At 40.7% G+C, this 118,017-nt stretch overlaps 5 protein-coding genes and 2 long non-coding RNA genes across 15 annotated transcripts; 5 read left to right on the top strand and 2 right to left on the bottom strand.

Moving 5' to 3' along the window:
* The first annotated feature begins 6,212 nt into the window (after positions 1-6,212).
* On the top strand, positions 6,213-26,553 carry LOC109901837 (phospholemman-like). Of its 4 annotated transcripts, XM_031787083.1 has the most exons (12): positions 6,213-6,328; positions 7,878-7,927; positions 8,255-8,287; positions 8,550-8,976; positions 9,170-10,012; positions 20,905-20,956; positions 21,383-21,421; positions 21,629-21,655; positions 22,098-22,172; positions 22,293-22,329; positions 22,499-22,542; positions 25,669-26,553. In XM_031787083.1, exons 6-12 carry the CDS (start codon positions 20,923-20,925, stop codon positions 25,686-25,688), a joined length of 276 nt encoding a protein of 91 aa, XP_031642943.1. In that variant the 5' UTR covers positions 6,213-6,328; positions 7,878-7,927; positions 8,255-8,287; positions 8,550-8,976; positions 9,170-10,012; positions 20,905-20,922; the 3' UTR covers positions 25,689-26,553. The 4 variants fall into 4 exon arrangements, with proteins under 4 accessions (XP_031642943.1, XP_020353416.1, XP_020353417.1 ...); XM_020497827.2 differs by lacking the exons at positions 6,213-6,328; positions 7,878-7,927; positions 8,255-8,287; positions 8,550-8,976 and adding an exon at positions 11,224-11,310 and having other exon boundaries at positions 9,837-10,012; XM_020497829.2 differs by lacking the exons at positions 6,213-6,328; positions 7,878-7,927; positions 8,255-8,287; positions 8,550-8,976 and adding an exon at positions 11,224-11,310 and having other exon boundaries at positions 9,839-10,012; positions 21,386-21,421.
* A 4,068-nt stretch (positions 26,554-30,621) lies between these two features.
* LOC109901834 (transmembrane protein 91-like) lies at positions 30,622-43,485 on the top strand. Its single transcript, XM_020497821.2, has 2 exons — positions 30,622-31,285; positions 42,815-43,485. Exons 1-2 carry the CDS (start codon positions 30,905-30,907, stop codon positions 42,965-42,967), a joined length of 534 nt encoding a protein of 177 aa, XP_020353410.1. The 5' UTR covers positions 30,622-30,904; the 3' UTR covers positions 42,968-43,485.
* An 11,461-nt stretch (positions 43,486-54,946) lies between these two features.
* On the top strand, positions 54,947-77,500 carry LOC109901664 (potassium-transporting ATPase alpha chain 1). 3 transcript variants are annotated; one of them, XM_031787082.1, is made up of 24 exons: positions 54,947-55,043; positions 63,950-64,025; positions 64,743-64,838; positions 64,978-65,088; positions 65,210-65,269; positions 65,971-66,174; positions 68,586-68,699; positions 69,972-70,106; positions 70,640-70,757; positions 71,576-71,844; positions 71,937-72,245; positions 72,357-72,491; positions 72,662-72,854; positions 73,228-73,403; positions 73,566-73,702; positions 73,901-74,051; positions 74,205-74,373; positions 74,546-74,700; positions 74,796-74,919; positions 75,139-75,284; positions 75,893-76,026; positions 76,234-76,335; positions 76,443-76,534; positions 76,666-77,500. In XM_031787082.1, the coding sequence occupies exons 3-24, from the start codon at positions 64,827-64,829 to the stop codon at positions 76,692-76,694; spliced, it is 3,075 nt and encodes a 1,024-aa protein (XP_031642942.1). In that variant the 5' UTR covers positions 54,947-55,043; positions 63,950-64,025; positions 64,743-64,826; the 3' UTR covers positions 76,695-77,500. The 3 variants fall into 3 exon arrangements, with proteins under 3 accessions (XP_031642942.1, XP_031642940.1, XP_031642941.1); XM_031787080.1 differs by having other exon boundaries at positions 64,649-64,838; XM_031787081.1 differs by lacking the exons at positions 54,947-55,043; positions 63,950-64,025 and having other exon boundaries at positions 64,501-64,838.
* LOC116353124 (uncharacterized) lies at positions 72,229-77,837 on the bottom strand. Its single transcript, XR_004202502.1, has 3 exons — positions 77,761-77,837; positions 75,840-76,682; positions 72,229-72,835 (listed from the first exon to the last, which is right to left on the bottom strand). It is a non-coding gene; the product is annotated as an uncharacterized LOC116353124 (long non-coding RNA).
* A 1,271-nt stretch (positions 77,838-79,108) lies between these two features.
* Positions 79,109-99,268, top strand: LOC109901831 (glyceraldehyde-3-phosphate dehydrogenase). Of its 3 annotated transcripts, none has more exons than XM_020497817.1 (11): positions 79,109-79,224; positions 92,453-92,512; positions 93,565-93,661; positions 93,874-93,980; positions 96,120-96,210; positions 96,476-96,594; positions 96,735-96,816; positions 96,962-97,113; positions 97,361-97,523; positions 98,614-98,711; positions 98,851-99,268. In XM_020497817.1, exons 1-11 carry the CDS (start codon positions 79,124-79,126, stop codon positions 98,918-98,920), a joined length of 1,140 nt encoding a protein of 379 aa, XP_020353406.1. In that variant the 5' UTR covers positions 79,109-79,123; the 3' UTR covers positions 98,921-99,268. The 3 variants fall into 3 exon arrangements, with proteins under 3 accessions (XP_020353406.1, XP_031642938.1, XP_031642939.1); XM_031787078.1 differs by lacking the exon at positions 79,109-79,224 and adding an exon at positions 88,790-88,972; XM_031787079.1 differs by lacking the exon at positions 79,109-79,224 and adding an exon at positions 88,830-88,977.
* A 1,422-nt stretch (positions 99,269-100,690) lies between these two features.
* LOC109901833 (transmembrane protein 147) lies at positions 100,691-104,135 on the top strand. Of its 2 annotated transcripts, none has more exons than XM_020497820.2 (7): positions 100,691-100,997; positions 101,290-101,406; positions 101,815-101,884; positions 102,284-102,486; positions 102,678-102,762; positions 102,927-103,048; positions 103,468-104,135. In XM_020497820.2, the coding sequence occupies exons 2-7, from the start codon at positions 101,330-101,332 to the stop codon at positions 103,586-103,588; spliced, it is 678 nt and encodes a 225-aa protein (XP_020353409.2). In that variant the 5' UTR covers positions 100,691-100,997; positions 101,290-101,329; the 3' UTR covers positions 103,589-104,135. The 2 variants fall into 2 exon arrangements, with proteins under 2 accessions (XP_020353409.2, XP_031642937.1); XM_031787077.1 differs by having other exon boundaries at positions 100,774-101,007.
* Positions 104,136-107,400: 3,265 nt separating this feature from the next.
* LOC109901840 (uncharacterized) lies at positions 107,401-112,113 on the bottom strand. The gene is made up of 4 exons (XR_002256785.2): positions 111,963-112,113; positions 111,578-111,720; positions 108,679-108,815; positions 107,401-108,255 (listed from the first exon to the last, which is right to left on the bottom strand). It is a non-coding gene; the product is annotated as an uncharacterized LOC109901840 (long non-coding RNA).
* Between the last annotated feature and the right edge of the window lie 5,904 nt (positions 112,114-118,017).

Below are 118,017 nucleotides of genomic sequence, written 5' to 3'. Positions count from 1 at the left end.
TGTGTCCCCTCTGAGGAGCCACCATAGAGGTGTGAGCCTTAGGTTCTTGACTTGTTGTTCAGTTCAATGTGTTAGCCTTTTTCAAGGCTTTGTGTTTTCATTTACTTTCCACACTACTCCAAATGAGAAGTACATGATCACACAGGCAGGCAGGAAGACAAAACCTGTTGTTGACAAAGCATGTGACAAATACATTTATATTTTATTTGTTTTGACAGGCAGACAGACAGAGAGACAGAGTGCCACTGACATCACCAGTAGTGAGTTCTGATCTCTGAGCTGTGATAGCTGTCTCTTTGAGTTGGGAATAGATGTGGAATATTCCAAAGCATTATATTGTATTTAAGGCACCTCCCTCTCTGTGAGGTGAGCATGATCTCAATCTGACAGTTGTCATGTTTCTTTTTACTCCAAAACTGGCTTGGGAGGGACACTTATAGATCTGTGTGTGATTTTCTATACAGTTGTCATTTATTTATAACAATAGAGCCAAATGGACAAGGTGCACTATATATACTAAAGTACATGGACACCGCTTCAAATTTGTGGATTCGGCTATTTCAGGTGTATATCATCTCCATACACAAACATTGGCAGTAGAATGGTCTTATTGAAGAGCTCAGTGACTTTTAGCATGGCACCGTCATAGGATGCCACCTTTCCAAAAAGTCAGTTAGTCAAAGTGTTGTTATTGCGAAGTGGAAATGTATAGGATAAACAGCGGCTCAGCCTCGAAGTGGTAGGTCCCACAAGCTTACAGAACAGGATGCAGAGTGCTGAAGCATGTAAAAATCAGCTGTCCTTGGTTGCAACACTCATTACCGAGTTCCAAACTGCCTCTCAAAGCAATGTCAGCACAAGAACTGTTCGCCGGGAGCTTCATGAAATGGGTTTCCATGGCCGAGCAGCCGCACACAAGCCTAACAATACCATGCGCAATGCCAAGCGTTAGTTGGAGTGGTGTAACGCTCACCGCCATTGAACTCTGGAGCAGTGTAAACACGTTTTCGGGAGAGAATAATCACGCTTCTGTAACGGCGTTCTTCGTTTGTCGAAAGAGAGTCGGACCGAAATGCAGCGTGGTGGTTACTCATGTCTTTAATGAAACAAATGACGATACATGAAATAACTTATAAATACAAAAAACAACAAACGGAACGTGAAACCTAATACAGCCTATCTGGTGAACACTACACAGAGACAGGAGCAATCACCCACGAAATACAAAGTGAAACTCAGGCTACCTAAATACGGTTCCCAATCCGAGACAACGAGAATCACCTGACTCTGATCGAGAACCGCCTCAGGCAGCCAAGCCTACACTAGACACACCCCTAATCAACCACAATCCCAATGCCTACAAAAACCCAACAAGACAATACAATAACCCCATGTCACACCCTGGCCTGAACAAATAATTAAAGAAAACACAAAATACTAAGACCAAGGCGTGACAGCTTCACCATCTGGCAATCCGACGGACGAATCTGGGCTTGGCAGCTGCCAGGAGAACGCTACCTGCCCCAATGCATAGTGCCAACTGTCAAGTTTGGTGGATGAGGATTAATGGTCTGGGGCTGTTTTTCATGGTTTGGGCTTGGCCCCTTAGTTCCAGTGAAGGGAAATCGTAACACTACAGCATGCAATGACATTCTAGATAATTCTGTGCTTCCAACTTTTTGACAACAGTTTGAGGAAGGCCCTTTCCTGTTTCACCATGACAGTGCCCCTGTGCACAAAGCGAGGTCCTTACAAAAATGTTTTGTCGAGATCGATGTGGAAGAACTTGACTGGCCTGCACAGAGCCCTGACCTCAACCCCATCGAACACCTTTGGGATGAATTGGAACGCCGACTGCGAGCCAGGCCTAATCGCCCAACATCAGTGCTCGACCTCACTAATGCTCTTGTTGCTGAATGGAAGCAAGTCCCCACAGCAATGTTCCAACATCTAGTGGAAAGCCTTCCCAGAAGAGTTGGAGGCTGTTATAACAGCAAAGTGCTGCAAGGTATACTGGTAACACGGTAATATTATGATACTTATAATACCACCATTTTAGAATACTGTAGTACATTTTCATATGATACTACCGACTTTTTAAACCTACCTATATAAAAAACCTGCTAGCGCCTGTTATGAAATGTTTGTGAAGTCAGTTTTGCTTCTAAACTTTCATGTGCATATCAGCGGGGATGCAGACCCAAACTCTGGTGAGTGTTCTCTTGTTAGATGTGTTACATTAGAGCTGCGTACAAAGCAAGCAATGTTAATATATTGTATAATTTCATCGCCTGTTATAACCTAGGGCACAGACCAGTCTGACTAGACTTTGGAAGTTCACTGTCATGCAGCCTCTGAGCGTCAGAGAGGGGAAATGGAGCACGCGACAGGCATGTCTGCAGCTTTACAGCAAAGAAAACGGCTTGTCTCTAGCCTAAACTGTTAAGAGAAGATGCCTTTTTTTAAATATAATTTAACAAACTAATCCCGGTCCCTAATTATTAGTTTGATAACAAATGACGTTGTTCAGTCATGTTACCTAGCTAGCTAACAACCTGCTAACTTGCCAGTAGGTTTAGACACATTTGACTGGCACAGGAAGAAAGGAAAAGGGTCTGCTACTCATGAGATGTGTTTCAAAAGGTAGGGTTCATATTGGCCTAATGGAAGCCTAAACTATAAACAAAATCAATTTATTTCTGGTGCTCCTTAAATGATGTTTGGTGCCTAATGTTTTAAAAGTTGAGAGCAGTGTGGCTACAGTGCATTCGGAAAGTATTCAGACCCCTTGTCACGCTTGTCAAAAGGAGTAGACCATGGCGCAGCGTGCGTAGAGTTCCACATATTTTAATTAATAGAAACTCACCAAACTAACAAAAAAGCACAAACGAAATGTGAAGCTACTGGTGTGCACACAGGCAACTAACTGTAGACAAGATCCCACAAACACAATGGGGAAAATGGCTACCTAAATATGATCCCCAATCAGAGACAACGATAAACTGCATCTGATTAGGAACCATATCAAGCCACCATAGAAATACAATTCACCTAGATGACCCACCCTAGTCACTATCACGCCACAACCAACATAGAGAATAAACAGCTTTCTATGGTCAGGGCGTGACACCCCTTCACTTTTTCCACATTTTGTTACATTACAGCCTTAGTCTAAAATTGATTAAATAAATCAAAATCCTCATACATCTACACACAATATCCCATAATGCAAATGTATACAAAATAAAACACAGAAATACCTTATTTGCATAAGCATTCAGACCCTTTGCTATGAGACTCGAAATTGAGTTCAGATACTGTACATCCTGTTTCCGTTGATCATCCTTGAGATTTTTCTACAACTTGATTGGATTCCACCTGTGGTAAATTCAATGGATTGGACATGATTTGGAAAGGCACCTGTCTATATACAGGTCCCACAGTTGACAGTGCAGTCAGGGCAAAAACCAAGCTATTAGGTGGAAGGAATTGTCCGTAGAGCTCAGAGACAGGATTGTGTTGAGGCACAGATTTGGGGAAGGATACTAAAACATTTTTGCAGCATTGAAGGTCCCCAAGAACACAGCGCCCCCATCATTCTTTAATAGAAGTTTGGAACCGCCAGGATTCTTCTTCGAGCTGGCCGCCCAGCCAAACTGAGCAATCGTGGGAAGAAGGGCCTTGGTCAGGTAGGTGACCAAGAGCCCGATGGTCACTCTGACAGAGCTCCAGAGTTCCTCTGTGGAGATGAGAGAACCTTCCAGAAGGACAACCATCTCTGCAGCACTCCACCAATCAGGCCTTTATGGTAGAGAGGCCAGACAGAAGCCACTCCTCAATAAAATACACATGACAGCCTGCTTGGAGTTTGCCAAAAGGCACCTAAAGGACTCTCAGACCATGAGAAACAAGATTGTCTGGTCTGGTGTAACCCAGATTGAACACTTAGGCCTGAATGCCAACCATAACATCTGGAGGAAACCAGGCACCGCTCATCCCCTGGCCAATACCATCCCAATGGTCAAGCATGTTGGTGTCAGCATCATGCTGCGGGGATGTTTTTCAGCAGCAGGGACTGGGAGACTAGTCAGGATTGAGTCAGGATCGAGGGAAAGACGAATGGAGCAAAATACAGAGAGGTCCTTGATGAAAACCTGCTCCTCAGACTGGGGCGAAGGTTCACCTTCCAACAGGATAATGACGCTAAGCACAAAGTGAAGACAACGCAGGAGTGGCTTCAGGACAAGTCTCTGAATGTCCTTGAGTGGCCCAGCCAGAGCCCGGACTTGAACCCGATCGAACATCTCTGGAGAGACCTGAAGATAGCTGTACAGCGAATCTCCCCTTCCAACCTGACAGAGCTTGAGAGGATCTGCAGAGAAGAATGGGACAAACTCCCCAAATACAGGTGTACCAAGCTTGTAGTGTCATACCCAAGAAGACTCGAGAAGGTAATCACTGCCTAAGGTGCTTTAGCAAAGTACTGAGTAAAGAGTCTTCTTATATAAATATGATATTTCAGTTATTTGTAATAAATTTGCACACAAAAAAATACTTGTTTTTGCTATGTCATTATGGGGTGTGTAGATTGTTGAGGGAAAAAACTATTTCATCAATTTTAGAATATGGCTGTAATGTAACAAAATGTGGGAAAAGTGAAGGGGTCTGAATACTGCGCTGTATGTGTGTTTGTGTGAGAGAGAGTGATGTGTATGTGTGTGTGTTTATGAGAGTGAGGGAGACAGAGTGTGTGAGGAAGGGAGGGAGAGTGTGTGTGCATTAACTGAAGAGTAAAGAAGGTTTCATGTAGTGTTTTCACCTTACTGACTCTGACATGCAGATCATTATGCATGTTTATTCCTTCCTCCCATTCCTCCAGCCAAACCACAGGTAGGGCTTTGTGAATATGAGTAAATCAGCCATTCTATGCAGTATTCTATTATACACTAAAAAGTGTGAAGTTAAATTCAATGTTTTGTATTGAGTAGCAGTGTGAATTTCAGTTTTTGGAGAACGTTTAGAAAGCGTGGACAAGCGTCCCGAGGGCTGTGCAAAAAGGATGCTATGCCACAGATTTTTTTCCACCGTGGAAAAACAAAAATATGTATATATATTTTTACCTTTATTTAACTAGGCAAGTCAGTTCAGAATCAATTATTGTTTACAATGACGGCCTACACCGGCCAAACCCGGACTATATTTGTTTTGAACTGACTTGCCTAGTTAAAGAAAGGTTAAATAACATAAAATAAAAAGATTGTGCGCCGCTCTATGGGACTCTCAATCACGGACAGTTGTGAAACAACCTGTATTCCAACCAGGGTGTCTTTATTGACGGCTCTAGCACTGAGATGCAGTGCCTTAGACTTCTGCGCCACTCGGGAGCCTGAGTGACATCGTGATACTTGGCCTGGTATCGTGTCGTTTGTAAAATGTTGATATCGTGACGAGCCTACAGCAAAGGCGTGACCAACTCCAAGTTAATGCCCATGATTTTGGAATGAGATGTTCAACGAGCATACTTTTGGTCATGTAGTGTATCTCTATTCGAGGGAACCTATTAGACTGCATTGATTCAATACATTCTGGCCAAAGGCTACTCCTGTTAATACTGTGTTGTGTGTTGGCCTTTTGTATTACCCATATAGCATTTTTTAAACATCCGTTTATCAAAGAGACTACAAAAATATTTAGATTTTTCTCACTCCTATTTCAGACAATGCTCAAATTTGGGACGGTACATAATGTCTCTCTGTGTCCTTTTAGATTGTCTTCTTAGAATGTCCTCTTAGAATGACATTGAAAGGTTACTGGACTGGAAGGAAACTTCCTGGATGAATGTATCTCACTGTGGCATAATCATGGAGATTGATTGTAAGGCATTCAAATATTTCAAGGACGCCCCAAATCCATTTCTCTCCAGCTCAAACCGTATGCTTCTCTAGCATTCATTCTGCTTATCAGTAGGACATGCACAAAGTCTAATATAACTGACCATAAAGCGAATCCACCGAAAGAGTGATCCGTATGAGAGCTCAGTAGGTCTTGGTATGGCAACTCAGTACCTCGTCCCACCCAGTGTTTTTAACTCTGAACAGAAGGGCACAGGCCTGTGTTTGGGGCACAACAGTGCACCTGGATTCACCACACACATTCTGCACACGGGATCTCATCGTCCTATAGTGTGTTTAAGGTGACAACAAAAGGGAGGGGCTATTCCTCAAGGTAAAAGGAAAGAGTAAAGACTAGGTGTGTGAAGTCAGCAGGACGACCTGAGCTACCCAGCAGACATCCTCAGACCCCTTGCCAAGACAGACCTCGTTCTCAGGTAAGAAGGGGATTCACTGGCTTTCCCAGGCCCTGTTTTACAACCATCTGTGTTGTTATGATCACTTACACATCCATAGGGTGGGGTGTTGCTATAGCACCATTAGGTTCTGAAGATCGTATGGATGTAATGGTGATTTTTGTATATATTTAGACAGTCAATGTAAATTCACTTTGTAAAGTCAATATATTCTCAGTTGGTTGAGCTAGGTTGGTGTGTTCCCTGCGAAAGGCAGTTGCCAGGCAGTAAATATATGGATAGGTATCCTTGACCTTGAGGGATGACATGCTGATCAGCATGGTTACCTTCACTACTATTAGTCTGCAACAGGGAAAATGGCATTCTGGGCATATTGGAATATATATTGTACTATATATACTATATATTGGGATATATAGTACAATACGAATGTAAATATTCTGTTTCCCTCTATAAGTTAAAATGTATGTGTTATGTTTCAGTGTATGAATGCTCTAAGTGAATGGTCTGACGTGAACTATACACATAATAGTATTTCGACATAGGACTAATTCCCATCATTGTCAGTTGGAGTTGAGAGATAGAGTCATCTACGACCACATCTTACTGTGTATGAGGGCATTAGAAAACTAAACTCATTCTAAAAAATCTGATAGGAAAAGTTGGATTACTAGCATTGACCTGGTCTTCAAATGGTGGAATTGTCTATTGTAAAACAAACTGGTTTTGACCAGAATGAAGGAGATGGGTGTCGTATTTCTATATTTCCAAAACATTGCAGTGTAAACCCCAGTGAGTGACCAAGGTCGAGCCAAGGGTGTCCTGAGGCCTGTGGCGTCCGCCCCACATTTCCTCCCTCAGCTGTTTTCTGTCCAAACACCCACAATGCCCTCCTGCTGCGTCCCTGTGTCTGTCTCACACCACAAGGACATTCTGCCCCTTTATCCTCACTGTGTTTGGGAACAAGAATGTGACTGTGCAGGAGGGCAACATAGACACAATGGTTTTAATGATATTAGTTCATTATAGATCATACAAGTATAATCATACAGTATTATCCCTCTTCAGCTAGGAATAAAAAGGGTTCATTCAAGATGGTGTTAAATTCTAGGAATGAGGCCACTGGTTATTGGTATGTCAAATCAAATCTTATTTGTCACATCCGTCAAATAATACTTCCTTACAGTGAAATGCTTAAAAATACCTTAAAAAAGTAACAAATAAAGTAACAAATAATCAAAGCGCAGCAGTACTATTACAATAGTGAGGCTGTATACAGGGTGTACTGGTACAGAGTCATTGTGCAGGGGCACCGGTTAGTCAAGGTAATTGAGGTAATATGTACATGTAGGTAGAGTTATTAAAGTGACTATGCATAGATAATAACAGAGAGTAGCAGCAATGTAAAATAGGAGGGGGGGGGGGCAATGCAAATAGTCTGGGTAGCCATTTGATTAGATGTTCAGGAGCCTTATGGCTTGCGGGTAGAAGCTGTTTATAAGCCTCTTGGACCTAGACTTGTGAGATGTTATGCTGTTATAATAGATGCCTTTTCTCATTTTGCTCCCAGTCAGGTTGTGTGCAAGATGGGCCAATTCTCAGTTCTGCTTTTGCTGACAGGTAAATCAGACATTTTCATGATAAAGATGCATGGGATAATGCAACAGATGAATTCTGCAAAATGAAATAAATATTATTAAAGATTTTATGGACATTAGTATGGAAAGCTACAGTGGGAACTACAAATCTGTGATACAACAGACAAGTTCTGCTTTGTCTTAGAAGAATGTTACAGGATTGTTTTGTTGCACTTGACATTTTGTGACCTTTTGTGTCACAACATGATTGTTGACCTTGACCCTTAACATGATCAAAACTACATATACACTTAAATCTATCCACCAAATGACAAACGTTCTTAAAATGTTTCTTCTTTTTCTCTCCTAGTTCTCTGTGCATTCATCGAGGAAACTGAAGCAAGTAAGACACATCTGCTTTAGTGTTGTCTCTAGTTGTCTGACGGGTTGGTCAAAACTTGCTCTTTGTTAGACTCATCTGTTTTTCATGAGGTTCTTGTTTTCAGGTGACTGTGAATGAGAACTAACTATTTTCAGCAGATTTGATCACTGTCACTTAAACCAGAGTCACACACTGTGCAGCCAGTCAGAGCAACATGTGTTTTATTTGCTTGAGGTTCATTTTCTGTTCTCCCTTTCTCTCCTCCCCCCTCTCTCGTCTGCAGATCCATTTGTTTACAGTAAGTAGCTCATTCCTCTACACTCATTCAAAGGGAACTGATAAATCACCACCAACAAACAAAATGAACGTAGTGGTATGTAAGTGGCCATATTCTTATTGGATATGAAATGACATGAGCACATCAGAAATATGCTTCTGACATTGGATGAATCATTGCACCTGTGTGATTCTTAGCTGTTGAATGTTGAATTTCCCAGACTATGAGAGACTACGAATTGGAGGCCTGATCATTGCAGGCTTGCTTGTAGTAGGTGGCTTGTTTGTCCTACTTAGTAAGTACACATAGCCCAATTACTAATACGTTCTTACATTATGAATGTAACTCAAGAGGATAGACTCACACTTTGTCAGTGTTTGTAGTAACATCTCATTATTCTCTCTTCAGATCCAAAATGCACTAGAAAGAACAAGTAAGAGCCTATTTTATATCCATGCCTTTATAAACCCTTTACTAGGCCTACATAAATGCTTCACAAATAGTTTATACTGCATAAGAAATGTCCTTTCATTTGATTGTTACACTGTACTGTTATGTGTGTGTAATATTTTTTTTAAATCTTGTTTCTGTCTCCATTTTTTATTTTCTTTCTCCAACAACAAAAGAAAATCTGAAGATGACACAAGTGAACTCTAAGCATCTCTAAAGGGTGGAATCTGACTAACTGGTTGCTGTTGTTCTAATGATGAAGATTTGGGGGTGGGAATGGGGCAGGGCTCTGGCCATGACAATGTAATGACACCTGAATGGATGTGAGAGCGGATGGAGGGTGGGTGGGCCACAATGCATCTATTTACTGTTTTGTTTCTTTATTGGCTCAAATATATGAGTTTATTTTCAGGTGTTTTACCGTGGTAGTGAGATGTATTATCGAACAACTGAAATACATTTCATTTAGCTATAGGCCCTGGGCATTATGGTCAAACAGTTGTATTGAGCTAAAACGATTAGCCTTCAATTGTTTGTGCAAATTCTTATTAATGAAAAGCCAAATAAATACCATTGAATACCATTGTTAGAAGTAAACAACATGTTAAACTGTTTGTGTTCAGAGATGTGCACTGAGCATGCTCTCACGATACAATATGTAACCAAAGCAGGTACTGTACACAACTATTTTGAATATATTGATGTGATAATGTTCGATTTGGTACCTTCCATATCACCGTTTTTACATGTTGTTGCTATATTTGTTATAGCAACAACAGGTCATTGAAAGCAACCAATGACAAACAAATGATAAAATCCTCCTCCTCTCCAGCGCATGCAACTTCAATTTAAACTCAGCCTATTTTCAAGCTGAGCAAACCTGTTGAGCGTCAGTGAAAAAGGGTGTTGGCGTCTGTCTGACTCAAGAGTACGTTCGTCTATTGTGTGTCGCTCCATGCCCGACATTTCCTATTTTCCCCCCTACACACATCTCCATTTGGGTTTAACGCGTGTCGGAGGTAAGTTTGAATTTTCTAACAATTAGAGTTCGAGTGAATGCTCAGCTGTAGTTTCATCAAAAGTATGAGCATGTTAACCGTTATTTATTCTATTTATTTCAAGAAAAGAATAGGCTAATCTTGTTTTAAGTCATTTCTAAAATGTTGCTTAGCGCATCTTTGACCAAGACAAACGTATCACTCTATATGTTCTAGTAGTAGTAGCCGATCCCTAGTAAGACCTTAAAATATATGTAATTCCTTTATAAGGCATATCCTTTTCTTTATAGGCATATCCTTTTCTTTCCTGGCAAGAGTTGCTCAGATTTGGGAAAAAGTTGAGTAGCCTAACTAAAATACTCCAAAGGGTACAGTCTTTATTAGGATATTAATTATGTTTATAGAACGAAGATCGAACCTGCACGTAATGTAGTTTCAGGTTGTAGCCTACAGTATAGGCCTATGCGAGACAGACAGAACGAGCGCATATGAGCCAGAGCCATGTGCAAGTATTATAGTGTTTCTGCGTCACGTAGATGTATTTGTTAACCTGCTTTTATGAATTCAGTTATTTACTTGGGCTGTTCTATAACAGTGTTCTGGATGTTGTTTGTAATATTCAAACAAAACGTCCATAACCTATAGGCCTAAAGCAACATTTTGGCCATCGGCAACTTTTCTTCTCCTTTCTATTCCGTTTAGCAAGGGTGTCCAGGCAGTCTTATATAAGAGGGAGGACCCAATTAAATCCGCGTGATATTCAGTATTTTATCTGGCGCTCATGGAAAACAACGGAACATGTGGTCCTTCCTTTATTGTATTAAATATATTTTTCTAGAGCCAAATTGTTAATGTCTGTGGTGCTGATCATCCAGCTGTGGTCCAGCTGTGCTTTGATAGGTGGAGGGGTGGTCAGGCTTAATGATGCGATACTAACGTTACATGTCCTCTCCCATTAGCACATTTTTGTTTTTTTACTGGATCAGAATATTCAGTATTTTATCAAATTAATGTCGCAAGATAATATGTTTGGGACTGGTAGGCTAGTTGGTGTGCTGGCCTTCTGGAATGGAAAATGCATCAGTGTACATGCCCCTGTGTGTGGGGAATTACATTTGAATGACCAATTCTGTTCAACAGCTTGGTGGTACCCTTCACACACTATTATGCCAACCCAAACTATAGGCTACCGTGCTGGATTGGATATTTTATTTTCACATTGTCCTTTTCAGCATGGCTCCTGCAACTATGGTGATGCGTAACCATGCCAACACAGTACAGCATGGCTCAGTTATGTTCTGCTCACTAGTGTGACATGGGTAAGCTAATAGACATTTTGAAATGGTATGAATGATTGATCAGTAGACAGACATGTTATTATGAAATTGCTGTTCTATTTCAAGTCTGATACAAAAAGTGCATGTCCCAAGTCTCCTGTAAGCTATGCTTATGGATCTGTGATAACAGGGATCTGGGGTTCTGGTACAGTGCAAACAGCCCAGCTGATAAGAAGCCTGATAGAGCTGTTATCCTGGACTGATCTTTATTCACTGTGGTTACTCCAGCACAGTGCTGTTGCTAAGGTGATTGATACTGACAGACGGACTTAAAACGGACATATAAATGTTATCTCACACTCAAAAGCTAAACGTATTCTAAGGCCTTCAGTGGGTCGCCTACTGCCGGCTCTAATCATACACAATGTTTGTCTAGACCTCAAATACAGATGAGCAACGTTCAAAAGTGAGGACCCCGGAGAGACTGCCTTATTAAAAATGAGAGATTCAGTGTGATCACAGAGTGTGACGCTTATTTATTCTGTGAGACATGACAAATCACAAGAGATGATAGGTAAGCCATGGTTCTATTTTTCCGTAGTTTAAAGCTCATTTGACTCAGATTCAGATAATTAGGGTTCATCACACATTCACCATAGCAACACCACCACTCTTTACTTCAGATATATCAATAGCTTATTTCAAGGCCTCACTGCCTCAGAAGCACAGCAAAGCAACACCAAGGTCTTTCCCTTGAAGGGAAGGCCGCATGACTTCTTTAAACAGTGGAGCTGCTGTTGCTGCTATTGTTGACCTTGTGGCTGTGGGTAGGAGGGATGAGTCATGGCTATAGTATGCCACGTCCCCCCTCTCCATTGAGCAGCCAGAGGAACACATTGCCCTGCGTTGCTCCTGCAACTACTTCTTCATCAAACACAAACAACAAGTAGTGGCTTCAATAGCCATCTATTGCTGACTGACAGAAAAACAACACTCTGTATGAGAAAATATCGACTACAGTTTACCCAGCTAACTTAAAACGTTCACAGAAATGTCTGGTACTCGTTTCTGTCTGGTTCGGTTTTGGTTGTGAGACAGCTTGGAAGAATGGACCCATAACATTTTTTATCTAAATTCTGACAGCATGAAAGAAATAGGTTAAATATCACATATTCTTTATTCCAGATGTAATATGAATACATACATGCAATACTGTATTGCTCTATCACAGTCCCTTACCACATTAGAATGGTTTCCCAGTGTGTGTGTGTTCCTATTATACCTCAAAGGGTGCTGCCTATTCTCAGCGGCATGTTTTGTTCCAAAATTAGCTGCACGCTAGATTCCTGTGTCCAGGCACCACATCCTTTATGAGCCAGCCCATGGCCAGATCCCAGATCCTCTCGAAGGGGGAGCAAAGAGTGAACCTGTATGAGTATGGAGAGGTGACTAGGTCATAGTGGGAGAAGTACACACACAGACAGACATACACATCTAGACTCACCCACACACACAGGACATGCTCAGCTGTCATTGAAGCTTTGCTCCTCAACCTGACAATCTTTCAGTGGTATTTTTGTATTTATTTAAATAGGCAAGTCAGTTAAGACCAAATTCTTATTTACAATGACGGCCTACCCCAGCCAAACCCTAACCCGGATGATGCTGGGCCAATTGTGATACAGCCTGGAATCGAACCAGGGTCTGTAATGGCACCTTTAGCACTGAGATGCAGTGCCTTAGACCGCTGCACCACTCGGGAGCCCATATTGTGTGATTTGAAAAGACAAACTTTCCTGTTCCGAGGCCTCATGGAACTCTTAGATAAGTCATATGGCAGTGGACCCAACTGGCATTACGTCTCTCTGCCTCTGTAGTGGGGGAAACTTGATCTCCAGTCCTTGGTCTCCAATCCTCCTCATGTTGGTAGGCAGAGTGAATAGAGGGAAAAGAGAATAATAGAAGAGACTTCACAAACACAAAGAAAACCAAAGAATCCTAGATTTAATCCATTTCACAAGTACCTCTACAAGTAACTTTACACAAGTAATTTCCCGTAGTGCTAGGACGTCGTGACTGACTGAAATGGCCAGGTGGAATGACAGGAAATTAGGAAAAAAGAAAGGGAGTGAGTGTGAATAAGGGAGTAAGCACAGGTGTAATGAGTGAATGTGGGGGGGGGACTGGTGTGGGTGTGTACTCATCGTAAGTTTAGACAAGACCCTATTGTGAATGAGCAGGTTAGTGAGTGAAGTTGGATAAAAGGAGGGCAGTGCAAGGCGAAGAGATAGGGGTGAACCGAGTCGTACTGTTACCACACAACGGCCGATTCTTTCTTTGCTTCAGGCATTCAGTGGCAGGGAGGCCAGCGTGACCCATGTTAGAACACTAATCCCATTATGACCAGGCCTGGTCTCCAGGGTGAATCTGCCTGGTGGGGAACTGAGGGGATGGCTAAGCACGATCCGCAGCGCTGCCTAGCATTGTCTTGAACAGACAACCAAGAGCCCTAAACTTTGCTACATAAATCTCACAAGGTCGGCCGCCTCCACCCTTTGCTAACATTTACTCTGTAATATGATTCCCAACTTGAAAACGTGGAAAGAAAGAACCCCGGAAGAGTCTACCTCTCTCCCTGTATTGAATCGTAAACCATCCACGACCGATATTTTGGAGGGCTTCCCGCTTCTTGCATTCCCTCTCCCTCACCAACATTGCTGGGGAGATGGAGGGTGCGCTTGGAAAGAAACCAGGGAGGGATTTTTTCCCTGGTTGCTGACAAATGCCAAATAGTATGACACTGCTATAAGATAGAGGGAGGCTCTTTGTTTTAGCTGTGTGTTATTGTAAAAGCTGTATTGTTGTTGTAGGAGCTGTAGTGTTGTTATAGGAGCTGTAGTGTTGTAATAGGAGCTGTAGTGTTGTTATAGGAGCTGTAGTGTTGTTATAGGATCTATAGTGTTGTTATAGGATCTATAGTGTTGTTATAGGATCTATAGTGTTGTTATGGGATCTATAGTGTTGTTATAGGATCTATAGTGTTGTTATAGGATCTATAGTGTTGTTATAGGATCTATAGTGTTGTTATAGGATCTATAGTGTTGTTATAGGAGCTGTAGTGTTGTTATAGGATCTGTAGTGTTGTTATAGGAGCTGAAGTATTGTTATGGGATCTGTAGTGTTGTTATAGGATCTATAGTGTTGTTATAGGATCTATAGTGTTGTTATAGGATCTATAGTGTTGTTATAGGATCTATAGTGTTGTTATGGGATCTATAGTGTTGTTATGGGATCTATAGTGTTGTTATAGGATCTATAGTGTTGTTATAGGAGCTGTAGTGTTGTTATAGGATCTATAGTGTTGTTATGGGATCTATAGTGTTGTTATAGGATCTATAGTGTTGTTATAGGATCTGTAGTGTTGTTATAGGATCTGTAGTGTTGTTATAGGATCTATAGTGTTGTTATGGGATCTATAGTGTTGTTATAGGATCTATAGTGTTGTTATAGGATCTGTAGTGTTGTTATAGGATCTGTAGTGTTGTTATAGGATCTATAGTGTTGTTATGGGATCTATAGTGTTGTTATAGGATCTATAGTGTTGTTATAGGATCTGTAGTGTTGTTATAGGATCTGTAGTGTTGTTATAGGATCTGTAGTGTTGTTATAGGATCTATAGTGTTGTTATAGGATCTGTAGTGTTGTTATAGGATCTGTAGTGTTGTTATAGGATCTGTAGTGTTGTTATAGGATCTGTAGTGTTGTTATAGGATCTATAGTGTTGTTATAGGATCTGTAGTGTTGTTATAGGATCTATAGTGTTGTTATAGGATCTGTAGTGTTGTTATAGGATCTGTAGTGTTGTTATAGGATCTATAGTGTTGTTATAGGATCTGTAGTGTTGTTATAGGATCTATAGTGTTGTTATAGGATCTGTAGTGTTGTTATAGGATCTATATTGTTGTTATAGGATCTGTAGTGTTGTTATAGGATCTGTAGTGTTGTTATAGGATCTGTAGTGTTGTTATGGGATCTATAGTGTTGTTATAGGATCTATAGTGTTGTTATAGGATCTGTAGTGTTGTTATAGGATCTGTAGTGTTGTTATAGGATCTGTAGTGTTGTTATAGGATCTATAGTGTTGTTATAGGATCTGTAGTGTTGTTATAGGATCTATAGTGTTGTTATAGGATCTGTAGTGTTGTTATAGGATCTGTAGTGTTGTTATAGGATTTATAGTGTTGTTATGGGATCTATAGTGTTGTTATAGGATCGATAGTGTTGTTATGGGATCTATAGTGTTGTTATAGAAGCTGTAGTGTTGTTATAGGATCTATAGTGTTGTTATGGGATCTATAGTGTTGTTATAGGATCTATAGTGTTGTTATGGGATCTATAGTGTTGTTATAGGATCTGCAGTGTTGTTATAGGATCTATAGTGTTGTTATGGGATCTGAAGTATTGTTATAGGATCTGCAGTGTTGTTATAGGATCTATAGTGTTGTTATGGGATCTGAAGTATTGTTATAGGATCTGCAGTGTTGTTATAGGATCTATAGTGTTGTTATGGGATCTGAAGTATTGTTATAGGATCTGCAGTGTTGTTATAGGATCTATAGTGTTGTTATGGGATCTGAAGTATTGTTATAGGATCTGTAGTGTTGTTATAGGATCTATAGTGTTGTTATGGGATCTGAAGTATTGTTATAGGATCTGCAGTGTTGTTATAGGATCTATAGTGTTGTTATGGGATCTGAAGTATTGTTATAGGATCTGCAGTGTTGTTATAGTAGCCGTAGTGTTGTTATATGAGCTGTAGTGTTGTTATAGGATCTATAGTGTTGTTATGGGATCTGAAGTATTGTTATAGGATCTGCAGTGTTGTTATAGTAGCCGTAGTGTTGTTATATGAGCTGTAGTGTTGTTATAGGATCTGCAGTGTTGTTATGGGAGCTGTAGAGTTGTTATAGGATCTGCAGTGTTGTTATAGGATCTATAGTGTTGTTATAGGATCTGAAGTATTGTTATAGGATCTGCAGTGTTGTTATAGGATCTATAGTGTTGTTATGGGATCTGAAGTATTGTTATAGGATCTGTAGTGTTGTTATAGGATCTATAGTGTTGTTATGGGATCTGAAGTATTGTTATAGGATCTGCAGTGTTGTTATAGGATCTATAGTGTTGTTATGGGATCTGAAGTATTGTTATAGGATCTGCAGTGTTGTTATAGTAGCCGTAGTGTTGTTATATGAGCTGTAGTGTTGTTATAGGATCTATAGTGTTGTTATGGGATCTGAAGTATTGTTATAGGATCTGCAGTGTTGTTATAGTAGCCGTAGTGTTGTTATATGAGCTGTAGTGTTGTTATAGGATCTGTAGTGTTGTTATGGGATCTGAAGTATTGTTATAGGATCTGCAGTGTTGTTATAGTAGCCGTAGTGTTGTTATATGAGCTGTAGTGTTGTTATAGGATCTGCAGTGTTGTTATGGGAGCTGTAGAGTTGTTATAGGATCTGCAGTGTTGTTATAGGATCTGTAGTGTTGTTATAGGAGCTGTAGTATTATTATAGGATCTGTAGTGTTGTTATAGTAGCTGTAGTGTTGTTATAGGAGCTGTAGTATTATTATAGGATCTGTAGTGTTGTTATAGGAGATGTAGTGTTGTTATAGGAGCTGTAGTATTATTATAGGAGCTGTAGTATTATTATAGGATCTGTAGTGTTGTTATAGAAGCTGTAGTGTTGTTATGGGAGCTGTAGTATTATTATAGGATCTGTAGTGTTGTTATAGGATCTGTAGTGTTGTTATAGAAGCTGTAGTGTTGATATAGGAGCTGTAGTGTTGTTATAGGATATGTAGTGTTGTTATAGGAGCTGTAGTGTTGTTATAGAAGCTGTAGTGTTGTTATAGGAGTTGTAGTGTTGTTATAGAAGCTGTAGTGTTGTTATAGGAGTTGTAGTGTTGTTATAGAAGCTGTAGTGTTGTTATAGGATATGCAGTGTTGTTATAGGATATGTAGTGTTGTTATAGGATATGCAGTGTTGTTATAGAAGCTGTAGTGTTGTTATAGGATATGCAGTGTTGTTATAGGATATGTAGTGTTGTTATAGAAGCTGTAGTGTTGTTATAGAAGCTGTAGTGTTGTTATAGGATATGCAGTGTTGTTATAGGATATGCAGTGTTGTTATAGGATATGTAGTGTTGTTATAGGAGCTGTAGTGTTGTTATAGAAGCTGTAGTGTTGTTATAGGAGCTGTAGTGTTGTTATAGAAGCTGTAGTGTTGTTATAGAAGCTGTAGTGTTGTTATAGAAGCTGTAGTGTTGTTATAGAAGCTGTAGTGTTGTTATAGGAGCTGTAGTGTTGTTATAGAAGCTGTAGTGTTGTTATAGAAGCTGTAGTGTTGTTATAGGAGCTGTGGTGTTGTTATGGAAGCTGTAGTGTTGTTATAGGAGTTGTAGTGTTGTTATAGCAGCTGTAGTGTTGTAATAGGAGCTGTAGTGTTGTTATAGGATCTGTAGTGTTGTTATAGGATCTGTAGTGTTGTTTTGGGAGCTGTGGTATTGTTCTAGAAGCTGTAGTGTTGTTATAGGAGCTGTAGTGTTGTTATAGAAGCTGTAGTGTTGTTATAGGATCTGTAGTGTTGTTATAGGATCTGTAGTGTTGTTATAGGAGCTGTAGTATTATTATAGGATCTGTAGTGTTGTTTTGGGAGCTGTGGTGTTGTTCTAGAAGCTGTAGTGTTGTTATGGGATCTATAGTGTTGTTATAGGATCTGTAATGTTGTTATAGGAGCTGTAGTTTTGTTATACAAGCTGTAGGTTGTAGGGTCCCATAATAACACTATATGAGCTGTAGTGTTGTTATAGGAGCTGTAGTGTTGTTATGGGAGCTGTAGTGTTGTTATGGGAGCTGTAGTGTTGTTATAGCATCTGTAGAGGTGTTATGGGAGCTGTAGCGTTGTTATAGAAGCTGTAGTGTTGTTATGGGAGTTGTAGTGTTGTTATAGAAGCTGTAGTGTTGTTATGGGAGTTGTAGTGTTGTTATATAAGCTGTAGTGTTGTTATATAAGCTGTAGTGTTGTTATAGGAGCTGTAGTGTTGTTATGGGAGTTGTAGTGTTGTTATAGAAGCTGTAGTGTTGTTATGGGAGTTGTAGTGTTGTTATATAATCTGTAGTGTTGTTATAGGATATGTAGTGTTGTTACAGGAGTTGTACTGTTGTTACAGGAGTTGTAGTGTTGTTATATAAGCTGTAGTTGTTATGGGAGCTGTAGTGTTGTTATGGGAGCTGTAGTGTTGTTATAGCATCTGTAGAGGTGTTATGGGAGCTGTAGCGTTGTTATAGAAGCTGTAGTGTTGTTATGGGAGTTGTAGTGTTGTTATATAAGCTGTAGTGTTGTTATAGAAGCTGTAGTGTTGTTATGGGAGTTGTAGTGTTGTTATATAAGCTGTAGTGTTGTTATATAAGCTGTAGTGTTGTTATAGGAGCTGTAGTGTTGTTATGGGAGTTGTAGTGTTGTTATAGAAGCTGTAGTGTTGTTATGGGAGTTGTAGTGTTGTTATATAAGCTGTAGTGTTGTTATAGAAGCTGTAGTGTTGTTATGGGAGTTGTAGTGTTGTTATATAAGCTGTAGTGTTGTTATATAAGCTGTAGTGTTGTTATAGGAGCTGTAGTGTTGTTATGGGAGTTGTAGTGTTGTTATAGAAGCTGTAGTGTTGTTATGGGAGTTGTAGTGTTGTTATATAAGCTGTAGTGTTGTTATAGGATATGTAGTGTTGTTATAGGAGCTGCCTTAACAAAACTTTACCATGGTAGTACAATGACAAAATAGTAGTTGTAGTTTTTTCATTATAGTACCATGGCAGGAAAATACCAAGTGACCAAAAACAAAGTAATTTATGGTACTCACGTATTGTAACATTTACTACTCGCTATGCAATGGCAAAGTGTAAGCCTATTACACTGTTAAACCCCTTTTAGCTCATAGTGAAAAACCACAACACACATGGTCTAGTAGTGTAGTGTACCCTCTTAAACACTGGAACCTGGATAGGATATAGTGAGAAGAATGAAGGGAGTCTGAATCCTTGAAGATTGTATCTGGTGCTTGTCCAGTATGTGGCTGGTGGCGTACAACACATGATGGAAAATAAATGTAGCCTTATCATGAGCAGAAACCAAAGGGGAGCGTGAGACAGTTGTGACATAAGGGATTTAGCTACCAAATCTCCTCGAGACTCCATTCCTGTCCAAATCAGTAGCCAGCCCTTCCAGAACCATCATGTTTGGCAGAGTATGATCAAAGAAGGCCAAACCCCTGGAACTCTGCTCAAGCCCCAGCATGTTTGTTATGTGGTTCCCATTGTCTCTCTTTCCCTCATGGATACTTTAGAAACCTGTTTGTTGGTTGTTGTAAGTGTGTGGTTGCTGATGGGTGAGGTGATTTCCTCTCTTTGTCTTTTATTCATAAGGTGTGATGGAAAATTACTGGGGTCTAGTTACTTTACGTTTTGGCGCTGGAGCCATGCTCAATGATCCAGCATTTTTTCCCTTGTGGATTTTCTACTTCTTTATATAATTTGACAGTTATATGATTATAAAGACATTATAACCCAAAATATATATTGAACAAGTGTCACACTCTGACCATTATTTGCGTTGTTTGTTTCTATGTTTTGTTTGGTCAGGGTGTGATATGAGTGGGCATTCTATGTTGCATGTCTAGTTAGTCTGTTTCTATGTGTTTTGGCCTGATATGGTTCGCAATCAGTGGCAGGTGTTTGTCGCTGTCTCTGATTGGGAACCATATTTAGGTAGCCTGTTTTGTATTGTGGTTCGTGGGTTATTGTCTATGTTATGTTGCTTGTTAGCACAGTGTTTCTTTAGCAGTCTAGTTAGTTAGTTAGTTAGTTAGTTAGTTAGTTAGTTAGTTAGTTAATTAGTTAGTTAATTAGTTAATTAGTTAGTTAGTTAGTTAGTTAATTAGTTAATTAGTTAATTAGTTAGTTCGTTTGAATGTACTTCGTGTTTTTTCCGTCTTTTCCTTAAATCATGCATCCACACCACGCTGCGCTTTGGTCTACTCAATACGACGATCGTGACAACAAGGAATAGCTGAAACATAATTAGGTTTGAAGGTTTGGCATGAGATGAAGCAAAGCACTCTGGGCAACATTCAAGATCACATGGGTTACGCTGCTTAGAAGCCATTTTGTACAAATCTAAATCAAATATGGGACTCCAGGGGAAAGCTAAATGTTGTGTCAGGTTTCTGTTGATATTGTAACTGGTGTGAGCCAGTTTTGGACACTGTATGAGCTGCCATTAGCTTCCCGGGTTTGAAAAGGTATAATCAAGTCAAATAGGTAGTGGGACAAGGGTAATTTAATTCTAACAAGTGGAGGCTTGATCAAACAATCAAGCGGGTACATTTTTTTCCTTCATTTTGAGCAGCAGAGCTCTTGCTTATGTGGGTGTGAAAAGGGCAGGGAGGATGAGTGCCAATTTGCTAGGGTGCACTGCAGTCATAATGCTCAGCTACTTTATCATATAAAGTCAGCCTAATATTATAATATGATCATATTTTTATGCCATGACTTTGTTTCCCTCAATTGTTTATGTTCTGTCTTCTCCAGGTGAAAGAGAGTTTGAAGATGGCAAATATCTCTGCTTTGATTTTATTGACATGTGAGTGGAAGGTCTTAAAGACCAATCATACACACCTATTAATATCACCACTTCCTGCTTAGGTTTTCCCCAAAGCTACCGTCTCTGTTCATCTTGTTCTGCCCAGTCTTCACTCACAACTCTGGCTCAGTATTCAGAACAGTAGATACTACTGTATGTTTTGAGTGAGAGAGAGAATATGTTTATGTAATGTTATGAAATACATATGGTTATGGATATGAATAGTATACCAATCTAGAACTAAATAGAGGAAGGATAGATTCATTGACCTTTTCCAGTGCTATTCAAGGTCAAAGCCGTTGAGAGACCACTAAAGTTACAAGTGCACTTGTCACAGGGAAGGAAAGCTGACTTGTTTGGGACATTGTTGGGATGCCATGTTGTCAATGCATTATGCTGTGTGCTTACCATTGTCTCTTCTGTTAGCAGTTACGTCCCTTGTGTTTGCAGAGGAGCAGAAAGAAAGTATGTAACTGACAATACAGTTTTATTACTCTAAAGCTTTTGACATGCATTAATATGGTCTCCAGATAAATCATTCATTCACAAATTAATGTAGGCCATTCGCTATTTGCCCATTTTGAGGTTGCGTGCATTCCAGTTCTTTGTATTATTTTTGAAGGTGTCTAGATGCTGTATAAACTGAGCGTTGTCATGTTTTTGCCCCTACAGTGGAGGAGGAGGATCCATTTACCTTTGGTGAGCAGAGAGATACATCTTTTAGAACACTCAACAACTCTCAACATTCCTGGCTTACTGTGTATGATTAATGCTTTTTTCCTTTCACTCTCTCTCCCATTATTCTCTCTCCTGCACTCTCTCCTGCTTTCACTCTCTCTCCCATTATTCTCTCTCCTGCACTCTCTCCTGCTTTCACTCTCTCTCCCATTATTCTCTCTCCTGCACTCTCTCCTGCTTTCACTCGCTCTCCCATTATTCTCTCTCCTGCACTCTCTCCTGCTTTCACTCTCTCTCCCATTATTCTCTCTCCTGCTTTCACTCTCTCTCCTGCTTTCTCTCCTGCTTTTTCTCTCTCTCTCTCTCTCTCTCTCTGTCTCTGTCTCTGTCTCTGTCTCTGTCTCTGTCTCTGTCTCTGTCTCTGTCTCTGTCTCTGTCTCTCTCTGTCTCTGTGTGTGTTCAGATTATCACAGGCTACGTGTTGGGGGGTTGATCCTGGCAGCAGTTCTGTGTCTGATCGGCATCACCATCCTCTTCAGTAAGACTCCATCACATAAACACATACATACTCACACACAGTGACACAGTCAGAGCATGTATTTACACATGCTCACATTAACATAGGACACAGATTACCTTGTGACCCTTCTTATAACAGGCGGACACTGCAGATGCAAGTTCAACCAGGACAAAAGGTAAAGGATCTATCATATCAGTGCATGCTCAGATCAGTCCAGATCAGGGCACACTCTTTGTGTGAAACTGTACGTTTCAGGTAGGTGTATGTGTGTGTGTAATGTAGCTAGGTGTCATAATGTATAATGAAATGTAGTGTGAGTTGACACCCTGGTTTTCTCTCTGCAGGAGGAGGTCAGGAAGCAACGCCGCCCAGCCACTCAACGACCAAGGTCTGTTCCCCTGACCTCTCAATCTCCTCTCTGATTGGCCCACACTTTACACTGGATGATTCCTAGCCATCTGGATGCATAAGTCTTGGCTAGGAATATAATGAACATATATAACTGACTGGCATGTTTGAGTGATCATTACAAAATATCCTCTTAAAGAAAAAGGATTAGAAATCCATTAACCTATTCAGCGTCTCACAAAGACACGTGGCTGGAACCAAAAATCTCATATTTGGACTCATCAGAACAAAGCACAGATTTCCACCGACACATACAAGCTCAGAGAGAGAGAGAGCGAGAGAGAGAGAGAGAGAGAGAGAGTGAGAGAGAGAGAGAGAGTGAGAGAGAGTGAGAGAGTAGCACAATCACCAGATGGTGCTGCATGGTTTTGATAAAATAGTATTTTTTGCACCTTCATCACTCAGCCACATCATTGCCATTGTTATCAGTGTTCCACAGATGCCTCAGCCACATTGGTGTCCAAAAGTAGAACGGGAGCTAATGACTTTAAATGGGAGCTAATGACTGTTTCGCTCAGTGATGTAGTCGAGTCACTAAACCTTGAGTCCGAATCGAGTCCCCTGTGCTCGCTTCCGAGTCCAATTCTGAGTCACCAATGGTCGAGACACGAGTCCCTATGGCTGAAGTAGTAGTCCCAGTGCTCGAGTCCTAGTCCAAGTGCTCAAGTCAGTCACTGGGTCCACATTAACTCAAAATTAAGTCATTTACCCAGTCAAATATAGTGTAGTGGCAAGAGGAATTTAGTCAATAAATTGTTTTCTTTCTGTGTCACCAAATGTCTGCATATACTGTAGGCTAATTGTAATGTACCAGTGCCACGTTCAGTTGCAAAACGTTCTCGAATGTTGCAGATAGAAATTCCATGAATAGAGCCAACGTTATTCCTTATTCAACATGTCAGAGGCATGTTTGTTCTACATAGCATATTTCTATCTGAACATTCCAAAATGTTGCATCCTGCTGAATGCGCCCCAGATTGTCCATCAATGCAGGATAGAAAGAAAAAAACATTGCTCCGTGATTATGGGTCATATCTTTTGAATGATAAGGGCTAGAATCAGGCTGTTTCTCTGAGGAAAAAGGGGAGATTTGGCTTCATTGGCTACAGAACCTGGCTATGAAATGCAGTGGTGTCGCGACTTCTACCGAGGTCGACGCCTCTCCTTGTTCGGGCGGTGTTCAGCGGTCGACGTCGCCGTTCTTCTAGCCATCGCCGATCCATTTTTCATTTTCCATTTGTTTTGTCTCGTTTTCCCACAACCTGGTTCTCATTTCCCTCATTATGTGTTGTGTATTTAACCCTCTGTTTCCCCCATGTCTTTGTGTGGTATTGTTAATTGTAAGTGCTTGTGCACATACTTGTGTTTGACTGGTGCGGGTCGGGTTATTGTGCCCATACTTTGTATTTCTTATGCCATTGGTTTTACTATTAAACTGCTCCGGCTATTATCAAGTTCTGCTCTCCCTGCCACCAGATACGCACCCCTTACAAGTCGGGAAAGTGGGAGGGCTGAGCGAGACTACAAATTCAAAGACAGCCTACTTTTCTATACTCAAGGGAGAGAAAAACATAGCTAGACTGTTGTTTTACTATTAAAACATAGCTAGACTGTTGTTTTACTATTGAAACATAGCTAGACTGTTGTTTTACTATTGAAACATAGCTAGACTGTTTTACTATTGAAACATAGCTAGACTGTTGTTTTACTATTGAAACATAGCTAGACTGTTGTTTTACTATTAAAACATAGCTAGACTGTTGTTTTACTATTAAAACATAGCTAGACTGTTGTTTTACTATTAAATTCAATGCTGCTATTGTTTTTAATTTTGCAAAGCAGCTTGTGTTTCTTACCAGGCAAAGGGTAGCTAACTAGAAGTGGTGGTGACTGGCTAGCTACGGGGAAGCAAGAGAATCGCCTGTAGGGTTGAGTGCTATCCAGATTTTCATATCATCAATCCGTCTTTCTTTCATCCTGGGATTTACGCTATTACCGGTTTAGTCAACAAGGGGCCATTAAAACGCAACAACAACAATAAATACACAAGTAATAGTAATTTCCATGGAGGCTGATATGCTAGATATGCTAATGAGTGCAAGCAAAAATAAACTAAAAGCAAAGACAGGCAATCCAGTTCATAAAGTTATACATATAGAGGTAGTAGCTACTGAATGTCCTTTTTGGTGAGTTTGGACATTTACAAGCAAATGTCAACGGGAAATTGTGCAAATGAATTCAGTTTTGACGCTTTCTCTAGAACAGCATGTGTACACGCTGTGTCTGTGTGGAGTCGTTAGGGCCACGGTCTGTCTGCCTGCTCTGCTCGGAGAAAAGGGCAGAGGAGCAGACTGAGGCTGCCGAGAACAGAGAGGAGAACACATGCTAGGAAATCAAGATAACTCATCCAAAGTGCTTTGACTTCTCAAACACAGTAGGAAGCACTATATGATGCCTTGTCTCCTTCAGCATGTTATTTGGCTTACTAGCAAGTTAAACCAAATAAACAGCTGGACTCACCTGCTCCCGCTTTCTCCCGTTGTGCTATTTACAAACAAACACTTGACTGGCTCATCTGTTCTGGTGAACTACGGTAAGCTTCATAATGTAAAATAATATAACACGTGAAAGGAAGAACGCAATCTGCTTCATCTCCTAATGTATTGCACAAGTTGACTGCAGGTATTTACTTAAAAAGTAGCTACAAATATTACAACTCATTGAAAAACTTGTATAGGCGGAGCCGGAGCGGAGCTTGTCTGCCTATCTGCCCACACTCATCGCTTGCTCCCCTGTAGCTCACCAGCTGATGTAGGCTGGGTGAGGCACATCCTTCCCACTGCTGAACAGAACTGCACTGTGCATCTGTGCTGCTAATATTAATTGTGCTTATCATCAAAAAACTCTTAATCTCTCATAAAACTCTTGTCCAGTCCAGAACTATAGCCATGGCTGTCACTGTTTTGCCTGTGATCTAGGGACATGGAGGACATGATCATTATGGCTGCCCAACGGAGAGCTGTATGTCTGTGTTATCTCACATGGCTTGGTAATTAATGCCTTTTAATGATTCCAGATATCAAGTCATCTTTCTTTCTGTCCACAGCTCGGGCCAGTGAGTGCTAGGAACCAAACTCCCACCTGGCAGCAGGTCAAATCGACTTCCTGGTTCTGCATCAATCAAGAGATGGAAATTGATGGGTGGAGTTGGCTTGTTTTTTGTCCAATGGAGGTTGTTTTTTAGAGAGTGGTGCTGTCTTCCCCAGAGGGAGGTGGTACTGTGCCATTGGAGATCAGAGGTGTGCTGCTTTTACCTGTGTTGCTGTTCTCCCTTCCGCCCATTACTCCTGTTTCTGCTCCGCCCAATATTCACACTGTAACTCGCCACCAGTAGGCACACACAGACAGACAAAGCAGGACACAATTTTTCCCCATGTTCTTTGTATTTAAACAAATAACCAAAAGATGCTGTGTGTCGACTCACTCATTATTTCATTGTAATGTTTTTCACCTCTAGTAGCTCCACCTGCATGTGGAAAATATGCAGTAGATTTGACTGTTGCCATACTGTCTCCTAATAATCTTACATGCATATACATTACTGTAAAATAGGTACCGGTAGCCATAAACTATTATAATGTCAATAACTATTCACACACCTTTATCTTGATTATTCCTATATTAACTTTTTAGTTGAATGTAGAAAAGTGCACTGGTCTATGCAGTAGAATCTGTTGTATGATAAATGCAATGTTTTTTAATAGTACAGAATATTAAAATAATTTCAATAAGCTGATGATATAGTTTTGATTGAGAGTGTTTGCCACCAAAACAACATTAATGTTATTTTAGTTTGTTAGATACCACACAAACAATTACTGTCCCTGAATTGGCTTTTAGTGAGTCACGGTCTACATTGAGATAGATGTTTCTTGGCAAATGAGTAGATGGTGTCTATGTTTGTAATTCAAATTAAAATATATACCTTATATGACTGTGTCCAATGTTACATTACATTATACTAATATATGCTGAATCTCTAAATAAAATAAGTCTGATAGGCTCCTCAAATGTAAATACTGCAAATACTTTTCTCTATTTGATGTAAGGCCCATGTCCTGAGTGGTTCAAATATACTTCTACATCGCCATCTACCGGATTACATGAGACACTGCAAAAAGACTGGTACAGTGTTTCTCAAATGCATTACAAAGCATTTTTTTGAAAAATATTTTTCAAAACAGTGTTCACAAGACACTAAACTCTGGCCTTTGCAAAACAGCAAACTCATATTTAAAATGTAGTTGCCTTCTCAAACATACATTCATCAAAATTACACTGACTACAAAAATGTAGGAATACCGGCTCTTTCCATGAAATAGACTGACCAGGTGAAGGCTATGATCCCTTATTAATGTGACTTGTTAAATCCACCTCAATCAGGGGAGGAGACCGGTTAAATAACAATTTTTAAGCCTTGAGACATGGGATTGTGTATGTGAGCCATTCAGAGGGTGAATGAGCCAGACATAATATGCAAGTGCCTTTGAACGGGGTATGGTAGTAAGTGCCAGGTGCACCGGCTTGTATCAAGGACTGCAACGTTTTTCATGTTCAACAGTTTCCCATGTGTATCAAGAATGATTCACCACCCAAAGGACACCCAGCCAACTTGACACAACTGTGGGAAGCATTGGAGTCAACATGGGCCAACATCCTTGTGGAATGCTTTCGACACCTTTTAGAGTCCATGCCCCGACGAATTGAGGCTGTTCTGAGGGCAAAAGGGAGTGGGAGGTGAAACTCAATAGTAGGAAAGTAATTGTTAATGTTTTGTACACTCATTGTAGATACATTTCAACACAGATCCCTTGTATGCGATTGAGAAAAACTAAGATCATCTGGACTGCATATGGAAACAGTCCTTTACAATATGAACCATACGGTCTATGGTATGAACACCAGCTTATGTCATTATTTTAAAAGTGAAGGTGCGTTAAGGTCATAAATATCCTCCACCACAATTAAGTATGTCCTTGCCAGTTTCTGAGCTACAGTCCAAATCCAAATCCACAGGCATTCTACCTTGAATAGAGTATGGCAATGATAACAAAATCACCTTATCATGGGTTACAGTGTATTCAAAAGTGGTCATGGTGGGTCATGTGTTGCCATGGTAACTGAGATATGAGAGTCAGCTGATACGGGCTGTAGAATCAAATTTGTGGACAGTGTATCATTGTATGATACAACCAGAAGGTCACAGAGGGTGTGAATTAGACAAGAAGAAACAAGCTGAAGAAGAGCATTAGACCTACACATTTTGTGCAAGAATAGTTTGCCCGGACCCATATTGAGCATACTCCTGGACTGAATACTCACTTTGGAAACTCAGTTGACCATGCTGTTTAGTCCAGAAGTAGACTTAATGTGGGTCCGGGAGACAGGCCCTGCATGTATTATTTGTATTTCCAATGCTCAATTCCATTTCTTCAAACAATGTGATAAGAGTGAGTCAATACAGTTACATACACTACATATACAAAAGTATGTGGGCACCCCTTTAAATTAGTGGATTTGGCTGTTTTAGCCACATCCATTGCTGACCGGTGTATAAAATCGAGCACACAGCCATGCAATCTCCATACACAAACATTGGCAGTCGAATGACCTTTCTGAAGAGCTAAGTGACTTTCATTATGGCACCGTTATAGGATTCTACCTTTCCAACCTTTCCAAATTTCGGCCCTGCTAGAGCTGCCCCGGTCAACTGTAAGAGCTGTTATTGTGAAGTGGAAATGTCTAGGAGAAACAATGGCTCAGCTGCGAATTAGTAGGCCTCACAAGCTCACAGAATAGGACCGCCGAGTGTTGAACCGCGAAGCTGGTAAAAATGTCCTTGGTTGCAACACTTAATACCAAGTTCCAAATTGCCTCTGGAAGCAACATCTGCACAATAATTGTTTGTCGGGAACTTCATGAAATGTGTTTCTATGGCCAAACAGCGGCGCAAGCCTAACATCACCATGTGTAATGCCAAGCATCGGCTGGAGTGATGTAAAGCTCACCGCCATTGGTCTCTGGAGCAGTGGAAACGTGTTCTCTGGAGTGATGAATCACGCTTCACCATCTGGCAGTCCGACGGACAAATCTGGGCTTGGTGGATGCCAGGAGAACGCTACCTGCCCCAATGCATAGTGCCAACTGTAAAGTTTGGTGGTGGAGGAATAATGGTCTGGGGCTGTTTTTCATGGTTTGGGCTAAGCCCCTTAGTTCCAGTGAGGGGAAATCTTAACGCTACAGCATACAATGACATTCTAGATGATTATGTGCTTCCAACTTTGTGGCAACAGTTTGGGGAAGGCCCTTTCCTGTTTCAGCATGACAATGGCCCTGTGAACAAAGAAATACCTCACGAGGCTTCTTCTCTCTAAGCTGGGACCTTGAAACTGAGATATATTTCAAAACAAGCTCTGGGCGTACTGCCAAATTGCAGCTACTGATAGTGAGGATGTGTACAGTCAACCACTTGCACGAACACATAAATTGGTTTAAAGAACAGCCGTGAATAGAACACAGAAATTAGTTATAAGAAAAGCACAAACATAAACATTTCCATTACAGTTACTTAAGGCAAAAACGAAAGTAGGTTGGTTGTTCGGGGTGGATGAGTGGACGTATAAGTTTGCGAGTTTGAACCTCGTCAGCATTTCAGATAATTAGCAACTTTTCAACTACTTACTACGTTTTAACTACTTTTCAACTACTTAGCATGTTAGTTAACCATTCCCCTAACCTTAACTCTTTAGCCTAACTCCTAAACTTAACCTTAACCCTAACCCCTAGTTTAGCTAATGTTAGCCAGCTAGCTAACGTTAGCCACCTACATAGAATTTGTAACATATCATACATTTGGCAATTTTTTTAACATATAGTACGTTTAGCAAATTCGTAACATACTCTATATTTTGCAATTTCGTGAGATAAAATTTGAATTGTAATTTGTAACATATCATATGAAATGAGTGATGGACATCCACAAATTAATACATACCATACAAAACGCAACATATCATACGGAGTGTTTCGGATTTACTTGCAGAATAATAGGAAATGCTCTGAGACCAGGTTGGTTTCAATGGCCTGGACCATAATGACTGAACACAGCCACACCACATTTTTTTTCAAACTTTCAAGCAGGCAGGCAGAACAGACCTACTTTAATGGCCGGCTTGACCTATCTTTCTGGCCGGCTGGCCGGACTTACCTACCTAGCCAGTGGGCCAGACCTACTTACTTGGCCGGTTGACCGGACCTACCTACCTGGCCGGCTGACTAGTCCCATTTGGCTGGATGACCGACTGGTCTCATCTGGCCCTCCGTCCTATCCTATCTGGCCTGCAGGCTGACTGGACCTATTTGGCCGGCCGACTGGATCTGTCTATTTATGTTACATTATCAAATTGCATTATCGCCTATGTTACATTATTTTGTTGTATTATCATAATGTTACATGGTCTTGTTGCATTGTCATTTATGTGACATTATGTTGTTACATTATAATTTGTTACATTGTCTCGCTATTTCACCAATATATTACATTATCTTGTTACATTATCGATGCTACATTATCTTGTTGTATTATTGTTTGTTACATTATCTTGTTATATTATCATTATGGTACATCATCTTGTTACATCATCATATATGTTACATTATCTTATTGCCTTGTCGTTTGTTACATTATCTTTGTTACTTTTTCTTCTTATTCTTCAATCAACAGACTTTGCTGTTTTTTCCTGTGTTCACTTACCATAAACAAATACTTTCACTTTTGTTATAATTTTACCTTATTACAGTATCAAATATACAGTTTTTCATCATAACAAAGAAAAATAAGTATTTAAATATCTTGCACTGAACAGTCATCAATAACTACAATAATTCATTGTGACTGTTACTGGTGTAGTTCATAATATCACCAGGGGGTTGCGCACAACTCCTATCCAGGCTACGGTACCTCTGTATTAGATGGACAGCATTTCTGCCTAACTGCTGGACTTGTTATTTGACTCCAGTTAGCTACTCAGTCTTTCCCCACCCCTACCCCTTCCCTGTCAGCTCACCCACACAGGCTTCCTCTAAACATAATGAGCTGCCAGGGACGGACAGGGGAGGGGGAGAGAGAACGTAATTGCTTCCTTTACACAGCTTGTAGGCAGGCAGACAGTTTAGGCAGAGAGACACAGAAGAACACTTGGAGAGATTGAGAGGAGGCACAACATTTAAAAAAGAGAGAAGTAAGATAAAAGGGAAACAAATCACCAACAGCGCAAAATAAAATGGATCCCAACAAGATGCCAAATGCCCCACCACCAGGCTGGAACCCAGATGAGAAGTCTGGGATGGGACAACCAGCTCCTCCACCCTACCAGGACCACCCCCAGTACCCCAACACAGGATACCCTGTACCAGCAGGCTACCCCGCCAATCCCCAGGGATACGCACCACCGCCCCAGTATGGAGGAGCTCCTGGGGCCCCTTACGGCCAGCCATACCCCCAGGGAGAGTACACCCAGTCCACCGTCACAGTCCAGCCTACGGTGTTTGTGACCCGTGGAGCTCTGCCTTACCCTCTGCCAGACTACCTGGGCTACTCCATTTTCACCATGCTGTGCTGCTGCCTGCCACTTGGCATCGCTGCACTTATCTACTCCATCTCGGTGAGTGGGACTTTTATTGCTGTTTTAAGAGTATTCAAATGTAATGTAGACTAATGTGTTTCCAGTAGATATGTATCCCACATAACTTTTTTCATTTTGTAGAGTAGTCAGTAGTGTATTTCTCACTCTAGTCTTTTTTTAACTCTCTCTCTCTCTCTCTCTCTCTCTCTCTCTCTCTCTCTCTCTCTCTCTCTCTCTACTTGGTGGAGGGCTGCGTAGCTGGGGAGAGGGACATGTTTGTGATAGTTTTGCCCTTACACTGTGGGTGTCTCACAGTCTTGAGTTCTGTTTTGAATAAGGTCCTCGGGATATGGTGGTTTGAGGGGATCGGGGGAGGGAAGATGGGGCACGAAGTGGGAATTGGGGAGAGTGTGTGTAAGAAAGGGAGGGACCCTTCCCGGAATATGCGTGGATAAAAATGGGTGGTTAAATACGGGTGGTTAAACATGCGGATGACTTGACTGTGTGAGTGACGTAAGAGGAGGTGGTATTCAAAATGTAAAAGGTATACTGGGCTTATCAAATCGCACAAGACAAAAGCAGAACTCCAACAACCCTCCCCCTTGTCCTTTGCCAAACCCCACCCTCGAATGGACAGCCACACTGAGAAGAGGGGTAGGAAAGGGCTGGAAACCCTGAGCTATCCCTACAAGCCCCAAGTCACTTTCAATTTAAGGGGCTTTATTGGCATGGGAAACATATGTTTACATTGCCAAAGCAAGTGAAATAGATAATAAACTAAATGTATATAAACAAAAAATGTACAGTGAACATTACACTTCCAAAAGTTCCAAAAGAATAAAGACATTTCAAATGTCATTATGTCTATATACAGTGTTGTAACGATGTGCAAATAGTTAAAGTACAAAAGGGAAAATAAATCAAATGTAAACATAGGTTGTATTTACAATGTTTTTCACTGGTTGCGCTTTTCTTTTGGCAACAGGTCACAAATCCTGCCTCTCTGATTGCACACTGTGGTATTTCACAGATTGCGCACTGTGGATTTGTTATCGAATTCCTGTGGGTCTGTGTAATCTGACGGAAATATGTGTCTCTAATATGGTCATACATTTGGCAGGAGGTTAGGATGTGCAGCTCAGTTTCCACCTCCTTTTGTGGGCAGTGTGCACATTGCAAGTCTCTTTACTCACTTACTGGGATTACAAACGCATATCAGGTTAGGCAGCTAATTGTTGACCGGGTATGACTCATATAGATCAATGTGGGTAATGGAGGAAACATCCGGGTCAAAGCCTGGTAAAGAGAGAATGGAGGTTGAAGACCTCTAAGATGTTATTATGGGCATCTTTATTTCACAATGAGACAGTGGCTTTTTATCAAGTATCAAAACCCAGTGGATGACTTCTAATGTAATAACTACATCAACTGAGGTTGATGTGCTGGTGAATTGACTTCATCCACATCCATCATAGACATAATCACTCAGTAAAGTTCCTCCTCTCCTGGGCAAGTCAAGGGATATTATATACTGTAAAATATTTCATATTTGTACTTCATATCAGCAACTCTTTTTTTACCAGAAAGGTGAGATGTTAACATTTCTTTGAGTATGTAGGATTACTAGTTATTGTTTATAGCCCTCTCATGATAAATAATTACTTTTGGGGATGATGTAGATTACATTTTCGATTACATTTAACTGGTTTTAATAAAGTCCAAATGGAATTTTCAATAATTCTGATTTTATATATAAATAAAGACTTGCTAAAGTGCAAATATTCTGCATTTTGACACATTTTGAGACGTCCCTCTGTGCATTTTAGCCCACTGGGGCGGCAGGGTAGCCTAGTGGTTGGACTAGTAACTGGAAGGTTGCAAGTTCAAACCCAGGCAGTTAACCCACTGTTCATAGGCTAGTCATTGAAAATAAGAATTTGTTCTTACTGACTTGCCTAGGTAAATAAAGGTTTTAAAAAAAAACTTCCACCTGTATCACCATGAACTATTTTGTTAATCTCACAATGTCATTATTATTTATTTTGTGATTAGTGGTTCATTTTAAGGGGAAAAACAACATGTCCCTCATTTAAAGGTCAACCCTGCTGAACTGAACTTTCGTTTTAATATGGTGAAATTATTCATTTTTAAATATTATTTTCAAAAGAAACACTGAACATTATTATTAATAATGTAAAAGCAGGTGAGCTGGTTCTACTTTTTTGGCTATTTTCTGGTGTTTTGTGGTAGAAACTGAGTGGGTTGAGCATAACAGGTCAAACCTGTTACACATAGATAGACAGACTAGACATGTTTTCACAATAATAATAAACTGTGTGAAGCTTGCATTCAATTGCCCCCCGTTGAACACAACAAACTTCCATCTCCCCTGTAACAAGGGAATTTATGGCTGATCAGCAGTGTTGTGATCATACCTGTCGGCACTTAAAGTATATTAATAGGAACTGTTAGCAGTTGATGTTATTCTTCAATTACACAGACCCCAAAGCAAATCAGGGGGAGAAAATATATATTTATTCAAAGAGAACACATCATAGTTGTTATGCTGTAAAGTAGATGATAGATGTTCCTTCTTCACTGGCCTGAGAGATTCTCCACAGAACGAAGAGACAGGGTGTAACCTATAACCCAACCTTAGCCTGTGGTTGACCAATTAGAATTCCTTGCAGTAAAATTGGATCAATGGCCAAATAACAAGTATCTTGTTTCAGGCTCAATGTATAGACAATTCGGACCAATTAAAACTTGCCACATGTAGCTGTGAGTCCCGGACTGAAATTCCTCCCGTGTATCTGGCCCATGAATCTATGATTCCCTATTAGATAAAAACAACTATTTCCATTGATCGTTAATTCCCTCTTGCCTTGTGTATTTATCTTAAAATATTCTTACAGCACTTAAAATAAAATAACCTAGATGTGAAAAAACAGTTATTTAACTAGGCAAGTCAGTTAAGAACAAATTCTTATTTTCAATGACAGCTTAGGAACAGTTGTCATTGTTTGTACCTTGTACCTTGTCAGCTCGCAGATTTGAACTTTCAACCTTATGGTTACTAGTCCAATGCTCTAACCACTAGAGCTCTAACCCCTAGGCTACCCTGCCTGATGAAGTCTAGGTGTGCTTGACAATGGGAGCGGAAGTAGGCGTGACCACACCCAGTTCAGGCCTGGAGGAGATATACTGTAATGGGTGAGTGGTGTATTATTGCGCTAAGAGGCTACTTGACGCTCTGCCAGGAAGCTTGGCATGACTATCCTACACCGAGCCCTTCCCGCCCTGCCTCAGTTGCGACGTGGCACTGCGTACAGAGGTGACAAGCCAGACTGCTAACACAGTTTTCTTTTCTGTGTCTCCAAGTCAGCAGCACTGTCTGACTGGCACATAGACTTAATGCCCACTCACATATAGTACACCACCAGCCAATCTTGGGGTGGCAGGTAGCCTAGTGGTTGGAGCATCGGACTAGAAACTGAAAGTTTGCAAGATCAATTCCCTGAGCTGACAAAGTAAAAATCTATTGTTCTGCCCCTGAACAAGGCAGTTAACTCACTGTTCCGAGGCTGTCATTGAAAATAAGAATTTGTTCTTAACTGACTTGCCTGGTTAAATCAAGTTTAAAATAAAACCTTAAAACTATTCCCAGACAGGGAGAGATACAAATGAGTTAAGTATCTAGGAAAATGTATGTTCTAAAAAATTTGTTACAGTACATTGTTTTTTCCTCAAAAAGAAATGGAGTTATGTCCTGTATGGGAAAGCTTATTATGACTTCCTATTTCCTGACGACTACTGTTGTGGAAATGATTCCCTTGGATTACATACAGTGCATTTGGAAAGTATTCAGACCCCTTAACTTTTTCCACATTCTGTTATATTATAGTGTCATTCTAAAAAATAAAAAAAATCCCCATCAATCTACACACAATAACCCAAAACAGATTTTTTGAATTTTTTGCGAATTTATTACAAATAAAAAAACGGAAATATCACATTTACATAAGTATTCACACCCTTTACTCAGTCCTTTGTTGAAGCACTGTTGGCAGTGCTTACAGCCTCGAATCTTCTTGGGTATGATGCTACAAGCTTGGCACAACCACATTTGGGGAGTTTCTCCCATTCTTCTCTGCAGATCCTCTCAAGCTCTGTCAGATTGGATGGGGAGCGTTGCTGCACAGCTGTTTTCAGGTCTCTGCAGAGATATTTGATCGGGTTCAAGTCTGGGCTCTGGCTGGGCCACTCAAGGACATTCAGAGACTTGTCCCAAAGCTACTCCTGCATTGTCTTGGCTGTGTGCTCATGGCCGTTGTCCTGTTGGAAGGTGAACCTTTGCCCCAGTCTGAGGTCTTGAGCCCTCTGGAGCAGGTTTTCATCAAGGATCTCTCTGTACTTTGCTCCATTCATCTTTCCCTCGATCCTGACTAGTCTCCCAGTCCCTGCCACTGATAAAACACCCCCCCCACAGCATGATGCTACCGACACCATGCTTCAGCGTAGGGATTGTGATAGCTTTCCTCAAGATGTGACGCTTGGCATTCAGGCCAAATAGTTCAATCTTGGTTTCATCAGACCAGAGAATCTTGTTTCTTATGGTGTGAGAGTCCTTTAGGTGCCTTTTGGCAAACTCCAAGAGGGCTGTCATGTCCCTTTTACTGGCCACTCTACCATAAAGGCATGATTGGTGGAGTGCTGCAGAGATGGTTGTCCTTCTGGAAGATTCTCCCATCTCCACAGAGGAGCTCTGGAGCTCTGTCAGGGTGAACATTGGGTTCTTGGTCACCTCCCTGACCTAGGCCCTTCTCTCCCGATTGTTCAGTTTGGCCGGGTGGACAGTTCTAGGACGAGTCTTGGTGGTTCCAAACTTCTTTCATTTAAGAATGATGGAGGCCATTGTGTTCTCAGGGCCCTCATTGCTGCAGAAATGTTTTGGTACCCTTCCCCAGATCTGTGCCTGGACACATTCTTGTCTTGGAACTCTACATACAATTCCTTTGACCTCGTGGATTGGTATTTGCTCTGACATGCACTGTCAACTTTGTGAAGTGACTATGCATAGATAATAACAGAGATTAGCAGCGGGGTAAAGGGTGGGGGGGCAGTGCAAATAGTCTGGATAGCCATTTGATTAGATGTTCAGGAGGTAGGAGGGTAGAAGCTGTTTAGATGCCTCTTGGACCTAGACTTGGCGCTCCGGTACTGCTTGCCATGCGGTAGCAGAGAGAACAGTCTACGACTGGTGTGGCTGGAGTCTTTGACACTTTTTAGGGCCTTCCTCTGACACCGCCTGGTATAGAGGTCCTGTATGGCAGGAAGCTTGGCCCCAGTGATGTACTGGGCCATATGCACTACCCTCTGTAGTGCCTTGCGGTCGGAGGCCGAGCAGTTGCCTTACCAGGCGGTGATACAACCAGTATCATGCTCTCGATGGTGCAGCTGTAGGACCTTTTGAGGATCTCAGGACCCATGCCAAATCTTTTCAGTCTCCTGAGGGGGAATAGGTTTTGTTGTGCCCTCTTCACATCTTGGTGTGCTTGGACCATGTTAGTTTGTTGGTGATGTGGACACCAAGGCACTTAAGCTCTCAACCTCCCCCACTACAGCCCGTTGATGAGAATGCATGGTCCTCCTTTTCCTGTAGTCCACAGTCATCTCCTTATTTAATCCATTTTAGAATAAGGCTGCAATGTAACTAAATGTGGAAAAAGTGAAGGGGTCTGAATATTTGCCGAATGCATTGTTGGTTAGTTCCATTCCCTATTTTATTGAGTTTGGATTGTTTTAGGTTAGTTCGAGATCTATACAGGATATTGTTATGTCGTGATTTATAGGACTTTCCACATTTCAGCATGTTTTTCCTGGCCTAACACACGAGAGTGGGAGTAGCATTGTGTTTGGGATCTGTTGTGTTTGGGATTTTCGCCAGGTTGTCTGGGATGGGTAGGAGGAAGGGAATTCAACATTCACACAGTGGGGCAATTCAACATTCACACAGTGGGGCCTTTCTAATATGGCGGACAAGAGGGCATAATCAGAGAGCAGAAAGAAGCTATTGTGTCTGTGTGCTCGTGCTTGTGTGTGTGTGTGTGTGTGCTCATGCGTGTGTGCTCGTGCTTGTGTGCATGTGCTTGTGTGCGTGTGTGGTTGCCTGTGTGTGTGCTCGCCTGTGTGTGTGCTTGTGCGTGGTTGTGTGTCTGTGCTCGTGCTTGTGTGTGGTTGCGTGTCTGTGGCCGGAAGTGTTTTAGATTTGTGTCTGTGTGTCGCAGGCTGTGTTTTCCAGTCAGTAGGTTTTGAAATGATTTAGAGTGATTTGCCATAAAATACGGACAGGACAATGAACATATCCTTTTTAGAGATTGTGCACAATTTCCTGGCAATTGTCTTCAAAAGGGGTTGCTTGTCTATTGTTTCCCTTGTCAAGTTTCAAGTACATTTAGTAATCCATTACACCTATTTTCCTGTCTTCTTAACATTCTGAAGAAAACGGTGCTTACACAGTTATTATTTGAATATTATTTATACTGTACTCTGGCAATATCAGATAATGATTACACACACTAACTCTATTAACACCAGTTGCTAGGATACCCCAGCTTCCTTTTATGAAGCGGCCCCTGTCTGGGCCCCATGGGTTGTTGGGAATGAATAGGGTCATTACCACAGGTCCAAGTAGGATGTTGCTTATGCTGTTGGTATTTGCTCTAAACCCTGAACTTCATTGTGAATGTTATCTTTATTGTGACTGTCACGATATGTTGAGAATAGTACTTCAATATTTGGCCATGTCTGCGATAAAGCTGTTTTTTCAGACATCCATTTATGACATATTATTTATTATCTGTTATCTTTTAGGCTCTGTTTTTTAGTGTTTAACGTCACCGAGTGCACTTTGAGGAAACAGAGATGCAGAAAATAAGTTAGTGGCCATGCTTTAAACTAGAAAACATAAACAATCATGGTGTTACGGCTTTCCAGGTGTGGTGAAGGAGAGTCGGACCAAACTGCAGCGTGTAGATTGCGATCCATGTTTAATCAAACAAACGTAACACGAATAAACACAAAACACTACAAAACAATAAACGTAACGAAAACCGAAACAGCCTATACTTGTGTCAACTAACATAGCGACACGAACAAAGACACTAAGGACAATCACCCACGACAAACTCAAAGAATATGGCTTCCTAAATATGGTTCCCAATCAGAGACAACGATAAACACCTGCCTCTGATTGAGAACCACTCCAGACAGCCATAGACTTTGCTAGATAACCCCACTAGCTACAATCCCAATACATACACACCAAAACCCCAAGACAAAACACACCACAATACAAAAACCCCATGCCACACCCTGGCCTGACCCAATACATGAAGAAAAACACAAAATACTAGACCAGGGCGTGACACATGGCCCCAACAACTAACAAATCTATGAATTTGAAACATTGTCAGGACCGTTAGTGACATGAATCCGCCATGTGTTAAACTGAACCTATAAACAACATGCAATGAAAAGGGAAAGTGGCTGAAAATTAGGTCATTTAAGGGAGAATCATTTAATGGAGAGCTCAGATGCATCAAACACCACAACGTCTGTGTTCCACTCCCAGTAATTACACAATTAATACAGTCCACACTCCACATTTTTCTGTCATATTTTAGGTGAAGTGTAGAGACACAGCTGTCAATGAAAATAACAACAGCATTGTTTCAGTTAACCCTTTGATAGCCCTATCAACATATTGCTTATACACAAGCATCCCTCTTATCCCCATTACTGACAGTATCCTATTCTACCCTCACGTACGTACTGTATATTAGGTAGAATATGGTAGAGTTTGTTTTTGGTCTACTCTTGTAAGTATTCCATCATTGATTATATCTTAGTGGAATAAGAAAGGATGTAGTTACTAATCTAACGCACTTCTTCTGTACATCGCGCTGTAATGTACAATTTACCTTATTTTAGCGCCCCAAAAACATAATACTTCCAGATCAACTGTAATAGGAATACCATTCTAAGCACAATTTCTCCCGTTTCCAGTTTCCAGCCAAATCAATGACGAGACATTCATGTTGCCCGTCTCTGCATGATTGAAGAAGGCAATGAGCTCCGTCGGGTCTTTTTTTAAATGACGGGTGGGGAAGTGAAACCTACTGCGGGATAGGGGAAAGGGGGTGATAAACTGTGTGCGGAAACAGATTTCTTCACCCGATCTGTCCAACTTATCACCTCTAAAATGTAAATGAAACACTATAAAGAATTTATATAATGTGTCATTACATACAGTACAGTTGAAGTCGGAAGTTTACATACACTTACGTTGGAGTCATTACAACTCGTTTTTTAACTTCTCCACAAATTTCTTGTCAACAAACTATAATTTTGGCCAGTCGGTTAGGACATCTACTTTGTGCATGTTTACAGACAGATTATTTCACTTAAAATTCACTGTATCACAATTCCAGTTGGTCAGAAGTTTGCATACACTAAATTGACTGTGCCTTTAAACGAAAAGTGCAAATCAATCCCAGAGCAACAGCAAAGGACCTTGTGAAGATTCTGGAGGAAACAGGTACAAAAGTATCTATATCCACAGTAAAATGAGTCCTATATCGACACAACCTGAAGGCCGCTCAGCAAGGAAGAAGCCATTTCTCCAAAACCACCAAAAAAAGACCGTACTTTTTGGAGAAATGTCCTCTGGTCTGATGAAACAAAAATAGAAATGTTTGGCCATAATGACCATCGTTATGTTTGGAGGAAAATGGGGGAGGCTTGCAAGCCGAAGAACATCATCCCAACCATGAAGCAGGGGGGTGGCAGCATCATGTTGTGGGGGTGCTTTGCTGCAGGAGGGACTGGTGCACTACACAAAATAGATGGCATCACGAGAAGGAAAATTCTGTGGATATATCAAATCAAATGTATTTATATATTAAAGCAACATCTCAAGACATCAGTCAGGAAGGTAAGCTTGGTCGCAAATGGATCTTCCAAATGGACAATGACCTCAAGCATACTTCCAAAGTTGTGGCAACATGGCTTAGGGACAACAAAGTCAAGGTAATGGAGTGTCCATCACAAAGCCCTGACCTCAATCCTATAGAAACTTTGTGGGCAGAACTGAAAAAGCATTTGTGAGCAAGGAAGCCTACAAACCTGACTCAGTTACACCAGCTCTGTCAGGAGGAATGGGCCAAAATTCACCCAACTTATTGTGGGAAGCTTGTGGAAGGCTACCCAAAATACTTGACCCAAGTTTATCAATTTAAAGGCAATGCTACCTAAGTAAGTGTATGTAAACGTCTGACCCACTGGGAATGTGATGAAAGAAATAAAAGCTGAAATAAATAATTCTCTCTACTATTATTCTGACATTTCACATTCTTAAAATAAAGTGGTGTTAACTTCAGTTGTACATCCTCCACATATACAGTTCATAAAATGTTCACTTTGTCATCCCATTGCACTCCCCACATTGCTTAGAACAAATCCCAGATTGCAGATACAGTATTTATAAAAGAGTAGAATAACCACTCCTCAGTTACTTGTTCAGAATATTTTATTTGGAATTTAGTTGGTATTGAATGTAATGTGGTTTTCAAGGAGCCTGGCCCAACAGATTATATTATGATGAGTCATATGAGCAATATGCTGCAGTGCTGATAGAGGCCTGTGGGGAAATCAGGAATGGAGTATTATGTGGGTGAATAGAATCAAGCTTCCAGTAGGTTTCTGGGGCCTCATTTATATACCGTGCATACATTCAAAATATATCCCAAAATGTGTGTGTGCCAGTTTTATATATATATTTTTTAACTAGACTTGAGAATGTACTCACCTCCCTGCAAACTTTATACCATGCATAATTACATCTGCTGGTGGTTGAAATATTATCTTGCAAGTGAGTATTTTGTGTGAATGGGGTATAAACATAAATCAACAGGAAAACATATTATTAACAAGAATGCAACTATTTGCCATCAGTGAGGAGAGCGAAAACATGTTATATTTTTAGAATCTAAAATAATTAGACATAGGAATATTTTTCCTATTTATTTTATTTTCATAACCATTGCAGAATATACAGTATTCCAGAATATACAGTGTTCCAGAATATACAGTATTCCTCAACTTTTCTGGCTGTGATGGGTTCATATTCCATACAACAAATGACCACGCACATCTCTCATGTAATTGGACGTAGTAGACTAGTAAATGGATAGGCTATATGTATTTCAAGTTTTGCAATAGCACGGCAAACAGAGCATACAGACAGACAGATGGGATGGAGGAAATCTTGTGAACCTCAAGGAAATGGAAGAAAACCGTTTGGTGGAGTGCCCAGATAATTATTCAAGACACACGAGTACACAGACCCTCAGAAACACAACAACTGTCCACTGTTAAGAGATCCAAGGAGCCCTTCTCCTCTAGCTAGCTGTGTAGAAACAATTATGATCCAGCTGTCAGTAATCAGGAGGAGGGTTTACAATAGCAGGCAGACCTTCTCACGCCACACTAACCTAAATCAACACAGACCCTCTCTGCCTAAACCTTAAGTCAACCCTCGCCCTGCTGTGGAAGCCAACTCACATATTTCACCAGAGGACAGAAACAGATGGAGGCCATGTTAACAACATCATGTGACTAGGGGGAGGTTGATTCAATTGAGACTTGAGTAAGTAGATGTTGAGTGGGAGCGATCTTATAGGGGGGTGTGAGGGCATGTTGTTATTTTTTAAACATGGACTAAAGAGTGGGTATTTTGGTGCCTGTTGTTTGTGTTTTATAGGGACTTCCTGTTTGTCACAAGACTCTTCCTGATTTGGAGCCAGAAAGTAATCCAAGACCACATATGACACACACATGCTGTGCAAAATTTGCTGAGAGCTTTACTGTTGCTTAGTGTGTGACTTATACTGACTGGTATGCAGCTACTCCGAGATGTCTATAGTGTAAAGTCCATGGCAAGGAGTGATGAGTCAAAGACACTGAGACTTCAGTTAGTTGACTGAAAGTTTAGCATTGCCTGTCAAACCTTGTTCTTCCCCCAAGAGAAAACATAACAGGTGTCAAAATGTGTCTCACAATATAGCACCATTCCTAAGACTGTAGCTAGGGGAGAGAGCTACAAGAGTGAATCTGGCACACAGGTACAGTTGGTGTTCCATCCACAGCTGTTTCAACTTAGTGCTGCTTGGGGTGTGGCCACAGGAACTTAGTGTTCAAGTTGTTATATCATCACTAGTAGGTATTAATATGATCTATTGTAGATGTTCTACAGTGAGATAGAAAAATGTCTCTCTGGTTTTTATTTTCTGACTTAGTTGGCATGTTGGCTAAGCATTGTGTTTGTGAATGAATACTGCTTCTCCTGAAATAACTCAAATCAAATAAGAGCATGGCCTTAAATCATCATTGAACTCTCTCTGTTGAAGTCTCTCTCTCACTCTCTTTCCTGAATGATGATTACAACAATTACAACTCTCCCTCCCTCCCTCCTTTCCTTCCTTCCTTCCTTCCCCCCTCTGCTCTCAGACTCGAGACGCCAACAACCAGGGTCAGCAGCAGGTTGCTGAGAGGAGTTCTCGTCTAGCACGGATACTGAACCACTCCGCCCTGGGTATCGGCATCACCGTCATCATCCTGTACATCGTCTACGTCGTCATCCTGGCCAAAAATATCCACTGATCTGACACATAAACACCGGCTAGCACCACAGCCACCGCTTCTCTCAACCCCAGCCCCCAAAATTATCCTGATCTTGACCACATACAGTAGGTGCCAGTTACAGGCACTTTCCAAAGAGATACATAATGCTGTTTATTCATCAATGCTTTTTTTTTTTAACTATATATCTAATGACTTGCTTTTTTAAATACCTGCAGACAGGATAGTTTAAATTGTTAATTAATTTGTCTGTTTAATTTGAATTTTAATATACATAAATAAACAACAAATTATGGATACTGATAGTTTTTTGGACTATTTCTAATAAATGTCTAAAGGATAGTGTATGTGTATTCACTGTGTATGGATAAGTCATATCAGAGTTTAGAGACACATTTGACAATGTTATGAGAGTGCATCAGAAAGAGACTATTCTTAAAGTCTGAGAGGACATGTATTACTTGATGTCAATACACAGAGTGCCAGTAAGGTTACCACTCACAAGAATAAACATTTTGCAACTCAATGTCAAACATTTACTTCTTGTTGTACAATTGTATGAATTTGCTCAATTCATTGTTCTGTGCTGTCAGCAATGGCACAAGCAATACTCAACTCAACTTATTTTGGACAACCGTGGAGACTAAGACCTATATTCAAACTGTGGCACAGAAGATCCTCTGTATAGCACAATTTAAATTGAAAGGTAATTTACGATTTAGTCAACATATGCAGGGTTTACCGTGAATGCAGTCTCCGCGAACGCAGGAACATGGCCTTCCACTCTGCAGATTCAATCCAACCCTAGAAGTAAAAAGAAATTGCAGAGCTGTTCCAGTTTGGCCTTAAAATTGATTAATTTGGTGAAATGTTCACACTATTCCATGTCATTTATAGTCACATATTGCCAGATTATGTATAACACTCTCTATATTAGGTATATATTTTATTTTAGTATATATTCAGTGACTCTCACATCTTCTACTTACCAGGGGGTTGTACTTGATCCTTCTCTAAAGTGTGTAGTTGTTGGAAAAAGTGTTGACCTTGTATCATGTATTTTTGTTTGTGAAAACACAAAAGAAGAGACCATTATAAGAATACAGATATGTAAACCACATTTTTTTTCAAATAAAGTCCAAAGGGTAAATAAATCACACACTGATTTCAGACACATTTAGATCAAAAGCCTTTTGACTGGCAGCAGGCTACAGCTAATAATCCACTTCCAAGTCAAGCAAGTATTTTTATATTATCAGATTAACTTTTTTCTACAGATAATTATTAAACTCAAGTTGTAAACACACAAACACATTTAGTTTAAATGTTTTCAAAACATTTGTGCACTGGACCTTCACTAGTCTTGTACTAGCGGACAAATATAGACGTCTTCAGTGCAGGCAATTTACCCTTATTGGATGTTACATGTAATTGGATCTTTGAGGTAGTCTATTAGCCTACATTGTTGTGTGATTCATTTCAAGGACACTTGTTTAGGTCAAGACTCTTTAGCCATTGTATAGCCTACTGATGTAACATGAGAGACTGAATGTAAGGCTGACATAAGAACACATCACCTATATAATCATGTTATTTCTTTGTAGGTACCTGCCGGTGTATTCTCTTAATCATCTTTTAACCAAACGTTTTAGAGTGGACCAGATTTTGATAGTGGCTTTAGCTCTTAGTAGTCTGTTATTGCATCTTAGTGAAGTGACGTGGAAACAACGTTGATTCAACCAGTTTTTGCCTAGTGGGTTGCCAGTTGACAATGTGGGGGAGCATTTTGATTTACAACCTCTGCCTTACATGCAGTTTACGCTGAGAGTTGTGTGGTAAGAATAACCAAAAAGTGGAACTTGTCCTCTAAACCAATAAAGGTAAGATTGCACTTATTTGATGGAATGAGTAAATGAGCGTGTGTCTGTGGTTCCCTCGTGAATAATTAACAACATTGCCCACATGCATGATACCTCTTCCTCCCAACAGTTGGCCACTATTCTCTTTCCTATTTAGTAAGGTGCATTATTTGTATTGAACTGTTCATCTCAGTAGAATGTAAATGTAAATTCTTAGTTGAAAGGGTTCCAAAGGAGTTCTTTGGCTGTCCCCAACAGCATAACCCTTTTTGGTTCCAGGTAGAAATATTTTGGGTTTCATGTAGAACCGTCTGTGGAAAGGGTTCTACATAGAACTCAAAAGGGTTCATTTGTAAGTGCTTAATTAACGTACCCTGTTCCACGGCTCAATTTACCCCGGGGTACATTGTGCCAAGAGACCAATTTTTTGGACAAGCTATTTCCAGGGATACACAACATCCTAAAATATATTTAAATATCTATTAGAAAGAATACTATATTTTCCTTGATGGAGTGATGCTGAATGTAAAAAATGTCTCAACTTACCCCACTCTCCCCAACAAACCCAACCTCTGCAACCGTTGAACCTCATGAAACCCAAAGTGCAATACCTTGTTTTTATATTTGAATCATTATATATAGGCTGATAACGTTTTTTATATATATATATAAAGATTTAACAGAGTCAATAAGTTGATGCAATGTAATTACCATGTTTATATTTCCCTATCGATGAGCTTTTTGAGGAATCAATGTCCAAAAAACATCAGTGTTCATCAGCAGTTTGAATAAGGATGAATTTTTGAAAAGCTTATGATAAGTAACACTGGCCCTCACTCTTCTTTTAATATGAACCATCTGCATGATAACACTGACATGTTTATTGCACAGACAGGTTATACATGGCTGCTTATTGTACTTGAAGCAGTGAGACAGCATGCAGGTTTCACAATCTTGTTAATGATCCTCTAAATGTTTCCTCTGAGTGGCTAGCAGGAAATGCAGTATTTTACTATTTCACTTGTTACTGTGAGCAGACTTCCCGGCTTTCACTGAGAATGACCTTTAAAAGCAATAATTGTAAAACAATAACAGTTCACAGTAAGTGCTGCTGTATCTATCCTTGGCTACTGATTTACCTAGATTATTGACTAGCATAGATGTTGCTTACCAGAAATGTCATGTTTATATTTTAGGCCTACTGAAAATCCCTCAACTTAGTATACTAGGTCTGCCGAGTGACGCAGCGGTCTAAGGCACTGCATCTCAGTGCAAGAGGCGACACTACAGTCCCTGGTTCGATTCCAGGCTGTATTACATTCGGCCGTGATTGGGAGTCCTGCACAATTGGCCCAGCATCGTCCGGGTTTGGCCGGGGTAGGTAGTCAATGTAAATAAGAATTTGTTCTTAACTGACTTGCCAAGTTAAATAAAGGTTAAATAAAATAAATAAAACAAATGAAAGGTCAGGGGTACACAAACGCTATTTGTGAAGGTTCGGTCACACAAGTTTAAAGGTGGCAAAGATCCAGATGGATATTATTATTTATTGGAGTGACACAAACATTACAACAAAATCAAAAGTAAGTTGAGTTTATTATTATTATTTTTTTTTTTTACATGCAGTCCGTATTGACCCCATTCTGGATCACAGTCCGGCTATTGAGTATTGCTGGCCTAGGTCAAAATCTAAATATCTAAATGAGTTATGTTACAGATATTTGTATTATCTCTTGAAAATAACATACTGCCTGAGAAATCAGTACTATATGAACCACTGTTTTGAGACAGTGCCACATGACCTGCAAAATGGCGTCGATAAAGATGGAAGCTTCGCTTCTAGTCCTTAGGAAACTGTGCAGTATTTAGTTTTTTTATGTATTATTTCTTACATTGTTAGCCCAGAAAACAACCGGGAATAACTATTGGATATCAGACAGACGTCAACTTACCAGCACAACCAGCACCACGACCAGGAATACGACTTTTCCAAAGCGGATCCTTTGTCTGCACCTCCCAGGGCACTTGAACTGATTCCAAAGGCCGACCCAAAACAACGCCGCCGGAGGAGAGGATGCCGGAGCGGATGTCAAGTGAGGCTTCGGATGCACGCACACTCTTCCGAGTATATTACTTGCTAATGTCCAGTCCCTAGATAAAAAAAAGGTTTACGAGATTTGGGCAAGGGTTGCTTTCAAGAGAGACATCAGGGATTGTAATATACTCTGTTTCACGGAAACATGGCTCTATTGGGATATACTGTCGGAGTCAGTATGTTATTTGAATGGACAAAAATGTGCTTTTCTTTCAAAAACAAGGACATTTCTAAGTGACCCCAAACGTTTGAACGGTAGTGTATATATTATTATCCCTTTCCTTTACAAGAGTGTGTGTATTAGGTGTTGTTGTGGAATTTGTTAGATATTAGGTTTTGTTGTGGAATTTTTAGATATTACCTGTTAGATACTGCTGCACTGTCAGATCTAGAAGCATAAGCATTTCGCTACATTCAAAATAACATCTGCTAACCATGTGTATGTGACCAATAAAATTGGATTTGATTTGAACCAAAAAGGAGAACCAAAACTTGATTTATTAACTTGACTCCCTCCAGGATTTCCAGACTTTCATAATTATCCACAACACAATTTATGATACACAGCATCAATGCCAGTAAGTCTGCTCACATGAAAGTCCATTGGCCTGCTTTGGATGGGGGTGTGTCCTGGTTTAACAGTGTTGCATTCTGTTGGTTAGTGTAGGCAACTGTATAGCTTAGTTTGCCTAGCTTACACTATGTAGAAGACGGCTAGGAGCAATACTTAGTGCAATAATACTAACTACATTAACAAGGAGTGAAAGAGTATTTGACGGTAATAAAGACTTTTTGAATACCTTCAGACCGGCTAGTTTAAGCCATTGATTCTCTTACCCGTTTAATTGTACATTTAATATAAATAAATAAGCACAAAATTATGGACACTAATTGTATTTTGGAATATTTATAATACTTGTCTTAATAAGGATAGTGTATGTTTAACGTGTGTGGATAAGTCATATCAGAGTTTAGAGACTGACAGTGTTGGAAAACGTACCAATTGTCATACTTGAGTAAAAGTAAAGATCCCTTAATAGAAAATGACTCAAGTAAATGTGAAAGTCACCCAGTAAAATACTACTTGAGTAAAAGTAAAGATCCCTTAATAGAAAATGACTCAAGAAAATGTGAAAGTCACCCAGTAAAATACTACTTGAGTAAAAGTAAAGATCCCTTAATAGAAAATGACTCAAGAAAATGTGAAAGTCACCCAGTAAAATTCTACTTGAGTAAAAGTCTGATAGTATTTGCTTTTAAATATATTTCAGTATCAAAAGTAAATGTATAAATCATTTCAAATTCCTTATATTAAGCAGGGATGCTTAATATTTCTTATATGACCAGGGATGTTATCTTGATAAGTGCGTGAATTGGACCATGTTCCTGCTAAGCATTCTAAATGTAACAAGCACTTTTGAGTGTCAGGTAAAATGTATGGAGTAAAATGTTCATCATTGTTTTTAGGAATGTGGAGGAGTACAAATAAAAGTTGTACAATACCTCAAAAAACTACTTAAGTAGTACTTTAAAGTATTTTTACTTAAGTACTTTACACCACTGGAGACAGATTTGACAATGTTATGAGAATGCAGGTGAAAGAGACTATTCTTAAAGTCTTAGAAGACATGTATTCCTGGATGTCAATACACAGAGTGCCAGTAAGGCTACCACTCACAAGAGTAAACAATTTACAACTCAATGTCAAATATTTACTTTTTGTTACACAAATGTCTCAATATCCTCAATTCAGTGTTCTGTGCTGTCAGCAATGCCACAAGCAATACTCAATTCAACGTATTTTTGGACGACCGTGGAGACTAAGGCCTACATTCAATCTGTAAAAGTTAAGATCCATTGTAAAGCACGATTGAAATTTAAAGGTAATTTCTGATTGAGTCGACATATGAAACATTTACCGCAAATGCAGTCTCCATATGCAAAAGGAACATTTCTTTTTTCCTTTTGGTAAAGATTGAATCTAGCTCTTGAAGTAAAAAGCAATTGCAGCACTGTTCCAGTTTGTCCTTAAATTGATTCATAGTGTAAAAATGTCCACACTATCAATGTAATTTATAGTCACATATTGCCAGATTATGTATATGTCATGACTTTGGCCTCTTTGAGTATAGCAACCCCATCCCCCTCTCCCTGCCTCCCCCTTGCCTCCTTCAACTAGGCTGCTGTGGTCAGAGGTCGTAAATTCCTGAGAAGACCTCATGGACACACAGTTATAGAGAGTCGTTTTTCATGGAGGCAAAGGAAATCCTTCCACCTCACAGAACTTGAGATACGAACCAATTTCATGTTCCGGAGAAAGTGTAAAAGATCGGTGAAGAATCAAGCTACGAACTGGTCCGTTTGTCACAACTTGGGAAGCTCATGGGAGACGGTGTGGCCACATTACCATAACGCTGTTTATATAATAGCCCCAGAGATAAGGTTTACATCTAATTGTAGTATTAGATGAATGAGTGAGTATGATACTGTTTACACAATTTTACAATATGATTTTGGACTGTTTAATGAAGGAAAACTCAAAAAAGGGAATTGGATTTGAACTAAATCAGAGGACCGCCCCTGAGGCCAGTTAAGGTCAGACATCCTGGGACTGCCCTTTTCTGCCATTCCGAATAAAACCCAACTTTGAGAAATTATCACCAGACCATGTTTTTCTCCATTAGGAGGGGGACAAAGGTTGCAGACCATTGCTGAATCTTTTAACCATACTACGTGGTTAAACTCTTAGACTATCGATACCAACAGAATGAGAACAAGTCTTTGATACTAATTACTAGTCTGCAGCTAGGAATTTGGTATCATTGAACGCGAAGAACGACAATTGCCGAAACAACCATTCTGTAACGAATGTCACTTTGAACTATCCCCTTTAACCAAGACAGAGAGAGAGAGGGAGAGAGACGGACAATTCTACGAAAGACACAAACTTTTCACCAGCGATCAAGACGAAACACTGAGTGTAAATATATACATTGATTGCAATTGTTCCCGAATGAGTGAGCGTTCATGTGTAAAGGATTAGCATTTTAATTGTTATAATTATCACTCTGTCGTGACTTCTTAGTTGACCCCCACTTTCCCTTATGTCTAACAAGCCGCCATGCCGGTTCAGCCCACTAGGGCACATTTTCCTATCATTTCATGTAACCACATTTACCATGTTTGTTTGTTTATGCATTTCTGTGAATTACTAATTAGTAATAAATAAATAATTTAAGACAATTGATGTATGGATAACTCATAGTGAAGACTGGGTTCGTGCAGATAACCAACAATTTACGACGTTTGAAATGAGACTAACATGAGGTAAAATTAAGAAATCATTCATCAGAAGACTATTGATCAGATATAAAAATATCTGAAAGGTTATATTGGGAAATTATAACTTTGTAATCTGAATACTTTCCTTGGTGCCCCGACTTCCTAGTTACATGATTATTCAGTTTAATCGTGTAATACTAATTACAGGAATCTTTGATAAAAACCGAGTCTTCGATTTGATGAAAGTAAAGACATAACACTGTATATGATAGATATCTATTTTATTTTACTATGTATTCAGTGTTTGCTCACCTCTTCTATTTATCAAGGAGATGCACTTTATCTTTCTCTAAAGTGCATAGTTGTTGGAAAAAAGTTTTGCCTTGTATCATGTATGTTTGTTTGTGAAAACACAATAAGAAGAGGCCATTATGTCCCACCCTGATCTGTTTCACCTGTCTTTGTGCTTGTCTCAACCCCCCTTCAGGTGTCACCCATCTAACCCATTATCCCCTGTGTATTTATACCTGTGTTCTCTGTTTGTCTGTTGCCAGTTCATCTTGTCTCATCAAGCCTACCAGCGGTTTTCCCCATACTCCTGTTTTCTCTCTAGTCCCTGTTTTCTAGTTTTCCCGGTTTTGACCATTCTGCCTGCTCTGACCATGAGCCTGCCTGCCATTCTGTACCTTTCGGACTCTGCTCTGGATTACTGACCTGCCCTTGACATGTCGTTTGCCTGCCCAATATTTTTGTAATAAATGTGTGTTACTTCGAACTGTCTGCATCTGGGTTTTATGCTGAGGCCTGATACATTTTAAGAATACAGATATGTAAAGCAAATTTGTTTTAAAATAAAGTTCAAAGGGTAAATAAATCACACACTCTCATTTCAGACACATTTAGATCAAAAGCCTTTTTACTGGTGGCAGGGTACAATTAATAATCCACCCCCAAGTCCAACTGATCAACTAAAAAAGCATGATTAATCTTAAAACGGAACATTTCTCTCTTTACCCTCTGATTTATGTATATTAGCAATTGTATTAAATATACAGTACCAGTCAAAAGTTTGGACACACCTGCTCATTCAAGGGTTCATCTTTATTTTTGCTACTTTCTACATTGTTGAATAACAGTGAATACATAACAACTATGAAATAAAACATATGAAATTATTTAACAAACAAAAAAGTGTTAAAGAAATCAAAATATATTTTTGAGATTCTTCAAAGTAGCCATCCTTTGCCTTGATGACAGCTTTGTACACTCTTGGCATTCTCTCAACCAGCTTCATGAGGCAATCACCTGGAATGCTTTTCCAACAGTCTTAAAGGAGTTCCCACATATGCTGGTCACTTGTTGGCTGCTTTTCCTTCACTGCGGTCCAACTCATCCCAAACCATCTCAATTAGGTTGAGGTTGGGTGATTGTGGAGGCCAGGTGATCTGAAGCAGCACTCCATCACTCTCCTTCTTGGTCAAATAGCCCTTACACAGACTGAAGGTGTGTTTGGGGTCAGTGTCCTGTCAAAAAAACAAATAATAATCCCTCTAAGCGCAAACCAGATAGAATGGTGTATCGCTGCAGAGTGCTGTCTAAGTTTGCCTTGAATTCTAAATAAATCGCAGACAGTGGCACCAGCAAAGCAGCCCCACACCATCACACCTCCTCCACCATGCTTCACGGTGGGAACCACACATGCGGAGATCATCCGTTCACCTACTTTAACATCTCACAAAGACACGGCGGTTAGAACCCAAAATCTCAAATTTGGACTCATCAGACCAAAGGACAGATTTGGACCGGTCTAATGTCCATTGCTCGTGTTTATTGGCCCAAGCAAGTCTTTTCTTCTCATTGGTGTTCTTTAGTAGTGGTTTCTCTGCAGCAACTTGACCATGAAGGTCTGATTCACGCAGTCTCCTCTGAACAGATGTTGAGATGTGTCTGTTACTTGACCTCTGTGAAGCATTTATTTAGGCTGCAGTCTGAGGTGCAGTTAACTTTGGGGAATTTATCTTTTGCAGAAGAGTTAACTCTGGGTCTTCCTTTCCTGTGACGGTCCTCATGAGAGATAGTTTCATCATAGTGCTTGATTGTTTTTGCGACTGCACTTGAAGAAATGTTCAAAGTTCTTGTAATTGTCCAGAATGACTGACCTTAATATCTTAAAGTAATGATGGGGTGTCATTTCCCTTTGCTTATTTAAGCTGTTCTTGCCATAATATGGACTTGGTCTTTTACCAAATAGGGCTATCTTTTGTATACCACCACTACCTTGTCACAACAGAACTGACTGGCTCAAACGCATTAATTCTTGAAGCTAGGGGGCAGCATTTTCACTTTTGGATAAATAGCGTGCCCAATTTGAACTTCCTGCTACTCATGCCAAGAATATAAGATATGCATATTATTCATAGATTTGGATAGAAAACACTCTGAAGTTTCTAACACTGTCTGAATCATGTCTGTGAGTATAACAGAACTTATGTAGCAAGCAAAACCCAGAGGACTTAACTGTTCAGAATTATTTTCTTTTTTCCCCCTCTCTGTTCCCTGAATTGTCTTTGCCATGGGATATTTCGTAGGACCCTATTTTCAGTTCCTACCGCTTCCATTGGATGTCACCAGTCTTTGGAATTTGGTTGAGGTTATTCCTTTGTGCAATGAAGAAGGAGGCCAACTCGGAACTGGGGACACTTTTGTGAGTTGCGCAAGACGTGAAAAGCAGCGCTGGTTTGTTTTCTTTCCTGTATTGAATACAGATTGCCCCGTCTACAATTTGATTGATTATTCACGTTTAAAAATACCTAACGTTGTATTACAAAAGTAGTTAGAAATATTTTGGCAAAGTTTATAGGCAACTTTTTAAATATTTTGTAGTGACGTTGCGTTTTTGTAAGCTGCTTTTTTCTGGATCAAATGCGCTTTATAAATGGACATTTTAGATATATATGGACGGACTTAATCGAACAAAAGGACCAATTGTGATGTTTATGGGACATATTGGAGTGCCAACAAAAGAAGCTCGTCAAAGGTAATTCATGTTTTATATTTTATTTCAGCCGTTTTGTGTAGCGCCTGCAGGGTTGAAATATGCTAGCTCCTTTGTTCACTGCTGGTGCAGATGGTGCAGGCTCTCAGATAATTGCTTCTTATGCATTTGCGGAAAAGCATTTAAAAAATCTGACATGTTGGCTGGATTCACAACGAGTGTAGCTTTAATTGAGTATCTTACATGTGTGATTTAATGAAAGCTTGAATTTTGTAGCATTTTATTTGAATCTGGCGCTCTGCATTTCCCCTGGCAATTGGCCAGTTGAGACATTTGTGTCCCGCCTATCCCTAAGAGGTTTTAAGAAGGAAAGAAGTTCCACATATTAACTTTGCACAAGGCACACCTGTTAATTGAAATGCATTCCAGGTGACTACCTCATGAAGCTGGTTGAGAGAATGCCAAATCCATAACATAGATTTGTTTAACACTTTTTTGGTTACTATATGTATGTGTTATTTCATAGTTTTGACGTCTTCAATATTATTCTACAATGGAGAAAACAGTCCAAATAAAGAATAAGCCTGGAATGAGTAGGTGTTCTAAAACTTTTGACCGGTAGTGTACTCATTCCAGGGTTTTTCTTGTACTATTTTTTACATTGTACAATCATTTAGAAGACTAGTGACTCTGGAAAAGCATTCATCATGAAGTCCGGAGAATGTTTAGAGTGTGCGAATAGATGTCCTTAAGTCTACTTTGAATAATCTAAAATATAACAGATATTTTTTCCCCCTTTTTTTGGTATCCAATTGTTAGTAGTTACTGTCTTGTCTCATTGCTACAACTCCCATACGGGCTCAGGAGAGACGACGGTCAAGCGCCATGGGTCCTCCAAAACAAAACCCACACTGCTTCTTAACACAGCGCGCATCCAACCCAGAAGCCAGCCGCACCAATGTGTCAGAGGACACACCATAGACCTAGCGACTTGATCAGCGTGCACTTGCACGGCCCGACACAAGAGTCACTAGTGCGCGATGAGACAAAGATATCCCTACCAGCCAAACACTCCCTAACCCGGACGAGCCTAGGCCAATTGTGCATCACCCCATGGACCTCCCGGTCAGCTGCGAAAGAGCCTGGGCTCGAACCCAGAGTCAGTGCCTTAGACCACTGCGCCACCCAGGAGTCCATAACATTTTGATTTGTTTAACACTTTTTTGGTTACTCCATGATTCCATGTGTGTTTTTTCATAGTTTTGATGTCTTCAGTATTATTCTACAATGTAGAAAATGTAGAAAATAGTACAAAATAATGGAAAACCCTTGAATGAGTAGGTGTGGCCAAACTTTTGACTGGTACTGTTTATATATTTATTTTATTTTATTTAACCTTTATTTAATTAGGTATGTCAGTTAAGAACAAATGCTTATTTACAAAAGACAAAAGGCAAAAGGCCTCCTGCAGGGATGGGGGCCTGGGATAAAAAATATATATAAATACATATATATATATATATATTTTTTTAATTTGATATATATTTATATATAATTGAATACCCTCAACAGAATACCATCAGACGAGACTCGTGAGAGGAGCTATAGGAGGACGGGCTCATTATAAAAGCTGGAATGGAGTCCATGGAATGGAGTCAAATATGTTGTTTCAATTGGTTTGGTACCATTCCATTGATTCCATTCCAGCCATTACAATGATCCTGTCCTCCTGTAGCTCCTCCCACCAGCCTCCTCTGAGGTACATCTATGTTGTTGTTTTTACATTCCTTCCACTAATCATGTTCTGCTGTGTATGTGAAAGCCTTGCCAAACCAGGGCAAGAATGGGACTGTGGCAGAGGGTGAAGTAAGTTCTTAAAATATGTAAATATTGAAAATATTTTTCATGGTTGTTGGCTGAAAGTTATTCTTCACATTTTGACTCTTAAACCCCGGACTGGTTCCTATTCCCCCTGATTAGCCTGTTACTAACTGTGCCCTCTGTTCCCATTGTCCTTGTCGATTATTAATCCATGTCCGTTGGTCTTGTGAGTGAGTACCTGTGCTCTGTGATATTGGCTTTCATGCTACGTTTACTGTACATTGTATTACGGTTTACATATGGTGCACTTGTTGTTACATGTCTAATCCCATGTATTGTTGTTACGGGTCTCATCCCGTGTATTGTTATTACGGGTCTAATCCCATGTATTGTTGTTACGGGTCTCGTCCCGTGTATTTATTAGAGGTTTACACCTCGCTCTTTGGTTTGAGTTACAGCCCTGTGTGATATATGTACATACTGTAACGGTCTTCTTCCTCCTCTGACGAGGGGTAGTAGGAAGGATCTGAGGACCAATGCGCAGCGTGATAAGTGTACATATTGATAATTTATTATCATGAACACAAAAACAAAATAACGAGAACGAACTAAACGAAACAGTCCTGTACGGTGAATACACAAAACAGAAAACAATCACCCACAAATCAAGGGTGAAAACAGGCTGCCTAAGTATGGTTCTCAATCAGGGACAAAGATTGACAGCTGCCTCTGATTGAGAACCATACCAGGCCAAACACAGAAATACCAACTCAGAAAAAGAAATCAAACATAGAAACACAGAAAAACAAACATAGACAACCCACCCAACTCACGCCCTGACCACACTAAACCAAAGACATAACAAAAGAACTAAGGTCAGAACGTGACACATACAGTTGAAATCGGAAGTTTACATGCACTTAGTTTGGAGTCATTAAAACTAGTTTTTCAACCACTCCACAAATTTCTTGTTAACAAACTATAGTTTTGGCAAGTCGGTTGGGAAATCTATTTTGTGCTTGACACAAGTAATTTTTCCAACAATTGTTTACAGACAGATTAATTAACTTATAAATCATTGTATCACAATTCCAGTGGGTCAGAAAGTTTACATACACTAAGTTGACTGTGCCTTTAAACAGCTTGGAAAATTCCCCCAAATTTTGTCATGTCTTTAGAAGCTTCTGATAGGCTAATTGACATAATTTGAGTTCATTGGAGGTGTAGCTGTGGATGTATTTCAAGGCCTACCTTCAAACTCAGTGCCTCTCTGCTTGACATCATGGGAAAATCAAAAGAAATCAGCCAAGATCTCAGAATAAAATTGTAGAGTCCTATATCGACATAACCTGAAAGGCCACTCAGCAAGGAAGAAGCCACTGCTCCAAAACCACCATAAAAATGGCAGACTACGAATTGCAACTGCACATGGGTACAAGGATCGTACTTTTTGGAGAAATGTCCTCTGGTCTGATGAAAGGAAAATAGAACTGTTTGGCCATAATGACCATCGTTATGTTTGGAGGAAACAGGGGGAGGCTTGCAAGCCGAAGAGCACCATCCCATCCGTGAAGCACGGGGGTGGCAGCACCCATCCCATCCGTGAAGCACGGGGGTGGCAGCATCATGTTGTGTTGGTGCTTCACAAAATAGATGGCTTTATGAGGAAGGAAAATTATGTGGATATGTTGAAGCAATATCTCAAGACATCAGGACGTTAAAGCTTAGTCGAAAATGGGTCTTCCAAATCAACATTGACCCCAAGCATACTTCCAAAGTTGTGGCAAAATGGTTTAAGGACAACAAAGTCAAGGTATTGGAGTGGAAATCACAAAGCCCTGACCTCAATCCTATTGAAAATTTGTGGGCTTAACCGAAAAAGTTTGTGCGCGCAAGGAGGCCTACAAACCTGACTCAGTTACACCAACTATGTCTGGAGGAATGGACCAAAAGTCTCCCAACTTATTGTGGGAAGCTTGTGGAAGGCTACCCAAAACGTTTGACCCAAGTAAAAAAAATTGTAAATGCAATGCTACCAAATATTCTGACATTTCACATTCTTAAAATAGTGGTGATCCTAACTGACCTAAGACAGGGAATTTTTACTAGGATTAAATGTCAGGAATTGTGAAACTGAGTTTAAATGTATTTGGCTAAGTTATATGTAAACTTCCGACATTCAACTGTATATACAGGTATATGTGTTTGTTTTCTTCTTCGTCCCCATCAATGTCATGATGTACGCTATTTTTGTGTATCAAATATACAACGTAACAGCTACTGTCGTTTCAATTTACAATGAATATTGCATTTATTGGATGATAATTTTATGGCCAATCTGTGTCATTAATGTGACTCTTCAAATGATTTAGATTATGAAAGTTATTGATTGCGCATAGGGTAGTACTTCCATGACATTATTAAGAATCCACTAAACCCCACCATCTTTACCACAGGTCTTTGCCATGATGTTTGGAAATGTAGGAATACAGTATCATTATTTTCTTTATGCCTTTATCTGCTATGTATAAATCCCCACATACAGTATACTGTAGGTGTACCAACTCTAAATTCTTCCCGTACTGGAGTTTACTTGTAATTTGATGTTTTGAAGTAGTCTATTAGCCTTCATTGTTGTGTTGTTCATTTCAAGGACACTAGTTTAGGTCAAGACTCTTCAGCCAGCGTATAGCCTACTGATGTTTTTTATTACATTTTTTATTTCACCTTTATTTAACCAGGTAGGCCAGTTGAGAACACCTTTATTTAACCAGGTAGGCCAGTTGAGAACACCTTTATTTAACCAGGTAGGCGAGTTGAACAAGTTCTCATTTACAACTGAGACCTGGCCAAGGTAAAGCAAAGCAGTGCCACATGAGAGACTGAAAACATGGCTGATATAATAACACATCAGCCGTTTGACTCATCTATTAGAACCAACATACTCATGTTATTTCATTGCCGGTACCTGCCAGTGTATTCTCTTAACCATCTTTTACCCATTACATTTTAGAGTGGACCAGATTTCTATAGAGTGGCTTGACATTTAGCTCTTAGTATTTGGTTTTATGTTCCATTGCGGCTTTGCATGATCAAAGTCTTTACATCCTTTGCCTGTCTGTTATTTCAGATGCACCTGTGCAAACAAATGTCATGGGAAATCCACAACACAGTTGACAGTTGACATTGTGGGAAGCATTGTGACCTACATCTTCTGTTTGCACACAGGATATTCTGAGAGTGGTGTGGTTAGAACTACTAAAACACTGAACTTGTCCTCTCATAAATCAGTAACGGAAGGAGAGATTGCACGTATCTGAGTAAATGAGCATGCACGTATGGTTCCTTTGTGAATTAATTAACAACATCGTCCACATGCTCGATTCCTCTTCCTCCCCACAGTTCAATGTATGGCCACTATTTTCTTTCCTATATTTTAGTATGGTGCGGTATTGGTATTGAAAAGTTCATCTCATTAGAATGTAAACGTATTTGAGAGCGAGTCACTTTTAAGATTCAGTCGCCACAGGTTTCCTGCTGGGGCCACACCTCATTATGCAGAAAGAAGTCTCATTACCATACTGAAGTGGATACAAAGTAGGGGAGAGTGGGGTAAGTTGAGCAAAAGGGATCATTTGAGCCACCCTTTTTCTCAGATACCATACACAATATGAATCATTTGACCAAATATTTAGGATGAGGCCATCATTTCATGGAGTCTATGAAGGAAGAAAACCACACGGAAAAGTTGTAAGCAATTTAGGTTAAAAATTGTAACGGATTTTCTGAGTGGGCATTCTATGTTGTGTGTCTAGTTTGTCTGTTTCTGTGTTTGGCCTGATATGGTTCTCAATCAGAGGCAGGTGTTAGTCATTGTCTCTGATTGGGAACCATATTTAGGTAGCCTGTTTGGTGTTGGGTTTTGTGGGTGATTGTTTCCTGTCTCTGTGTTTGTTGCACCAGATAGGGCTGTTTTGGTTTTCTACGTTTGTTGTTTTGTATTATGTTTAGTTGTCTTATTAAAAAACATGAACTTCAACCACGCTGCATTTTGGTCCGCCTCTCCTTCCCAGGAAGAATCCCGTTACAGTCAAATGAATATATTGTGTGAGGTTTCATGTTGCTTGTATCTAAACCAAAGCAAGTCATTTTACTATTATTAAATACATCAGTTGGGGTCTCTATAAGTTTCCTTGTAGCTGTGTGCCTTGGTTGAGCCAATGGCAATTGATCAAATTTAAAAAACAAAATCCCCCAGGCGTAATGCAAGGCATTATTGCTGGGATGCAAGGTAACAACAGGGCCTAGTCTATGTTACAAGTGTTAAACGAAAGTACAAAGTGTTTGTTTGGTGTTATGCCTGTGTTAAAATATGCTTAATATTGATTTAAAAAACAAAAAGTGATCGTGATTGTGTTGAATTGTGTTTGGGAAATATAGATAGACATGGTTTGAAAAGGTATTGGTAATATTTAATTCAATACATAAATGTGTAGGTTGCTAAACATACCCTGTCCCACGGCTCAACTTACCCCATACCTGGGCTAACTTGTGCCAAGAGACTACTTTTTGGGGGGACAAGCTATGTTTACATTCATTCTGATCATTTCCAGGGATATACAACATCCTGAAGTATATGTAGATATCTTTGTTACAAAGAATACTATATTTCACTTGATGGAGTGATGCCGAATGTCAAAAAAATGGCTTACCCCACTCTCCCCTACAAACGCTACCTCTGAAACACTTGAACCTCATGAAACCCAAAAAGCAATATCCTGTTTTTATGTTATAATCCTTCCATGTAGGCTGATAACGTTTGTTTTGTTACGATTGAACAGAGTTTACCCTGTTTATATTTCCCTATCCATGAGCACTCTTCATTTAAGATGAACCATCTGCGTTATAACACCCACATGTTTATTGCACAGACAGGTTATACATGGCTGCTTATTGTACTTGAAGCAGTGAGACAGCATGCAGGTTTCACAATCTTGTTAATGATCCTCTAAATGTTTCCTCTGAGTGGCTAGAAGGAAATGCAGTATTTGACTACTCCAACACAGTATAATGTTATCAACCAGTTACTGTGAGCAGACATCTCACTTTCACTGAGAATGACAATACTTGTAAAACAATGAGGGAAACCAGTAACCTCTGCTGTATTTATCTTTGGTTCCTGATTTATGTCGTTTAGGATGTTTGTTTGACTAGCATAGATTTAACTTACCAGAAATGACATTTTATATTGTAGGCCTACTGAAAATCCCTCAACTTGTTAACCCAGGTTAGGGGTTCTCAAATACTATTTGTGAAAGTCCGGTTACACAAATTTGATAGGTGGCAAAAGGTCCGGCTGGATATTGTTATTTATCAGAGTGACTCAAACGTTACAACAAAATCAAGACTAAGTTGAAGGCCCATTCCCGTTCTGGTCCGCCTATGGAGTATGCCTGGAAAATACAGAAGGAAATTCATATCTAAAATTAGAAGTTATATTACAGATAAATGGATTATCTCTTGAAAATAACGTACTGCTTGAGAAGTCTGCGCTCTACGAACTGAACCAAAAAAGGAGTACTAAAACTTAACGCTAGAAAACAAACACAGCGTCAATGCCAGTAAGTCTGCTCACCCACATTTAGTCTATTTACACACAAAGCCACACAGTATCAAAGCCAGTAAGTCTTGCTCAGGGGGTGCAATGCACCCACATGAGAGAGTCCATTGGCCTGCTTTGGATGAGGGGTGTGTCCTGGTTTACCAGTGTTGCCTTGCTGCCACCTTTTGGTTTGTGTAGACAACTGTATAGCTTAGCTTGCCAGGCTCATGTAGAAGACATATGGCTGGAAACAATACTCACTACAATAATACTAACTACAGCAACAGGGAGGAAAATAGTATTTGGGAGTAACAAAGACCCCCCCCCCCCACACACACACACACACACACACCAATATGCTCTCCCTAACCTTATTGTTCTGTAGGAGAAAGGAACTGCAACTTGAGAAGTGGAACATGACATGACAGACATGAGGTTAAAACCGCTTGTAGAGGTTAACTGAGGCTACTGTGTACTGTATGTGTCCACTCTTTCTCTCTCTCTCTTATTACCTCTCTCTCTGTCTCGGTCTCTCTGTCTATCTGTATCTCTCTGTCTATCTGTATCTCTGTCTCAATTCAAAGGGCTTTATTGGCATGGAAAACATCTTCACAATGTCAAAGCAAGTGGAACTGATAAACAAAAGTGAAATAAACAATCAGAAATTATCAGTTAACATTACACTCACAAAAGATTCAAAATAATAGAGACATTTCAAATGTTTTATGTACAGTGTTGTAACAATGTGCATACAGTCTCTCTCTCTCAGTTAGAGATAACACAACCTCTGTGATCAGATAGCAGGACAAAGTGCCTGGTGGACTAACGAACTCAGGCCCAGGTCCTACTGTAAATCTATTTACACATAGTAGGCTAAAGGAACCCCTGTAGGCCTGCATGGGAGGTGTCACCACCAGGATATTCTGACCACTTCACTTTCGGTTTGGACAACAACTGCTCACCTATTAGTGAAATGCCTACATTTCGCAGAACTACTTTTTTTTACGTGTTTACATATTGTGCATGGTATTTCCACACATTAAACTTGACTCTCAATGCTGTATTGTCACAGGACCATTGTAGTTTGTGCATTTATCCAAGCCATGGATAAGCTGTTAAGTGATTGGTGTAAGTGTTTTCCAAGCGGTGGGCACTCCACTACCTCTCTGATTTATAAAGTGGAACACATTCCAATTCCAGCCCCCTCTACCCTACTGAGATTAGGACACTAGTGTCCTGTTTGAAAAGCATCTCCATGTTGTTTCATGTTGTTCTAATAGTTGCACCACAGTTAGAACAATGAGCCAGAAATTTAACCGGATGTATAAATGTGAAGCATCCGCTTGGCGTTTCCACTCACTACCAAATATGATAACGAGAGGAAGCCCAGTGGCCAGCAGTGGGATCAGATGGAGCGAGATGGATTTTTGCTTACATTTTGCACATAATCTCGTCGATGAACAGCAGCGGTGTGTGGGTTACATCAGCAGTGTGTGGGTTACATCACCCCCCCCCCCAAAAAACAAACATATTACAACCTATGTATTGTGATAATTGCATTGTTTGCTCTATAACCTGTTAATTCATATGCCGTGCGACTGATATAAAGGCCTAAAGGGTGAGACAATAAGACGCACAGTGGCAGAATCAATTCAACCACACCTTTGTTTAATCATAGCAACCTCTGTCCAGTGAAGTCCACAAAGAATATACTGCATGTGACAGACAGTTACATGACCTAGAGCATGGTCAAGCAAGTTAATGTTTCTGACATTTCCGGACCACTAAACAACTATTGATTTAGAACCACAGAGAGTTACCATAAATGGCAAAGAAAACAGGAGCTGCCTCCACTATTCCAGCACCATTTCAACTTCAACATTTCAACATCATCAAATTAACTCTGCTTAGTCTAATAAGGCGACAACTAAACTATACCAAAAACAATTTAGATCAATCAAGGGAAGCTAAATATGATGTGGCTGTCTATGGTTCTGATTTCTGTGTGGGTGTGTGTGTGCGCGTTCGTGCAAGCATGTTGACTCACCCTACTTGTAGAGAAACGCCAATGCCATCCTCCTCTCTTTCATGTTGATGAAACGATCTACCACTCTGTCATACAGTACACACTTTATTTTGTTGTCCTAGGCTACCTGGCTAAAATGCTTGCTTGCTGGCCTAACTTCCATTCATGGGACACGTTGCCTAGTTAACATTAGCCTTCTACATCTAGCTACATATTGAACTTTCATCCTCTCAGGACCGGGGGCACAACAATGTATGAACTAATGGTTGGATCAGAGTTGCTGTTATAATCATTGAGAATTAAGTTAAACCACAAGTCCACATCCCTATCTCCATCAATGGCTAATTTAGGAAAGGGCCCATTTTAGCTAGCTAGCCTCCGGAGGACAACAAGCTAGCCTCCGGAGGACAACAACACAACCAGATGCAACAATTCAAGTTTTTCTGTCAATGACGTATGCTCTTAATGGGATTTGATAGGAGTGACGCCAAAATCCAAACTGGCTTCCATTCACAGTTGAGCTGGCTCAGTTTAGCTCAACGCTGGTTGGCACATTTTTTTCTAATCTGGTCTATCTCTTTTAAAATATATATATTTTTTTATTTAACCTTTATTTAACTAGGCAAGTCATGGGTTAGACTTGGGTTAGTTATAAAAATCACCTGTTCAGGGTGCTTACAATACATGTGTCACGTTCTGACCTTTATTTCCTTTGTTTTGTATTTATTTAGTATGGTCAGGGCGTGAGTTGGGTGGGCAGTTTGTTTTTCTAGGTTTTGGGTATTTCTATGTTTCGGCCTAGTATGGTTCTCAATCAGAGGCAGGTGTCATTAGTTGTCTCTGATTGAGAATCATACTTAGGTAGCCTGGGTTTCACTGTGTGTTTGTGGGTGATTGTTCCTGTCTCTGTGTTTGCACCAGATAGGACTGTTTAGGTTTTCGCACATTTATTGTTTTGTTAGTTATTTCATGTCTAGTTCCTTTATTAAAGAACATGAATAACCACCACGCTGCATTTTGGTCCGCTTCTCCTTCACCACAGGAAAACCCTTACATGTCTTACAAACATGATGGAAAATTATTGATAAAATGACAGATGATAGAATTCACTGTTGGATGGATGTTGCCCAGTGAAGAAACATTATTTCACTTAATTCAATAAGAGTTATAATAGGCATTGTGGTAGTTCAATAACAGTAATAAAAGTATTACGCCAGTTCATCTCCCACCCACTGGTGTCTTTGTGATGGGAACACGGAGCATTACAAAAGAGGTTGTGAGTGTCAATTCGTTTTTAATGTTCAACTGTTCTTTCCTTATAAGGGCAGATGACACAGCAGTGATGCCAATGTGGAGTGTGTCACCATCACACCTTTTAGCAGTCTGAGGTACAAATACTGTAAGTATTTACACACTCTTCCACTGATAAGGTGTTCTGACATTGGCCCCTAAACAGGAAATGTAGAAAAAAAGTCTCCATTTCTAAATGCCTACTGGCCTGGCATGACCATATTCCTGTATTTTATTTGAATTGACCATTACTGTTTTTTACACTGATATACACTGTAAGTTAGGCCCTCCTGGGGGCAGATATTGAACTATAATACTGTATATACAAGGCATTTGAATCTACTTCTCACTAGATGTGTTTCATCCAATTCATGTCTTCTATATCTGTACCAGTCATTGAATGGGATGAACCAGTCATTGTCTCAGTGTCAATATATCAGTCAATTAATGTGTATCTGAGTTGAGAAGAAAATCACCCTTGATGTAATACAGATTTGTCCTATCACAAGTGAAAGAAGTAGTTGTGACTTTGGAACGGCATTGACCTTCTTGATAGCTTTACAGTTAATCAGGGAATGTAGAAACATGTGTATTCTGATAAGACAGGTACAAGCCCTACGCACAAGGCCATTGGCACTGATATGAAAGTGGGTAGGGGACGCTTTGCCATTCACCTTAATAGGGGTGACATTGGCTACACTTAAAATAACACTGCCATTTTGGGGCGGGTAGAGAAGGTGAAGGTGGTGCAGTAGTATATAAAGCTGAGCCAACAGTCTGGTCCTGCTCTGGAGGTTGGTGATTTTACTGTGAGGAACATCCCTAGTGAGGATATAAAGACGCTTCCAAGATTTCGGGGGGAGAGAGGACTGCGCGTTGGACTTCAATTGATTTGGGCAGGCCCTCCACCATGAGTAAAGGGGTAGGTGACCCATTTGTGTGATTAATCAAAGCTCTGATCAAATTGTCATGAATTAAATGAGATTTTCCTTCAATGATCAAGGATATTGTATATTCACCCCCTAGCGAGATGATACAGGATGTCATCTCTTTGTCTCCAGGACTCTTACGACATGTTTGAGATGAATGGAGAGGTGGACGTCAAGATGAAGAAAAAGAAGAAGATAAAGAAAAAGGATAGGCTAGAGGGCATGAAGAAGGAGATGGACATTGTGAGTGTGGTTCACAAGACCAGAAGGAGAGAGGCTGGAGAGAATATGCCAAATTAAATGAAATGGGACAGAATTGCAGCATAAATACATTGTAGCTTTAACAGTCTGTCAATCTTTACAGGACGACCACGAGATCACAATAGAAGAGCTAGAGATGAGGTATACCACCAGTGTTACCAAGGTAACTAAGCTACCATGGGGTTTCTGTCCGTCTGTCTGTGTGATGAAACAGATTGCTGCTAATATAGAGTAAATCTCTCACTCAGCTCAACGCTGGTTGGCACATTTTTTTCTAATCTGGTCTATCTCTTTTAAAATATATATTTTTTTTTATTTAACCTTTATTTAACTAGGCAAGTCATGGGTTAGACTTGGGTTAGTTATAAAAATCACCTGTTCAGGGTGCTTACAATACATGTGTCACGTTCTGACCTTTATTTCCTTTGTTTTGTATTTATTTAGTATGGTCAGGGCGTGAGTTGGGTGGGCAGTTTGTTTTTCTAGGTTTTGGGTATTTCTATGTTTCGGCCTAGTATGGTTCTCAATCAGAGGCAGGTGTCATTAGTTGTCTCTGATTGAGAATCATACTTAGGTAGCCTGGGTTTCACTGTGTGTTTGTGGGTGATTGTTCCTGTCTCTGTGTTTGCACCAGATAGGACTGTTTAGGTTTTCGCACATTTATTGTTTTGTTAGTTATTTCATTCCTTTATTAAAGAACATGAATAACCACCACGCTGCATTTTGGTCCGCTTCTCCTTCACCACAGGAAAACCCTTACAACATGGGGTTTCTGTCCGTCTGTCTGTGTGATGAAACAGACTGCTGCTAATATAGAGTAAATCTCTCACTCTCTCCCCCCTCCTCCCCCTTAAATCCCCTCAGGGCCTGACGTCCAGCAAAGCAGCGGAGGTTCTGGAGCGGGACGGCCCCAACGAACTGCTGCCCCCCAAAGGGACACCAGAGTACGTCAAATTTGCCCGTCAGCTGGCCGGAGGGCTGCAGTGTCTGATGTGGGTGGCAGCCGTCATCTGCTTCATTGCTTTCGGCATTGAGTTCTCCAGGGGAACCCTCGGCTGCTTTGACGATGTGAGGATGATGGGGTGGGGAGAGAAAAAGGGGGAGGAGAGACGAAGGGTAGGAGGAGGTGGAGGAAGAGGTGAAGTAGGAGACTATAGGGCAGGAATGTTGAACAATATTAGAATAGTGAGGAAGGGATTGTTGACAGATGGATAAGGAGAGAGTTGAAGTGTTTGCTAAAGTTACACTAGGAGGTTGAAGGAGAGACTAAAGTTACACTGGGAGGTTGAAGGAGAGACTAAAGTTACATTGGCAGGATGAAGGAGAGGCTAAAGTTACACTGGGAGGTTGAAGGAGAGACTAAAGTTACACTGGGAGGTTGAAGGAGAGACTAAAGTTACATTGGCAGGATGAAGGAGAGGCTAAAGTTACACTGGGAGGTTGAAGGAGAGACTAAAGTTACACTGGGAGGTTGAAGGAGAGACTAAAGTTACATTGGCAGGGTGAAGGAGAGGCTAAAGTTACATTGGCAGGGTGAGGGATAGGCTACAGTTACAATGAGAGGGTGAGGGAGAGACTAAAGTTACAATGGCTTGGTGAAGGAGAGGCTAAAGTTACACTGGGAGGTTGAAGGAGAGACTAAAGTTACACTGGGAGGTTGAAGGAGAGGCTAAAGTTACATTGGCAGGGTGAAGGAGAGGCTAAAGTTACATTGGGAGGGTGAGGGAGAGGCTAAAGTTACATTGGCAGGGTGAAGGAGAGACTAAAGTTACATTGGGAGGGTGAGGGAGAGGCTACAGTTACAATGAGAGGGTGAGGGAGAGGCTAAAGTTACAATGAGAGGGTGAGGGAGAGGCTACAGTTACAATGAGAGGGTGAGGGAGAGGCTAAAGTTACATTGGGAGGGTGAGGGAGAGGCTACAGTTAGAATGAGAGGGTGAGGGAGAGGCTACAGTTACAATGAGAGGGTGAGGGAGAGGCTAAAGTTACACTGGGAGGGTGAGGGAGAGGCTACAGTTACAATGAGAGGGTGAGGGAGAGGCTACAGTTACAATGAGAGGGTGAGGGAGAGGCTAAAGTTACATTGGGAGGGTGAGGGAGAGGCTACAGTTACAATGAGAGGGTGAGGGAGAGGCTACAGTTACAATGAGAGGGTGAGGGAGAGGCTACAGTTACAATGAGAGGGTGAGGGAGAGGCTACAGTTACAATGAGAGGGTGAGGGAGAGGCTAAAGTTACACTGGGAGGGTGAAGGAGGGGCTAAAGTTACACTGGGAGGTTGAAGAGGGGGCTAAAGTTACACTAGGAGGGTGTTATAATCTCCACCCGGCACAGCCAGAAGAGGACTGGCCACCCCTCATAGCCTGGTTCCTCTCTAGGTTTCTTCCTAGGTTTTGGCCTTTCTAGGGAGTTTTTCCTAGCCACTGTGCTTCTACACCTGCATTGCTTGCTGTTTGGGGTTTTAGGCTGGGTTTCTGTACAGCACTTTGATATATCAGCTGATGTAAGAAGGGCTATATAAATAAATTAGATTTTGATTTGAGGGAGAGGCTAAAGTTACACTGGGAGGATGAAGGAGGGGCTAAAGTTACACTAGGAGGGTGTTATAATCTCCACCCGGCACAGCCAGAAGAGGACTGGCCACCCCTCATAGCCTGGTTCCTCTCTAGGGTTCTTCCTAGGTTTTGGCCTTTCTAGGGAGTTTTTCCTAGCCACTGTGCTTCTACACCTGCATTGCTTGCTGTTTGGGGTTTTAGGCTGGGTTTCTGTACAGCACTTTGATATATCAGCTGATGTAAGAAGGGCTATATAAATAAATTAGATTTTGATTTGAGGGAGAGGCTAAAGTTACACTGGGGGGATGAAGGAGGGGCTAAAGTTACACTGGGAGGATGAAGGAGGGGCTAAAGTTGCACTGGGAGGATGAAGGAGGGGCTAAAGTTGCACTGGGAGGATGAAGGAGAGGCTAAAGTTACACTAGGAGGATGAAGGCGGGGCTAAAGTTACACTGGGAGGATGAAGGAGGGGCTAAAGTTACACTAGGAGGGTGAAGGAGGGGCTAAAGTTACACTAGGAGGGTGAAGGAGGGGCTAAAGTTACACTGGGAGGATGAAGGAGGGGCTAAAGTTACACTGGGAGGTTGAAGGAGGGGCTAAAGTTACACTAGGAGGGTGAAGGAAAGGCTAAAGTTACACTAGGAGGGTGAAGGAGGGGCTAAAGTTACACTAGGAGGGTGAAGGAAAGGCTAAAGTTACACTAGGAGGGTGAAGGAAAGGCTAAAGTTACACTAGGAGGGTGAAGGAAAGGCTAAAGTTACACTGGGAGCGTGAAGGAAAGGCTAAAGTTGCACTAGGAGGCTGAAGGAGAAAATACTGTATGTGAAGAAAGGGGAATACATACGATAATAACATGTATTACAGCGTCAACATATTGTGACTGTTTGTTTCATCACTAATTCTCTGTGACCACACCTGTCTACAGCTGTACCTCGCCATCACTCTGATCACTGTTGTTGTGGTGACTGGCTGTTTCGGTTACTACCAAGAGTTTAAGAGCACCAACATCATCGCCAGCTTCAAAAATCTAGTGCCACAGGTAAAGATATGGAAATACATTATAACTAAAGAATACATTATAACTAAAGAATACATTATAACTAAAGAAAAACATAACTAGAGAAATACTTTATAACTAAGGAAATACATTATAACTAAAGAAAAACATTATAACTAGAGAAATACTTTATAACTAAGGAAATACATTATAACTAGAGAAATACATTAGAACTAGAGAAATAATACATTATAACTAGAGAAATACATTATAACTAGAGAAATACATTATAACTAGAGAAATAATACATTATAACTAGAGAAATACATTATAACTAGAGAAATACATTATAACTAGAGAAATACATTATAACTAGAGAAATAATACATTATAACTAGAGAAATACATTATAACTAGAGAAATACATTATAACTAGAGAAATACATTATAACTAGAGAAATACATTATAACTAGAGAAATAATACATTATAACTAGAGAAATAATACATTATAACTAGAGAAATAATACATTATAACTAAGGAAATACATTATAACTAGAGAAATACATTAGAACTAGGGAAATACATTAGAAATAGGGAAATAGGGAAATACATTAGAAATAGGGAAATAGGGAAATACATTAGAACTAGGGAAATACATTAGAACTAGGGAAATACATTAGAACTAGGGAAATACATTAGAACTAGGGAAATACATTAGAACTAGGGAAATACATTAGAACTAGGGAAATACATTAGAACTAAGTAAATACATTAGAACTAAATAAATACATTAGAACTAGGGAAATACATTAGAACTAGAGAAATACATAACTAGGGAAATACATTAGAACTAGAGAAATACATAACTAGGGAAATACATTAGAACTAGGGAAATACATAACTAGGGAAATACATTAGAATTAGGGAAATACATTAGAACTAGGGAAATACATTAGAACTAAGTAAATACATTAGAACTAAATAAATACATTATAACTAGGGAAATACATTAGAACTAGGGAAATACATTAGCACTAAGTAAATACATTAGAACTAAATAAATACATTATAACTAGGGAAATACATTAGAACTAGGGCCATGAGTGTTTCCTGAATATGTTACCAGACCAGGAAACACTCCTGGCCCTAAATACCCATACAACAGTTACTTTGTTATTGTAAGAAACTGTTTACTTTCAAGACAAAACTATTCCTTTCATCAACACAGATCACAGACTCACTACAGCACTGATCCAAGGCAATCAATCATTGAAATACGGAGATTTGGTTTAATCATCTATCTCGTTCTAGCAAGCCCTGGTGATCCGTGACGGGCAGAAGAACCAGATCAATGCCATGGACCTGGTGGTGGGAGACCTGGTGGAGATCAAGGGTGGTGACCGCGTGCCTGCTGACATCCGCATCATCTTTGCCCAGGGCTGTAAGGTAGGTACACTAGGCCACCAGTTCCCATTATAGACTACTAACACACTTTCAACCTAGATGTAATGGCTAAGGGTGTTGATGCAGGTTGAGCAGGAATGTGAACATAGAGCTAGGATTCAGGTTAGGATTAGTGTTAGGGTTATAGTTAGAGTAAGGTTTGAAGCTTGGATTATGGTTGATCCGGGATGTGGACATGAACCTAGGGTTAGGGTTGACTCGGGTGTGAACATGAAGCTAGGGTTAGGGCTAGGTTTAAGGTTGACCCGGGGTGTAGACATGAAGCTAGGGTTAGGGCTAGGTTTAAGGTTGACCTGGGGTGTAGACATGAAGCTAGGTTTAGGGCTAGGTTTTAGGTTGACCCGGGGTGTTGGCATGAAGCTAGGGTTAGGGTTAGGTTTAAGGTTAACCCAGGGTGTGGACATGAAGCTAGCGTTAGGGTTAGGGTTAGGTTATGCAGAAGACCCAGAATTGAACCCTGGTCGGTTTCATATGTTATAACCCTGTCTGTTCCTTGATCTCCTCATCCTCTCCAGGTGGATAACTCGTCCCTGACAGGAGAGTCAGAGCCCCAGAGCAAAACCCCGGAGTGTACCCACGAGAACCCCCTAGAGACTAAGAACATCGCCTTCTTCTCCACCACCTGCCTGGAAGGTAGACACATTACAGGAGGCTGCTGAGGGGAGGACGGCTCATAATAATGGCTGGAATAGAGTAAATGGAATTGCATCAAACATATGGAAACAATGTGTTAGACACTGTTCCATTTATTCCGGACGATGAGCCGGTCCTCCCCAATTAAGGTGCCACCAATCTATGCTACACACACACACACACACACACACACACACACACACACACACATAAACACACACACACATAAACACACACACACATAAACACACACACACATAAACACACACACACATAAACAAACACACACACACATAAACACACACACACACACATAAACACACACACACACACATAAACACACACACACACATAAACACACAAACACACACACACACACATAAACACACACACACACACACATAAACACACACACACACATAAACACACACACACACATAAACACACACACACACACACATAAACACACACACATACACAATGCCACCACTGCCTGAAAGGTACTACAGACAGACACCAGAGGAGGTTGGTGGGAGGAGCTATAGGAAGATGGGCTCATTTTAATGGTTAAAATGGAATAAATGGAACCGAGACAAGCATGTTGCTTCCATGTGTTTGATGTGTTTGGTAGTATTGGTACCATTCCATTGATTCCACCACCAGCCTCCTTTGACAGACACACAATCCTTATTAAATCACACACACAAAAGATTCCCACAGAAACCATTACACTCAAAACAGTAAAAATTTGCAAAAACATCAACAGTACACTCATAATGTAATCTAAAATCCCTTTTTCTCTGCTTGGCCCCTACCAGGAGTGGCCACAGGAACGGTCATCAACACGGGTGACCGCACCATCATTGGCCGCATTGCCAGCTTGGCGTCAGGCGTAGGCAATGAGAAGACGCCAATTGCCATAGAGATTGAGCACTTTGTTGACATCATTGCTGGGCTGGCCATCTTCTTTGGCTTCACCTTCTTCGTGGTGGCCATGTTTATCGGCTATGCCTTCCTGGAGGCTATGATCTTCTTCATGGCCATCGTGGTGGCCTATGTACCTGAGGGGCTACTAGCTACTGTCACTGTGAGTCAACACTGAGGCTCTGGTCTGTCTAGGCCTATATCAAGTTGGTTATTAGCAGTTTTCATCAACCATCTCCCTCTCTCTCCCCCCAGGTGTGTCTGTCGCTGACGGCCAAGCGTCTGGCCAGGAAGAACTGTGTGGTGAAGAACCTGGAGGCTGTGGAGACCCTGGGCTCCACCTCGGTCATCTGCTCTGACAAGACGGGCACTCTGACCCAGAACAGGATGACCGTGGCCCACCTGTGGTTCGACAATGTGATCCATGCCGCAGACACCACAGAGGACCAATCAGGTCAGAGCTTTGACCAATCATCCGAGACATGGCGATCGTTGGCAAGAGTGGCAGGACTCTGTAACCGGGCCATCTTCAAACCCAACCAGGAGTCTCTGCCTATTCCTAGGGTGAGCTGATAGACACCAGCCTCAACAGACACATTCATTCACAGACACAGCATCAATGAAAACTATATGATTTATGAGTTACCTTTATTCCAATGCACCTATGTGCAACAGAGAATAGTGGTGGGCGACGCCTCAGAGACGGCTCTGCTGAAGTTCACTGAGCTGGCCATAGGGAACATGATGGAATACAGGGAACGCTTCAAAAAGGTTGTTGAAGTACCATTCAACTCCACCAACAAGTTCCAGGTAAGAGGCCTGGTTTTCTGATCTGATTTCAAGGCAGTTGAAAGTGTGTTATATAATCTACAGTATGTTGTATAGGTGTGTCATGTGACTATTAGGCATACTTTAATGGCATTACCAGAATGAGCTATTTGTGTTTGAATCGTACTCTTTCTCCCACCGGTGGCGAGTAGCTGTCAGTGCATGAGTTGGAAGACCCCATGGACCTGCGCTACCTGCTGGTGATGAAGGGGGCGCCAGAGAGGATCTTGGAGCGCTGTTCCACCATCCTGATCAAGGGCCAGGAGATGCCCCTGGATGAACAGTGGAGAGAGGCCTTCCAGACCGCATACATGGACTTGGGGAGCCTGGGGGAGAGAGTGCTGGGTAAGGGACAGTGTTGGGGTGTAGTGAACTACATGTAATACAACTAGTAATTGAACTACATTTTGTTAACATCTGACTGCAGAGTGATCTGTTCTTGCAATTTGTAGTCTATGACATTTCAGATTTAGATAAACTACTTTGTAATAAATTATCATATCACGATGTGAATTACTTTTCTAAGTAACTTTAGTTAAGTAAACTAAGTTTTTCTTAATGGTGGCTTTAGTGTAGCTTAACTTCTTCCAGTGTGAATTAAATTGTAGCTTGGTAAACAATATTTTCAGAGTACCTTCCCCAACACTTAATGGTATCTCTTCTTTATGCCCATAAATACCCACTAACCCCTCCAATCTGTCCAAACATTTGTCTCCAGGTTTCTGTCACATCTATCTGAATGAGAATGAGTTCCCTCGTGGTTACAAGTTTGACTCCGATGAGATGAACTTCACCACGTCTGGTTTGTGTTTCGCTGGACTCATCTCCATGATCGACCCGCCCCGCGCCACTGTGCCTGACGCTGTCATGAAATGCCGCACGGCTGGAATAAGGGTACGAGGGTAAAATGGGGGAGAGATGGGGCAAAGGAGAAAGACAGAAAGAGAAAAAAGGAGAGACCTAGAACATAGCTAATACAATGTAACAGGCCATCACAGTCTCCCTCATTGTGTCACGTCAACCAACATCAACTCATTCCACTGTGACCTCACTCAGGTAGTCATGGTGACAGGCGACCACCCGATCACGGCCAGAGCCATCGCTGCGAACGTTGGCATCATCACAGAGGGCAGTGAGACAGTAGAGGACATCGCTACCAGGAAACGCATCCCAGTGGAGCAGGTCAACAGGAGGTGGGTTTTGGTCCCCAACACCAACACAGTCTGGCAGGATTAGGACTCTGACTCTCCTGTGACATATTTGACTATTTATACAGAGTTTGTATACGTAAGAAGGAGTGAGAACTTCCTGGAGGTAATAACGCCCTGTCAGTGGATTTGACATGTCTATTCTGTTCTATCATATTCTCATCTATTCTATGTGGTCTTCAGGGATGCCCGTGCCTGTGTGATCAGTGGTGGTCAGCTGAAGGACATGAGCAGTGAAGAGCTGGACGAAGCGTTGAGGAGTCACCCTGAAATGGTGTTCGCCCGCACCTCCCCCCAGCAGAAGCTCATCATCGTGGAGAGCTGTCAGCGCCTGGTGAGCCCCCCCCCCCCCCACACACACACACATAGTCATTAGTCACACTGCATTCCAGAGAGGTTTTTGGTTTGGCTTACCCTTCTTTTTTGTCATGTTATCTCTCTCAAACCCTCTCCCCCCCCTCTCTTTCTGTCTCATTCTCTCACTAAGGGCTCCATTGTGGCTGTGACAGGCGATGGGGTGAACGACTCCCCTGCATTGAAAAAGGCAGACATCGGTATTGCCATGGGCATAGCTGGCTCCGATGCAGCTAAGAATGCAGCTGACATGATTCTGCTGGATGACAACTTTGCCTCCATTGTCACAGGGGTGGAGCAGGGTGAGTGAGAGTGTCTTAGCAAATCACAAAACACAACAACAGCCATTTCAACAGGCTGATTACATTTGAAATGTATCCTGTGAACCAATATTTGGTTTCACAAAGATAAGCCTTCATGATACTAAGTAATACTGATATTGAGGGATTGATTTCGACCATATCTGACACCCAGGCCGTCTGATCTTTGACAACCTGAAGAAGTCCATTGCGTACACACTGACCAAGAACATTCCGGAGCTCACACCCTACCTCATCTACATCACTGTCAGTGTTCCTCTGCCATTGGGCTGCATCACCATCCTCATGATCGAGCTGGCCACTGACATTGTGAGTCTTCTCCTCTTCCTCTTCCTCACCCCTCATCTCCCTGCACTATAAGACCATTCTAGAATGATGCCGATTATCCTTCTTCTATCCCACAGTTTCCCTCTGTGTCTCTGGCCTATGAGAAGGCAGAGAGTGATATTATGCATCTGAAACCCAGGAACCCGCGTAAGGATAGGTTGGTGAACGAATCTCTGGCTGCCTACTCCTACTTCCAGATTGGTGAGGGTTCATGTCTGCTCCTGTAGTATGTAAATGTATGAAAAAGGCCTTGCTTTTTCACTAGGTCCTTTGAGACCGATTGATCCTTGAAGCTGAATGATTTATTGACCAATATTCAAGGTGATAACCTACAAATAGTATTTTTGTACATATGTCATGTTCAATTCTCTCCTCCCTCCCTCTCTTTTGGTTTATCTCTCCCCCTATCCCATTCTCCAGGAGCGATCCAGTCTTTCGCTGGTTTCACAGACTACTTTACAGCGATGGCCCAGGAGGGCTGGTATCCCCTGCTGTGTGTGGGGCTCAGGTCCCACTGGGAGGACGTCCATCTGCAGGACCTGCAGGACAGCTATGGCCAGGAGTGGGTGAGTGTGTGTGGCTTACTGTAGGATAGATATGGCCAGGAGGGGTTGAGTGTGTGTGGCTTACTGTAGGATAGATATGGCCAGGAGTGGTTGAGTGTGTGTGGCTTACTGTAGGATAGATATGGCCAGGAGTGGTTGAGTGTGTGTGGCTTACTGTAGGATAGATATTACCAGGAGTGGTTGAGTGTGTGTGGCTTACTGTAGGATAGATATGGCCAGGAGTGGTTGAGTGTGTGTGGCTTACTGTAGGATAGATATGACCAGGAGTGGCTGAGTGTGTGTGGCTTACTGTATGACAGACATGACCAGGAGTGGCTGAGTGTGTGTGGCTTACTGTATGACAGACATGACCAGGAGTGGTTGAGTGTGTGTGGCTTACTGTAGGATAGATATGGCCAGGAGTGGTTGAGTGTGTGTGGCTTACTGTAGGATAGATATGACCAGGAGTGGTTACGTGTGGGTGGCTTACTGTAGGATAAGCGTGTGTGTGTGTGTGTGTGTGTCTTATGGCCAGGAATGGACAAGTGCATGTGGCTTTACAGCGCCGTCACTTACGTGTAACTCCTGGAAATGCCAGTTGAAAATCTCCTGTCTTCTCTGTTCTGCAGACATACGCCCAGCGTCTGTATCAGCAGTACACCTGCTACACGGTCTTCTTCATCAGTATTGAGATCTGCCAGATTGCTGATGTGTTGATCAGGAAAACCCGCCGTCTGTCCATCTTCCAGCAGGGCTTCTTTAGGTCAGTGGATGTGAACTGCATGGAACAAATGTCTCTTACTCCCTTCAAACAATCATATACTCTATGAAATGTATTGTTTATGAAAGGATGGTGGCAGAGAAGGCTTCCAACAAAATAACTTGGGAAGTATCAATCTTGAAGTATCAATCTTGATGGGACTAATAAAACATTGTTTGACCATCCTCCGTGTTTTCTGTTTGTGTGCAGGAACAAGGTGCTAGTGAGTGCCATCGTCTTCCAGCTGTTACTGGGTAACCTGCTGTGCTACTGCCCAGGGATGCCAAACATTTTCAACTTCATGCCCATTAGGTACTGTTACACTCTGTTTGACTTGAATGGATGTCGATTCATCTTCTCTGTCATTGTTTTGATGGCTTTCATGTTGGTTTGTTCATGCGTGTAACTCCCCCTTACAGGGGCCAATGGTGGTTCGTTCCAATCCCGTACGGAATTCTAATCTTTGTCTATGACGAGATCAGGAAGCTGGGGGTCAGAAGACATCCAGGAAGTAAGTAGCCTTTCTTGCCTCTGTCTTGTCCATCCATTCATCCATCCATCTATTTATCATCCATCGATCCATCCATCCATTCCTTGCAGTAGTCAGCCCTAATTCAGATTATTTCTATTCCCCTATCACAGGTTGGTGGGACCAGGAGCTGTATTATTGAGAGAAGAGGGCATATATCTAGACCAGAGACATAGGTATAAAGATGCAGGTTAGCATTTTCCATCATGAATCTTGTTCTGGAGGCAGCTCTGCTCTGCAGTGGTCACTAGCTGGCACAGCTACAAAGTCATAAAATCAGATTTGAATTATAACCCTAACCCAAACCTTAACCACACTAGCAAATGGTTAACCCTAAACTTAAATTAAGACCAAAAAACTAATTTTTGTTTTCCTTATTTTTACAATATACCCAATTTGACTTTGCAGCTAAGAGGAAATTTCTCAGTTATGCCTCTAGGACAAGACTCATGACTATAAACGTCAACCTGCTATACAGAGAAGTCTGGATAGCAAACTGTCCTCCATCTTGGTCCCAAACATTTCATTACAATACAATACAATACAATTTAAATATCAAACAAGGTTTGCCAAACTCTGTACAAGTATAGCTCTGAATATCCTAAACCATTTCTGATATGGAACCAAATCTTATACATTGAAACAATAACCATGAATTATTTTGTGATATGTTTGTAAAGACACACCTCCATGTTCTAATACAAAAAAATAGAATGCTTGATGTGAGTTTGTCATATCAATTTGAATTTGGAATCATTTCATTTTGTAAATGTAGTATGTGGATGTCTGTGGGTGATTGCCTTTTGTTTCTGAATTCCATTGCCTTTTTATGTATAACATCACACATATTTGCCGTTAAGGGTTCTTTCTTAGTGATAACGTTGGTGGTACAGTAGCCTATATGCATTGTATTTATGTATTTGTATTAATAAAGTGTGTCAAATATAATGTATTGTATGACTTCATATTCTAGAGAGATACCTGAAATGTTGCACCACCATTATAATTTCAATTCAAATGAATTAATCAATTTTATTAAAAGCCAGAGACACTCGGGGGTTTGTACATTGTGTAGCACAGTCTACCTCTGGTCGATCCAATCTTATCCTGTCCTACATCGGTCCACATAGCATCAGACCGTCTGCTTGGCTGTGGGTAGCTGAGCTGGACTGCCATTGGCTGAGCTGGGTTGTGGGTAGGCTACTCACCTGGATGACTTTACAGAATTCACTTCCTGACTCTCTTGATGGTGCTGCTCTCCTAGGGGAAAGATATTGCTGAAAGAAAAGGGGGATCTGAAGGATATGAAGTCATTGATGTACTTCCTTTTCTTTTGGATCATTTCAACGCACTACCACACGATGGCGCCATTGAGAAAAGTGGGCTACAATGTGTTCATGGTTTGACATAATGACTGTGTGGTTTGACAGCTAATTGGCTTCACATATTATTATTCCTATACATTTAGATATTTTTACGCAACTCACTATATGTGATGTAACATTTAATATACACCCAGTTGTAATCAACTTCAAAACTCAACGTTTAGGTAGCATACCACCATAGCGGTTAAGAGCTTTGGGCCAGTAACCAAAACGTCACAGGTTCGAATCCCCAAGCCGGCAAGGTGGACAAATCTGCCATTCTGCTCTTGAGCAAGGCAGTTAACGCCCACCAATATCTGATCCCCGGGCGCCGATGACGTGAATGACAGAACTCACGCCTCTCTGATTCAGAGGGGTTGGGTTTAATGCGGAAGATGCATTCAGTTAACTGGCTAGGTATTCCTTTCCATAAATTAATTGTATATTTTTAATGTTTTTCCCCTGAGATATTATTTTACACTCAGAAATTAGATTAGTGAAATACGTTATTACATTGAGATCGCGTGTAACTACAATGGATTCACCACAATGTGGTCTCACACGGTTTTCATCCATTTCACAAAGCACGCACCATATCTCACGTAGCCCAGCAGCCGGATGCTCTGCAGAACACGTGCCCAGATAGTCACGTGCTGCAGCATGTGGAATTTTAGAGCGGTAGTCTCAGATTTTTCCATCAAATTATGCAAATTAACGACTTTGTCATTCATGATCCGTTAGTATGGTTATGGTTCAATGTGTGAAAATAATATAAAATACTCATTTCGATTTCTGTTCATAAAAAAACAACATTCGTAGCCTATTTTTTTATATTTCTAAATACTCAATTGATGCTTGGTTGGATGTGCAGGGCATCATCAACTCCCGAGTGATGCAGTGGTCTAAGGCACTGCATCTCAGTGCTAGAGGCGTCACTACAGACACCGTGGTTCGATTCCAGGCCGTGATTGGGAGTCCCATAGGGCAGTTGGCCCACAGTTGGCCCTGCGTCTTCCGCGTTTGTCCGGTGTAAGGCCGTCATTGTTAATAAGACTTTGTTCTTAACTGACTTGCCTAGTTAAATAAAATATTAATTTTAAAAAATCAGTTTGCAGCATCCTCCTGTGCCGCCCATAATTTGGCAACCTCCCCCAGTTCTCTATGGTTTCCATAGCAGCAGTGACCCAGCAGAAGATCAAGTGACGTCATGTTTCTAGGGCAATTAGAGCAATACGCGTGTCACGTGTCTGCTATAAATTTGGAAGGCTGTTCTCTCAGCTTGCACAGTCACTGCAGCATCTCCTCAAGGTATGTAATAAATGACAAAAGGACTTATTCTACAACAGTCATTGTAATACTTATTGCTTAATATGTGTCTTTTTGTTTTTTGAATACGGTTGTAATAGTGTAGTAGTAGCTACTTCTGAGCCTCTCCTTTCGCTTTAACATTACAAAGCCAGGAAATGATGGAGGCGGGGAAAGGATGCGCCTATGGCCTTGTGTAATAATTCACGTTTCTGTACAACTTTAATTTCTGAAAATATAACGTAGTTTGCCAACTAATGCAAAGCACATACTAATCTTATTTATTGAGACACGAGTTGAGCGTTTATTGAGACCATCAAGATAATGCATTATTCATCCATTAGAAGGTAAAATGTGCAGAGGTTACGTGACACTGTAGCTCGAACGATGATGCGTTTTTCGGACGACTGTTGAGAACGAATATTGTGGCTTTATACAACATTTAGATTGTCTTCATGCAATAAATAACCAGTTAATCTGTTTCCCCACATCTGAACCTAATTAGTTGTATCAAATGGTCGGTGTAAATCAAGAGTTCTGGCATAGATGTCTGTACAGGAAATCCCAGAAATGTTACTCAAGCTAACTGGCTACGTGCCTCACCACATACTCATGATGAATTCTTTTGATTGCGTCAGAGCATTCTAGAATGTTACCGTGGCAATGATGTAAAATCTAAACTAAGAAATGTAGCCAAATTTAAGCCGAGCCCACTTTTTTTTATGAAGTGGATGTTGAATTGTAATTGATACATCCATGTTTTAATTTTGGGTATGAGCGTAATAATGATTGAAGATGACTTGCATGATTCCAATGACGCTCTCTGAAGGGGGAAGCCATGGTGTGCCGTGTCGCATCAATGTGCCTACCGATTAGGTTACTTTGTCCGAATTGTAGTTAATTGTATTAGTTGCTAAAATATACATTGTTTTTAAACTTTAATCAAGATGTCAACCGTTTGCAAAGACGCGAACAACAGGTTTCGACTCGGGTCACTATGGAGGATGGAGAGGCAGCCATCGCCAGATGGGCCTTTTTCATCACTGCGATGAAGGTCGTATCATACTGCAAGGTCATTTTACAGACCTGGCCTATTTGAGTGAATGATTCCCTGCTGAATTAATTGTTTCCTGCATAAACCACTTATTATCATATTCTGGAGATAAAATGATTCCTCATCCAAAAGAACAGAAATGGCATGTTAGAATCGTTGAAATAATGATATATTTCAAAATGTATTCAATGACCAATATGTAATGCATATCATCATCCAAATTAGTAAACTGCTAATTTATCCAGTTTGGCCTGCTTATATGCATGTGCACTGTGCCAAGTATCCTTCTGGAAGACTGCTAAGGGTGTTGATTACAAAGGCCTAATGTAAAACAAGATGATGTACTGGTTTGGTTGTGTGATTATTGATCGGGCCTAGTCCTGTTTTCCTGTTTTAGGCCTGAACATGCCTGCAGCTAAGAGACTCTGACTCAAAGACCGTGTTCGAGATCATCGAAAACGTGATGTATCATGGGAAAATTGAGACTGATCTACAAATGAAATGGAATAGTTGTTTATGGTGCAAGTTAATCAACTTTCTTTTGAAGTCGTCTGCAATGTCCACTGCGACCAGTGTCTTCCTGTGTAAGAGGTTGTTCCCTCAAACTCTACTCCCTCTCTCTGACCTGCTCAATGCGCTTTCCTTTTTTTGGTATGCACTTAATCACCTTGAGGTTACCATGGAGATATTTCCCCCACCATTATTTACAGTATGTGTGTGTGTGAAGAATCCTATCCGTGTGTTCTTTATACCTGTATTGTTGGTGTGTGGCTGTTGAATCAGTTTTGTCTGAAAGGGAACACCTTCTTTATCTGCCTTATGTAGGCCTATTTTTGTGCAGTATAGTGGTGAGAACTTGATAAGCACTGCTGATGCAACATGCAGCCCATCACTAGCTGTATAACTGCCTGGGTTGATCGTTAACCACACCCCCTGGCTTGAATTTTGAATTTGATTCTTGCTGACAGTGTCCTCTCTTGATGCTGGGGTTAGAGCTAGCTATCACTTCCCCAAAGATGACATTTAGTAAATTATCACATGGATGTCGTTTCTCCTAATTCCCCCCTCCCCCCCCTGACTCAGCTGCACATTTCAGGCAGTCAGGAGGTAACCTCTCCTTCATCGATCCACTGCAGTTTGCTACAACAGTTCATTTATTCATGGCTGTTCTGTTCTTCAGCGGCCACCATCATGCCTTTCCCATCTGTGTGCCTTCCTGTTGTGTTCTGGTTGGTCGGCATCTCCTGCTGACCTATTAGGTTTCACAGCTCTAACAGAAGACGAATGGACTTAAACATATTGCCGCCTTGACGATTTTGTCTGACATGACACAACAGGGCTACAACTTGTTATTTTATCACCACAGGACAAGTGACTGGCTTATCATGCATTTAGCAAGTTTCTGGTTTTGTCTAGACAAAGCTGACTACGTTAGTCTATTACTAGGCCTTGATGGTGTGATCCTTAGTTGCGTGAGTTGACTGGCTGTCTGCAGTGAGGGCAGTCATGTGACAGTAAATGGGCAAGGTGCTGAGGCTTGTAGAATCATGCCGCTCTCTGACAGCTGCCCAACCATATTAGACTACTGGTTCTCAGTCTGAGAATGTTATCAGAGGTTTATTTGCTGTATTTGAGATTAGCCAACATACAATAGTTTAGCTGCAGGCTATAAAATCATACTTTTAAACGATTCAGAATGATCTTGAAAACATGCTTTTGACCAAAAAATGTTAGGTAATTGCGTTTGTCATAAATACAGAAGATGTTTGATATATTGATTTACTGAAAATAATATTCTAGCTTGTGGGGCTGCGTGAGTTTTAATGCAGTTTATTTTCCAAAGGCGTGTGGCAGTCCGTGAGCAGGTTGAATGGTGAATACTGGGCAGTCTTCAGTCTCTAGTATCAGGGCCTGCCCCTCATGGCTGAGGTCTCAACAGTGGAAAACTACTGAGCTACAATCATTTCAAGACATGCCTGGGAATGTAGAAAATGCCAGTGAGAGGGTGGGTGTGTGAGGCAGCACATATTCTTTCTCTCTCTCTGCTGAGGTTAAGACAGATTGTAGAGGTCAACAGAGGTTAATGTGTGTCCTCTCTATGCAAATTACAATGCTGGTCATGGAAATTATAGTATATTTATTGTTATTGCATTGTAAATATCTATTACCTACAATTACTCGGCCTGCCTCTTGCATCATATTTGCCTGGTTGCGTGTCATTTCTTCCTGTGTGCAGCACAGTAAATGGATGTGGTGGTATGACACAGCACTTCCTCAAAATGGCTCCCAGGCTCACCTCTGCTAACAGGAATGGTTTCCATCTGCCTCATCCCTCAACACAGCCACACGCTGGTTTTTGCTTTGTTTCTTGATTGTCAGCATTTGAATGAATATTGTAGTAAAAGGCCAACTCGTTCATAAACACTTCCCTATTGAGACGCACCCACTTTATTTTTGTCCCATTGTCTGGGCCATTTTCTGCCTGATTGTATCTGTATGCTCCTGGGGTGAATGACCCACTTACTGCAGGCACCCTGTTTCTCCCCAGTAATGGGTTGGTGCTGTGGACAAGTGCCTGTCTGGGTGAGTGGAGGGGTGGACGGCTGCACCCCAACAGAGTAGCCCCATAGCACTTGACTGATTGTTCCAAGTCTGTCTAGCCAGACAATTACCAATGGTGGATGTTTAAAACAAAGTCATTATTGGGCTTTATTACCCCAGGCATTTTTAAAACCTTGCTATGACATATTATTGGTATGATGGTCAATATACCTGGGGATGTGGCGGTCAGGTCATGGAATTTTGGCTGGCGGTTATTGGTCAGCCAAATGACCGCTGTCACCGGAATGGATGACCCACATTTTCTCATCCTCTCCTGACTCCAGGTGCTGCTGCAGGGAGGGGGAATCACTTAGACAACCAAATATTAGTTTGCTACAGCATCTTGCTTGTTTCTGAAAGGAGCAACAAAGTTTCATCAGGTTGTAGAGTCTATGTTACAGCTGAAACGGCGTCAACCACATGAATGCCCGGCTCACCAAATGGTGTGTGTGAATATATTTTAGTACCAGTAGGGTTGCACAATTTGGGAAATATTCAGAGGTGGAAACTTTCCAATGGAATTAAAGGAAATATATGCAACTTAATACCATTTCAATGTAGTTTTTGAGCTTTAAATGAGTTGACTCTTCACATGGGATTTCACTGTACAACAGAATACCGACTGATCCATCGCATCTCCCAAAAATGTTTTCAACATCTAAAATGAGAGTCTAGAAACTTAAGCTTTGGTTGTCTTCCTCTCAGGCTTCCATGTCTTCTCCCTGGACCTCAATGTCCACCTCTTGAACATCACTCAGACCTCATCTTCACTGTCACTTTCCAACCTTGTTGAGGATTGCTCGTTGTCAGGCTCTAGAAGCCTAAAATCTGCCCGGATGGCCACCAATTTTTCAACCTTTTGTATTGGTCAGCCTGTTGCGTGCTTTGACGCGTGCGTTCCCTAACAAGGACCAGTTGCGCTCTGAGGTGGCTGTTGGTGGGATTTGGAGGATGATGGAGACAACAGGGGAAAAAGCCTCAGAGCCACAAAGTCCCTTCCACCAGGTGGCTGATGAGATGTTGGCACGACTGCCATATTGCATCTCCATCCCAAAGCCCTTGCTTGGAAGTGTACTTCACCAGACTGCCAAGAACCTTCCCACATCCAGGCCAAGGTGGTGAGACACGGTAGTGATGACACCATAGGCCTTGTTGATCTTTGCACCAGACAGCATCCTTGGGGTCCAACATGTAAGCTGCGGCGTGTATGGGCTTCAGGCAGAAGTCTTCGCGCTTTTTTGATGTATTTCAAAACTGCAGTTTCCTCTGCTTGGCGCAACAGTGAAGTGGGCAGGGTAGTGCGGATTTCTTCTCTTACATATGCAAGCAGAGTCTGAACATCAGACAGGATGGCATTGTCTCCCTCAATCTGTGCAATGGCTACTGCTATAGGTTTCAGGCTGCTTATACCACTCTCTTCCAAAAATACATAATCCAGGAGGATGTTCTTGATGGGACTGTCCATATCGGCAGACTGTGATATGGTTATTTCTTGAAGAGACTCCTTCCCCTCCAGGAGACTTTCAAACATGATGACAACACCACCCCAACAGGTGTTGCTGGGCAGCTTCAATGTGGTGCTCTTATTCTTCTCACTTTTCTTGGTGACGCAGATTGCTGCTATAACTTGATGACCCTTCACATACCTAACCATTTATTTGGCTCTCGTAGAGTGTATCCATTGTTTTCAGTGCCATGATGTCCTTGAGGAGCAGATTCAATGCATGAGCAGCACAGCCAATGGGTGTGATGTGATGGTAGGACTCCTCCACTTTAGACCTTGCAGCCTCCATGTTTGCTGCATTGTCTGTCACCAGTGCAAATACCTTCTGTGGTTCAAGGTCCTTAACTGCCTTTAGCTCATCTGCAATGTAGAGACTGTCTGTGCTCTTGTTGAATACTGGTTGAGGGTAGAGGTCGACCGATTAATCGGCATGGCCGCTTAATTAGGGCTGATTTCAAGTGTTCATGAACGGAAATCTGTTTTTTTGGGGGGGAGGGCAATTTTATTTTCTTCATTTTAACTAGGCAAGTAAGTTATGAACAATCTTATTTTCAATGACGGCCTAGGAACGGTGGGTTAACTGCCTTGTTCAGAGGCAGAACCAAACGATTTTCACCTTGTCAGCTCGGGGGATCCAATCTTGCAACCTTACAGTTAACTTGTCCAACACTCTAACCACCTGCCTCATTGCACTCCACGAGGAGCCTGCCTGTTATGCGAATGCAGTAAAATTCAAGGTAAGTTGCTAGCTAGCATTAGACTTCTTATTTAAAAAAAAACATCATAATCACTAGTTATAACTACACATGGTTGATATTACTAGTTTATCTAGCGTGTCCTGCGTTGCATATAATCGATGCGGTGCGTATCGTTGCTCCAATGTATACCTAACCATACACACCAATGCCTTTATTAAAATCAATACACAGAAGTGTATATATTAACCCTGCATATTTAGCTAAAAGAAATCTAGGTTAGCAGGCAATATTAGCCAGGTGAAATTGTGTCACTTCTCTTGCGTTCATTGCACACAGTCAGGGTTTATGTAACAGTTTGGGCAGTCTGGCTCATTGTAAACTAATTTGCCAGAATTTTATGTAATAATGACAACATTGCAGATTGTGCAATGTAACATGAATATTTAGACTTAAATAAAATACAGAACGGTTCCGTATTTCACAAATAATAAATGTTTTTTGTTTTCGAGGATAGTTTCTGGATTGGACCATATTAATGACAAAGGCTCGTATTTCTGTGTTATAATTAAGTATGATTTGATAGAGCAGTCTGAGTGATGGTAGGCAGCAGCAGGCTCGTAAGCATTCATTCAAACAGCACCTTCATGCGTTTTGCCAGCAGCTCTTCGCAAGCACAGAGCTGTTTATGACTAGGCCTATCAGCCTAATGGCTGGTGTAACCGATGTGAAATGGCTAGCTAGTTAGTTAGCGGGGTGCGCGCTAATAGCGTTTCAAGCGTCACTCGCTCTGAGACTTGGAGCAGTTATTCCCCTTGCTCTGCAAGGGCTGCGGCTTTTGTTGGAGCGATGGGGTAACGCTGCTTCGAGTGTGACTTGTCGCTGTGTTCTTGGTTTGAGCCCAGGTAGGGGCAATGAGAGGGACAGAAGCTATACTGTTACTCTGGCAATACTATAGTGCCTATAAAAACATCCAATAGTCAAAGGTATATGGAATACAAATGCTATAGAGTCTTATAAATAATATATTAACTAAAACCTCTTACCTTGGCATATTGAAGTCTCATGTTAAAAGGAACCACCAGCTTTCATGTTCTGGGCAAGGAACTCAAATGTAAAAAAGCTAACATGGCACATACTGCACTTTGACTTCTCCAACACTTTGTCTTTGCATTATTTAAACCAAATTGAACATGTTTCATTATTTGAGGCTAAATAGATTTTTATTGATGTATTATATTAAGTTAAAATAAGTGTTCATTCAGTATTGTTGTAATTGTCATTACTACAAATACAGATTAATCCTATTTTTTATTTATTTTTTTATCTGGTTTTTTGGTCCTCCAATAATCGGTATCGGCGTTGAACAATCAATCGGTCGACCTCTAGTTGAGGGGTGGAGATGTAGTTGATTATTCCTTGCCCACAAACATTATGTATGCTGGGGGGCGAACATTCAGAATTCTCTTCCAATACACATTGCCTGTGAGCATCAGAAGAGAACCAGTTGCATACACAGCTCGAGCAAGACCTTCAACAGCATTTCTCTGACTACATTCCTCCATTGAGTCAAACTTCTGATTCCAGTAGGACCATAAGCTGTTGCTATCGATAAGGTGTCTGAATCCTAATTTTCACCTCAAATAGAAGTAGAGGGACTTTTGTCAGAAGTTGCTTGTTGTGAGCACTGAGGGAACTTTATGCACTTGGGCAGATTCTGCATCTTTGTATTCTTCACATGATTTGGCACAGTATTTGCAAATGTACACCGCTTTTCCTTCAAAATTAGTTGCAGTGAAATGTCTCCACACATCAGATAGTGCCTGTGGCATTTTTCTGTAAAGATTAGTAAAAAAGAATAATTCCATGTACAGATAAATAGTTAAACTAAACAACTCTATTGTAAGAAGTGTTTTAAAATGAAACATGTATGGAAACAGGTGAATTAACACTCAGTTAGCAGGCTTAAGCAAGCTAAAACTCACATGGTAGCAAAAACTAACTAGCAGAAATTGTTAACAAGTTAGAAATGATTTAAACACTTTGCTGTAGGCTACTATTTACTAATCATGGATGTCATAAAATATATTCACCCCACCCAGTATTGTAATCAACTTGCCAGAAGGCATGTAGTCCTTGGCTCAGACAGTGTAGTAGTGTGGGCTCAATAGCATCCCATTAGTGTGCAAGATCTTGAATCAGATGTGCATGTGATGGAAGAATGTACTGTGCATGCAGAGGGTTGCAATGCCATTGAATTGGGGATAGTTTGACTGAAATATGCCACAAGACCTAGAATAGCCTTATGTTTATCCCACAAAGGTTCACTGTTATAAGTTAACTTTTCTGAATGTAATCAAAATTCCTAGGAATAACTTCCCATGAGAAATTTCCGGAAAGTTTTCAACCCTAAGTACCAGTCAAACGTTTGGACACCTACTTAAAGTTGGACACCTGCAGTAAAGCATATGGACTCATGTGTTAAATAAATATATATTTTGGATTCTTCAAAGTAGCCACCCTTTTGCCTTGACGTCTTTGCACACTAGAAAATGGTAAAAGTAAAGAAACCCTGGTATGAGTAGGTGTCCAGACTTTTGACTGGTACTCGTGTGTTATGAAGGTTATTTTATTTTCATGACAGTCTTCATCTGTTACAAAGTTATATAGTAATTGTGCCATACCTGAATATACCATGGCTCAGGCTTTTGCTTGAATGACACAATCACAAACTACTCTTTTCAGTTTTTGGAACCTGATCATGGGCTGTTGGTATGCAGACGTGTCGTTAATTTAAACCTGATGTTGAGTGTCAGTTTTCAGTAGAACAGGCAGATAATTGATTGCGGTTGAGTCAGAAGCAGAGGTGGATCCTATAGGCCTGTACAAACCATGCCGTTTGTCTGTGCTGGGTTTTAAGTCGCCACCATGTCAGCAGCCTGCGCCTGTTGAATTCCTCCACATTTCAGCTCATGAGAGCCATTTGACATCTTGAGGCACAAGTCCAGTATTGATTGGTCCCCTCGACAAAGGATTCTATTTGTCCGCCCACTTGCATACTCTTGAGACCAAAAGAGGGGTGGTAGTACTTCAGACAATAACACAGACACAATAACACAACCCGCTGACATTTTTCTTTTGACGAGACCGGTGTGAGGCTTGTCTACTCAAAAAAAAAAATTCTCAAGAAGCAACATGGAGGTGATAGAACTAGTGCAACAGAGTTGATTTGTGGATTGAACCAGGCTGAAAGGGAAGGTGTGAACACGATATTAACATGGAGCCTTCTCTTACTGCCTCCCAGCCTGTTTGCCTGTATCACTAATGGCTGGGTCACCTTGTGATGTCGCCTGTGTGGCAAGGAGAATTGAAGATGGCCAGACATCTTTTTAATGTCCTTATCCAAAGGTTCAATGTTACTGAATATATCAACATTTCAAGCTCCAGACTAGTACTTTCAATTCCCCAATGGTGCAGTGAATGGAGTTGAGGCCCAGATGGCATTCGTTTTGTAGTCGGTGTGACTGCGTCAGGTGAGGAGGATTCACTGTGAGCTTGGCCCAGTTGGTTCATTATAGGCCAGTCAATCCAGGCAGCATACACAGTGCATTCTGGGGCTCTTTAAAAAGACCACGGGTTGGAGGAACAGGCAGATTAGGATAAGCCAGCTGGGTTAGTTGTGGTGGGAGCCACACACAGGAATACAGGCACAGATTATCAAGTTGTCTAACGTTACACCAACCAGATGCAAGGGCAATCCTGTGTCCTTTCAAAGACAGTGCTGAGTTCTACCTTGCTGCAGCACAGCAGTTTTACATAGGCCTGCAAGCTGTGGAAAGTTGTGAGATCTATGATTTATTGCTCATTGGAGGATACTACAGATCCTAAGCCCATTCAGTAAGGTACTTTACTTGACCTTATGATACTAGTCCAATTAAATATGTAGTTTTGCATAGCCCCCCGTTATAGCCTACACCCAGACAATTTGAACCGGGTGCTAGACATTAGACAACCAGATAATCCATTGGAAGAACCTAGGACTATTTATAGCTATTTTGTGTTGATTGACCAAAGTGTTGCTTCGATTGGTCTGAGGCGTTTTTGCCCCAAGGGCTTTGTTCCCACTAGTCTAGCCTAATGCCCAGAGTTCAGTACTAGTTCAGTACTAGTTCTGTTCCGTGTATGGATTGTTTCTGTGCACCCATTTTGGTGACCTTCCGCTCAGTGGAAAAGCTAATGGAGGATAACTGGGACTCCCTTCATAGGATCCAGCTTTTGTCAAATGAACATCAGATTTGACTTTTCGTAATTATCCTAACCTGCTGCGTAAGTTAAAGTTAGGAAAAGGATTAGGGTTAGCTAAAATGTTTTGATGTTAATTTGACAAACTGGATACCTTCTAGCCATAACTCTAATATAGGCTATCTGTCCAGGGTTTTTATGAGTGTCTGATTTCGAGGTTATGGTGACACCCTTCACTTGTTGATTAGTTTACAAAGAGGCACTCAGGCTTTTTCAAGGTCTCATTTTAGGCGTAACATCTGCTCATACTGTCAGTTGCTGATGTGTTTAATAACCTTACAATTTCTGAGTTTTAATTAGGTTAGGTTCCAGCGAGGCTAGGTTATGGCCTAATGATTTATCTTCACTTGAGAGAAACTACATTTACCTTTCCTTTGAACTGGACATGGTCACGGATATGTTATATTACTTCTGTTCGCTTGGACCTCCATGTGCAGCCAAAATCACTCTGTCATGGCAGACTAGGACAAATCAATAGAGAACTCTTTCAGTTGAACTGGATTAATAGTGGGTCTGTCATTTGCTTTATTGGTTTAAATGTCACCTACAGTGGCAAGAAAGTATGAACCCTTTGGAATTACCACCGCCTATGGTTAGAGCGTTTGACTAGTACCCGGAAGGTTGCAAGTTCAAATCCCTGAGCTGACAAGGTAAAAATCTGTCGTTCTGCCCCTGAACAGGCAGTTAACCCACTGTTCCTAGGCTGTCATTGAAAATAATAATTTGTTCTTAACTGACTTGCCTGGTTAAATAAAGGTAAGAAAAACAATTATACATTTTCACATCTTTATTGAACACGCGTGTAAACATTCACAGTGCAGGGTGGGAAAAGTATGTGAACCCTTGGATTTAATAACTGGTTGACCCTCCGTCGGCAGCAATAACCTCAACCAAACATTTTCTGTAGTTGCGGATCAGACCTGCACAACGGTCAGGAGGAATGCTAACATCTCATCAACAGATGTTAGCATGTTCCAGATATTTCTGTAAGTCTTTAGCTGACACTCCAGGATTCTTCTTAAGCTCATTGAGCCTTCTGCCCTGTGCTCTTGCGGTCATCTTTTCAGGACGACCACTCCTAGGGAGAGTAGCAACAGTGCTGAACTTTCTCTATATAGACAATTTTTCTTACCGTGGACTGATTAACATCAAGGCTTTTAGAGATACTTTTGTAACCCTTTCCAGCTTTATACAAGTCTACAATTCTTAAGTCTCCTGAGATCTCTTTTGTTCGAGGCATGGTTCACATCAGGCCATGCTGCTTGTGAATAGCAAACTCCAATGTTGAGGGTTTTTTATAGGGCAGGGCAGCGTTAACCAACCTCTCCAATCTCGTCTCATTGCTTGGACTCCAGGTTAGCTGACTCCACTTAGCTTTTGAAGAAGTCATTAGCCTAGGGGTTCACATACTTTTTCCAACCTACACTGAATGTTTAAATTATGTATTCAATATAGACAAGATAAATTGTCTGTCCATGTAGATGTAAATCCAACCAATTTATACAGAAATCCAGGTAATTCCAAAGGGTTCACATACTTTTTCTTGCCACTGTATAGAGCAATACAGATTATGGTAAACATGATGAATTGATAGATCTATAGCCCAGGGCTAGGACTTGTTTATAACAGCAGTGTTTCAACATTGATATAAGAGTTTGCCACATCAATTTCCAACAAATGTTTTCATCGATGCAAAATGAAGAAGCAGGAATTTCCTGATTGTTGCATCACTTTGTTAGCAAATGGTAGTAACTTAGTTATGCGGTCCATCCTCCAACACGTACCAGACATTGTTATTGGTCAACTGTATTTTGCAAGTATTGCCTTAAATGTGTTCAAACCTCTCCCAACCTCAAATTACCTTCAGCACTGCTAACCTACTTTTTTTTTTTTTTTGCTAGGCTATATAATTTGGTTGCACATTTCTTTGACTTGCTCAAACAGTATGTAAAGACAGAGTTAAACTATAAAGCCTTATTTTTATAGTCTCAGCTGTAATAACTTGCTTTCTAGTTACAGAAAGTGTCTGCAACTAACCCAGCTGGCTTATCCTAATCTGCCTGTTCCTCCAACCCATGGTCTTTTTAAAGAGCCATAGAATGCACTGCATATGCTGTCTGGATTCACTGGCCTATAATGAACCAACTGGGCCAAGCTCACAGTGAATCCTCCTCACCTAACGCAGTCACATGGCTACAAAATGAATGCCATCTGGGCCTCAACTCCATTCACTGCACCAGTGGGGAATTAAAAGTACGAGTCTGGCGCTTGAAATTCAGAGAATAGCCAGCCACTGTCAGAAATGCCACACATACAGTAGCTTGCTCATAAGTAATGTGCCTATCCTAAGGCTAATTTATGTTTCCATGCAAGTTGAGCTGAGAACAGAAAGCATGTCTGTGTCCAATCCTCCGATATGGGACCATTGGAGAAGTCAAAGTAGGTCAATAGCCTAGTCTCCTATTAAACCAGAAGGTTGTGTTTTATCGTTCCTTACACACCGCAGCCTCTGGAAAGTAATGAGACTGGCCTGGCACCAGTCCTACCGGCTGGTTATACAGTGAGAGCTAACATTGCAGAGGAGAGCTACTGATTGATATCCCCTGTGGATTGAGACAGGCTAGAAGGGAGGAGCCCAGAACCCAGTGTTTGTTCCATACTGGGCTAGTTTCCCCTGGAGTCGACAAAGGAAGTCCTCTGAATAGGAAGTCTGTGCCTGCTGCTTCTCTGTCTGGCATGTTAAACAGGCCTGGAGACAATGGAGCCTCACGTAGCCAAGTTAGGGACAGAAATCTAACCTACACCTCCCATCACTAGGCCACCTAGTCCTGCACTACATAGCAGAACAAGTGTTTGACTTAGCTAACTGCTGTTACTTAACTGGACAAATTAAACTGGTACTATCTCTGTTATAGAAAAGTGATTGCTGATTCTAGGCTCTGTGGGAATAGACGGCCTGGGAAGAGTCAGTCTTAGTTAGGCCTACCCTCTTTGTGTAAGCTGTACATTTTGCAAGACTTTGCTGTTTCTACAGGGAGATACTTTTGTTGCAATACATTGTCTGTCTTGTTTCAGGTTCACCACTACAACCCAATCAACAGCAACTATGTCAGACCTCTGTGTTGGAATCAACGGGTAAGCATTACATTCACCTCTTATACACATTGTTGCATATTTATCAAAAACGGTGTTAAACACTGCCATTAAAAATAATGGAAAATGACCCACAAAGACATCCAGCCCCTGTTAAGAGTTATGTAATAATAACAGGCTATGAAGCAATGCAATTGCAAAACAAACTGATAACTGAAGGATCTATGGTGTAAATCCCAATTGGGAGCAGCAAACAGTGAACACTGAACAGACATTAGTCGTCTTCCTATGGGTATCTGTCAGCCCCCACAGAGCCTGTGGTTGTCATCAGTTGCACCAGTTGAGTGTAAAAGTTGTTCAATTTTAGTTTGGGCGTAGCTACGTCCAACTTTGGGATAAGAATTTAGTTGTAGCTAAGTCCGGCGTAAGCAATGGGCGTTCATGAGATTTGATGGTTGCTAGCCTGCGCCCATTTACTAGGCTGTTACCATCCTCGTGACCATTCTGAACTTTGCGAGGCACGTCTCATCACTTTGCAAAGCCCACCACTGCATGTTTTCTAAACCACATCTGGATGGGTCAATCAATAATTACTGTGGGAATGACCCTCTAAATTACGAAGATATTGGAATAAAGTAGGCTAATTTAAACACTTTAAAGTAATAGCCGTGTGTGGTCAAACATGTGGTGTAACAGGGATCATTTTTAGGTCCAGCATAGAGCACACTTTACGTTGGACATAGTTACGACCAACTGGTGCAACCAGCCCCAGAAGGTGTGGTGTTGAGGGGAGTCCGTAGTGTTCGATGGGAAGAGGAGGACCGCACTGTTAACAGATAATAAGGATTACACTGTAAACCAACACACCAATGCACATACATCCGAGTCACACGGTTAAGTACACACTACTTCACTCACCCTTCCACATGATGTGTAAATCCTAACTCAAACATGTTAGTTTAGCATCATCTGGAATTTTTCACAGCAGTCCCAATACAGAGGCCGGACGAGGGGATTTTAGAATGGTTTTTAGGGTAGAAATCCCATGTCGCCCTGTGTCTGTACTGAATCCACCCTTTCCCCTCTCTGTCCAGATTTGGCCGTATTGGTCGCCTGGTCCTCAGGGCCTGCCTGCAGAAGGGAATTAAAGTCGTTGCCATCAACGATCCCTTCATCGACCTGCAGTACATGGTGAGCTGAGTCGTTCAGTCCCTCAACCAACAGCCTTCATATAACATGGCACCCTGCCATATTAATCAGAGGAGGCCAGATCAAGATACCCGTGTGCTTATGTGGTAGTATTTATTGTAATAACACACCAATTACCCCATGTGTAATGAACTGATAACCCAAATTGTTCTCGGACAATGTCAGTATTTTTCTCAAATTCACTATCTCCGCAGGTTTATATGTTCAAGTATGACTCCACCCACGGCCGTTACAAGGGTGAGGTGAGCATGGAGGACGGGAAGCTGATTGTGGACGACCACTCCATCTCCGTATTCCAGTGGTGAGTGACGACATCATCACGTGTGCTCGTGCGTGCAGCGTCTGTACATCTGAGTGAAGTTCCATTCTATGGGGCTAGGTTGATTTGGGATTTAATATGTGTGCCCCTTTCTCCCTGGCTCAGAGTATTACCTCAGTGGTCTGTAATCCCTCTGGCCAGTATCTCCTCAGTGTTGTTATTGGCCTTTGAGGGCTGGTGCCACCTGTCTGCAAGGCCCAGCTCAGTGTTAACACTGAGGCTTAAAGGAAATATTCTCACATTTTGAATGTTAATCCCAAAAGTTCCAAATGAATAGACATTTCAAATGTCATATTATGGCTATATACAGTGTTGTAATGATGTGCAAATTGTTAAAAGTAGAAAAGGGAAAATGAATAAACATAAATATGGGTTGTATTTACAATGGTGTTCTTCACTGGTTGCTGCGGTGATGGTACACTGTGGTATATCACCCAATAGATATGGGAGTTTATCAAAATTGGAATTGTTTTTGAATTCTGTGGGTCTGTGCAATCTGAGGGAAATATGTGTCTCTATGGTCATACATTTGGCAGAACGTTAGGAAGTGCAGCTCAGTTTCCACCTCATTTTGTGTGCACATAGTCTCATCTCTTGATCCAGGTTTGCCTACTGCGGCCTTTCTCAATAGCAAGGCTATGCTCACTGAGTCTGTACAGTCGTGGCCAAAAGTTGAGAATGACACATTCATTTTCAGTCTGCTACCTCAATTTGCATATACTCCAGAATGTTATGAAGAGTGCTCAGATTAATTGCAAAGTCCTCTTTGCCATGCAAATGAACTGAACCCCAAAACAACATTACCACTGCATTTCAGCCCTGCCACAAATGGACCAGCTGACATCATGTCAGTGACTCTCTCGTTAACACGGGTGTAAGTGTTGAAAAGGCTAGAGAACTGTCATGCTGATTGAGTTTGAATAACAGACTGGAAGCTTCAAAAGGAGGGTGGTGCTTGGAATCATTGTTTTTCCTCTGTCAAACATGGTTACCTGCAAGGAAACACGTGCTGTCATTGCTTTGCACAAAAGGGATTCACAGGCAAGGATATTGCTGCCAGTAAGATTGCACCTAAATCAACCATTTATCGGATCTTCAAGGAGAGCGGTTCAATTATTGTGAAGAAGGCTTCAGGGCCCCCAAGAAAGTCCAGCAAGCGCCATGACCGTCTCCTAAAGTTGCTGCAGGATCGGGGCACCACCAGTACAGAGCTTGCTCAGGAATGGCAGCAGGCAGGTGTGAGTGCATCTGCACGCACAGTGAGGCAAAGACTTTTGGAGGATGGCCTGGTGCAAAGAAGCCACTTCTCTCCAGGAAAAACATCAGGGACAGACTGATATTTGGCAAAAGGTACAGGGATTGGACTGCTGAGGACTGGGGTAAAGTCATTATCTCTGAATCCCCTTTCCGATTGTTTGGGGCATCCGGAGAAGCTTGTTCGGAGAAGGTGAGCGCTACCATCAGTCCTCTGACATGCCAACAGTAAAGCTTCCTGAGACCATTCATGTGTGGGGTTGCTTCTCAGCCAAGGGAGTGGGCTCACTCCCAATTTTGCCTAAGAACACGGCCATGAATAAAGAATTGTACCAAAACATCCTCCGAGAGCAACTTCTCCCAACCATCCAGGAACAATTTTGTGACGAACAATGCCTTTTCCAGCATGATGGAGCACCTTTCCATAAGGCAAAAGTGATAACTAAGTGGCTCGGGGAACAAAACAACTCCCCAGACCTTAATCCCACTTGTGGTCAATCAAGAAGTGGGTGGACAAACAAAAACCCACAAACTCCAAGCATTGATTATGCACGAATGGGCTGCAATCAGTCATGATGTGGCCCAGAAGTTAATTGACAGCATGCCAGGGCAGATTGCAGAGGTCTTGGAAAAAAGCGTCAACACTGCAAATATTGACTCTTTGCATCAACTTCATGTAATTGTCAAAAGCCTTTGACACGTATGAAATGCTTGTACTTCTACTTCAGTATTCCATAGTAACATCTGACAAATATCTAAAGACGCTGAAGCAGCAAACTTTGTGGAAATTAATGTTTGTCATTCTCAAAACTTTTGGCCACGACTGTACATAGTCAGCTTTTCTTAATCTCTCTCTCCCCCATTTAGTATGAAGCCCCATGAGATCCCATGGGGTAAAGCCGGTGCCGATTACGTCGTTGAGTCCACCGGAGTCTTCCTCAGCATTGATAAGGCCTCTGTAAGTAGCAGTACCCAGACACAGAAGACTCTGACACACTTGTGTCCTTTTCAAGCACTGATGACTATAGCGCTCACCAATGCCTTGCATCAGCCAAATAAGTAACCCTAATGTACTTTGCCAAAATAAACCGATGATAGTCTAAAGACTTTATCAACAGTTCTCAGGTGTATTAGGACCAGTCAGATCCAGACACAAACATTAAATATGATGTGCATTCAAGATTTGAGACTTTCTCAATGCGTTTTCTTTTCTGTTTCCACAGTCCCACATCCAGGGTGGTGCCAAGCGGGTGGTTGTGTCTGCCCCCTCACCCGACGCCCCCATGTTCGTCATGGGAGTCAACGAGGACAAGTACGACCCCTCCAGCATGACCATCGTCAGGTGAGTCCCTTTATTCCTTACCAATACATGCATGATCAAAGGGTGAACTCTTCACAAGAATAGTTAACCTTTTAATAAGGGTAGCATAATTGATTCATCTGAATTGGTGACTTATTGTAATTCTCTCTGGTCATCCACAGTAATGCATCTTGCACGACTAACTGCCTGGCCCCCCTGGCTAAGGTCATCCACGACAACTTCGGCATCGAGGAGGCTCTCATGGTCAGTGTTTTTCTTCCATTAGACTGTCCATGCATCTTCATGCGCAGGGAGCATCTGAATGTCTTTTGTTCCCGTGGTCCATATTGACACATCTGCTGACGCTATGGAACCCATGCTCATCTTTTTCTCTCTCTGGTCCTCTCAGACCACAGTCCACGCCTACACCGCCACCCAAAAGACGGTGGACGGCCCCTCTGCCAAGGCATGGCGCGATGGCCGTGGTGCCCACCAGAACATCATCCCTGCCTCCACCGGAGCTGCCAAGGCTGTGGGCAAGGTCATCCCTGAGCTCAACGGGTCAGTAGATGGTGTGTGTGTCACAGGAGGCTGGTTGGAATGACATCAAACATGTGGTTTCCATGTGGTTGATACGATTCCATTGACTCCATTCCAGCCATTTATGAGCCGTCCTCCCCTCAGCAGCCTCCTGTGATGGGTGTTTGCATACATTTATGTGATTGTGCCTACTACTTATCAAAGATGCTGAATGCAGATGTGTGCGTGATGAAAAATACTGATTATGTAAGTCTTCTCTCTCTGTCAGCAAGCTGACTGGCATGGCCTTCCGTGTGCCCGTGGCTGACGTGTCAGTGGTGGACCTAACCTGCCGCCTGTCCCGGCCTGGCAGCTACGCTGAGATCAAGGCGGCTGTCAAGAAGGCCGCCGAAGGACCCATGAAGGGATACCTGGGATACACTGAGGACTCTGTAAGTTAACCTCTCTAGGGTAGGTGGGATGCTAGGTCCCACCTGGCCAACATCCAGTGAGATTGCAGAGCGCCAAATACAGAAATGGTAATTCTAAAAATTCAGAAAACAAAGCATATTTTACATGGATTCACAAGAAGTTCATCTTTAAACCTAACTACTGTCAGATTTTAAAAATGCTTTACAGCGAAAGCATACCTTACGATTATTTGAGAACATAGCCAAGTAGAAGAGTTACACAAGTCAGAAATAGAGAAAGTGAATCCCTTACCTTTGATCTTCATATGTTTGCACTCAGACATTAATTTACTCAATAAATGTTCCTTTTGTTTGATAGTCTTTTTATATATTTTTCAGTAATCCACAGGCTCAAACGCAGTCAAAACAGGCAGACCAATCCAAATTGTATCCGTAAAGTTCATAGAAACATGTCAAACAATGTTTATATTCAATCCTCAGGTTTTTAGCCTAAATGATCTATAATATTTCAACCAGACAATAACGTCGTCAACAAGAAAGGCACACTCGGGCTTGCGCATGAAAAAGCTCTGACACGTCAGGGTCCACTCATTCAGACTGGTCTTACTCCCTCATTTATCAGAATACAAGCCTGAAACAATTTCTAAAGACTGACATCTAGTGGAAGGCATAGGAACTGCAATTTGAGTCCTAAGTCAATGGATACTGTAATGGCATTGAATAGAAAAATCCATTCAGGAAGTAGGTTTTGTAGTTTTCACCTGCCAAATCAGTTCTGTTATACTCCGGCACTATTTTAACAGTTTTGGAAATGAGTTTTTTCTATCCAAATCTACCAGTTATATGCATATCATATCTGGGCAGGCTGTTTAATTTGGACATGCTTTTAATTCCAAATGCTGCCCCCTACCCTAGAGAAGTTAATTACAAAATATGTATGTCAACATGAAAGATGAGCAGAGGTGGCAATGGAGCTCAGTTTTACTGGCAATTATATGTGTTATTAGTAAGTTGTAGTTTAAAAGCAGGGCTCCTAGATGACATAGCTCTCTGTATACTGCAGCTGTTCTGTTGGTGGGTTTCTCACTGCTTATATTTCCTGTCCCACCAGGTTGTGTCTTCTGACTTCATTGGAGACACCCACTCCTCCATCTTTGATGCTGGCGCCGGCATCTCCCTCAACGACAACTTTGTCAAACTCATTTCCTGGTAAATAACTCCCTTAGAATTAGAGTAAATATTCAATCATTCTTAATTCTATAGTTTCTCCCCTGCTAATGCTGGACCCCTTTTTGGTTATTCTCAGCCCTCAACTAAACTATGACTCCATCTCTGTCTGTTTCCCCAGGTATGACAATGAGTTTGGCTACAGCCACCGCGTCGCTGACCTGTTGCTGTACATGCATTCTAAGGAGTAACTGTCCGGCTCCAGAAAGCTGGAATGGGACCCACCCCTTTTACATGTACTCACACCCTCCAGTGTCACACCCCTAGTACCCCCAGCCCTCCACCACTCTCTACAACACAACTTAGTCTCTGTAGTAGGCTGTGTACGAGTATTTGTTTTTTCCTTTATGAGAAAGTCCCACAGACGGTTTTGACTTGACAGTATGTGTTTGTCTTCCCAGAACATTGCCGTGATGTTTCCATACTGGCTGTTACCATGTAATATTGGTGTTAAAATAATTCTAGTTTAAGAGTCAAGTGAGAAAGACAAGCTACTGTAACTAAAAAAGTAATAAATCTGGAAAATCTTTACAAATGTCTCTGTCTTGCCTTGTTGTTCATGTTTCCTGTTTGCCCAGTGTTTATAAGAACATGTTCTCTCACAATGACAAGTCGTCATCTGCATTCAGGATAATCAACAGGATGCAGAACATGAAGATGTTTGTTAGATTAATGACAGGATTTGACTTTTGTATGCACATTTGCATTATTTGAACATACAAATGTTAATCCCTAAACTACCATTTTAATAGCTGATGCTTTAGCCAGGCAAGTTTTAATACTATGCTGGAACAAGTCTCCATACCCTTGTTGGTACCTAGGACCAGGAGTCAAACATGATTGGCAAATTCAATATCAATCTGGTTATGCATGTTGCACTGGATGACTTCTCAGCCAGGTTATCTGACAGAATTGAACAGGTGTAAGGCCATGGGACTGAGTTTCTCAATCAAGTATCAACTCCAAGAACATGCAAATGCATTCTGAAAGTTCTGTCAGTCTACTATTGCAAGTGATTTAATCCTGCCCTAATGGAAATCGCAGGAGACATCTAGTGGCAAATATTGTAGCACAATAAGGTAAACCAAATGACCGGTGGTATATTTTCTGCATTCAACACTGTTCACATGAAATGCCACAACATCCATTATTTTGGAATGTCATTTTAACATGGTTGTACATTTCTATATTAGACTGTAGCCTAGACTACTGCACATTGTAGATGCCTGAATGACCATAATGAGCTTTAAAGGTTCAATGTAACCATTTTATAGCTCAATCAAATAATTTCTGGGTAACAATTGAAGTACCTTACTGTGATTATTTTTGACCATTTTAATTGAAAACAAATTTTCTTAGCAGGAGCAGACTAACTCCATCCCACCAAAAGAGGTTGAAATTTCAGGCTGTCTTTTCAAACAGCTCATACACTAAAAGGGCATTATCACAATTTTACAGTTTTCAGAGTACTATTCCAAGCTTATAGTTTGGAAATATTTTTAAAACGCACAAATCACGTTTTTGACTGCACTGGGCCTTTAACTCGAAGTTTGACTACATATAGTGTAGCCCTGCCGCCGCAAGATAACGCTATTCCTAACGTCGTTTGTCAGTGGATAATAGCGCCAACTAGCGGCTGTCCAGGCTAGCTATAGTGCTGCAATTATCCTTAAACCTATAAATTGTCATTAGTTGTGTTTTTCATGTCAACGACAATGCATGAACTATTTACTCGTTGCATGATCAGAAATCACCGAGTTTGTAAACCTTTTCATACGAAACAATCTTGGCAGAAACTGCCGAAGTCCTGCCTTGAAATTACTACGGTTAACCATGACTCCGTTCTGTCGTTCCGTCCATTTGCTTTACAAGACCCTATTTGAGTTCCTGTCCTAATGCACAAGCAAACGAGCGGAACAATAGTTCGGGGACATCAAGGAATAGCGGAATCATTTAATGGTAGGATTTTGGTAGTTTCCGGGTCGTTACTAGTTACCACAGCCACAGAGTTTTAAACCCCGCCTATTCCTACAATTTATATTCTTAAAATCTGATTTGGAACCTTAGCAAATCCACACTGCTAACCTTATGCATAACCCTAACCTTAAATTAAGACCAAAAGGCACATTTTTTTTCACATTAATTTTCTACGATCTAGCCAATTTCAACTTTGTGGCTGTGGTAACTACTGGAAAATTAGTTTCCGTCCTTCTACCAACGAGTTAGCAAACTAGCATTAGCATCTTAATAATCCCTCGGTCAACCTGAGTAAGTACAGGTATTTCTAAATGATTCGTGCCGATCTTCATTTAGACGTGTGTTATGTATACGCATTTAACTTATCTATCAGATTTAAATTTATAATGGCGGAATAAATAGGTTAGACCTTGCACAGAAGCAACCTTTTGAGCGTGCAGGAAGAGAGGATGCTAGCATGTAACATTAACGTTACTGTTAGATTATCTGCTCCAATGCTTCTAAAGTAACTAACGTTAGCTAGCTAATATTGTGTCGATAATTGTTGCTAGCTAACAGCCATCATGTCTTCATTCATTCACAGACTCGTTGGAGGATTCGCCAGTGTTGGACTCCCTGGCAATATGACGCTATTTCATTTCGGGAATTGCTTTGCCTTGGCTTATTTTCCCTACTTTATAACCTACAAATGCAGTGGATTGTAAATATCAGCACCTCTCATACTATATAAAATGCATTGGATTAATTTGTTAGTTTACCCCATACATTTAGCTACTGAACATATCTTTTTTAATGATCTGTTCACTAGCTAGTCACCCTTACTGGGCTCCTGAGTGGCACAGCTGTCTAATGCACTGTATCTCAGTGCAAGAGGCATCACTACAGTCCCTGGTTCGAATCCAGTGTAGGCCGTCATTGTAAATAATAATTTGATTTTAACTAATTTGCCGAGTTAAATATTTTTTTTTTGTAGAGGGTGAAATGTAATCTACATGGAAATGTCAGCAGAATGAGAGGAAGTCAGCCAATCCTGCTGCCACTCTAGGCAACCATGTGTCTGTATACTATACTGTTTTAAACTATGTCTCTCTCTTGATCCCTATTGTAGATCAGAATATAATGCATTCTGGAGATGTGTTCAAGCAGGAGCTACCTACCTATTTGTGCAGCTATGCAAGGTGAACATTGACTGTCCGAACTGTCTGTTTTCTGAAAAGCAATAAAAGTACCATCATTCTGTCAAAGGAACTGATGATCACATTGGGATGCAGACTAAAAACTGCTTGATTACTAATGTAGCCTACTAGTTATTAGTTATTACTAGTTAATATGTATCCTACTAGGGCAGCAGGTAGCCTAGCGGTTAGTAACCGAAAGGCCACTGGTTTGAATACTCGTGTCGACAAGGTGAAAAATCTGTCAATGTGCTCTTGAGTAAGGCAATTATCCCTAATTTGCTACAAGGGTGCGGTACAACTATGGCTGACCATGTAAAATAGCATGTTTCACTGCACCTATCCGGTATATGTGACAATAAAAAAATATGTGTTACTGCATTAACAATGTCTCTGTTCCAGATGCTATTTCTGGCCACATTTTTCCCTACGTGGGAGGGAGGAGCTGGCGTGTATGACTTTGTTGGTGAGTTTATGAAGGCCACGGTGGACCTAGCAGACCTTCTGGGCCTGCATCTGGTCATGTCCAGGAACGCAGGGAAGGGAGAGTACAAGATCATGGTAGCCGCGATGGGATGGGCCACAGCAGAGCTCGTTATGTCAAGGTACATTCTCTTTCTCTATCTTTCTCTGTTCCCCTACTGTTTCTCTTTAAATCTCTTTGGGTGCATTCCAGATTCACATTCATTTCAGTGTAGATTATAGTCATTCACTACCCAAGCTCACTAGTGTAGTTGTCAGTATGTTTAATTGCAATGGTGTCTCTTGTATTTAATCCTCTTGCCCTGTCATCCAGGTGTATACCTCTATGGGTGGGTGCCAGAGGCATTGAGTTTGACTGGAAGTACATACAGATGAGCTTCGACTCCAACATCAGCCTGGTAAGTCCCCTTGCACTGACACTTATACTGCTGAATCAAATAGACATTTATTTGGACTTCCAGTAAATACTTAGATAATGAATACTCATCAACATTACATTTCCTGTGGCAGGCTTGGAAGAAGTCTAGTTTTTAAGGAAATTCGGTGTCGTGTTCTATTTCAGGTGCACTATATCGCCATGGCAGCAGTGGTGTGGATGTTCACGCGGTACGACCTCCCGAAGAGCTTCCGTCTGCCTGTGACTGTACTGCTAGGGCTGTGTGTATACAAGGCCTTCCTCATGGAGTGAGTATCACGTACTTCAACGTACCCAGGGAAGGGAACCGTGGAACTGCATACTGTAGAAATGGTCATCCTCACAGAGCTGGTTTTCAGCTCATAGTGCTCATCTTTTCTGGGGAGGGAACTGAAGTTTTTCTCTACACCACTAGAGGTCATTATAAACACTGCTAGCTACAGTTGTGTAATGGTCTGGATAACCAACCACTATTTTTCAAAAGAAACAATACAGTATTGAAATGGTACTGAAAACAATGACACCTCCAAGTTCATGTCATAATCCATCGTAATTATGATGTTAGCAACAATCAGTTTCATGGTAGCCAACAACTGACATATTGGTATAAAACAAAGCTACACAACCATAATAATAATTGTTCATAGACATCTACTCATTTTCTCCTCTGTCCTCTAACTTCTCTCAGGTTGTTTGTCCATGTGTTCCTGCTGGGGAGCTGGACAGCCCTCCTGGTGAAAGCGGTGCTCACTGGATCCATCTCCCTCTGTTCTCTCTTCCTCTTCGTCACACTGGTGCACAGCAACTGAGACTGGCTGGGAGCCCAAACAAAGAGGGTCTTTAACACACACACACACACACACACACACACAGGGCCTTTCAACCAGACTGCGCCTGTATAGATTAATTTTGTATCGCTCAGAAAGATGGCAGGAATATGAGCATTCATGATTTCAGACTTGTTTTGTTATGATACTTATTTTTTTTAAATGTATGATTTATTATTGTGCTGAATTAGTACGGTAGATTGAGTATTTATAACAAGTGGATGAAAGTGGATTACTCTTAAGCGTTGTAGTACAATTACTATACTACTTTAACATGTAAGCAGATGGTACAATACTGTTGTTACACTGTGTGTGCTCAGCTGCATTGCTGCAGGTATGAAAGAGATTAACTTAATCTCATTCGACATGATGAAATACAAATGTTGGCACACTTCTTGTCACATGACTGAAGCAGCATAATGGCTTATTTATGTTGTAAGATTACATGACATGGTAACAGTGGGTTATGCTACTCTATGGAAATTTAGTGAGGTGTGTGTGAATGGCCAATAAATGACTTCATATGCTACTTTTGATTTGTGCAGTGTGCTTATTACACAAGATATACTATACAAAATCTAATTAAAACATCTACAAAAGGGAGGAGATGGAGGTCAAATTTGTACTCAACTTTGAGGTGTAGTTCAGGCTCCTCGTATGAGAGCTTTATGTGTGGTGTGGTGTTGTAAGGAGAAGAAAATCACATTTTCACACCTGACGTGCACGCATACTGTTACTACAAACCCCATTATGTTCTGTGCGACCCAATTTGGCTGGTTTCCATGGTGACTTGGTGTCTGTACAGTAGTGGGCTTGGCCTTGAATGATGAATACTCTTGTTGTGTCCAGATTCCCACACATATTGCCTTTCCAATCTGAAGGATCGGTGCTCCACACCTACCACCGGAATGCCACTTCTAATTCACTGGAGATAATAGATTGTTCCCCTTGTAGTTAGCCTTACAATGACCAGTCTAGTCTGTGGAAACCTGTTGACCAGTCTAGTCTGTGTAGAAACAGTGTTGACCAGTCTAGTCTGTATAGAACCCTGTTGACCAGAATAGTCTGTGTAGAAACCTATTGACCAATCTGTATTGAAACCTGTTGTCAATGGCAAGGTAGACCTATTTGTAATGGTTGCAACATTAGGTGAGACGTCTCATTGTTTGCATACCCTATAGCTGTGGGGAACAGATAGACAGTGAAAAGGTTTACAAACGCTCCTTCCTTTCTTGAATTGGGTTTACTGCTTCTTGTGGGGGCCATCCATCCCATCTCAAGCCCTCCTCTGGGGGACCTCAGGAGGCTGAAGATATTTGGCTTGTCACCTAAAACTCTCACAAACATTTACAGACGCACAATTGAAGGCATCCCGCTGGGCTGTATCACCCCCTGGTACGGCAACTGCACCGTCCACAACCGCAGGGCTCTCCAGAGGGTGGTGTGGTCTGCACAACACATCACCGGGGGCAAACTACCTGCCCTCCAGGACACCTACACCACAAGTCCAAAAAGATCATCAAGGACAACAACTGCCTGTTCATCCCCGCTACCATCCAGAAGGCGAGGTCCGTACAGGTGCATCAAAGCTGGGACCGAGAGACTGAAAAATAGCTTATATTTCAAGGCCATCAGACTGTTAAACAGCCATCAATAACACAGAGAGGCTACTGCCTACATACAGACTTGAAATCATTGGCCACTCTTACAAATGGATCACTAGTCACTTTATTAATGCCACTTTAATAATGATGTTTACATATCTTGCATTACTCTTCCAATATGTATATACTGTATTTTATACCATCTTGCCTATGCCGCTTGGTCATTGCTCATCCATATATTTATATGTACATATTCTTATTCCATTCCTTTACTTAGTTTGTGTGTATTAGGTAGTTGTTGTGGAATTGTTAGATTACTTGCTGCACTGTCGGAACTAGAAGCACAAGCATTTCGCTACACTCTAAATAACATCTGCAAGCCATGTGTATGTGACCAATAAAATTGGAGTTGATTTCATTTGATTATGCCCTTGACAAAGGCCCCATTGCAATAAAGGGCTACAAGAGAGGGAGGGGTACTTTCCTCTCTGACATTTGCATTGATGTATTAAACATATGCCTCTAGGTCAGGGCTGAACTGGCAGAACCTTACTGTGGGCTATACCTGAGTCTGAAATATGCCAATGATTTAAAAGTTCAGGACATGGATGTGTTTGCTATAACTTACCCCAAATCAGGTAATTGATTAAATAGATTTCCATATCTCAGTGTGATCTGCAAGCCTTTAGGCACCTTTTTCAAATTCAAGGCTCAACAGCTTGACATGATCAAACATGACATAACTTAACCAATTTTGGTGTTGTAACTGCATCTTTGGATGGGTCCACATCTATCTATTCAAAATGTATTATTAGTAGTAGTATTAGTATGAGCAATTCTTATTTTAATTATTATGAATGATTATTATTAGTGTATTATTGTATTTGGATTATGCTGCTATCTGCTGAGTGAATTATATTTTTACTGACGCACATACGTTGTTTTTGACGAAAAGTAGCATACTTTAACTCTGTAAATTGTGTTTAAGTATGGCGAATTATGAAAATTATATCGTTTATCGCGGACTTTTGTGACCGAAAGAAACTCACTCTTTTGAAAGTTTTAAATACGCGGAGGAAATGAAAGTTGAGGATGAAGATATTTTCACAGTAACACCCGAAGTCTGGTAAGAACATACTGTACTATAACGTTAGTAATAGACTGTATTTAAATCATTTAGGCTAAGAATTGGTTTGGCTTCATGTCATTTACAGTACCCAATTGTCATACTTGAGTAAAAGTATACCTTAATAGAAAGTTACTCAAGTAAAAGTCACCTAGTACAATACTACTTGAGTAAAAGTCTAAAGGTATTTGGTTTGAAATATACTTAAGTATCAAAAGTAAGTCTAATTGCTAAAATATACTTAAGTATCTAAAGTAAAAGTAGAAATAATTTCAAATTCATTAAAATGAAGCAAAGCAGACGGCACCATTTTATTGTTTTTAAAACTTACGGATAGCCAGGGGCACACTCCAACACAGAAGATGTTATCTACAAAATATGCATTTGTGTTCAGTGAGTCAGCCAGACCAGAGGCAGTAGGGATGACACGTGTTCTCTTGATAAGTGCATTCATTTCACAATTTTCCTGTCCTGCTGCATTCAAAATGTAGTAAGTACTTCTGGTTGTCAGAGAAAATGTATGGAGTAAAAAGTACAATGTTTTCTTTAGGAATATAGTGAAGTAAAAGTTGTCAAAAATATAAATATTAAAGGACAGATACACCAAAATAGAAAATGTCCAACTGCAATGCCTGGGCGACTAAACTGCATTGGTGTAAACTACTTAAGTAAAAATACTTTATAAAGTAATACTTAAGTAGTTTACACCAATGCAGTTTAGTCGCCCAGGCATTGCAGTTGGACATTTTCTCAAAACTTGGCTCAGTGTACTGGTACACCGTGGATATAGCCAAGTCTTCGTTACTCTCTAATCTTACTACATTTGAACACACTATATATAGATTTTTCTATTGTGTTTTTGACTGTACGTTTGTTTATCCCATATGTAACTCTGTTGTTTTTGTCTTACTGCTTTGCTTTATCTTGGCCAGGTCGCAGTTGTAAATGAGAACTTGTTCTCACCTGGCCTACCTGGTTAAATAAAGGTGAAAACAAAAACATTTAATTGGGTATTTAGTCCTCATTATTATTTTTATACATTCTTTACTCTCTGCATTGTTGGGAAGGGACCGTATGTAAGCATTTCAGTGTTAGTCTACACCTGTTGTTTATGAAGCATATGACGAATAACATTTGAATTGAAATGGTCCTAAAGTCCTACTGCCACAGGAATGACTTGTGGTTAACTGGATATTTTGTAACTTTGTTAGTATTTTTATTGAACTTGGTGCTTGTTGATTAGGTCAAAGACCGACTTTCAAATCAAAGTTTATTGGTCGCGTAATACAGATCTGCAGATGTTATCGCAGGTGCAGCGAAATGCTTATGTTTCTAGCTCCAACAGTGCAGTAATATCTAGCAATTCACACATAATCCAAAAAGTTAAAAAACAAGAATTTAATTTCTGAACTATTCTTGTGTAGTACTTATTTCAAATTTCTTTTCATATAAACAACTGGTAGTTGAATACATTTAAATTAGCCATAATCTGGTAATAACAGACTTATCATAAATAGTAAAATACTGTAAGTTATATTGCACATTGTATACATCTGACAGTCACATGGTACTGTGTCTTGTTTTTTCTTACTGCTGAGGATTTGGATAAAGGGTTGTGCTCACATAGTGCTGTATAGTCAGAGGAACATAAAACGTTTGTTGACTTGCAGGCATATTCTTCAGATGACAGCAGTCCTAATGTAACCATAAGAAGTTTGTTGTACAAAAACTTGAGGGTCCTCACTGCAACAATTTAATTAACATTTTCATAACAAGGTGCGGGAGACAACACTTTGCGGGTCAGCATTCACTTTCCGGCTCTGTCAGTTAGGAATCTCCTTATTGACTTCACGAACCATTTGGCATTGAACACATGGTCCGCAGAAAGCAGTCACACACCAGTCATCGCAAATGGTTCCCTGTAGAAATCAACATATTATTAGGGTGGCTAAGGTGATATCAACTTCTCACATTCCTATGTCGTAGGCCTATAATGATCAGTCCCTAAGCCCTGACTAGTGCTGGCCCTGACAGGGTGAGGATGAGATAGATAACACAAAGGGCTGATTTACTGGACACAGATTACGCATAGTCCTGGACTAAAAAGCATGGCCAAAGGAGAATTCCCATTGAAATAGCATTTTTTTTGTCCAGGATGTAGCTTAACGTTAGTCCAGGACACCGCCCGAAGTACTTTGTGATATAACTGAGTTGATGCTGGACAAAGATAATGTTGATTAGTGTGCATGAGGTAGTGGAGAAACAGGTCATGGAAATGTTCAACAATACATGAAGATGAATTTCTATACAGCTGTACAATCAGCAACATGCCATATGCATACCTCTATGTTATACCTCTCTCGAATGCTGGTTCGCAACATAAAATGTGTCCATGGAACATGAGAGAGTAGGAAACACTCTCCGTATTTCTCTGCCATCTTAATGGCCTGAATGCATGGACAGAAAAACCCACAGAGACCTGTTGGTATGAATGAACAGGCAAGTAAATGATGACTGAAACCGACCCAATTACACTCCTCTGTAAATGTACTGTATTTGGACAGTGAAGCTAAAATGTATAACTTGGCTCTATACACCAGCATTTTGTCTTAGACAACAAATGTTTCATATGAGGCGACAGTACATAATGTCACATTTTATTTTAAGGTGTTTCCATACATATCCATTTGGAAACTAATGCACGTTATGTATTTAGTCCCCCCATTTGACAGTGTCAAGTATTTTAGCATATTCACTCAGGCCCAGATTCTGACCAAAGATAAGAAAGCATAAATGGAATGTCATTCTCTTTTTATATTTATGTACTTTTCTCTGCATATTCAGACCTTGAATTTAAGTATGAGAATAGCATGCTATTCACCCACTATTCGTTTAAGGTGGAGCTTGAATACATGAAGGTGTGGCAGAGGTGTGTCTACAGATACGCCGTATTCTGACCTTGACTTAATTCTCTAATAATTACACCACCTTTACGTGCGAAGGAACCATGAATAAGGTCTAGCGCACCTACCTGTTCCATGTCTTGGAGGTCTACAGACAATTCCTTAGACCTCATGGCTTGGTTTTTGCTCTGATGTGCACTGTCAACTGTGGGACCTTATACAGACAGGTGTGTGCCTTTCCAAATCATGTCCAATCAATTGAATTTACCCCAGGTGGACTCCAATGAAGTTGTAGAAACATCTCAAGGATGATCAATGGAAACAGGATGCACCTGAGCTCCATTTCGAGTCTCATAGCAAATGGTCAGAATTATTATGTAAATACTTATGTTTTAATAAATTTGCAAACATTTCTAAAAAACACGTTTTCACTTTGTCATTGTGTGGACAGTCGTGGCCAAAAGTTTTGAGAATTACACAAATAAATTTTCAGTCTGCTGCCTCAGTTTGTATGATGTCAATTTGCATATATTCCAGAATGTTATGAAGAGTGATCAGATTAATTGCAATTAATTGCAAAGTCCCTCTTTGCCATGCAAATGAACTGAATCCCCCAAAAACATTTCCACTGCATTTCAGCCCTGCCACAAAAACACCAGCTGACATCATGTCAGTGATTCTCTCATTAACACAGGTGTGAGTGTTGACGAGGACAAGGCTGGAGATCACTCTGTCATGCTAACAGACTGGAGGCGTCAAAAGGGGGGTGGTGCTTGGAATCATTGTTCTTCCTCTGTCAAACATGGTTACCTGCAAGGAAACACGTGCTGTCATCATTGCTTTGCACAAAAAGGGCTTCACAGGCAAGGATATTGCTGCCAGTAAGATTGCACCTAAATCAACCATTTATCGTATCATCAAGAACTTCACGGAGAGCGGTTCAATTGTTGTGAAGAAGGCTTCAGGGCCCCCAAGAAAGTCCAGCAAGCGCCAGGACCGTCTCCTAAAGTTGATTAAGCTTCGGGATCGGGGCACCACCAGTACAGAGCTTGCTCAGGAATGGCAGCAGGCAGGTGTGAGTGCATCTGCACGCACAGTGAGGCAAAGACTTTTGGAGGATGGCCTGGTGTCAAGAAGGGCAGCAAAGAAGCCACTTCTCTCAGGAAAAACATCAGGGACAGACTGATATTCTGCAAAAGGTACAGGGATTGGACTGCTGAGGACTGGGGTAAAGTCATTTTCTCTGATGAATCCCCTTTCCGATTGTTTGGGGCATCCGGAAAAAAGCTTGTCCGAAGAAGACAAGGTGAGCGCTACCATCAGTCCTGTGTCATGCCAACAGTAAAGCATCCTGAGACCATTCATGTGTGGGGTTGCTTCTCAGCCAAGGGAGTTGGCTCACTCACAATTTTGCCTAAGAACACAGCCATGAATAAAGAATGGTACCAACACATCTCAACCCCATAGAAAATCTTTGGAGGGAGTTGAAAGTCTGTGTTGCCCAGCAACAGCCCCAAAACATCACTGCTCTTACCAGCAACAGTGTGTGAAAACCTTGTGAAGATTTACAGAAAACGTTTGACCTCTGTCATTGCCATCAAAGGCTATATAACAAAGTATTGAGATAAACTTTTGTTATTGACCAAATACTTATTTTCCACCATAATTTGCAAATAAATTCATTAAAAATCCTATAATGTGATTTTCTGGATTTTTTTTCCTCTAATTTTGTCTGTCATAGTTGAAGTGTACCTATGATGAAAATTACAGGCCTCTCTCATCTTTTTAAGTGGGAGAACTTGCACAATTGGTGGCTGACTAAATACTTTTTTGACCCACTGTATTATATTCTTATTTACAATAAAAGAGACTGAAAAATGACACAAATGATTTACCATTCATTTCTATTGGGCAACCAAACCAAACTGCAAATGCATCCACCAAGTTTGTAGAGTCACAAGCATAATGTAGTCATTGTGTGCTAGGTATATGGGACCAAATAAGAAAAGTTTCACAAAATGTAATACACTATAAGTGAATTTGTCCAAATACATATGACAACTTCAAATGGGGGTCTAGATAGGCAACATAAAGTGCTTTCATTTCAAAATGGTAAAACAGATATGTATGAAAATACCCTTATATAGGTGACATTGCGTACTGTTGCCTCATAAGTTAACATGTTTGATCTCAAATCCAAAATGCTGTAATATAAAGCCAAATTAAACGTTTTAGTTTCACTGTCAAAATAAATATGTAATTGTACATGTTGGCTCGTATTAATCAAATAGTATGCAAACAATCAACATGTGTAGGTACCATTCTAGCCATTACTTACAGACATCTCTGTCGACACAGCAATCCATCACTCCAGAGCTCCATGTCTTTTTCTGGATCCCGGCAAACTGGCCCCCAGCTAAAGTCCTTGGTTGTCTTGTAGTGGCGTCTTGAAATACGTTGCACATATTTCCTGCAACTACCCTGCTCAATGAATATAAATTAATACATAATTAATATAGGCCTAGATTTTACTTCTAGCTAGCTCATCATACGAATAGCTAGCTAGCTAGCTAGCTACTGTGGCTAGCTAGCTACCTAGCAACAGTAGCCAGTTACTTGAGCAAATGTAAATATTATAAAATAAAATTATCTGCAAAGTAATGCATTTACATTCTTAATGTTTACTCTTTAGTAAACTTTTATTGTGCGTTTCAAAAACGTACCTAGAGGTTAACAAACAAGCCTAATCTAGCTAGAAAGTTAGTTTATGGCACGCTTTGGTCTTTAGGATGTTACTAGGCAACGGTAATTCATAAATTGCATTCCACAGCCACGATCATCCCTCCATCCATTGCCATTACTATAAAAATGTGTTGAAAATTATGTGAGAGTATTTCCTCATGTACTTTACTTTGTCATTGTTTTAGCAACAAACAATAATCAATAGTCAAATTGACAGCTGCATGTACAAGAAAATAAACAAAAACATTTATTATGGTTGTGCACAATATATAAAAGTTGTATAATCGTACATGCAGGTTTATTCTGCCTTTTTCTAAATTTCATGCATGACTTACTCAATTGGAATTCATCAGATACTGTATGTAATATAAATCCATCAATGTTTTTCTTCTTCTTTTATTAGGTATGCACAGACCCCCAAAACTCAAATGGATTGATTGCCTTTCAATCTCAACACAGCTGGTGTTTCATCTCTCTTGCCATCTGACATAGAGCACAGGGTCCACAGAACATGTACACTGCCCAGTCATCAATTAAGCTGCCCTAGAAATACAGAGGGACGATAAAAAAAATATATATATTGCTTATTGGTGACTACTGTACTGTATAAGTACACATCAATCATACAGTCAAACCAAGCTATCAAAATTGACAATGATGTTGTTGAGCAATATCACTGTGATGATAAAAAAAAAGTAGTTATTCATTAATACACAGATGTTTTGTAGGTTTGTTGCACTGTACTAGACAGCTATCTCACCGGGATGTTGTATCTCTCTCTCATTGATGTGCGCATCATCATCATAGTTGTTGGCAGCAGGGGGAGACAGAAGCATTCACCATACCTCTCAGCCATCTGACAGGCTAGGCACATTGAACAGAAGGTACCACACAAACCTGGAAGATACAAATTATTATGAAATTGTCGACATTATAGCTTTTAAATAAGGTTTATGTTTGCTATTATAGCCTACACTTACAGACTCTCCTGTCAATGCAACAGTCCAGAATCCTTGAGTTCCACTTTGCCGGAGTATTGGGTTGACTCATTACTGCTCTATCACACACTCCATATCCAGATTTGCAGGCTGAAATAATAAGAAATGTATAGGTATGTTGAAGAAAATTGGGACCTGCAGCAATCATTAGAACATTTAACCATGTTCTACAGTGTGACCCTTTTACTCACATATACGCCTAAATATTTTGCTGTGCAACCTTGAATTGAAATTTAGGAGCACCAATGAGCCTAGAATAATCAAGGATTACAGTTTTATTACCTCAAATATGTTTTATTTTGCTCCTAAATTTCTTTAGGTGCTCCTACATATTTTCATTATTTGTATAAAAATAAAAAATATTTTTAAAGATAATCGTAGCCCTGTTTAAATATTATATTTATTTTTTACAAATATTGTCTGTTTGGGGTCATTTTCAACAGGGTAGGGTAGGGTTACTGAAGTGATACTGTAATCTGAAATACAGGGCATGATTATCCTATAGCTGCGCTTAATAGTAACTTTACCAATCATACCAATTAGAAAGAAAGGAGGTTTGTAAGTGTGGAGCTCACTTATTTAATTATTATTAGGCCTGGCTATGTTCTCCTCTACCGCCATCTATAGGGAATCTAGCTTACTGCGTTAGGAACAAACTTCTGCAGAGGTCTGATATGTACTTCCTTCCGAGGAAAGGTTTGTTTGATTTATAATTGGCGAATTTAAAAAAAAAATTGTTAGCTAGCTAGTTACAAACTCAATTCCAGTTGCTAACCACAGAATCATCACAGGCTGAGCTCTAACGTTAGCTTAGTACAACTACAGCATTTGTTCCTAAATTAAGGGACCTTAATTTCAACAACCACAAAACTTTACAAACAATTACCGTAAGCACTCAACAGGCTTGGACTCAACAATGCGTTTCCGTTTTACCTTTTTTTTTCTCCATTTGAAATCACTCCATTTGACAACCTCATCCAGCGAAGTTGATAGGCAACGCCAGTGTCAGTGAGTTGTTATTAGAACGGTTGCCGAAATTAAATCTAAACACTAACGTTATTGACTGATTGGCGGGAGACTGGGTGGGAGCTTGAAAAGTATTCTCTGAGATTTTAGCACATGACATGGCTATTTATTTATACATAAATGATTATGTATAAAATCCAATCAAATAAACTGTTTTGATAGTCAAAGGCAAATATTCAAGTTTTAATGGCACATGCACAAGTACAGTGAAATGCCTTTCTTGCACATTCTAAAGTTAAAACGTTGAATAATTTGCCAAAAGTAGATAAGAATATTTGCAATATAATACTGTATTGTATCGATAATCAAGACGGGTCTATATAAATTCAATGAAAGACAATTAAATAAAAAATATATTTACTTCAGTATAGAGGCTGTCTAAAGTTGAATTATATTTTTCTCTCATTTTGAAAATGCACTACCCGTAATTAGTTGAATAGACAATTTTACTGTTTTCAAATGTTTTATTGTATTTAGAATGCCACAATTTCATTTAAATGACTGGGTGCACAAACACTGCAGACGGCCAGCAGTGGTCTGCCAGTTGCTGCCTTGGATTTTCTTGGTTTTCCGTTTAGGATGTTTCTGCAAAACACTTCCCTCATTTTATACACATCATTAAACTGGGTGCCTGTCTGTGATAGTTTTAATTTTCAATTAAATATCTGAGATTATGTGGGGAAATGGATTTTATTTATTTATTTATTTAACCTTTATTTAACCAGGTAGGCAAGTTGAGAACAAGTTCTCATTTACAATTGCGACCTGGAAATAGGGAACAAAAACACTGTTTTATGAATGAAAACATTTGTCCATTTTAGAAACATATTGTGTAATGCCCAGTGTAAATCCTATGTACTTTTAGTGATAATAAAGTAGGCTACCTCTGCAAGGTTTGTATCAAATATACTTTTCCCATTTCTTATATCAAGTACCCACTGGGCACAGACGTCAATTCAACGTCTCTTCCGCGTTGGTTCAACGTTATTTAATTGAAACAACATTGATTCAACCAGTGTGTACCCATTGGGGTACTTCACTTTTCTGAACATATTGCAGAATAGGCAAAGGTGAAGAAGTAATAGGCCTTATTATATGTTTATCAGTTAACTTACCTATTTATTTGGTTGTGTCAAAGACCCATTGCTTTTGAACAATTATTTTTGTACTTTACCTTGAGTCTCAGCAGCAACTTACATAGGCCATCATCTCTACCATTTATTATCAACCCCAGGAAGAAATATTTTCTCCTAATTGCATAAATAAAATGTATGATAGATGGCCATACTGTTTTGTATTTATTTGTATGACATTTGGTTACATGCCCTACTGCACTCTTGCCTCTGGATAATACATACGTGACTTCTATTTTATGGTAAACTCAACATGGTTTAGTTAGTTACGGGATTTCTTGTGTTTATTTTGGTTTTCTTTTGTTCCTACTTGATGCCATACACAGAGCCTTGATTCATTTTAGGTGGGTTTCCATGGGTCAATTGTTTCTGTGTCACTTTGTTTCTGTGATTCTATGTTGGAATGAAGCTAGGAATTCTGCTTGAGTTATTGTGAGATTATGCTTTATGCTAAAATACTATCTCTGTGGTGTGGCTTTTAGGTATAAATGGGCCACATGCAGACGTCATGCATTTCCTTTTTCCCATTTCATCTAAACTAAAAAAGAAATGTCCTCTCACTGTCAACTGCGTTTATTTTCAGCAAACTTAACATGTGTAAATATTTGTATGAACATATCAAGATTCAACAACTGAGACATAAACTGAACAAGTTCCACAGACATGTGACTAACAGAAATGGAATAATGTGTCCCTGAACAAAGGGGGGTCAAAATCAAAAGTAACAGTCAGTATCTGGTGTGGCCATCAGCTGCATTAAGTACTGCAGTGCATCTCCTCCTCATGGACTGCACCAGATTTGCCAATTCTTGCTGTGAGATGTTACCCCACTCTTCCACCAAGGCACCTGCAAGTTCCCGGACATTTCTGGGGGGAATGGCTCTATCCATCACCCTTCTCCCCTCCTATATGGAGCATGCGTCATAACGACCACATTGCAGTGTTTGCGTAGTGTTGAGAGTTCACATGTTTTTATTAATAAGCGATGAGGATCCCAATTGTAAGTTTGGCCTTATAATGCATGAGAAATAGCCTACAAATGAATATGCCATCTGCACTGTGAGACTATGGATGTCATAATATCATGTTATTGATATCATGACAAATGTAACTGTTAAAATAAATCAAACACCAACATAAAGTGTTTTACAGTTTTTTACAATCACTTTGGCACTAATTTCGGAACCTTGGATGTCATTTTTCAAAACTCTAGACACAAAACTCACAACCAATGATCAAAATGCACATTTTTCAAAACACTTTTTCCAATTGCTTAGATACAATACACATAAAGCTAAGATCATTTGTTCAGTGAACTTAAATCACCTGTTCAAAATGACACAACTTAACATCAAAGTATTACCATTTCAAAATGCAATTCACACATTACATCTGAAATGACTGTCTATTCATTTCATTACAATGATCTAACTATCAATTGATACAACTGCTCAAAATGATAAGGAACTGTTTCATTACTCTTGCATAGTTGCATAGTTCTATGGAAACCGACGACAATATTCCATGTTTAGATCATGAAAGTTTCAGGATAACGAGATCCATTGACATCAATTACCGTGGAACATGAACCGATTGAACTACATTATCTATGGATGTAATATTTCATCATCATTCTTTATCAGACACGGTTTCTATGGTCCCATGTACCACTTTTTCAGACCATGTTTTCAGATTTGACATTACTGTACACTCACCGGACACTTTATTAGGTACACTTATCTAGTACTGGGTAGGACCCCCTTTTGCCTCCACAACAGCCTGAATTATTCACGGTGTTGTACTTTAAGAGATGCCCTTCTGCACACCACTGTTTTAAACAGCTGTTATTTGAGCATTTGTGGCATTTCTGTTAGCTTGAAAGAGTCTGGACATTCTCCAATGACCTCTCTCATTAACAAGGTGTTTTTGCCCACAGAACTGCAGCTCACTGAATGTGTTTTGTTTATCGCACCATTCTCTGTAAACTCTAGAGACTGTAGTGCATAAAAATCACAAAAAGGTAGCTGTTCCTGAGATGCTGGAATCACCATGTGTGGCATCAGCAATCATTCCAAGGTCAAAGTTGCCTAGATTACGCATCTTGCCTGTTCTAATGTTAGGTCGAACAACAACTAAACCTCTCTACTCTATATACAGCCACATGATTCGCTGTTCGAATGTATCCCTCCTTGTTGGGCTAAATCAGGTCTGTAGAGCTGATGACATGACCTATGTCATTGTGTGGGATAATGTCAGGTTCCACCATGCTCAAATGGTGCAAGCATGGTTTCAGGCCCATACACAATTTACCACCCTGTACTTACTCCCATACTCTCCTTTCCTAAACCCCGATTGAGGAATTCTTCTCCACATGGAGGTGGAAGGTATATGATAGGCGCCCTCACGAACAAGCCACCCTTCTCCAGGCCATGGATGACGCATGCAATGACATCACGGCAGACCAGTGTCAAGCCTGGATTCGCCATGCCTGAAGATTCTTCCCAAGATGTTTGGCTAATGAAAACATCCATTGTGATGTGGATGAGAACCTATGGCAAAATCCACAAGACAGGGTTGAGAGAAATATAGAAGTACAGTAATCAATCCTTTGTTTAGCTTTTTACAGTAAGCCAGGTGAGGAACACTGCAGTTTATGTTTTACTTTAGTTTTTTTCTTTTTTTGTCACTAAATATTTTTGCTTTAATTGTATTTCATCAATACATTTCAGGTTTTGTTCACTGATTCCACTGTGTCTGTGGTATTCTCTTTACTAGTCCTTTTACAGTGATGTATTTACATGTAGTACCATAATGAAACATGTATCACATATTTTGTACTACAATTTTTAATGATTGAACAAACAACTACACAGTGAAAC

The sequence above is a fragment of the Oncorhynchus kisutch genome, linkage group LG13 (assembly GCF_002021735.2).
Source record: "Oncorhynchus kisutch isolate 150728-3 linkage group LG13, Okis_V2, whole genome shotgun sequence".
Taxonomy (NCBI): Eukaryota; Metazoa; Chordata; class Actinopteri; order Salmoniformes; family Salmonidae; genus Oncorhynchus; species Oncorhynchus kisutch.
This window is presented reverse-complemented; position numbering and strand designations above follow the sequence as displayed.

What these genes read in the sequence shown, in the direction of transcription:
- LOC109901831 (XM_020497817.1), top strand. Translation starts at nt 79,124, where the DNA reads ATGTTTCTAGGGCAATTAGAGCAATACGCGTGTCACGTGTCTGCTATA. An exon ending in TCCATCTCCGTATTCCAGTG is followed by an intron (nt 93,981 to 96,119) that starts GTGAGTGACGAC and finishes TCCCCCATTTAG; the next exon opens with TATGAAGCCCCATGAGATCC. An exon ending in TCAGCATTGATAAGGCCTCT is followed by an intron (nt 96,211 to 96,475) that starts GTAAGTAGCAGT and finishes CTGTTTCCACAG; the next exon opens with TCCCACATCCAGGGTGGTGC.
- LOC109901833 (XM_020497820.2), top strand. Translation starts at nt 101,330, where the DNA reads ATGACGCTATTTCATTTCGGGAATTGCTTTGCCTTGGCTTATTTTCCC. An exon ending in ACCTACAAATGCAGTGGATT is followed by an intron (nt 101,407 to 101,814) that starts GTAAATATCAGC and finishes TCCCTATTGTAG; the next exon opens with ATCAGAATATAATGCATTCT. An exon ending in GCAGAGCTCGTTATGTCAAG is followed by an intron (nt 102,487 to 102,677) that starts GTACATTCTCTT and finishes CCTGTCATCCAG; the next exon opens with GTGTATACCTCTATGGGTGG.
- LOC109901664 (XM_031787082.1), top strand. An exon ending in TGAAGAAGGAGATGGACATT is followed by an intron (nt 65,089 to 65,209) that starts GTGAGTGTGGTT and finishes CAATCTTTACAG; the next exon opens with GACGACCACGAGATCACAAT. An exon ending in GGTCAGAAGACATCCAGGAA is followed by an intron (nt 76,535 to 76,665) that starts GTAAGTAGCCTT and finishes CCCCTATCACAG; the next exon opens with GTTGGTGGGACCAGGAGCTG.
- LOC109901837 (XM_031787083.1), top strand. Translation starts at nt 20,923, where the DNA reads ATGGCAAATATCTCTGCTTTGATTTTATTGACAT. An exon ending in TGCAGAGGAGCAGAAAGAAA is followed by an intron (nt 21,422 to 21,628) that starts GTATGTAACTGA and finishes TTGCCCCTACAG; the next exon opens with TGGAGGAGGAGGATCCATTT. An exon ending in CCAGCCACTCAACGACCAAG is followed by an intron (nt 22,543 to 25,668) that starts GTCTGTTCCCCT and finishes TTCTGTCCACAG; the next exon opens with CTCGGGCCAGTGAGTGCTAG.
- LOC109901834 (XM_020497821.2), top strand. Translation starts at nt 30,905, where the DNA reads ATGGATCCCAACAAGATGCCAAATGCCCCACCACCAGGCTGGAACCCA. An exon ending in CACTTATCTACTCCATCTCG is followed by an intron (nt 31,286 to 42,814) that starts GTGAGTGGGACT and finishes CTCTGCTCTCAG; the next exon opens with ACTCGAGACGCCAACAACCA.